The 142,844-nt window shown below is 48.4% G+C and overlaps 7 protein-coding genes and 1 pseudogene across 7 annotated transcripts; 4 read left to right on the top strand and 4 right to left on the bottom strand.

Moving 5' to 3' along the window:
• Positions 1 to 32,894: 32,894 nt before the first annotated feature.
• Positions 32,895 to 33,680, bottom strand: LOC120393580 (olfactory receptor 14A16-like). The gene has a single exon (XM_039518211.1). It carries the CDS (start codon positions 33,678 to 33,680, stop codon positions 32,895 to 32,897), a length of 786 nt encoding a protein of 261 aa, XP_039374145.1.
• Positions 33,681 to 61,100: 27,420 nt separating this feature from the next.
• Positions 61,101 to 62,030, bottom strand: LOC120393586 (olfactory receptor 1019-like). Its single transcript, XM_039518216.1, has one exon. The coding sequence runs from the start codon at positions 62,025 to 62,027 to the stop codon at positions 61,101 to 61,103; it is 927 nt and encodes a 308-aa protein (XP_039374150.1). The 5' UTR covers positions 62,028 to 62,030.
• A 7,214-nt stretch (positions 62,031 to 69,244) lies between these two features.
• On the top strand, positions 69,245 to 70,151 carry LOC120393584 (annotated as a pseudogene).
• A 7,124-nt stretch (positions 70,152 to 77,275) lies between these two features.
• On the top strand, positions 77,276 to 87,077 carry LOC120393585 (olfactory receptor 4D1-like). Its single transcript, XM_039518215.1, has 2 exons — positions 77,276 to 77,718; positions 86,618 to 87,077. The coding sequence occupies exons 1-2, from the start codon at positions 77,276 to 77,278 to the stop codon at positions 87,075 to 87,077; spliced, it is 903 nt and encodes a 300-aa protein (XP_039374149.1).
• Positions 87,078 to 101,867: 14,790 nt separating this feature from the next.
• On the bottom strand, positions 101,868 to 102,815 carry LOC120393588 (olfactory receptor 4D2-like). Its single transcript, XM_039518218.1, has one exon. The coding sequence runs from the start codon at positions 102,813 to 102,815 to the stop codon at positions 101,868 to 101,870; it is 948 nt and encodes a 315-aa protein (XP_039374152.1).
• Positions 102,816 to 106,808: 3,993 nt separating this feature from the next.
• On the bottom strand, positions 106,809 to 107,747 carry LOC120393587 (olfactory receptor 4D1-like). Its single transcript, XM_039518217.1, has one exon. The coding sequence runs from the start codon at positions 107,745 to 107,747 to the stop codon at positions 106,809 to 106,811; it is 939 nt and encodes a 312-aa protein (XP_039374151.1).
• Positions 107,748 to 129,622: 21,875 nt separating this feature from the next.
• Positions 129,623 to 130,573, top strand: LOC120393579 (olfactory receptor 6M1-like). Its single transcript, XM_039518210.1, has one exon. The coding sequence runs from the start codon at positions 129,623 to 129,625 to the stop codon at positions 130,571 to 130,573; it is 951 nt and encodes a 316-aa protein (XP_039374144.1).
• Positions 130,574 to 140,521: 9,948 nt separating this feature from the next.
• On the top strand, positions 140,522 to 141,463 carry LOC120393578 (olfactory receptor 6B1-like). Its single transcript, XM_039518209.1, has one exon. It carries the CDS (start codon positions 140,522 to 140,524, stop codon positions 141,461 to 141,463), a length of 942 nt encoding a protein of 313 aa, XP_039374143.1.
• The last annotated feature ends 1,381 nt before the right edge of the window (positions 141,464 to 142,844 follow it).

The raw sequence follows: 142,844 nt of genomic DNA, 5'->3' as shown, positions 1-142,844 counted from the left end.
CCAAGCCGTGTACTCGGCGGCCTCCTCCGCCCGGGTCAACTGGGTCAAGAGCTCTGGCCTGGTGGTTGGGGACGGGTGGCAGGCGAGCTCCTCCCACCCGCGCTTCAGGCCATCCGTGGAGCGGGTCCGCTGCTCTATCTCGGCGTTTACCTTTCTGCCACGCATCCCTCTCCGCCGGAGAACTGGCAAGGTTTGCAGGGCAGGGTGGCGGAGCGGCTCGAAATGGACAGGACTCCTCCGGTGCCTTTCCCTCCGAGGAGGGCACTGGTGCTCAATCAACTGGTCCTGTCCATGCTCTGGTACCGGCTCAACACCCTGGTCCCGGCCCCGGTGTTCCTGACCGACCTCCGGAGGGTGGTGCTGGAGTTCTTTTGGCCAGGACTGCACTGGGTCCCTGCAGGGGTACTCCACCTGCCCCTAGAGGAGGGAGGGCAGGGCCTGAAGTGCCTCCGCACTCAGGTCCACGTCTTCCGCCTTCAGGCACTGCAGAGGCTCCATTATGGTGCGGTTAGTCCGGCATGGAGAGCCCTGGCGCACGCCTTCCTGCGCCGCTTCCGAGGGCTCCGATACGACCGGCAGCTCCTTTATCTCGACCGAGGGCCTTCCGCGAGACCTCTCCGGGCTGCCGGTCTTCTACCAGGACCTCCTCCGACCTGGAAGCTGTTCTCTGCGACCAGGTCCGTGGCGGCCACCGAGGCAGACCTCCTCGCGGAGCCCCTGCTACACAACCTCAGCTCCGTGTGCAGGTGGCGGAGTCCCGCGTGCGCCAGAGGTTGGTCCTGGCAGATGCCACCAGGGTCGGAGACCTCCTGGACTACGACCGGGGAGACTGGCTGGATCCCCTGACGCTCGCTCGGCGGATGGGGCTCTCCAGACCTTGTACTCCCCGGCGCGTACTACAGGAGGTGAAGGCCGCTTGCCGCCGCTGCTCGGGCTTACCTCGACCGGGTCCTGCGTGAGGGCACGCCCGCCCACCCCACCCCGAGCCCTCCGGACCTCTTCATCGGGCCCCTGCCCGTGGACCCAACCGCCCCGCCCCTTCTCCGCCAGCCGGCTGCACGATCTGCAGCCGGTCCGTTTCAAACCGCGCCAAGGAAACAACTCTACGCTCGTGCTCCATACCGTTCACTTCCTCACCCTCGTGTCCCGCCCCGACACCAAGTGGCGGGACCTCTGCCACCTGTGGAGGGTGAGGAGCCCGTGGGCCAGCCTGTACTCCACCCTGGTCCCGAGGCCCGCCGGGATATCAGCTGGCGACTCCTTCACGGGGCCGTGAGCACGGGCGTGTACTTGGCGGTTCACCCCTGTCCCGGACACCTGCCCTTCTGCGGCGTGAGGAGACCCTGGCGCATGTTTACCTAGAGTGCGCCAGGTTGCAGCCCCTATACCGGCTCCTCACCGACATTCTGTTACGTTTCTGGCTGCACTTTTCCCTCACCTCCTTATCCATGCACTCCTATCCGTGGCCCCACAAAGTCGCGGGACCTCCTGGTCAACCTCCTCCTCGCCCTGGCTAAAAGGCCATCCACGCGACCAGGGAGAGGAGGTTGGCCGACGGAGACTCCTGCGACTGTGGGGCTTGTTTCCGGTCCCTCGTCCGCTCACGTCTCCGGGCGGAGTTCCTCTGGGCGGCGTCCGCTGGCTCCCTTGACGCCTTCGAGGAGCAGTGGGCGCTGTCCAGGGTTCTCTGCTCGGTGTCCCTCCTTATGACCCTTTGACCTCACTCCTGTCCCTGTTCTTTTATTAGTTGTCCCCCGCACTTAGTGGGTTTCCGTGGCCCTGTGGATCCTCCCCTTAGGCTGGGGGGGGAATCCGTTAGCATGGGGCGGGCTTCCGCCCGCCCCCTCTCCCGGATAACCCAATAGTACAGGGAGCGCTCTACCTGCTTGGGCTGCCCTGCTGGCTGGAGTGCCCCCCCCTTCTCTGGCTGCCTTGCTGGCTAGAGCCCCTTCTCCCTTCCTGGGCTGCTGCTGGCTGGAGTGCTTCTTCCCAGGACTGCTACTGCTGCTGAGCAAGTGAGTGAGGGGTGGGGGCCTTGCTGGCCAGCCCCACTCCCACCTCTGGAGGAGAAGCCAGGACCCCACCACCACCACTACAGCTACCACCTGGGGGGGTCCTTCCTGCCTGGCCACCAGGGCTGCTGGAGGAGGAGAGGCTGCTGCTGCTGCTGGAGCTGTGTTTGTCCCGGGGAGCTGCTGGAGCCTGGAGGAGGACTGAGAAGACCACCAGCTGCTGGGAAGTGCACAGGAATCTGAAGACCACTGTGGAGGGGGCCTTAAAAACTGAGTAACTTTTTGACTGTGCTCTAGTGGTGGGGGTTTAGACTGTGTTTGTGGGGACACGGGGGTGTGGCGTGGAGCCTGCCCCCTGGTCCATCTGTGTCCCCCAACCCCACCACCACCGCTGCCCTCCACCACCCCTGCAGTCCCTTACCATCTGCCTCAGTTCCTGCCTCTGGGACTCAGCTGCTCGCCTGGCCTGCCACGCCCTATTGCCACCATTTTGGGCCTCCAGCGGCAGCCAGCTAGCCATTGACTGTGCACAAGTGCTTGTGGGTGCACCCCCCCCCTTCCCCTGGACTGACCCCTTCCGCTCTGCAACGGGCCCCCTAGCTTTGCCCCTTGTTGCCTGCCCCGTTTGCCCCTAGTAGCCTTCCTCCCCCACCCCCCTGCCCAGCTTCAGTTTGTTTGCCTGCCCCGCCCATCTCCCTTTGCAGCTTTGTTTGTCCTGCCCCAGCCCTGAAGCCAGCCCCTTGGTCCCTCTGCCCCACGCCCCGCCTGATTGCTCCCCTCCCTCCGCGGCCCCTCACCCTGATTAGCCCCTCCCCTCGTGCGCCCATAGTCCCATCAGTGCGCTTGTGCCTCTCCCCTGTTTAAGTTGCCCCTCCTGCACTGCACCCCCATTGCTCTTGTTTCCCCGCCTCCCTTAGTGCAGCTAGAGGAGCCGGATTTTGCTCCTGTGTTGGTACCTGACCCCCCAAGTCCTCGATAGTCCCCGTATCTGCCCCTCCCCATTGTTGGCACCCTCCTCCTGCCCACAGCCTAGCAGGAGGAGTAGGTGACCTGTCCTACCCCCGCCCCTTTCTCCGGTGTTTGCCCTCCTCCCCATTCAGCATGGCGGAGGCGCGCGGGTGGGATTCCCGGATGACGTCTGTCCCCCCTCCCTCGCCTGCTCCCCCCAAACGCCTCCCGGTCTCAACCTCAACCGCCGCTGCCGGACCACCTGCCACCGCTCCCGCCGAGGCGCCGGCAGCGGCGACCGATGGGGTGCCCTCTGCTGCTGCCACGTCCCTCGCCCCTTCTGCCTCTGGGGGAGCCCCCCCAGCCGGTGGAAAGGGCCGGGGCAAAAAGAAGGGAAAGGGCCCCGCTAGGAAGACGACGCCCTCCATGGCAGAGCCTGCCCCTGCTGCCGCGGCCCCGCCACCGGCCGCGGCGTCCCTCCCCGCTGTTCCCTCCACCAGCTCTGCGGGTGTCCCTCCCTCGGCCCCCAGAGCGTACGCCAAGGTGGCGGCGCCCCCCCCGCCCGCCGCTACGTCATCTCCCCGACCGCCGCCTCCGCTACCATCTACAGCGGCCGGGCCCTTCCCACCTTGACCCGGAAGCACGGCGTCCGTTGCCTCCTGGTGCTCGCCGCCCCACGTGGAGACCTACGTGCGGGCGTTGGCGAGTGGTGGGGCCCACGGCCATCGTGGCGGCCTCCAAAATGTACGGCAAGGCGGTCTTCTTCCTTGCCTCGAGGCCGCCGCCCAGGAGGCGGTGGAGAAGGGCCTGGCGGTGGGGCGTGTTCGCCCCTGGAACCGCTGGAGGACCTGGGTGTCCGAGTGGTCCTGACCTCCGTCCCTCCCTTCCTGCCCAATGTCGCCCTGTTACCCGCCCTCTCTACCTTGGGGAAGCCCATCTCCGTGGTGAGCCCTCTCCCCTTGGGCTGCAAAGACCCCGCCCTCCGTCACGTCCTCTCGTTCCGCCGGCAGGTGCAGCTTCAACTGTCGCCGGCGGCGCATGGAGGAGAGGCGCTCGAGGGGTCTTTCCTGGTCCCCTATCAGGGGGCCCAGTACCGGGTGCATTACTCCACGGGGGAGGCCCGGTGTTACCTCTGCCAGGCGACGGGGCACGTCCGGAGGGACTGCCCCTTGGCCCGGCACGGGGGAGCGCCCGGGACCCCCGAGCCCCGGCAGGGTGCCGGCCCCGTCATCGCCAGCGCCCCTGGCCACCCGGTGCCCAGAGTCGCCCCTCCTCCTCCTCAGCCCATCACCGCTCCCGCTCAGGCCTCAGGGGTACGTCCTCCAGGGCGCCCAGCCGAGCGGGAGAGCCCTGCCTCTGCTGCCTGCACTCTGGCGGGGCCTGTGGAGGAGGGTGCGGCAGGGGTACTGCCGGGCGTGGGAGAGGGCTCTCCCCAGGGGGACTCTTCCCTCTCTCCTGCTGTCCCCCCAGTGCCTCTCCGAGCCCCTGAACTGGCATCCTTGCCCCCCGACCCAACCCCTGTCGACCGGCCCAACGATGATGCCATGGAGGGCTGGACCCGGGTGGAGGGTAAGCGGGGCAAGCGGAAGGCTCGAGCTCCGCCCGTGCCACCTGAGGCGGAAGCCCCCCGGAAGACCAGAAAGGGGGCCGCCGACACCGAGCCTTCCGCCGTGCCCCAGGGGTTGACCCATCTGCCGATGACGGCTAGGGAAGACGTGGCAGCACCGGAGGGTACCACCATCCCTCCTCCGCAGTCCCTTCTTGCGGAGGCCTCCGCTGAAGCCCCTCCTGTTCCCTTGCCCCGCAATACCCGAGGTGAGCGTCGCCTCGGGTGCGAGTGGGAGGACCCGGGGTGGTGGAAGGTGAGCTCCCCTCCATCTTTGCAGAGATCGAGGCCCTGGGTCTGACCCCGGTCACCCCGGGGGAAGATGACCCTCTGCCAACGGGCCTCGACCTGGCCGACCTCACCCCAGCTCCCCCTTCCCCTTGCTCCACCATCCCTCCTGCTACGTCCGCTCCCGCCTCGGCGGGTCCCCTGGACTCCTCAATCTGCCCGGCTGCGGATGGCTCCCCGCTACTGGCCGCCGAGCCTGTTGAGGTGACGGCCGGTGCCTCGTGGCAGGGAGATGGGCTACCGGGGGTGTCCCTCGGTGGTGTGGGGCAATCGAGTTCCTTCCCGGGTGGGGGCCCCTCTGAGGGTTCTGCATCTCTCTGCGCCGAGGCTGCTCTACCTGCCGTTGAGCCTGAGCCCGGTGTCACTGGGGACCCCCTCCCTACCCCTCCAACTCCCGTACCTGGCCGCGAGGAGCCACTTACTGATGGTTCAGCTCCTGCGGCCCAGGGTCCCGTCTCTCTCCCTCCCCTCACCCCTGCTCCTGACCCCAGCCCTGCCCCCTCCGCCTCCCATGCTGTTATTGCCGCCCCTGGGGCTGTCTCCTTCCCTTTCCCAGGGGATGACTCCCAGGGAGCGGCCTTTGAATTTCACAGTCCCGACCCGCTCGGGGCTGTACTCTTCCCTCCGCCGCCCCCCACTGAGCCAGGGCCCGCCCCTTGCTTGCCCGTCCCGGTGGGCCACGGGGCTGCGCCAGAGGCCCCATCCCCCCATACGCTGAGAGAGGAGTTGCAGGAGTTCCTGGAGGACGTCCGGGGCTCCCGCAACAAGATCCCGCTTGCTCTCCAGCGCTGGGGGGACTTTCACAAGATCCTCCTGGCCACGAGGGCCCTCATGGGGGAGGGAAAGAGGACCGGGAAGCAGGGTGCCGCGGCTTACCATCGGGTGCGCAAATTCCGTGACTCCTTGCTCACCTTTGGGGTGGGCCACGGTTTGTTGCGCGGCCCAACGGGGGCCGTGAGCGCCCCTGCCGACGAGGATCCCCCCCAGCCCTCCTCATGGCACTCGTCACCTTTGCCACACTGAACACCCGGGGCTGTAGGGTGGGCTTCCACAGGAGCCAGGTGCTCTCCTTCCTTCGGGAGGGGGGGTACTCTGTGGTTTTCCTGCAGGAGACCCACACGGATCCGGCCGCCGAAGCTAGCTGGCGGCTGGAGTGGGGGGACGAGGTCTACTTCAGCCATCTCACAACCCGTCGGGCTGGAGTGGCTACCCTGTTCTCCCCCGACCTACGGCCTGAGGTGCTGGGGGTCGCCGAGGCTGTGCCGGGCCGCCTGCTGCACCTCCGGGTCCGCATGGAGGGGCTCGTGGTCAACCTCGTCAATGTCTATGCCCCGACATCGCCCCCGGAGCGGCTGCAGTTCTATCAGCAGGCATCCGCCTTCCTCGGCTCCTTGGATCTTTGTGAGTGCCTGGTCCTGGGCGGGGACTTCAACACCGTTCTAGAGGAACGGGACCGCTCGGGGACCGAGCAGAGCCCAGCCGCCGCGGATGTCCACCGGGAGATTGTCACCCATCACTCCCTGGTGGACGTCTGGCGCGACCACCACCCGGACGATGCCTCCACGTTCACCTATGTCCGGGTGGAAGCCCATCGGTCGTGCCGCTCCCGGTTGGACCGCATCTATTTGTCACGGTTCCATCTCTCACGGGCCCAGTCCTCCAGCATCCGGCCGGCCCCTTTTTCGGACCACCACCTCGCCACCGTGACGGCCTCTCTCTGTGCGGAGAGGCCGGGGCCGGCCTATTGGCACTTTAACAACAGCTTGCTGGAGGATGAGGGCTTCGTAGCGTCCTTCCGGGAGTTCTGGCTGGCCTGGCGAGGGCAGCGGCGTGCCTTTCCCTCGGCGCGGCGGTGGTGGGATGTGGGGAAGGTGCGCGCCCGGCTCTTCTGCCGCGACTACACCCGGGGCGCCAGCCGACGGAGGGATGCGGCGATAGGGCAGTTGGAGCGGGAGGTCTTAGAGCTGGAGAGGCGTCTGGCCGCCAGCCCCGAGGATCCATCCCTTTGCGGGGCGTGCCGGGAGAAGCGGGAGGAGCTCCGGGTCCTCGAAGACTATCGGGCCCGGGGCGCCTTTGTTCGATCCCGCATCCGCCTCCTTCGGGAGATGGATCGCGGCTCCCGCTTCTTCGCCCTGGAGAAAGGAGGGGGCCAAGAAGCACGTCACCTGCCTTCTGGCGGAGGACGGCTCCCCCCTCACGGATCCGGCGGAGATGTGCGAGAGGGCCCGGACCTTCTACGCGCGCCTTTTCTCCCCGGATCCGACCGATCCTGCCGCTTGCAGAGTGCTCTGGGACGGGCTCCCGACGGTCAGCGCGGGCGACCGGGACCGGCTAGAGCTGCCTCTCACTCTGGCCGAGTTCTCGGAAGCCCTCCGCCGCATGCCCACCAATAAATCCCCGGGCATGGACGGGCTGACCGTGGAGTTCTACCGCGTGTTCTGGGACGTCCTCGGCCCAGACCTAGTCACCGTCTGGGCCGAGTCCTTGCGGAGCGGGGTCCTCCCTCTCTCGTGCAGGCGAGCTGTGCTCGCCTTACTGCCAAAGAAGGGGGACCTCCGCGACTTACGGAATTGGCGTCCCGTCTCGCTCCTCAGCACGGACTACAAGATCGTAGCCAAGGCCATCTCGCTGCGGCTGGGGGCCGTGCTGGAGGACGTGATCCACCCAGACCAGACCTACACCGTCCCGGGCCGTAGCATCTTCGACAACCTGTATCTGGTCCGGGATCTCCTGGAGCTTGGGTGCAGGGATGGTCTGTCGTTCGCCCTCCTGTCCCTGGATCAGGAGAAGGCGTTCGACAGGGTGGACCACGGGTATCTCCTGGGCACTCTGCAGGCGTTAGGCTTCGGACCCCAGTTTGTGGGTTTTCTCCAGGTGCTGTACGCTTCCGCAGAGTGTCTGGTCAGGCTCAACTGGACCCTGACCGAGCCGGTCAGCTTCGGGCGGGGAGTGCGGCAGGGGTGCCCCCTCTCGGGCCAGCTGTACGCCCTGGCAATCGAGCCCTTCCTCTGTCTCCTCCGCAGGAGGTTGACGGGGTTGGTGCTTCGGGAGCCGGAGCTGCGGCTGGTCCTGTCGGCGTACGCCGACGATGTGCTCCTCGTGGTCCAGGACCCGGGCGACTTGGCGCGGGTGGAGGCCTGCCAGGCCGTGTACTCGGCGGCCTCCTCCGCCCGGGTCAACTGGGTCAAGAGCTCTGGCCTGGTGGTCGGGGACGGGTGGCAGGCGAGCTCCCTCCCACCCGCGCTTCAGGCCATCCGGTGGAGCGCGGGCCCGCTGCTCTATCTTGGCGTTTACCTTTCTGCCACGCATCCCTCTCCGCCGGAGAACTGGCAAGGTTTGCAGGGCAGGGTGGCGGAGCGGCTCCGGAAATGGACAGGACTCCTCCGGTGCCTTTCCCTCCGAGGGAGGGCACTGGTGCTCAATCAACTGGTCCTGTCCATGCTCTGGTACCGGCTCAACACCCTGGTCCCGGCCCCGGGGTTCCTGACCGAACTCCGGACGGTGGTTCTGGAGTTCTTTTGGCCAGGACTGCACTGGGTCCCTGCAGGGGTGCTCCACCTGCCCCTGGAGGAGGGAGGGCAGGGCCTGAAGTGCCTGCGCACTCAGGTCCACGTCTTCCGCCTCCAGGCACTGCAGAGGCTCCTTTATGGTGTGGGTAGTCCGGCATGGAGAGCTCTGGCACATGCCTTCCTGCGCCGCTTCCGAGGGCTCCGATACGACCGGCAGCTCCTTTATCTCAACCCGAGGGGCCTTCCGCGAGACCTCTCCGGGCTGCCGGTCTTCTACCAGGACCTCCTCCGGACCTGGAAGCTGTTCTCTGCGACCAGGTCCGTGGCGGCCACCGAGGGGGCAGATCTCCTCGCGGAGCCCCTGCTACACAACCCCCAGCTCCGTGTGCAGGTGGCGGAGTCCCCCGCGGTGCGCCAGAGGTTGGTCCTGGCGGAAGCTACCAGGGTCGGAGACCTCCTGGACTACGACCGGGGAGACTGGCTGGATCCCCTGACGCTCGCTCGGCGGATGGGGCTCTCCAGACCTTGTACTCCCCGGCTCGTACTACAGGAGGTGAAGGCCGCTTTGCCGCCCGCTGCTCGGGCCTACCTCGACCGGGTCCTGCGTGAGGGCACGCCCCGCCCACCCCCCACCCCGAGCCCTCCGGACCTCTTCATCGGGCCCCTGCCCCGTGGACCCGACCGGCCCCCCCGCCCCTTCTCCGCCAGCCGGCTGCACGATCTGCAGCCGGTCCGTTTCCAAACCGCGCCAAGGAAGCAGCTCTATGCGCTCGTGCTCCACACCCTTCACTTCCTCACCCTCGTGTCCCGCCCCGACACCAAGTGGCGGGACCTCCTGCCACCTCTGGAGGGTGAGGAGCCCCGGTGGGCCAGCCTGTACTCCACCCTGGTCCCGAGGCCCGTCAGGGATATCAGTTGGCGGCTCCTCCACGGGGCTGTGAGCCCGGGCGTGTACTTGGCGCGGTTTACCCCTGTCCCGGACACCTGCCCCTTCTGCGGCGTGAGAGAGACCCTGGTGCACATTTACATAGAGTGCGCCAGGCTGCAGCCCCTCTACCGGCTCCTCACTAATCTCCTCTTGCGTTTCTGGCTGCACTTTTCCCCTCACCTCCTTATCCATGCGCTCCCTATCCGTGGCCCCACAAAGTCGCGGGACCTCCTGGTCAACCTCCTCCTCGCCCTGGCTAAAAAGGCCATCCACGCGACCAGGGAGAGGAGGTTGGCCGACGGAGACTCCTGCGACTGTGGGGCTTGTTTCCGATCCCTCGTCCGCTCACGTCTCCGGTCGGAGTTCCTCTGGGCGGCGTCCGCTGGCTCCCTTGACGCCTTCGAGGAGCAGTGGGCGCTGTCCGGGGTTCTCTGCTCGGTGTCCCCATCAGGCTCCCTCCTTATGACCCTTTGACCTCACTCCTGTCCCTGTTCTTTTATTAGTTGTCCCCCGCACTTAGTGGGTTTCTGTGGCCCTGTGGATCCTCCCCTTAGGCTGGGGGGGGATCCGTTAGCATGGGGCAGGCTTCCGCCCGCCCCCTCTCCCGGATAACCCAATAGTACAGGACCTGCTCTGCCTGCTTGGGCTGCCCTGCTGGCTGGAGTACCCCCCCTTCTCTGGCTGCCTTGCTGGCTGGAGCCCCTTCTCCCTTCCTGGGCTGCTGCTGCTGGCTGGAGTGCTTCTTCCCAGGACTGCTGCTGCTGCTGCTGAGCAAGTGAGTGAGGGGTGGGGGGGGGCCTTGCTGGCCAGCCCCCACTCCCCCACCTCTGGAGGGAGAAGCCAGGACCCCACCACCACCACTACAGCTACCACCTGGGGGGGGTCCTTCCTGCCTGGCCACCAGGGCTGCTGGAGGAGGAGAGGCTGCTGCTGCTGCTGGAGCTGTGTTTGTCCTGGGGAGCTGCTGGAGCCTGGAGGAGGACTGAGAAGACCACCGGCTGCTGGGAAGTGCACAGGAATCTGAAGACCACTGTGGAGGGGGCCTTACAAACTGAGTAACTTTTTGACTGTGCTCTAGTGGTGGGGGTTTAGACTGTGTTTGTGGGGACACGGGGGTGTGGCGTGGAGCCTGCCCCCTGGTCCATCTGTGTCCCCTCCCCAACCCCCACCACCACCGCTGCCCCCTCCACCATCCCTGCTGGCCCCTTACCATCTGCCTCGGTTCCTGCCTCTGGGACTCAGCTGCTCGCCTGGCCTGCCACGCCCTATTGCCACCGTTTGGGCCTCCAGCGGCAGCCAGCTAGCCATTGACTGTGCACAAGTGCTTGTGGGTGCACGCACCCCCCCCTTCCCCTGGACTGACCCCTTCCCCTCTGCAACAGGCCCCCTAGCCTTGCCCCTTGTTGCCTGCCCCGTTCGCCCCTAGTAGCCTTCCCCCCCACCCCCCTGCCCAGCTTCAGTTTGTTTGCCTGCCCCGCCCGTCTCCCTTTGAAGCTTTGTTTGTCCTGCCCCGGCCCTGAAGCCAGCCCCTTGGTCCCTCTGCCCCACTCCCAGCCTGGTTGCTCCCCTCCCTCCGCGGCCCCTTGCCCTGATTAGCCCCTCCCTTCGTGCACCCATAGCTCCATCAGTGCGCTTGTGCCTCTCCCCTGTTTAAGTTGCCCCTCTTGCACTGCACCCCCCATTGCTCTTGTTTCCCCTCCCCTCCCCTAGTGCAGCTAGGGGAGCCGGATTTTGCTCCTGTGTCGGTGACTAACCCCCGAAGTCCTCGATAGTCCCCGTATCTCCCCCCCCTCTCTATTGTTGGCACCCTCCTCCCTGCCCACAGCCTAGCAGGGAGGAGTGGGTGGCCTGTTCTTCCCCCCGCCCCCTTTCTCCGGTGTTTGCCCTCCCTCCCCATTCAGCATGGCGGGAGGCGCGGCGGGTGGGATTCCCGGGACGACGTCTGTCCCCCCTCCCTCGCCTGCTCCCCCCAAACGCCCCCCTCAACCGCCGCTGCCAGACCACCTGCCACCACTCCCGCTGAGGCGCCGGCAGCGGCGACCGACGGGGTGCCTTCTGCTGCTGCCACGTCCCTCGCCCCTTCCGACTCTGGGGGAGCCCCCCCGGCCGGCGGAAAGGGTCGGGGCAAAAAGAAGGGAAAGGGCCCCGCTAGGAAGACTAAGCCCTCCATGGCGGAGCCTGCCACCACTGCCGCGGCCCCACCACCGGCCGCGGCATCCCTCCCCGCTGTTCCCTCCACCAGCTCTGCGGGTGTCCCTCCCTCGGCCCCCAGAGCGTATGCCCAGGTGGCGGCGGCCCCCCCGCCCGCCGCTACGTCATCTCCCCCGACCGCCGCCTCCGCTACCATCTACAGCGGCCGGGGCCCCTTCCCCACCTTGACCCGGAAGCACGGCGTCCGTTGCCTCCTGGTGCCCGCCTCGCCCCACGTGGAGACCTACGTGCGGGCGTTGGCGAGGGTGGTGGGGCCCACGGCCATCGTGGCGGCCTCCAAAATGTACGGCAAGGCGGTCTTCTTCCTTGCCTCGGAGGCCGCCGCCCAGGAGGCGGTGGAGAAGGGCCTGGCGGTGGGGGGCGTGTTCGTCCCCCTGGAACCGCTGGAGGACCTGGGTGTCCGAGTGGTCCTGACCTCCGTCCCTCCCTTCCTGCCCAATGTCGCCCTGTTACCCGCCCTCTCTACTTTGGGGAAGCCCATCTCCGTGGTGAGCCCTCTCCCCTTGGGCTGCAAAGACCCCGCCCTCCGTCACGTCCTCTCGTTCCGCCGGCAGGTGCAGCTTCAACTGTCGCCGGCGGCGCGTGGCGGAGAGGCGCTCGAGGGGTCTTTCCTGGTCCCCTATCAGGGGGCCCAGTACCGGGTGCATTACTCCACGGGGGAGGCCCGGTGTTACCTCTGCCAGGCAACGGGGCACGTCCGGAGGGACTGCCCCTTGGCCCGGCACGGGGGAGCGCCCGGGACCCCCGAGCCCCGGCAGGGTGCCGGCCCCGCCATCGCCCCTGGCCACCCGGTGCCCAGAGTCGCCCCTCCTCCTCCTCAGCCGATCACTGCTCCCGCTCGGGCCTTAGGGGTACGTCCTCCAGGGCGCCCAGCCGAGCGGGAGAGCCCTGCCTCTGCTACCTGCACTCTGGCGGGGCCTGTGGAGGAGGGTGCGGCAGGGGTACTGCTGGGCGTGGGAGAGGGCTCTCCCCAGGGGGACTCTTCCCTCTCTCCTGCTGTCCCCCCAGTGCCTCTCCGAGCCCCCGAACTGGCCTCCTTGCCCCCCGACCCAACCCCTGTCGACCGGCCCAACGAAGATGCCATGGAGGGCTGGACCCGGGTGGAGGGTAAGCGGGGCAAGCAGAAGGCTCGAGCTCCGCCCGTGCCACCTGAGGCGGAAACCCCCCGTAAGTCCAGAAAGGGGGCCGCCGACACCGAGCCTTCTGCCGTGCCCCAGGGGTTGACCCATCTGCCGATGACGGCTAGGGAAGACGTGGCAGCACCGGAGGGTACCACCATCCCTCCTCCGCAGTCCCCACCTGCGGAGGCCTCCGCTGCGGCCCCTCCTGGTCCCTTGCCGCCTTTACCCCCTGCAACACGCGAGGTGAGCGTCGCCTCGGGCGCAAGTGGGGAGGACCCCGGGGTGGTGGGAGGCGAGCTCCCCTCCATCTTCGAGGAGATCGAGGCCCTGGGTCTGACCCCGGTCACCCCAGGGGAGGACGACCCTCTGCCGACGGGCCTTGATCTAGCTGACCTCACCCCAGCTTCCCCTTCCCCGTGCTCCACCAACCCTCCAGCTGCGTCTGCTCCCGCCTCCGAGGGTCCCCTGGACACCTCGACCTGCCCGGCTGCGGATGGCACCCCGCTGCTGGCTGCTGAGCCTGCTGTAGCAACGGCCGGTGCCTCGTGGCAGGGAGATGGGCTACCGGGGGTGTCCCTCGGTGGTGCGGAGCAATCGAGTCCCTTCCCGGGTGGGGGCCCCTCTGAGGGTTCTGCATCTCTCTGCGCCGAGGCTGCTCTACCTGCCGTTGAGCCTGAGCCCGGTGTCACTGGGGACCCCCTCCCTACCCCTCCAACTCCCGTACCTGGCCGCGAGGAGCCACTTACTGATGGTTCAGCTCCTGCGGCCCAGGGTCCCGTCTCTCTCCCTCCCCCCACCCCTGCTCCTGACCCCAGCCCTGCCCCCTCCGCCTCCCATGATGTTATTGCCGCCCCTGGGGCTGTCTCCTTCCCTTTCCCAGGGGATGACTCCCAGGGAGCGGCCTTTGAATTTCACAGTCCCGACCCGCTCGGGGCTGTACTCTTCCCTCCGCCGCCCCCCACTGAGCCAGGGCCCGCCCCTTGCTTGCCCATCCCGGTGGGCCACGGGGCTGCGCCAGAGGTGCCACCGGTGGACCCCCGGAGGCCAGCGACCCCGCCCCCCGATACGCTGCGAGAGGAGTTGCGGGAGTTCTTGGAGGACGTCCGGGGCTCCCGCAACAAGGTCGTGCTTGCTCTCCAGCGCTGGGGGGACTTCCACCGGATCCTCCTGGCCACGCGGGCCCTCATAGGGGAGGGCAAGGGGACCGGGAAGCAGAATGTCGCGGCTTACCACCGGGCACGCGGCTTCCGTGACTCCCTGCTCACCTTTGGGGTGGGCCACGGTTTGCTGCGCGGCCCAACGGGGGTCGTGAGCGCCCCTGCTGACGTGGATCCCCCCCAGCCCTCCTCATGGCAGTCATCACCTTTGCCACACTAAACGCCCGGAGCTGTAGGGTGGGTTTCCGCAGGAGCCAGGTGCTCTCCTTCCTTCGGGAGGGGGGGTACTCCGTGGTTTTCCTGCAGGAGACCCACACGGATCTGGCCGCCGAAGCTAACTGGCGGCTGGAGTGGGGGGACGGGGTCTACTTCAGCCATCTCACCACCCATCAGGCTGGAGTGGCTACCCTGTTCTCCCCCAACCTACGGCCAGAGGTGCTGGGGGTCGCCGAGGCTGTGCCGGGCCGCCTGCTGCACCTCCGGGTCCGCATGGCGGGGCTTGTGGTCAACCTCATCAACATCTATGCCCCAGCATTTGCCCCGGAGCGGCTGCAGTTCTATCGGCAGGCGTCCGCCTTCCTCGGCTCCCTGGATCCTCGCGAGTGCCTGGTCCTGAGCGGGGACTTTAACACCGTCCTCGAGGAGCGGGACCGCTCGGGGACCGAGCAGAGCCCGGCCGCCGCGGACGCCCTCAGGGAGATCGTCGCCCATCACTCCCTGGTGGACGTCTGGCGCGACCACCACCCAGACGACGCCTCCACGTACACCTATGTCCGGGTGGGAGCCCATCGGTCGTGCCACTCCCGGTTGGACCGCATCTATCTGTCCCGGTTCCATCTCTCACGGGCCCAGTCCTCCAGCGTCCGGCCGGCCCCTTTTTCGGACCACCACCTCGTCACCGTGACGGCCTCTCTATGCGCGGAGAGGCCGGGGCCGGCCTATTGGCACTTCAACAACAGCTTGCTGGAGGATGGGGGCTTCGTGGCGTCCTTCCGGGAGTTCTGGCTCGCCTGGCGAGGACAGCGGCGCGCCTTTCCCTCGGCGCGGCAGTGGTGGGACGTGGGGAAGGTGCGCGCCCGGCTCTTCTGCCGTGACTACACCCGGGGCGCCAGCCGACGGAGGGATGCGGCGATAGGGCAGTTGGAGCGGGAGGTCTTAGAGCTGGAGAGGCGTCTGGCCGCCAGCCCCGAGGACCCATCCCTTTGCGGAGCGTGCCGGGAGAAGCGGGAGGAGCTCCGGGTCCTCGAAGACCATCGGGCCCGGGGCGCCTTTGTTCGATCCCGCATCCGCCTCCTTCGGGAGATGGATCGCGGCTCCCGCTTCTTCTACGCCCTGGAGAAACGGAGGGGGGCCAAGAAGCACGTCACCTGCCTCCTGGTGGAGGACGGCTCCCCCCTCACGGATCCGGCGGAGATGTGCGAGAGGGCCCGGACCTTCTACGCGCGCCTTTTCTCCCCGGATCCGACCGATCCTGCCGCTTGCAGAGTGCTCTGGGACGGGCTCCCGACGGTCAGCGCGGGTGACCGGGACCGGCTAGAGCTGCCTCTCACTCTGGCCGAGTTCTCGGAAGCCCTCCGTCGCATGCCCACCAATAAATCCCCGGGCATGGACGGGCTGACCGTGGAGTTCTACCGCGTGTTCTGGGACGTCCTCGGCCCAGACCTAGTCACCGTCTGGGCCGAGTCCTTGCGGAGCGGGGTCCTCCCTCTCTCGTGCAGGCGAGCCGTGCTCGCTTTATTGCCGAAGAGGGGGGACCTCCGCGATTTACGGAATTGGCGTCCCATCTCGCTCCTCAGTACGGACTATAAAATTGTTGCAAAGGCCATTTTGATTCGGCTAGGGTCCGTGCTGGAGGACGTGATCCACCCAGACCAGACCTACACCGTCCCGGGCCGTACCATCTTCGATAACCTGTATCTGGTCCGGGATCTCTTGGAGCTTGGGTTCAGGGATGGTCTGTCGTTCGCCCTCCTGTCCCTGGATCAGGAGAAGGCGTTCGACAGGGTGGACCACGGGTATCTCCTGGGCACTCTGCAGGCGTTAGGCTTCAGACCCCAGTTTGTGGGTTTTCTCCAGGTGCTGTACGCTTCCGCAGAGTGTCTGGTCAGGCTCAACTGGACCCTGACCGAGCCGGTCAGCTTCGGGCGGGGAGTGCGGCAGGGGTGCCCCCTCTCGGGCCAGCTGTACGCCCTGGCGATCGAGCCCTTCCTCTGTCTCCTCCGCAGGAGGTTGACGGGGTTGGTGCTTCGGGAGCCGGAGCTGCGGCTGGTCCTGTCGGCGTACGCCGACGATGTGCTCCTCGTGGTCCAGGACCCGGGCGACTTGGCGCGGGTGGAGGCCTGCCAAGCCGTGTACTCGGCCTCCTCCGCCCGGGTCAACTGGGTCAAGAGCTCTGGCCTGGTGGTCGGGGACGGGTGGCAGGCGAGCTCCCTCCCACCCGCGCTTCAGGCCATCCGGTGGAGCGCGGGTCCGCTGCTCTATCTCGGCGTTTACCTTTCTGCCACGCATCCCTCTCCGCCGGAGAACTGGCAAGGTTTGCAGGGCAGGGTGGCGGAGCAGCTCCGGAAATGGACAGGACTCCTCCGGTGCCTTTCCCTCCGAGGGAGGGCACTGGTGCTCAATCAACTGGTCCTGTCCATGCTCTGGTACCGCTCAACACCCTGGTCCCGGCCCGGTGTTCCTGACCGACCTCCGGAGGGTGGTGCTGGAGTTCTTTTGGCCAGGACTGCACTGGGTCCCTGCAGGGTACTCCACCTGCCCCTGGAGGAGGGAGGGCAGGGCCTGAAGTGCCTCCGCACTCAGGTCCACGTCTTCCGCCTCTAGGCACTGCAGAGGCTCCTTTATGGTGCGGGTAGTCCGGCATGGAGAGCCCTGGCGCACGCCTTCCTGCGCCGCTTCCGAGGGCTCCGATACGACCGGCAGCTCCTTTATCTCGACCCGAGGGGCCTTCCGCGAGACCTCTCCGGGCTGCCGGTCTTCTACCAGGACCTCCTCCGGACCTGGAAGCTGTTCTATGCGACCAGGTCCGTGGCGGCCACCGAGGGAGCAGACCTCCTCGCGGAGCCCCTGCTACACAACCCCCAGCTCCGTGTGCAGGTGGCGGAGTCCCCCACGGTGCGCCAGATGTTGGTCCTGGCAGAAGCTACCAGGGTCGGAGACCTCCTGGACTACGACCGGGGAGACTGGCTGGATCCTGACGCTCGCTCGGCGGATGGGGCTCTCAGACCTTGTACTCCCGGCGCGTACTACAGGAGGTGAAGGCCGCTTGCCGGCCGCTGCTCGGCTTACCTCGACCGGGTCCTGCGTGAGGGCACCCCGCCCACCCCACCCGAGCCCTCCGGACCTCTTCATCGGGCCCCTGCCCGTGGACCCGACCGGCCCCCTGCCCCTTCTCTGCCAGCCGGCTGCACGATCTGCAGCCGGTCCGTTTCAAACCGCGCCAAGGAAACAACTCTACGCTCGTGCTCCATACCGTTCACTTCCTCACCTCGTGTCCCGCCCGACACCAAGTGGCGGGACCTCTTGCCACCTGTGGAGGGTGAGGAGCGGTGGGCCAGCCTGTACTCCACCCTGGTCCCGAGGCCCGCCGGGGATATCAGCTGGCGGCTCCTTCATGGGGCCGTGAGCACGGGCGTGTACTTGGCGCGGTTCACCCCTGTCCCGGATACCTGCCCCTTCTGCGGCGTGAGGGAGACCCTGGCGCATGTTTACCTAGAGTGCGCCAGGTTGCAGCCCCTATACCGGCTCCTCACCGACATTCTGTTACGTTTCTGGCTGCACTTTTCCCCTCACCTCCTTATCCATGCACTCCCTATCCGTGGCCCCACAAAGTCGCGGGACCTCCTGGTCAACCTCCTCCTTGCCCTGGCTAAAAAGGCCATCCACGCGACCAGGGAGAGGAGGTTGGCCGACGGAGACTCCTGCGACTGTGGGGCTTGTTTCCGATCCCTCGTCCGCTCACGTCTCCGGGCGGAGTTCCTCTGGGCAGCGTCCGCTGGCTCCCTTGACGCCTTCGAGGAGCAGTGGGCGCTGTCCGGGGTTCTCTGCTCGGTGTCCCCATCAGGCTCCCTCCTTATGACCCTTTGACCTCACTCCTGTCCCTGTTCTTTTATTAGTTGTCCCCCGCACTTAGTGGGTTTCCGTGGCCCTGTGGATCCTCCCCTTAGGCTGGGGGGGGATCCGTTAGCATGGGGCGGGCTTCCGCCCGCCCCCTCTCCCGGATAACCCAATAGTACATGGACTCTCTCCAATTTCTCCACATCTTTCTTGAAATGCGGTGCCCAGAACTGGACACAATACTCCAGCTGGGGCCTAAGCAGTGCAGAGTAGAGCGGAAGAATGACTTCTCGTGTCTTGCTCACAACACACCTGTTAATGCATCCCAGAATCACATTTGCTTTTTTTGCAACAGCATCACACTGTTGACTTATATTTAGCTTGTGGTCCACTATAACCCCTAGATCCGTTTCTGCCGTACTCCTCCCTAGACAGTCTCTTCCCATTCTGTATGTGTGAAACTGATTGTTCCTTCCTAAGTGGAGCACTTTGCATTTGTCTTCGTTAAACTTCATCCTGTTTACCTCAGACCATTTCTCCAATTTGTCCAGATCATTTTGAATTATCACCTTGTCTTCCACAGCAGTTGCAATCCCTCCCAGTTTGGTATCATCTGCAAACTTAATAAGCGTACTTTCTATGCCAACATCTAAGTTGTTGATGAAGATATTGAACAGAGCCGGTCCCAAAACAGACCCCGAGGGAACCCTACTTGTATTACTTTTCCAGCAGGATTGGGAACCATTAATAACTACTCTCTGAGTATGGTTATCCAGCCAGTTATGCACCCATCTTATAGTAGCCCCATCTAAATTGTATTTGCCTAGTTTATCGATAAGAATATGTGAGACTGTACCAAATGCCTTACTAAAGTTTAGGTATACCACATCCACCACTTCTCCCTTATCCACAAGACTAGTTATCCTATCAAAGAAAGCTATCAGATTGGTTTGACACAACTTGTTCTTTACAAATCCATGCTGGCTATTCCCTATCACCTTACCACCTTCCAAGTGTTTGCAGATGATTTCCTTAATTACCTGCTCCATTATCTTCCCTGGCACAGAAGTTAAACTAACTGGTCTGTAGTTTCCTGGGTTGTTTTTATTTCCCTTTTTATAGATGGGCACTATATTTGCCCTTTTCCAGTCTTCTGGAATCTCTCCCGTCTCCCATGATTTTCCAAAGATAATAGCTAGAGGCTCAGATACCTCCTCTATTAGCTCCTTTAGTATTCTAGGATGCATTTCATCAGGCCCTGGTGACTTGCAGGCATCTGACTTTTCTAAGTGATTTTTAACTTGTTCTTTTTTTATTTTATCTTCTAAACCTACCCCCTTCCCATAAGCATTCACTATGTTAGTCATTCCTTCAGACTTCTCGGTGAAGACCGAAACAAAGAAGTCATTAAGCATCTCTGCCATTTCCAAATTTCCTGTTACCGTTTCTCCCTCGTCATTGAGCAGTGGGCCTATCCTGTCCTTGGTCTTCCTCTTGCTTCTAACGTATTGATAAAAAATCTTCTTGTTTCCCTTTATTCTCATAGCTAATTTGAGCTCATTTTGTGCCTTTGCCTTTCTAATCTTGCGCCTGCATTCCTGTGTTGTTCGCCTATATTCATCCTTTGTAATCTATCCTAGTTTCCATTTTTTATATGACTCCTTTTTATTTTTTAGATCATGCAAGATCTCATGGGTAAGCCAAGGTGGTCTTTTGCCACATTTTCTATCTTTCCTACCCAGCGGAATAGCTTGCTTTTGGGCCCTTAATAGTGTCCCTTTGAAAAACTGCCAACTCTCCTCAGTCGTTTTTCCCCTCAGTCTTGATTCCCATGGGACCTTACCTATCAGCTCTCTGAGCTTACCAAAATCCGCCTTCCTGAAATTCATTGTCTCTATTTTGCTGTATTCCCTTCTACCCTTCCTTAGAATTGCAAATTCTATGATTTCATGATCACTTTCACCCAATGTGACAAAGTTCCTCCTCTACCTTGGTGGATCCTGCGCTTATTGGCAGATTTGCTCACCTCAGTGATCTTCCCCACAGTCTGGGTCAACTTCTCCTGTGTCTGATCAGGCGTTGGGAGGTTTGGGGGGGACCCGGGCCCGCCCTCTACTCCAGGATCCAGCCCAGGGCCCTGTGGATTGCAGCTGTCTATAGTGCCTCCTGTAACAGCTGCATGACAGCTACAACTCCCTGGGCTACTTCGCCATGGCCTCCTCCCAATACCTTCTTTATCCTCACCACAGGACCTTCCTCCTGGTGTCTGATAATGCTTGTACTCCTTAGTCCTCCAGCAGCAGCACCCTCTTACTCTCAGCTCCTTGCGCTTCTTGCTCCCAGCTCCTCACACGCACTTCCTCTCCTCTGGCTCCCCTCTCCCTGACTGGAGTGAGTTTCTTTTTAAACCCAGGTGCCCTGATTAGCCTGCCTTGATTGGCTGCAGGTGTTCTAATCAGCCTGTCTGCCTTAATTGGTTCTAGCAGGTTCCTGATTACTCTAGTGCAGCCCCTGCTCTGATCACTCAGGGAACAGAAAACTACTCAGCCAGTGACCAGTATATTTGCCCTCTACCAGACTCCTGTACCCCACTGGCCTGGGTCTGTCACATATCCCTCCCCCCTGCTCAACACCAAGGGGTTGGGCAGCTTGGGATGCCAGACAGTGCACACGTGACAAGCCATTGGCATTACTGTGATGGCTCCCTGCTCTGTGTTGCACACGGAACTGGACAGGTTGGAGGGATAAGAACCACCTGGTCACCCTTGTGTTCTTCTTCTTGTTCCGCTACATCCATTGAAGAGGGGCATGGTCGGTCACGAGGACAAATCTGCGCCCGAGCAAGTAGTAGCGCAATGCTTCCATGACCCATTTTACGGCGAGGCACTCTCTCTCCACCACTGCATATTTTTGTTCCCTCAGAAGGAGTTTCCTACAGAGGTAGAGAATTGGGTGTTCCTCCTCCCCAACCATCTGTGATAGAATGGCCCCCAACCCTACTTCCGATGCATTTGTCTGCAGGATAAATTCCTTGGTGAAATCAGGGGCTATCAGTACGGGGTTACTGCAGAGGGCAGTCCGTAGGTCTGTGAATGCTTCCTCTGCTGCATCCGACCATCTCACCAGATCAGGTCCACGGGCTTTCACCAGGTCTGTCAGGGGGCTTGCCCTTGTGGCAAAATGGGGGATAAATCGTCGGTAATACCCCACTACACCTAGGAATGCCCGAACTTGTTTCTTGCGATGTGGTCGGGGCCAATTTTGGATGGCCTCCAACTAGTTCACTTGGGGTTTTACCAGACCTTTTCCCACAATGTAGCCAAGATATTTGGCCTCTGTAAACCCTACAGCGCATTTGGCAGGGTTTGCTGTAAGGCAGCTCACCTGAAGGTATCAAGGACTGCCTCCACCTTCTCTAGGTGGGTTTCCCAGTCTGGGGTATGAATGACCACATCGTCCAAGTAGGCAGCAGCATAACTGTTATGCGGGTGTAATAGCTTGTCCATGAGGCACTGGAAAGCAGTGGTTTCCCCAGGAATTGAAATTACAGGGGAGGGTGTCAGGACCAATGAGATATGTAAAAGAGATATGAATAAAGTAAATGTTTTGTTAGGATTATGCAAATTTAACATAAGAATAATGCAAGTTACATCAAAACACATAACAGGTCTAGATTTCTAAAAAATATATACATTTAAAAAAAAAGTATTTAATTTAAATTGACTTTTGAAAAGTAAGCCATCATGGGATAAGAGGGAAGATCCTCTCATGGATCAGTAACTGGTTAAAAGATGGGAAACAAAGGGTAGGAATAAATTATCAATTTTCAGAATGGAGAGCGATAAATAGTGGTATCCCCGAGGGGTCGGTAGTGGGACCAGTGCTGTTCAACATATTCATAAATGATCTGGAAAAATGGGTAAACAGTGAGGTGGCAAAATTTGTAGATGATACCAAACTATTCAAGATAGGTAAGTCCCAGGCAGACTGTGAAGTGTTACAAAGGGATCTCATAAAACTGGGTGACTGGGCAACAAAAATGGCAGATGAAATTTAATGTTGATAAATGCAAAGTAATGTACATTGGAAAACAATCTCAACTATACATACAAAATGAAGTAGTCTGAATTAGCTGTTAACACTCCAGAAAGATCTTGCAGTCATTGTGGATAGTTCTCTGAAAACATCCACTCAGTGTGCAGCGGCAGTCAGTGATTCCCAACATTGCTTTTTTAAAAAGAACAGGAGCACTTGTGGCACCTTAGAGACTAACAAATTTATTTGAGCATAAGCTTTCGTGGGCTACAGTCCACTTCAATGGATGTAGCCCACGAAAGCTTATGTTCTTTTTGCAATACAGACTAACACGGCTGCTCCTCTGAAACCTTTGCTTTTTTAAGAAAGGGATAGATAATAAGACAGAAAATATCATATTGCCTCTATATAAATCCATGGCACATGTACACCTTGAATACTGTGTGCAGATCTGGTTACCCTATCCCCAAAAAAACATACTGGAAATGCAAAAAGTACAGAGATGGGCAACTAAAATGATTAGGGGTATGAAACAGGAGAAGAAATTAAAATGACTGGGAATTTTCAGCTTAGAAAAGAGACGACTAAGGGGGGATATGCTAAAGGTCTATAAAATCTTGACTGATGTGAAGAAAGTGAATAAAGTAAATGTTTTGTTAGGATAATCCAAATTTAACATAAGGAAAATGCAAGTTACACCAAAACACATAACAGATCTAGATTTCTAAAAAAAAAAAAATTAAAAAAAATGTATTTAATTTAAATTGACTTTTGAAAAGTAAGCCATCATGGGGTAAGAGGGAAGATCCTCTCATGGATCAGTAACTGGTTAAAAGATGGGAAACAAAGGGTAGGAATAAATTATCAATTTTCAGAATGGAGAGCGATAAATAGTGGTATCCTTGAGGGGTCAGTACTGGGACCAGTCCTATTCAACATATTCATCTGGAAAAATGGGTAAACAGTGAGGTGGCAAAATTTGCAGATGATACAAAACTATTCAAGATAGTTAAGTCCCAGGCAGACTGCGAAGATCTACAAAGGGATCTCACAAAACTGGGTGACTGGGCAACAAAATGGCAAATTAAATTCATTGCTGATAAATGCAAAGTAATGCACATTGGAAAGCAATCTCAACTATACATACAAAATGATGGCATCTGAATTAGCTGTTAACACTCAAGGAAGAGATCTTGGAGTCATTGTGGATAGATCTCTGAAAACATCCACTCCATCTGCAGCAACAGTCACAAAAGCAAACAATGTTGGGAATCATTAAGAAAGGGATAGATAATAAGACAGAAAATATCATATTGCCTCTGTATAAATCCATGGTACGTGCACACCTTGAATAGTGTGTGTAGATCTGGTCACCCATCCTAAAAATATATATATTGGAATTGGAAAAGGTACAGAGATGGGCAACTAAAATGATGAGGGGTATGAAAAAGGAGGAGAGATTAAAGAGATTCAGCTTAGAAAAGAGATGACTAAGGGGGATATGATAGAGGTCTACAAAATCTTGACTGGTGCGAAGAAAGTGAATAAGGAAATTTTATTTAATCCTTCACATAACACAAGAACTAGCAGTCACCCAATGAAATTAATAGGCAGCAGGTTTTAAAAAAACAAAAGGAAGTATTTCTTCACACAATATAAAGTTAACCCAGGGAACTCTTTGCCAGGGGATGTTGTGAAGACCAAAACTATAACAGGATTTAAAAAAGAACTAGATAAATTCCTGGAGAACAGGTCCATCTGTGGCTATTAGCCAGGATGGGAGGGATGCAATGCCATGCTCTGAGTGTCCCTAGCCTGTTTGCCAGAAGCTGGGAATGGGCAACAGGGGATAGATCACTTGATGATTCCTGTTCTGTTCATTCCCTCTGAAGCACCTGGCCTTGACCACTGTTGTAAGACAGGGTACTGGGCTATATGGACCATGGGTCTGACCCAGTATGACCATTCTTATGTATAAATTAATTATAATAAAAATGTTTAGTACAGAAACTCCCCAACATAATGACCTCTCAAGATAGCAACAATGTGAGATAACAACCTTGGCAAATACTGCATTTTAAAAATCTTGGCCTACTGGGAAACATATTTATATAAGTTTCCATTCCCAGTCACAAATCTAGCATTCTGGAGCAAAGTGACTAAAATATAGTCCAACAAACAAATGTTTATTTAACATGCCCCTCACTTTTCCCTCCACCGCACTCCACTCACCGGTGTTGTCCTTGGTCAGTGGGGACTCAGGCCTTGGCTACACTTGCAAATTTGCAGCGTTGCAGCAGGGTGTGAAAACACACCCTCTCCAGCGCTGCAAATTGCGGCGCTGCAAAGCGCCAGTGTGGTCAAAGCACCAGCACTGGGAGCGCGGCTCCCAGCGCTGTCCGTTATTCCCCACAGGGAGGTGGAGTACGGACAGCGCTGGGAGAGCTCTCTCCCAGTGCTGGCGCTTTGACTACACTTAGCGCTTCAAAGCGCTGCCGCGGCAGCGCTTTGAAGTGCAAGTGTAGCCATAGCCTCAGAGTTCAGAGGTGCTTTCACGTGAGTACACCTTCCAGGTGGGGGACAAAAAGGCACAGTTTGCTCTGGTCACGGCTGTTCGTTGTGCCATGGTTCACTCCACCATTCTGTTGCCAATGGCCCTGCACAGTCACCTTCTGCTGTCACCTACCACTGTGACCTCTGCGAGTTGGTCTCTTGAGGTTCCACCAGCTCTCAGTGATTTCAGCTGAGCTCTCAGTGCGGGAACCTTGCTGCTAGTGCAGTCTGGGCTGTCTCTTACACAAAAACACTGTACCCACAGGAACACTGTCCCCACAACAGGACTAAGCACTCAGACCTGATTGTCAGCGATTTCAGCTGCAGTGGTCACTTAACAGAACAAAAGACTATCTATGGAGCCTAATCAGCTCTGTCTTTAAACAGTGGAGAGGGACAGGTCCCCACCCTCTCTCTTGATGCCTTCAAATCATCACAGACTAAGTACAGTTCTACTGCCCTTTACTCATACAATAAGAACAACATTTCATCCCCTCTTCCCCCACAGTCAAGTGGTTTGTAACCCAACCCCCGCCAAAATCTATCACTTGGACAACACAGCTCTGTTTGTTGGATACCTAGGTAGATTAGGTGTGAATGTAAATATAATCTGGCCCTGAAGCCTTAGCCCCCAGCTCATCACTAGCTGTCAGGGAGAACTCATTTAGACTTTGCTTACAACTCATCATTTGAAATTATTAGGTTGGCCAACATCAACTAAATGAATGCACTGACATCATAAAAAACAGCTGTATAAGGAAGCAAGGAAGATAGTCTATGTTCATACTTTTCAAATATATTATACGTTTTCAGATACACATATTTTATCAGCAAAGAATCCTGTGGCACCTTATAGACTAACAGACGTTTTGCAGCATGAGCTTTCGTGGGTGAATACCCACTTCTTCGGATGCAAGTAGTGGAAATTTCCAGGGGCAGGTATATATATGCAAGCAAGAAGCAAGCTAGAGATAACGAGGTTAGTTCAATCAGGGAGGATGAGGCCCTGTTTTAGCAGTAGAGGTGTGAAAATCAAGGGCTAGTCTACACTTACCAGCCGGGTCGACGCGGTGAGTTCGACTTCTCGGAGTTCGAACTATCACATCTAATCTGGACGCGATAGTTCGAACTCCGGAAGCGCCGGGGTCGACTCCGGTACTCCACCACTGCAAACGGCGGTGGCGGAGTCGACCTTGGAGCCGCGGACTTCGATTCCGCGGCGTCTGGACGGGTGAGTAGTTCGAACTAGGGTACTTCGAATTCAGCTACGCTATTCACGTAGCTGAATTTGCGTACCCTAGTTCGACCCCGCTTCTTAGCCCTGGTCTACACTAAGCTCGGGGGTCGAACTAGGGTACGCGAATTCAGCTACGTGAATAACGTAGCTGAATTCGAACTACCCTAGTTCGAAAACTTACCCGTCCAGACGGCGGGGAAGCGAACTCCGCGGCTCTAAGGTCAACTCCGGCAACTCCTCCTGCCGCGGTGGAGTACCGGAGTTCGAACTAGCACTTCCGGGGTTCGAACTATCGCGTCTAGATCAGACGCGATAGTTCGAACTCCGAGCAGTCGAACTCGCCGCGTCGACCGTCCCGGTAAGTGTAAACGTGGCCTTAGTGTGGACCAGCCCCAAGGGAGGAGAAACTGGTTCTGTAGTTGGCTAGCCATTCACAGCCTCATCCTCCCTGATTGAACTAACCTCGTTATCTCTAGCTTGCTTCTTGTTGCATATATATACCTGCCCCTGGAAATTTCCACTACTTGCATCCGAAGAAGTGGGTATTCACCCACGAAAGCTCATGCTGGAAAACGTCTGTTAGTCTATAAGGTGCCACAGGATTCTTTGCTGCTTTTACAGATCCAGACTAACACGGCTACCCCTCTGATACTTGACATATTTTATCATACACTGTATAAGCTTTTAAAGTGTGTATTAATGTTTCAGTTTAAATTCAGATTTCCAAACAGTCACTAAATTGGTATGTAACTAGCTCACAAAACTTGGGGGGGTGTTGGGAAAATTCAGGGGGGGTGTACACCCCCCCGGCGGGGTGTAGGGAAATCACTGCTGGAAAGTAGCTGGGGCCCCATGTAGTCCAAAAGGGAGGACAGTATATTGAAAAAGACCCTCTGGTGTAGAGAACACAGTCTTTTCCTTTGTGTCTTCTGCAAGGGGAATCTGCCAGTACCCCTTTGTCAAGTCTAGGGTAGTCAAGTACCAGGCATTCCCCAGACGGTCCACTAGCTCATCTATGCGAGGTATGGGGTACGCGTCGAACTGGGATACTTCATTTAGTCGCCGGAAGTCATTGCAAAACCTTGTGGTGCCATCAGGTTTGGGCACCAGCACGATTGGGCTGGACCACTGACTGTGGGATTCTTCAATGATCCTCAACTGCAGCATTTTTTTTACTTCTGCTTTTATTTCCTCTCTTTTGGCCGCTGGCACCCGATAGGGCCTCTTTGTTATTCTGGCCCCAGGGTTAGTGACGATGTGGTGATATGTCTCGGTTGTTCGACCTGGTTTTGTTGAGAACACATCTTGGTTCCGGAAGATCATCTCAGACACCTCATTCTTCTGGTCTGGTGTTAAATCGGGAGACACTCTCATCTGTTTGGAAGGCTTGTTTTCCTGGGTTAGGTCTTTTTGGATAGTTATGCACGCCTCTTGTGCATGCCAGGGTTTCAGAAGGTTGATGTGATAAATCTGTTCTTGTTTTCGGCGTCCTGGCTGCCGCACCTTGTAGGTTACTTCCCTCACGGGTTCAACCACCTCATAGGGCCCCTGCCATTGGGCCAGAAGCTTGCTTTCTGCCATGGGTACCAACACCATCACCCGATCCCCTGGTTAGAACTGTCAGACTTTTCCCTGGCGATTGTAATAGGTTCTCTGGGCCTCCTGTGCCTTTTCCAAATGTTCCCGTACAATAGGGGTGACCCGGGCTATCCGGTCTCGCATCTGTATTACATGTTCTATATATTTCTCCCCTCATTGGGTTCCTCTTCTCAAATCTCTTTGGCAATGTCTAGTATGCCACAGGGGTGACGTCTGTATAATAACTCGAATGGGGAAAACCCAGTTGAGGCCTGAGGTACCTCCCGGATAGTGAACATAAGGTAGGGCAGTAGGGTGTTCCAATCCTTCCCGTCCCAACTTACCACCTTCCTTATCATAGCCTTGAGGGTTTGGTTAAACCTTTCTACCAACCCATCAGTCTGCGGATGATAAACTGAAGTTCTCAGGGTATTATATAGAGCAGCATACAGAGGTCCTTCATTAGCTCTGACATAAATGGGGTTCCTTGGTCTGTTAATATCTCCTTTGGTAGCCCCACTCAGGCAAAGATCCCCACCAGCTCTTTGGCTATTGTTTTAGAGGCTGTGTTCCACAGGGGGACGGCTTCTGGGTAGCGAGTAGCATAGTCCAAAACAACAAATATATATTGGTGGCCCCGAGCCGTCTTCTCCAGGGGTCCCACTAGGTCCATGGCTATTTGCTCAAAGGCGACCTCTATAATGGGAAGAGGTACTAAAGGTGCCCTCAGGTGGGAACGGGGACTTTGCAGCTGACACTCCGGGCAGGATGCACAGTACCTCCGCACTTCTTCATGTGCGTCCGGCTCCAGCCAGAAGAACCGTCGTAGGACTTGTGCCAGGGTCTTCTCTACCCCCAAGTGCCCCCCAAAAAGATGACTATGAGCAAGACTTAATACAGCGTTCTGGTGTTTTTGAGGTACTAAGATCTGCTGTACCTTCTGCACCTGTACTGGTGCAACCCGGTATAAGAGATTCTTCTTCATTAAGAAGTAGGGTCCTGGTCCCTGGGTTTTCCCTTCCACGGGGACCCCATCTATTTCAGTCACCTCCTTCCTAATGTTGTCGTACCTTGGGTCTTCAGCCTGGTCCCGTCCAAAATTTCCTCTTCCAGGGCTAATCTGCCAAAGATCTAGGGGCCCAGTCTCTTGCCTCTACTGGTTCAGAGGCGTTAGGGTGGTGGTCAGACTAAGGTGCTTCTCCCTCCTGGGTGGCCTTCTTTTCAGCTGCTCGTGTCCGCCTACCTACGAGAGCGACCCTCTGGCTTTGGGCCAGTATTCGGGTTCCCAAGGCCTTAGCTGCTCTCCTTTCCCTTTTTGACTTTCTACCCTGTTTGGGAATGGAAAATAAATCTGGGGATATTTCAGAGAAAACTGAGGGTTGACAGTCTACTGTGGATGCCTCACTAACTTCAGGGTTCCCCTCTTTCTCCAATCTTCCTACTGGGAGTAAGTCTCCACACCCTGGGAAGTCCCTCCCTATGAGCACCGGGTATGGGAGTTTAGGGACTACACCTGCTGCTACCTCAGTAGTGTTCCCCTGAATCTCTATTTTTACTGGGATGGTGGGGTAATAACCAACTGTCCCATGGACGCATATTATCCCCGTATGCTTAGCCCGCAGCAGCTGACTAAACTTCACAAGCTTCCCCGAGACAAGCATGATAGCACTCACCGAATCAACCAGTGCTATGGTCATTAACCCATTTAGCTTTACTGGTCTGGTGTACATATGTGGGGTTAGTGAGACCCCCACAAGGTGGATTAGGGAGCATAGGTCTGCCCAGTTCCCCAGGTTACACTGCATAGGCTCCTCAGCATTGGGACACTGTGCAGCTACATGTCCCCACTCCCCGCAGGCATAACATCTGTATGGGGCCTTAGGCATTCCCCGGTCTCTTGGTTTGGGCAGTCTAACATCACTATCCTCTTCTCCCTCAGTGCTCCGACTCTTTGTGGCTTCTGGTGGGCCTTCAGCTCCTCTCTTTTTCCTCCTGTGATCCCCTGGTTGCCCAGTCACCCGAGCGCTAGGGCTTGGTGCTGCTAGTTTAACCCGGGGTGCCTCTTCCTTAACTGGTCAGGTCAGCTCCCTCGCTGTCCTTCTCCTCTCTACCAGTGTGACAACCTCATCATAGGTGGAGGGTTCGTTCTGGCTTACCCAAGCACGAAGGTCTGGCGGTAGCCCCCTCATGTATCAGTCGATGACCAGAACCTCTAGTATCTCTTCCGGACTCCGGGTTTCCATTTTCAACCTCTTCCGTTCGCAACCTCGGCCAGTGAGAGCCACGATCGGCCAAACCTGTGGACATGGCAGGTAAACAAACTGGCCCGGATGGCCCAGGGCTTTCCCTGAACAAGCGGTGGCTCTAGATTGATAACCACTGGACTAGATGACCTCTCAAGGTCTCTTCCAGTCCTATGATTCTCTGATTCTATGATTAGTGGCTGTAAACTCACCCTTCAATTAACATAATTACAATAAGTTATCCACATGCCAGCACCCTCAGACAAGAGACGTTTTGAGCCAAGTGGCAAGAAGTTGCTACAACTGGTGAGTCCTGGCAACAGTTGTATTTTGTGAGGGAAGTAATCAAAGCCTTTGGGTGAAAAATTAGACATGTGAATGCTTCCTGGGAGGGTAGGGGTAATTAGGGGCAGAGGAGTGGAGGAACAGGGGGAGAGGGGTTTGGGATGGCAGGGTGTTATGGGCAGGGGATAAATATGGATGGGTGGTAGAAGAAGAGGGAGATGTGGGGGTTCAGGTGAGGGAGCACCCCTCAGATCTGTCAGTGTACCGCAATCCCCTGCACTCCCAATCCCCAGTACCCCACAGATCTTCCAAAGCACACCATCCTTCCAGCACCTATCAGTGGGTTCCAACTCTCTGCATCCCAGCTCTGCCTAAGCACCCCAGTCATGCTACACCCCAGCTGCCTGCACCCCACAGCTGGGCCAAGCCATCCAAGCCTGCACCCCAACCCCCCTTGACCACCCAGATATGCCAAGAGGGGTCACTGATTATAGTGTCACAGCAGCGCCATTATAGGTTAGGTTGTGTCACAATTTCTGTTTTCTAATTCCTCTCAAATGGACATGCTCGGTCAGATCCCTTTGAGATTGGGTGTGCCCCAGGTGGGGGCTGAGGGGGTCAATGCCCCAAATTGGGGGTCATTTCAGAGAGGGGTTGCGGAGAGGCAATCCCCACCCAAATAAGCATCTTTTTCTAAAATAATCTAGATATTTTTCTTGTTTCAGTTTGTTTTTTGTTATTTGCACAGAGCTAATTATTGATGTGATATGAGTGAAAATGTTTTACCCAAGGTTGTGCATAGAATTTCCCATGATAATGTCAATAAAATCAATATGTTCCCATAAAATATTTAAATTGAATCAAATTGGCATTTTCCAGCAGAAGACTGTTCTGACCATCGATCTGTCAGATGCTTTCATGCTGCATGCCAATTTCTCACGCTGCTGGGCTCTTCGTATCAGTGATACATTGTGGCAGTGAGTTCCCCATGTTAACAGTTCAGTGCTGAGCAGAGGCACTGCTCAGAAGAGGGGAGCTGGGCTAGGCAGAAGAAGGATGAGGGGAGGAAGGAAATGGGGACCAGGGCTGGCCAATGGGGAGAAGGAGAGAATGGGCATTAGTTGAGGGGCTGTTCCCTGGGACAGGGGCCATGTCATGAAAGTGGAGCTGAGCAGAGGAGGACACTGCAGGGATCTCTGAGGAGACTGAGTCAGGAACTGTGGGTGAGGAATTGGCTCTGGGGCTTAGGAAGGGCTGAGAGGGTCTGTGGGGTGGAGGGTTGTTATAAGGCAGGGAGGGGGTTAGCGGCGGGGGGGTTGCTTGGTGGTCTGGGCTGTATGAGGCAGAGGGAGGAAGACACTCAGGGACTAGGGTAGGAGGGGTTCAGTGTGTAAGTCCATCTTCCTACTCCCCCACCATATGTGCCAGGTCTGGGGAAGTGCTGCCCGTCAGGGTAAGAAGAGGCACATGGGGAGTGGGAAATGACAACACCCTGAACACTCGGCTGGTATTCAGCTCAGAATAGATCATTTTGATGAACAGGCCACTTCACTGAGCCTCCGATTTGCTCTGCACTTATGGGGATGTTCTGGGGATGGATGTGAGGGGAGCCCAGACTGGCCAAGAAGGGCACACAATAAAGCTCCCGTCCAAAAAAACCATGGTGGTTCTGAAAAGAACCTTTCACTTTCCTCGTCATCCATACCCACTACTATCGACAGTGGCCACAAGGGCCACTGACTCCTCCCAACGTTTTTCTTTCTCTTCAAACAACTAAGGAATTAAATAGCCCAAAACGTCATTGAAACAGAATGAAGCTCTCCCCGTGATGGCTAGTGCCTATCCGGAAGGTCCAATTGAGCACAACTCAACCTTTTGAAAACCAGGACATATAGAATAAATGTAAATGCCCATGTAACCTTAACTCTGCCCTCGTTGTGTGCTGCCCCTCAACACCGGTAACACCCACACTCCGACTCTGCCTTGTCACTGTGCTGGAAAGGCGCCGCCTGTGCTTTCCCTGCACTCAAACACTGGGTCTGCTCCCCCCACAAAATACCACGTTTGTACAGTTTAACACCATCTGCTTTTACAGCACATTCACAGTAGCACACAAGAGACCACTTAGCCCTCTACTTTCCCATACCCGGCATTAAACCCACAGCCTGCTCTCATATCCCCCTTCACCATTGACAATCCCCAGGGCCCTGCCCCTGACACAGTTTACACAGTTCTACATTGAAACAATTAGACGGGACCCTCAAGGGACATGTGCACTTCTTCCCTTTGATCACGCACATGGGGGGCGCAGACCAGTGATGTGCTCCCAAAATCCTAAGAACTGGTTCCCTACTAGGTCCTTGGTGGCACTTCAGCGGTGGCGATGGCGTCTTCATGCGCTCCGGGTTTTTGGCGGTGGGTCCTTCACCCGGAGCGAATGAAGGACCCACCGCCGAAGTGCTGCTGAAGACCCGGTAGGGAACCGCACAGTGAGTTTTGTCCTTGCCTTTTGGGTGCCTCATGTGCCTGTCTCCCCCCACACCCATCCAACCCTAACCCATGTCCTGCCCCCGACTGCCCCCCTCAGAACCCACAACCCATCAACCCCCCTGCTTCTTGTTCCCTGACCACCCTCTCCCGAGACCCAGACCCAGACCCAGATCTTCTCATCTCACAAACAGACCACCCTTCAAATCTGCAAAAGCTAAGACAATAAATGTAACTTGAGTTTAATGCAGCTAATTCCCAGGGGCTATTGTCAGCTCCCAGGGGGGCAGAGTTAAGGTTGTGTGAACATGTATCTTCATTCTGTATTTCTTGGCTTTCCAACGTTTAAGTTTTGCTGTACAATTCTGGAAGGCTCTGAACTATCACTGGGCAGCCTTAACTCTGTTAACAAAGGTGGGTTGTTTCTTTTACCATTTATAGATGGATTGATCAATCAATTCTTATCTAATTTACAGTGGCGTAAAGGGAGTAACTCCACTGACTTCAGTGACTTTAGTCTAGATTATTCCCAGAGTAAACACAGCATTTTGTATAGAAAAGATTGCACATCACCTTCCTATGGAGACAACAATGTCATCATTTGATTATATCTTTAAGGAAACACAGAATGAAACCATGGTCATGGGAGAAAGCCAGACGTGTTCTTGGTGAATAATCTCCACCCAGTCAGTTTCTTCAAGGCACCTTTGATTGCCTTGTTCCTCACACTGTAAATGATGGGATTCATCATTGGAGGCACCACAGAATAAAGTACACCCACCACGAGAGCCTGCCCTGATGGAGAACTGGAGGCAGGGTTCATGTAAGCAAAAACAGAAGTACAAAGTAACAAGGAGACTACAGTGAGGTGAGGGAGGCAGGTGGAGAAGGCTTTATGCCGGCCTTGCCCAGAGGGGATTCTCAGCACCGTTTTGAAGATCTGAACATACGACACAATTATAAAACCAAAGCAGCTTATGCCTAAGAATACATTAAAGGATATAACCCCAGCTTCACCAAGGTACAGGTCGGAGCAGGCGAGCTTGAGGAGCTGGGGGATTTCACAGTAGAACTGACCCACCGTGTTGCCGCCACAGAAAGTTATTGCAAACGTGTTCCCAGTGTGCAGTGTAGAAAGGAGAACTCCAGTGATCCAGGCACTGGCTGCCATTTGGACACAAGCTCTCCTGTTCATTATAGTCTCGTAGTGCAGCGGCTTGCAGATGGCGATGTATCGGTCGTAGGCCATGATGGTGAGAAAACCAAAGTCAACCGCAGTGAAGAAGATGAAGAGAAAGACTTGGGTGACACATCCAACATAAGAAATCGACCTGGTGTTCAACAGAGAATTGGCCATGGACTTGGGGACAGTGAGGGAGATGGAGCCGAGGTCTAGGATGGACAGATTCATCAGGAAGAAGTACATGGGGGTGTGAAGGTGGGGTCGAGCACTACAAGGGTGATAACAAAGAGATTCCCTGTCAGGGCAACCAGGTAAATCCCTAGAAACAGCAGGAAGTGTAAAATCTGCAGCTCCCGAACCTCAGAGAATCCCAGGAGAAGGAACTCGGTCATGCTGGTTTGGTTGGACATTTTCCTCCTTAGGATGTCCTGGCTGCCTGGCGGCGGTGAGGGGAAGTGGGGGGAAGGACACAGACAAGGGTTAGGTCACCTCTGACAATCACACCACTAATGAGCTAGATTGTGCCCCCAGTGTCAATTGCCACACCTCCCTTGTGGTCAATGGATGGTGTCTGTTCCCACTAACTTGGCAATCTGCTCTGAGATGTGGCTTGATAAAATGTAGCATAAATATGGAATGAATTACAACCCAAAGCCCAACAATCTTAGGACCAGTGGCCATCCTATTGTGCCAGTGGAGAGCCGGGGAGCCCCCCGCGTTCAGATGAGTGTCAATTGTAGCCCTAGCTTGTAGTGTAGACAGAGCCTGAGAGGATTTGGCCTGTTTAGCCAAGCAAAACGCTGGCAGAGAGGGGATGTGATCGCTCCCTACACATAGATCGGGTGGGGGGGGGGGGAAACACCAGGCAGGGAGAAGAGCTACTGATGCTAAAGGATAATGCTGGTGTAACCCACACAACCCCTGGGTGGGGTGTTCTGTCCCATCTATTGGCACTGAGACCACTCAGAGAGAGATCATTGAGTCTACTCTACAGTCTGAGCTAACAGGCACATGGCTTTTAGCTCATGCAGGAGTGGCTCATGCACTAAGCTTCAGAGGCCCCAGGTTCGATCTCACCCACCAAAGATCTGTGTTACACTGGCCCAGGAACAAATGGGGATAAACTGGCCAGGAGTCAATTTGGGCTGGAGGTGGGAAGCAGGTTTGTTCCCACCAGAGGAGGGAGAGTCTGGGACAACCTCCCAGTAGGTGCAGCGGGGGGCAAACAACAGCCATACTTGTGTCTCGGTTAGGGAGGAGTTTGACTATGTGTCTGCTCTGAACACCTGTGTACAGCATTGGCGTTCAGCTGGCAGCAGTATGAGACAGAGGAGATGGGGCTAGAGCAGGAGATCTACGTTCTGTCCAATTGACCTTCTCTATGTCCTTGGGCAGGATCAAGATAGACGGCCTTTAGGTGGTTGGTTTGACTCTGATTCTGAGTTCGAGGTGCTAGTGTGTACAAAACACAATTTGCGGGCTTTGCTGCTTGTTCAGTTTTTACCTTCCTTTGAAACAGAAATAAACACGGTTCCAATAGAGCAAAAGGGTTTGAAATTGTGGCATTATTAAAGACATTAATGTTTCCCATCATTGTTTAAAGCTCAGTTTCCAGTTAGAGGTGGTCAGAGATGGTCTGGCCACTTATTTTTAAAAAATGGGATTTTCAGCTGAGCAGAAAATGTCCCACGAAAGCGTCTGCTGTTCTTGAAAAGAAAACTTTTGTTTATTTCTTCTTTTTTTGAAATTGAACCCCCCATTTTTCTTTCATTTTCTGCTTAACATTTTCAATTTATAGCAGGTTTTAGCTGAAAATAAATTAGTTTTTGGTTGCCAAATCCTGAAAACTTTTCTGATTTAGAGTTTCTGATGCAAACTCAAACTTTTGCACTTATTTTTTTTCTGACTGGATTTAGATGTGTGCCCTAAGTGATAGTAAAAGCCTTAAAGAATTCAAATTGCAGTTTATGTTTAGGGTCTTACATTAGCTCTATATTATTAATCCCCAAATATATTTCATTGAAATATTGAACTTTCTGTACTGGTCATTGCAGATTTTTGCCCCAACTTGTGATGCATTTGATCCTCCAACACCTGGATTCCTTGGTCATTATTTCTCCATTGTCCCTACCACAGAAGCATCCAGAAGCCAATGACGCAGCTACATAAGAGCACATTCACCCCTCACTCTGAGAATGAATGGACAGAATTTGACTGAAACCTGTTGCTCTCTGCAGCTGAGCTGTGTGTAGCTGACTTTGCGCTTCGCTGACATTAAAGGACTGACAGAGAAGGCTGTCTCTCCTTGTCTTTTTTCTAAGTCTTGCAGGGAATCACTCCCTGGAGCCCTGCACAGCTCAGAAGCAGAACTCCAGAGGCAAAATGGTGTGAATTCATGGAATTTCAAGCCAAAATGGAGCATTATGATCCTCTAGTCTCATCCCCTGAATAGCCTACCGGGTGCCCTGTCTCCAGCCCGGTTTCTGTGTTATCTGTGGGCCAGGATTCCAAAGGGGTTTGGGCACCTAAAGATGGAGACAGGTACCTACTGGGATTGATCAAAGCTAAATTTAGGTGGCTAAATCCCATGGATATTCAATGGGATTTAGGCACCTAACCGTCTTAGGTGCTACTGTAAATCCCATTTGGCATCTATCTCCAGCTTTAGGTACCTAAACCCCTTTGTAATCCTGGCCTTGTGTCTGTCTTATTAACTTAGCTGGGCTTCTCTGGAATTTCAGAAAATGAAGGCTGGGGTTTGCAAAGGAGCCTAAGGGAGTAAGGTGGAGCAGCATTGTATATCAGTGATGAGGTTGACTGTAAAGAAATAAGAAGTGATGGAATGGAAAAGACAGAGTCTGTCTGGGCAAAAATCACATTGGGGAAGAAAGCTACTAGAGCCTCCCCTGAGAGAGTGTTTGGGGTGTGCTACAGACTGCTGGGATCCGATCTGGATATGGATAGAGACCTCTTTAATGTTTTAAAGGAAGTAAACACTAATGAGAATTGTGTGATGATGGAGACTTTAACTTCCCAGATATAGACTGCAGGACAAGTGCTAGTAATAATAATAGGGCTCAGATTTTCCTGGATGTGATAGCTGATGGATTCCTTCACCAAGTAGTTAAAGAACCAACGAGGGGGGATGCCATTTTAGATTTGGTTTTGGTGAGGACCTCAAAGAAGAAATGGTTGTAGGGGACAACCTTGGTTTGAGTAATCATGAGCTAATACAGTTCAAACTAGATGGAAGGATAAACAAAAATAGATCTGTGACTAGTGTTTTGATTTCAAAAGGGCTAATGTTAAAGAATTAAGGAAATTAGTTAGGAATTGGATTGGACTGAAGAACTTGTGGATCTAAAGGTGGAGGAGGCCTGGAATTACTTCAAGTCAAAGTTGCAGAAACTATCAGAAGCCTGAATCCCAAAAAACGGGGGGGAAATTACAGGCAGGAGTTGTAGACCAAGCTGGATGAGCAAGCATCTCAGAGAGGTGATTAAGAAAAGCAGAAAGCCTACAAGTAGTGGAAGATGGGAGTGATTAACAAGGAAAACTACCTTATTGAGGTCAGAACATGTAGGGATAAAGTGAGAAAGGCCAAAAGCCATGTAGAGTTGGACCTTTCAAAGGGAATTAAAACCAATAGTAAAAGGTTTATAGCCATACAAAGAAGAAAACAAAGAAAGAAGAAGTGGGACCGTTAAATACTGAGGATGGAGTGGAGGTTAAGAATAATCTAGGCATGGCCCAATATCTAAACAAATATTTGCCTCAGTCTTTAATGAGGCTAACGAGGAGCTTAGGGATAATGGTAGGATGACAAATGGGAATGAGGATACGGAGGTAGATATTACCACATCAGAGGTAGAAGCCAAACTCAAACAGCTTAATAGGACTAAATCGGGGGGCCCAGATAATCTTCAAGCCCATTAGCAAGAATCTTTAATGAATCAGTAAACTCAGGGTTCTACTGCACGACTGGAGAATTGCTAACATAGTTCCTATTTTTAAGAATGGAAAAAAAAGTGATCCGAGTAATAGGATGAAATTTAATAGTGAAAAGTGCAAGGTCATGCATTTAGGGATTAATAACAAGAATTTTGGTTATAAATTTGGGACACATCAGTTGGAAGTAACAGAGAAGGAGAAGGACCTCGGAGTATTGGTTGATCACAGGATGACTATGTGCCGCCAATGTGATATGGCTGTGAAAAAAGCTAATGCATTCTTGGGATCATAGAATCATAGAATCTCAGAGTTGGAAGGGACCTCAGGAGGTCATCTAGTCCAACCCCCTGCTCAAAGCAGGACCAAACCCAACTAAATCATCCCAGCCAGGGCTCTGTCAAGCCTGACCTTAAAAACCTCTAAGGAAGGAGATTCCACTACCTCCCTAGGTAACCCATTCCAGTTCTTCACCACCCTACTAGTGAAAAAGCTTTTCCTAATGTCCAACCTAAACCTCCCCCTCTGCAACTTGAGACCATTACTCCTTGTTCTGTCATCTTCTACCACTGAGAACAGTCTAGATCCATCCTCTTTGGAACCCCCTTTCAGATAGCAGCTATCAAATCCCCCCTCATTCTTCTCTTCTGCAGACTAAACAATCCCAGTTCCCTCAGCCTCTCCTCATAAGTCATGTGCTCCAGCCCCCTAATCATTTTCGTTGCCCTACGCTGGACTCTCTCCAATTTGTCCACATCCTTCCTGTAGTGTGGGGCCCAAAACTGGACACAGTACTCCAAATGAGGCCTCACCAGTGCTGAGTAGAGGGGAATGATCACATCCCTCGATCTGCTGGAAATGCCCCTACTTATACAACCCAAAATGCCATTAGCCTTCTTGGCAACAAGGGCACACTGTTGACTCATATTCAGCTTTTCGTCCACCGTAACCCCTAGGTCCTTTTCTGCAGAACTGCTGCCCAGCCATTCGGTCCCTAGTCTGTAGCAGTGAATGGGATTCTTCCGCCCTAAGTGCAGGACTCTGCACTTGTCCTTACATAAGAACATAAGAACATAAGAAAGGCCGTACCGGGTCAGACCAAAGGTCCATCTAGCCCAGTATCTGTCTACCGACAGTGGCCAATGCCAGGTGCCCCTGAGGGAGTGAACCTAACAGGCAATGATCAAATGATCTCTCTCCTGCCATCCATCTCCATCCTCTGACGAACAGAGGCTAGGGACACCATTCTTACCCATCCTGGCTAATAGCCATTTATGGACTTAGCCACCATGAATTTATCCAGTCCCCTTTTAAACATTGTTATAGTCCTAGCCTTCACAACCTCCTCAGGTAAGGAGTTCCACAAGTTGACTGTGCGCTGCGTGAAGAAGAACGTCCTTTTATTTGTTTTAAACCTGCTGCCTATTAATTTCATGTTGTGACCCTAGTTCTTGTATTATGTGAATAAGTAAATAACTTTTCCTTATCCACTTTCTCAACATCACTCATGATTTTATATACCTCTATCATGTCCCCCCTTAGTCTTCTCTTTTCCAAACTGAAGAGTCCTAGCCTCTTTAATCTTTCCTCATATGGGACCTTCTCTAAACCCCTAATCATTTTAGTTGCTCTTTTCTGAACCTTTTCTAGTGCTAGAATATCTTTTTTGAGGTGAGGAGACCACATCTGTACACAGTATTCGAGATGCGGGCGTACCATGGATTTATATAAGGGCAATAATATATTCTCAGTCTTATTCTCTATCCCCTTTTAATGATTCCTAACATCCTGTTTGCTTTTTGACCGCCTCTGCACACTGCGTGGACATCTTCAGAGAACTATCCACGATAACTCCAAGATCTTTTCCTGACTCGTTGTAGCTAAATTAGCCCCCATCATGTTGTATGTATAGTTGGGGTTATTTTTTCCAATGTGCATTACTTTACATTTATCCACATTAAATTTCATTTGCCATTTTGTTGCCCAATCACTTAGTTTTGTGAGATCTTTTGAAGTTCTTCACAATCTGCTTTGGTCTTAACTATCTTGAGTAGTTTAGTATCATCTGCAAACTTTGCCACCTCACTGTTTACCCTTTCTCCAGATCATTTATGAATAAATTGAATAGGATTGGTCCTAGGACTGACCCTTGGGGAACACCACTAGTTACCCTCTCCATTCTGAGAATTTACCATTAATTCCTACCCTTTGTTCCCTGTCCTTTAACCAGTTCTCAATCCATGAAAGGACCTTTCCTTTTATCCCATGACAGCTTAATTTACGTAAGAGCCTTTGGTGAGGGACCTTGTCAAAGGCTTTCTGGAAATCTAAGTACACTATGTCCACCGGATCCCCCTTGTCCACATGTTTGTTGACCCTTTCAAAGAACTCTAATAGATTAGTAAGACACGATTTCCCTTTACAGAAACCATGTTGACTATTGCTCAAGAGTTTATGTTTTTCTATGTGTCTGACAATTTTATTCTTTACTATTGTTTCAACTAATTTGCCCGGTACCGACGTTAGACTTACCGGTCTGTAATTGCCGGGATCACCCCTAGAGCCCTTTTTAAATATTGGCGTTACATTAGCTAACTTCCAGTCATTGGGTACCGAAGCCGATTTAAAGGACAGGTTACAAACCTTAGTTAATAGTTCGCAACTTCACATTTGAGTTCTTTCAGAACTCTTGGGTGAATGCCATCTGGTCCCGGTGACTTGTTAATGTTGAGTTTATCAATTAATTCCAAAACCTCCTCTACTGACACTTCAATCTGTGACAGTTCCTCAGATTTGTCACCTACAAAAGCCAGCTCAGGTTTGGGAATCTCCCTAACATCCTCAGCCGTGAAGACTGAGGCAAAGAATCCATTTAGTTTCTCCGCAATGACTTTATCATCTTTAAGCGCTCCTTTTGTATTTTCATCGTCAAGGGGCCCCACTGGTTGTTTAGCAGGCTTCCTGCTTCTGATGTACTTAAAAAACATTTTGTTATTACCTTTGGAGTTTTTGGCTAGCCGTTCTTCAAACTCCTCTTTGGCTTTTCTTATTACACTCTTGCACTTAAGTTGGCAGCGTTTGTGCTCCTTTCTATTTGCCTCACTAGGATTTGACTTCCACTTTTAAAGGAAGTCTTTTATCTTTCACTGCTTCTTTTACATGGTGGTTAAGCCATGGTGGCTCTTTTAGTTCTTTTACAGTTTTTCTTAATTTGGGGTATACATTGAAGTTGGGCCTCTATTATGGTGTCTTTAAAAGCGCCCACGCAACTTGCAGGATTTCACTTTAGTCAATGTACCTTTTAACTTTTGTCTAACTAACCCCCTCATTTTTGTATAGTTCCCCCTTTTGAAATTAAAGGCCACAGTGTTGGGCAGTTGGGATGTTCTTCCCACCACAGGGATGTTGAATGCTATTGTATTATGGTCACTATTTCCAAGCGGTCCTGCTATAGTTACCTCTTGGACCAGCTCCTGCACTCCACTCAGGATTAAATCTAGAGTCGCCTCGCCCCTTGTGGGTTCCCGTACCAGCTGCTCCATGAAGCAGTCATTTAAAGTATCAAGAAATTTTATCTCTGCATTTCGTCCTGAAGTGAAATGTTCCCAGTCAATATGGGGATAATTGAAATCCCCCACTATTATTGGGTTCTTAATTTTGATAGCCTCTCTAATTTCCCTTAGCATTTCATCATCACTATTATTGTCCTGGTCAGGTGGTCGATAATAGATCCCTAATGTTATATTTTTACTAGAGCATGAAATTTCTATCCATAGAGACTCTATGGAACCTGTGGATTCGCTTAAGGTCCTTGTTGAACCTCATCATATTTCTTTTGGCCCAATCCTCTAATTTGTCTATGTCCCTCTATATCCTATCCCTACCCTCCAGCGTATCAACCACTCCTCCCCGTTCAGTGTCATCTGCAAACTTGCTAAGGGTGCAGTCCACACCATCCTCCAGATCGTTAATGAAGATATTGAATAAAACCGGCCCCAGCACCGACCCCTGGGGCACTCCACTTGATACCGGCTGCCAACTAGACATGGAACCATTGATCACTACCCGTTGAGCCCGACCATCTAGCCAGTTTTCTATCCACCTTACCGTCCATTCATCCAGCCCAGACTTCTTTAACTTGCTGGCAAGAATAGTGTGGGAGACTGTATCAAAAGCTTTGCTAAAGTCCAGAAATAGCACATCCACTGCTTTCCCCTCATCCACAGAGCCGGTTATCTCATCATAGAAGGCAATTAGGTTAGTCAGGCATGACTTGCCCTTGGTGAATCCATGCTGACTGTTCCTGATCACTTTCCCCTCCTTTAAGTGGTTCAAGATTGATTCCTTGAGGACCTGTTCCATGATTTTTCCAGGGACTGAGGTGAGACTGACTGGCCTGTAGTTCCCTGGATCTTCCTTCTTCCCTTTTTTAAAGATGGGCACTACATTAGCCTTTTTCCAGTCATTCGGGACCTCCCTCGCTTGCCATGATTTTTCAAAGATAATGGCCAATGGCTCTGCAATCTCATCAGCCAACTCCTTTAGCACCCTCGGATGCAGCGCATCCGGCCCCATAGACTTGTGCTCGTCCACCTTTCCTAAATAGCCCCGAACTACTTCTTTCTCCACAGAGAGCTGGTCACCTCCTCCCCATACCGTGCTGCAGAGTGCAGCTGTCTGGGAGCTGACCTTGTCTGTGAAGACAGAGGCAAAAAAAGCATTGAGTACACTAGCTTTCTCCACATCCTCTGTCACTAGGTTCCCTCCCTCATTCATCAAGGGGCCCACACTTTCCTTGACTTTCTTCTTTTTGCTAACATACCTGAAGAAACCCTTCTTGTTACTCCTAACATCTCCAGCTAGCTGCAACTCCAAGTGTGATTTGGCCTTCCTAATTTCAGTCCTGCATGCCTGAGCAATACTTTTATACTCCTCCCTGGTTATTTGTCCAATCTTCCACTTCTTGTAAACTGTTTTTTTGTGTTTAAGACGAGCAAGGATTTCACTGTTAAGCCAAGCTGGTCGCCTGCCATATTTACTTTTCTTCCTACACATCGGGATGGTTTGTTCCTGCAACCTCAATAAGGATTCTTTAAAATACAGCCAGCTTTCCTCGACTCCTTTCCCCGTCATGTTATTCTCCCAGGGGACCTTGCCCATCAGTTCCCTGAGGGAGTCGAAGTCTGCTTTTCTGAAGTCCAGGGTCTCTGTTCTACTGCTCTCCTTTCTTCCTTGTGTCAGGATCCTGAACTCAACCATCTCATGGTCACTGCCTCCCAGGTTCCCATCCACTATTGCTTCCTCTACTCTTTCTTCCCTGTTTGTGAGCAGCAGGTCAAGAAGAGCTTTTCCCCTAATTGGTTCCTCCAGCACTTGCACCAGGAAATTGTCCCCTACACTTTCCAGAAACTTCCTGGATTGTCTGTGCACTGCTGTATTGCTCTCCCAGCAGATATCGGGGTGATTAAAGTCACCCATGGGAACCAGGGCCTGTGATCTAGCAACTTCTGTTAGTTGCTGGAAGAAAGCCTTGTCCACCTCATCCCCCTGGTCTGGTGGTCTGTAGCAGACTCCCACCACGACATTACCCTTGTTGTTCATACTTCTAAATTTAATCCAGAGACTCTCAGGTTTTTCTGCAGTTTTATACTCGAGCTCTGAGCAGTCATACTGCTCTCTTACATACAACGCAACTCCCCCACCTTTTCTGCCCTGCTTATCCTTCCTGAACAGTTTATATCCATCCATGACAGTACTCCAGTCATGTGAGTTATCCCACCAAGTCTCTGTTATTCCAATTACATCATAATTCCTTGACTGTGCCAGGACTTCTAGTTCTCCCTGCTTGTTTCCCAGGCTTCTTGCATTTGTGTATAGGCATGTTAGATAACTCACTGATCGTCCTGGTGTCCCAGTATCAGGCAGGAGCCCTCCCCTCTTGCACTCACCTACTTGTGCTTTCTCCCGATATCCCACTTCCCCACTTACCTCGGGGCTTTGGTCTCCTTCCCCCGGTGGACCTAGTTTAAAGCTCTCCTCACTAGGTTAGCCAGCCTGCTTGCAAAGATGCTCTTCCCTCTCTTCGTGAGGTGGAGCCCGTCTCTGCCTAGCACTCCTTCTTCTTGGAAGACCATCCCATGGTCAAAGAATCCAAACCCTTCTCTCCGACACCATCTGCGTAGCCATCTGCATCAGGCGAGGTATTTCCAGCAAAGATAAGGAGGCGTTAGTGCCGTTATACAAGGCACTGGTGAGACCTCATCTGGAATATTGTGTGCAGTTCTGGTCTCTCATGTTTAAGAAGGATGAAATCAAACTAGAACAGGTTCAGAGAAGGGCTACTAGGATGATCTGAGGAATGGAAAACCTGTCTTGTGAAAGGAGACTGAAAGAGCTTGGCTTGTTTAGCCTAACCAAAATAAGGGTGAGGGGAGATATGATTGCTCTTTGTAAATATATCGGAGGGATAAATATCAGGGATTGAGAGGAATTATTTAATCTTAGTACCAATGTGGACACAAGAAAAAATTGCTATAAACTGGACATTAGGAAGTTTAGACTTGAAATTAGACGAAGGTTTCTAACCATTAGAGGAGTGAAGTTCTGGAACAGCCTTCCAAGGGGAGTAGTGGGGGCAAAAGACATATCTGGCTACAAGACTAAGTTTGATAAATTTATGGAGGGGATGGTATGATGGGATAGGCTAATTTTGGCAATTAATTGATCTTTGATTATTAGCAGGTAAATATGCCCAGTGGTCTGTGATGGGATGGGATCTGAGTTACTACAGAGAATTCTTTCCTGGGTTTCTGGCTGGTGAGTCTTGCCCACATGCTCAGGGTTTAACTAATCACCATATTTGGGGTTGGGTAGGAATTTTCTTCCAGGACAGACTGGCAGAGGCCCTGGAGGTTTTTCGCTTTCCTCTGCAGCGTGGGGCACAGGTCACTTGCTGGAGGATTCTCTGCACCTTGAGATCTTTAAACCACGATTTGAGGACTTCAATAACTCAGACATAGGTTAGGGGTTTGTTACAGGAGTGGGTGGGTGAGATTCTGTGGCCTGTGTTGTGCAGGAGGTTGGACTAGATGATCATAATGGTCCCTTCTGACCTTAAAGTCTGTGAGTCTATAAAGAACATATATCTTGGGCTCCTAACTCTCTTAGGCTTCCTTGAGGATCCCCTCCTAAACAAGTGCAGCCAGGCAACAGGGGCTATACAGGTGATCAAGAGACTGGAGGTCCTGTGATCTAAGCCCAGATACATAACACTCTGTGCCTCTGTTTTCCCAAATGTAATGTGGGGGTTACTTACTGAGAGAGGATGGATAATTCACATGGAATCATTTACTTAGGCCTGATCTGCAATTTATATTCTTCATGTAGACACTTATAGACTGTGGCCAAGTCATCCCTGTACCTTCTCTTTCTCAAGCTAACTGTCAGGCCTGGTCTACACTCACGTTTAAACCGAATTTAGCAGCATTAAACCAAATTAACCCTGCACCCGTCCACACAACGAAGCCCTTTATATCGATATAAAGGGCTCTTTAAACCGGTTTCTGTACTCCTCCCCGACGAGGGGAGTAGTGCTGAAATCGGTATTGCCATGTTGGATTAGGGTTAGTGTGGCCACAATTCGACGGTATTTTCCTCTGGGCGGTATCCCACAGTGCACCATTGTGACCACTCTGGAAAGCAATCTGAACTTAGATGCACTGGCCAAGTAGACAGGAAAAGCCCCGCGAACTTTTGAATTTCATTTCCTGTTTGCCCAGTGTGGAGCTCTGATCAGCATGGGTGGCGATGCAGTCCCAAATCCAAAAAGAGCTCCAGCATGGACTGTACGGGAGATACTGGATCTGATCGCTGTATGGGGAGACAAATCTGTTGTATCAGAGCTCCGTTACAGAAGACAAAATGACAAAGCATTTGAAAAAATCTCCAGGCTATGATAGACAGAGGCCACAGCAGGGACTCAGCATAGTGCTGCGTGAGAACCATAACGGAAAGCCAAAGAATCAAATGGACGCTCATGGAGGGAGGGAGGGGGGACTGAGGACTCCAGCTATCCCACAGTTCCCGCAGTCTCCGAAAAGCATTTGCATTCTTGGCTGAGCTCTCAATGCCTGAAGGGTCAAAAACATTTTCCCAGGTGTTTCAGGGTGTATGTCGTCAATTTACACCCTTCTCCCGCCCCCCAAAAGAAAAGGGAAAAAATCGTTTCTCGCCTTTTTTTCAATGTCACCCTATGTCTACTGCATGCTGCTGGTAGACGGGGTGCTGCAGCACTGAGCACCAGCATCCCCTTCCCAGTGGCAGGTGGTGCAAAATGACTGGTAGCCATTGTCATCATCAGCCCGTGAGTGCTCCTGGCTGGCCTCGGTGAGGTCGGCCGGGGGTGCCTGGGTAAAAATGGGAATGATTCCCGGTCATTCCCGGCAGATGGTACAAAAGGCTTGGTAACTGTCCTCATCATAGCAGCTGCAGGCTGAGTTCCATCAGCCCCCACCCCCTTTCATGTCTAAAGACGATTCTGTACTCCCTGGACTATCATAGCAGCAGGAGGCTGCGCTCCTCTCCTCCCCACCCTTTAATATCCTGCCTGGACTATCATAGCAGCTGCAGGCTGCCTCCCCCTCATTTTATCTTGCTAAAAACTCAGTGTTTCTTATTCCTGCATTCTTTATTACTTCATCACACAAATGGGGGGACACTGCCACGGTAGCCCAGGAGGGTTGGGGGAGGAGGGAAGCAATGGGTGGGGTTGTTGCAGGGGCACCCCCTAGAATGGCATGCAGCTCATCATTTCTGAGGGATCTCTGGGGCTCTGACCCGCAGCAGCTGTGCTCTCTGGCTCTCTAGTACACTTGCCCCATATTCTAGGCAGGACTGACTCTATTTTTAGACAAAACATAAAGAAGGGAATGACCCAGGGAGTCATTCCCATTTTTGTCCATGCGCCCCCGGCCAACCTCAGCGAGGCCAGCCAGGAGCACCCATGACAGCAGCAGAAGGTACAAAAGGATTGATAACCATCATCACCAATTTCCAATTGCAAATGTTGCAAAATGACTGATAACCATCATCTCATCGCCAATTTACAATGGCAGACGGTGCAATAGGGATGGTAACCGTCTCTGCTACCTTGCAAAGACAAATGAATGCTGCTGTGTAGCACTGCAGTACCGTGTCTGTCAGCAGCATCTAGTACACACATGGTGACAGTGACAAAAGGCAAACCAGGCTCCATGGTTGCCATGCTATGGTGTCTGCCAGGGCAATCCAGGGAAAAAGGGCGCAAAATGACTGTCTGCTGTTGCTGTCACGGAGGACGGATTGAGTGACGACATTTACCCAGAATCACCCACGACACTGTTTTTGCCCCATCATGCATTGGGATCTCAACCCAGAATTCCAATGGGCGGGGGAGACTGCAGGAACTATGGGATAGCTACGGGATAGCTACCCACAGTGCAATGCTCCGGAAATCGATGCTAGCCTCAGTACATGGATGCACACCGCCGAATTAATGTGCTTAGTGTGGCCGCGTGCACTCGACTTTATACAATCTGTTTTAAAAAAACGGTTTCTGTAAAATTGGAATAATCCCGTAGTGTAGACATACCCTCAATTTGTTTATTTTTGATGGAAATTTGGGTGTTTAGCTAAACAAAGACTTAGTCTGCTTTCCTGGAAAATTTGGATTATTCTTGGAAAGAAAGAAATCCTTGAAAGAAATTCAGGTTAGAATTTCAAGTTTTCAGCTGAATTCTCCAAAAACTATGGGGGAAAAAATGCAGATTCAGTATTTATGGTGAAAATTTATAATATTCCAGAGAGGGAAAACAATTCTGGCCAGCAGCAGATGTCTTCATTAAATTGACACTAGAAGTCTAAAGGAGTTCAGATTATAATTTCACATTTATGGTCTTCAATATCCCTGTATATGAATCCCCTCAAATCTATACCTGAAATAGTAAACTTACTGTGCTGAGCTTTGTGGAATTTGTCTCGGCTTGTGATGCATTCGATTCTCAAGTATCAGAATTGTTTGTATGGTATCTGTCTGTCTATCTAGCACCCATCACTCTATTATCCAGCTGCCATTGCCCTGTCCCATCGCTCGATGTCCTGAGTTGCCGAATCACTCTGCAGTTCCTAGCAGACCGAGATCCACTCCACATACAGGGGCTCCCTGCTCCCCTGCTTGGGCAGGCTTGTTTGAGAGGTGAAGGATGAACTGGGACTGATGCCCATCCCAACTTTAGAACTGATCCCGGCTTGTGCAGGCTTCGGATGCGGACATAGCTCAGGATGTCCCTGCTTTGGGGCTACATAGCTGAATCTCGTCTCCAGGACCATAAACCCTGCTTTGATCTTACCTCTGAGCAAAACACCCTGCCCTTGTTGCCTGTAACCCCCCAGATGAGGAGCAGCACAGTGGCTGCATTCCTAGAAGGACCCTTGGCTAAAAACAAGGCAGGGCTGATGCTCAGAGGAGGTCTCAGGAGGTTGCAAAAATAAACCTCCATAACCTCACATCTCCTGGAACAGCCTCTTGCTTCGTTAATGCCACTTAATGACCTCTGGGGAGAGGGGCACAGAGATGTTGTTCTCCTGCATCATGTCAGCAGCTCTTGGGACGCAGCCACCAGAGGAACCCATAGCTCCGACTGCTTGAAGTTGGTCACTCAGAGGTACCCAGAGATAAAAACTGAAAACTAAGAGCCAGGTCCTGGGCTGCTGTAAATTGATACAGTTCCATTGGCTTCTCAGTAGTCAGGGCTATTTACACCGGCTGGGATTTGGCCCACTGACATTCATGGAGCTACCTCAATTTACACCACCTGGGGATCTAGCCCATTACACTGGTTCCGATCCGCATTTTTTTTCCCAACCCCTCTGCTCTTTCCTAGTTCTTAGTCCTTGGGGATTAATTACAGCATAACTTCTAATGGCGACAGAGCGATCCATTCCCACTGGGAGAACCTCAGTTTATTGGGGGTTTTCTGTAGCTGATCTTCAGTCTCTATGGGAATGAACGGCCCAACTTACATCCTTTCTTTCTGCAGAAAACACTAAGATAAAAGGCTCCTTTGGCTGCAGATCCAAAGCTGCATGCTATTTTTTAAAATGTTGAATTCCCTTTGGTTGTGGGTATGTCAGAGAGATTGAAAGGACAGCAAGGGCTGGATCCCCAGGGCATCTAAATCAGCCATTGCATCGCTGCAGTCAATGGGACAGATCTCCAGCTGGGGTGTAAATCGGCTGTCATTTTACTAGAATCAATGGGGACTGATCCCTGGCTGGCATAAATTGGCAAAGGGCTATGCCAGTTTCCATGAGCTGAGTATGTGCACCCAGATGTAAGCAAGGCAGCGTATGCCAACTTAGTAAGTGCCAGTCAGTGTCTACAGTAGAATGGTGCTTCCACTGTGGTAAGTCACCAACTACATCGACCTAATAATGCCAAAGTTCCCCTGGAGTGGGGCAGAGCTGTGCGGGTCCGATTTCTCAGCTCAGCTGGACCAGCACCAATGTAGAGTAGCTCCATTCACATCAATCAGCAGTGTAATGCTGATGATTTTCTGGCCCAGAGACTCTGGGCTAAACTCGGTAGTGACATAAACACTGGTGGAAGTTACTTATCTGCTGTCATTGCATTATAGGTGGGCTTGGAAGGATCAGGTTTTAATTGGTTAAATGTCAATAAACTTGGGTTGTGCTGCACAAACACCAGCCAACAACAAATATTTCCATCAATAATAATCAAAATGTACAGACAGGCAAAGTGAGAAAAGTACTGCCTGAGCACTCCTTAGAGCCACTTCCTTTGGATGTATGAGGCTGCTAATTTGTGTTTCAATGATGATAAAACTTCAGCTTGTTGAATCTCAACTTCTCCTGTCATTAAGTAGCTATTGTCTGACCCCTTCCCCATAATTTCCTACAACTGTGAACATTTAAATAGATACAAAGTGGAAAAAATGCTGAAAAATAAACACTGATATCATCTGTCGCAGTTATAAAAGAACAAAAATTGATGTCAGCAAAGCCTAGTAATAATCTTGGTGTAGGTGGTAAAGGCCTGTTACATGCGCCCCCCAATCCTGGGAGCTGGGGCCGGGAGCGGGGACGCAGCTCGGCAGGGGGGCAGACACGGGCAAAAGGGAAGGGGCTGGAGGCGATTCTGGGGCTGGGAACAGGGCTGCAGCTTGGCGGGGAGGCAGACGGAGTAAAGGAGAAGGGGCTGCAGGTGATTCTAGGGCCGGGAGTGGAACCATGGCCAGGTGCTTAGGCTAGGGATGGTGCTGGGACTGGGATTAGAGCTGGGGCCAGGGGCCAACGCTGGGGCTGGGGGTGGAAGCGGGGGCTGTGGCTGGGGCAGAGAAGGGTTGGGTGGTGCTCACTCCTCTCCCCACCATGGGGCTGGACTAGGCCCTGCCGTGCCCCCCTGAATGTTGCTCCACATCCTCTAGAGGGGCACGCCCCACAGTTTGGGGACCACTAGTCTAGTCACATCTGAGAAAGGATAGACCCAGTACTTGACTTAACAATAATATCATTTTGACATAAAGACAGATTGGTATTTGACTGTGAGAGTCAGTGAGGCAAATTCTGCTGAAGAAGAGGAGAAAGATTTGGGCAACCCATCTGGAATAAGAACTCAACCTGCGGGAGCTGGCCATGGATTTGGGAATGATGATAGAGAGGGACCATAGCTCTAGAATCTTCCATGGGCAAGAAAATCGGAGGGTGGGGTTATGCAATGAGATGCCCCAACACAGGAACAAACATACAATCAGGCATCAAAAGCTGGACATGCACAAGTCCATGGGTCCTGATCTAATGCATCCGAGGGTGCGAGGGAGTTGGCTGATGTGATCGCAGAGCCATTGGCCATTATCTTTGAAAACTCGTGGTGATCAGGAGAGCCCCCGGACAATTGGAAAAAGGTAAATATAGTGCCCATCTTTAAAAAAGGAAAGAAGGAGAATCTGGGGAACTACAGACCCATCAGCCTCACCTCAGTACCTGGAGAAATCATGAAGCAGGTCCTCAAGGAAACGATTTTCAAGCACTTGGAGGAAAGGAAGGTGATCAGGAGCAGTTAACATGGATTCACCAAGGGCAAGTCATGCCTGACCAATCTGATATGGGGAAAGCAGTGGACATGATTTATCTTGACTTTAGCAAAACTTTTGATACTGTCTCCCACAGTATTCTTGCCAGCAAGTTAAAATAGTATGGATTGGATGAATGGACTATAAGGTGGATAGAAAGCTGGTAGATTGTCGGGCTCAATGGGTAGTGATCAATGGCTCCATGTCTACTTGGCAGCCGGTATCAGGTGGAGTGCCCAAGGGGTCGGTTCTGGGGTCAGTTTTGTTCAACATCTTTATTAATGAACTGGATGATGGGATAGATTGCACCCTCAGCAAGTTCTCAGATGACACTAAGCTGGGGGGGAGAGGTAGATATGCTGGAGGGTAGAGAGAGGGTCCAGAGTGACCTAGACAAATTGGAGGATTGGGCCAAAAGAAATCTGATGAGGTTCAACAAGGACAAGTGCAGAGTCCTGCACTTAGGACGGAAGACTCCCATGCACCGCTACAGACTGGGGACCGACTGGCTAAGTGGAAGTTCTTCAGAAAAGGACCTGGGGATTACAGTGGACAAGAAGCTAGAGATGAGTCAGCAGTGTGCCCTGGTTTCCAAGAAGGGTAACGGTATATTGGGCTGCATTAGTAGGAGCATTGCCTGCAGATTGGGGGAAGTGATTATTCCCCTCTATTCGGCACTGGTGAGGCCACATCTGGAGTACTGTGTTCAGTTTTGGTCCCCTCACTACAGAAGGGATGTGTACAAATAGGAGAGAGTCCAGAAGAGGGCAACAAAAATTTTTAGGGGGCTGGGGCACATGACTTATGAGGAGAGGCTGAGGGAACTGGGATTGTTTAGGCTGCAGAAGAGAAGAGTGAGGGGGGATTTGATAGCAGCCTTCAACTACCTGAAGGGGGTTTCAAAAGAGGATGGAGCTCGGCTGTTCTCAGTGGTGGCAGATGACGGAACAAGGAGCAATGGTCTCAAGTTGTAGTGGGGGAGGTCTAGGTTGGATATTAGGAAACACTATTTCACTAGGAGGATGGTGAAGCACTGGAATGGGTTACCAAGGTAGGTGGTGGAATCTCCATCCTTAGAGGTTTTTAAGGCCTGGCTTGACAAAACCCTGGTTGGGATGATTTAGTTGGTGTTGGTCCTGCTTTGAGCAGGGAGTTGGACTAGATGACCTCCTGAGGTCTCTTCTAACCCTAAACTTCTATGACTCTATGATTCACAGACATTCAGCTCATGTCAACTGGCACTTCCATAGCACCCTGCAAATTCACACCAGCTGGGAATCTGACCTATTGACCCCACTGGAATGATGCTGATTTGAACCAGCTGGGAATCCGGCCTTTCATTTTGATTCAATCTCTCTGTTGTATTGGGAACCAATGTGAATGAACCATGTAAAAATGGACCTGCAGCATTGTACCACAGCCATTTCCTCTGCCACTCAAATACCAACCTTCACCCTTCTCCTTCCCTCCACAGACATCACACAAGTTACTGGGGAAGAAAAAGTCCAGTCGAACCCCCATGACCGAGTTCTTTGTCCTGGGATTCTCTGACATTCAGGAGCTGCAGATTTTGTACTTTGTTTAGCTTGCAGCCCTGGTGGGGAATCTTCTTATTATCACAGTTGTAGCCCACAACCACCATCTTCACTCTCTGATGGACTTTTTCCTGATCTGCTTGTCCTTCATAGACCTTTGCCACATATCTGTCATAGTCCCCAAATCCACGGCCAATTTCCTAACCAGCAGCAGATCAATTTATTATTCTGGATGCAATGCCCAGGACTTTCTCTTTGTTTTCTTTGCTACATCTGAGCTTGCCTTATTCTCTGTCATGGCATATCACCGATACGTCGCCATCTGCAAACCACTGCAGTATGAGAACATAAGAACTGCCAGACTGGGTTAGACCAAAGGTCCATCTAGCCCAGTATCCTGCCTTCTGGTAGTGGCCAATGCCAGGTGCCCCAGAGGGAATGAACAGAACAGGTAATCATCAAGTGATCCATCCCCTGTCGCCCATTCCCAGCTTCTGTTAAACACAGGGTAGGGACACCATCCCTGTCCATCCTGGCTAATAACCATTGATGGACCTATCCTCCATAAAGTTATCTAGTTCTTTTTTGAATCCTGTTATAGGCTTGGTGGCTACAACATCCTCTGGCAAAGAGTTCTAGAGGTTGACTGTGCATTGTGTGAAGAAATACTGCCTTTTGTTTGTTTTAAACTTGCTGCTATTAATTTCATTTGGTGACCCCTAGTCCTTGTGTTATGAAAAGGAGTAAATAACACTTCCTTATGCACTTTCTCCACACCAGTCATAATTTTATAGACCTCTATCATATCCCCCCTTAGTCATCTCTTTTCCACGCTGAAAAGTTTCAGTCTTATTGATCTCTCCTCATACGGAATCTGTTCCATACCCCTAATAATTTTTGTTGCCCTTTTCTGTACTTTTCCAATTCCAATATATCATTTTTTGTTATGAGATGACCAGAACTGCACGCCGTATTCCAGGTGTGGGTGTACCATGGATTTATATAGAGGCAATAGGATATTTTCTGTCTTATTATCTATTCCTTTCCTAATGATTCCTAATGTCTTGTTAGCATTTTTGACTGCCACTGCACATTGAGTGGATGTACTCAGAGAATGAGTCCAAGATCTCTTTCTTGAGTGGTAACAGCTAATTTAAACCAGTGGCGTAGCCAGGTTTTCAGCGTAGGGGGAGCAAAAAACATAAAAAAGGCGCCCCCCCTTGGCTCCCCCTCTGGCCACGCCCCCAGACCGGACTCCCCTCCCCCGCTCACCTTCCCTCCTGCGCTGTCACCTGTGCCCAGCTCCTGTCCCAGCGCTCGGCTGCGTCTGCACCGGCTGGCAGGCACAGTTTCCACGCCGGCCTGCCACCCTGCGGCTCCTCTGGCTGTGTGGTGTGTAGCGCCGGCCGGCAGGCACGGCTTCCATGTCGGCCTGCAGCCCCACAGCTCCTCTGGCCATGTGGTGAGTAGCACCGGCTGGCAGGCGCAGCTTACACGCTGGCTGGCAGCCCCGCGGCTCCTCTGGCTGAGTGGCTGGCAATGCTGGCCAGCAGGCACCACTTCCGCGCCTGTTGGCCTGAGGGGAAGTGGCTGCTTCTGCTGAATCCCGCCAGCTACGCTACTGATTTAGACCCCATCATTTTATATGTCTAGTTGTATGTTTTTCAATGTGCATTACTTCATATTTGTCAACATTGAATTTCCTCTGCCATTTTGTTGCCCACTCACTGAGTTTTGTGAGATCCTTTTGTAGGTCTTCGCAGTCTGCAAATCATCATCTGTATCATCTGCTTTACCCTCACTGTTTACCCCTTTTCCCAGATCATTTAAGAATATGTTGAATAGGACCAGTCCCAGTACAGACCCCTGGGGGACACCACTATTTACCGCTCTACATTCTGAAAACTTACCATTTATTCCTACCCTTTGTTTCCTTTTTCAGTTATTGCTGCTCTCCATGCCTCAGTGTCCCCATTTATATAATGGAGACTCAGCCTTTTAGGAGTCAATGGGGCCAGACCTCCAGCTGGTGGGAGTGGGCAGAGCTCAGGTGAGGTCAGTGTGGTAGTGTGTATGGGACAGATCTAGAGGTGGAGAATCCAACGGATGCTGCAGCCAGGTCCCAACAGCAGAGTCCATCCCTTGGTGCATAAATTACCCCAGTCGGGGCTCCAGTCTACTCCCTTCCCCACAATGAAGCTCCTCCATGCCTGGCCCCTGTGTCTCTGCTTGGCTCGCAGTGTTGTTATACACTGAGGCACTCATTAACAGGGGCTGCCATTATGTGCTCCTCTCTCCCCACCTTGTGTGTGCTACAGGGATCCAGCAGGTATGGGTCAGAGTCAGAGACACAATATTGGACTAGAGTCCCTTGAGGAGAAGGGACTATTCTATTCCTTGCCCCCGCGAGTTAGCTAATATCCCAACATTGGGTCAAAATCATAGCCAGCCCCACCTAGCCTGTTCCCCATCCCTCTGATCTAGGAAGCTTCCTGGGGGCCAGATCAGATATGAATATCCGTTCACTTTAATTTGAATCCCTTTGAACTTCTCAGACAATGGGTGGGGTTTCAAAGAAGCCAAAGAAAATTGGTACCCAACTTACACTGAAAGCGAGTTATCTGAAATAAAGAACTGAAAAACAATCTATTTGGGGCTGAACGAAGGGTTTTGTTCAGCCTAAAATGAAACTTTTTTTAGTTACATTAGAGGGCGGGGGAGAGTTGTTACCATTTATATTTTTAAACACAAATCTAGCTAAATTTCTAAATGAAAATGACTTTTCATTTTAGCTGAAGATGCCATGATTCTAAAACAGCACCGCCCCCCCCCCCCAACTCTCAGTCTACTTCATTGAAAAGAAAATGGAAACACGTCTGGGTGGTTAGGGTTCATTAATTATATGTCTCTCTTTTTTGTGAATAACTCATGGGCTACATCAGACCAGACTTGGAAGGAGAGCGACTGAGAAAGAAGCTTTACAATCTGTGGCATTGTTATTCACTAACAAAAGGACCCCTACTTGTCCACAGAGAGGGAGAGTGTAGATGCTCAGTCAAACAGTCTTTCAATGCTTACAGATTCAGATGCGTTGGAGCCCTTCCAAGTCTACCTACTGTATAACCGGATACACGTTCTTTAGATGGGCTTCCATTCATTCTGTTCTTCACTTTCCGAGTCCCACCTCCTCATCAGATTTTGCTCTTTTCTTTCTGTACTTTTAACATGCAGTAATAAACTAAGCTGAGGGGGAAAAAGGCCGGAATGGAAGGAAGAAGTAGATCCAAAATGTTTGCCTTTGCAGTCTCATGGCTATGTGAACTGAGCCCCACATTTCAATGACAATAAATGCTTCCCCATCAGTTCACTGGAAATATTTCATCTGCAGAAACAAAGCTCCAGGAAGAAGCATGGTCTTGTGGTTAAGGCACAGAACTAGCACTCTGGAAACTTGGGTTCTATTTCTGGCTCCATCGCAGGCTTCCTACATGACTCTAAAGAAGCTATTTGACCTCTGTTTTCTCTAGCTGTGAAATGGGCATGATCATATTTACCACAGGGGGTTGTTTCTGAGATTGGTAAAGTGTTTGGAGAGCCTCAGGTGGAAAGTGCCATCCAAGAACAAAGTATAATCCAGGCCTCCAGGTGTAGCCACAGACATTCACACACATGCACAGTGATATGGACATGAATCTCACAAACACTTCAGGCAGTTTCAAGGATTTCTCAGAGGGCCGTTGTGAACAGATATTCCCTCTCTTTTCTCCCACAAAACAACATTAATATTCAAATGATGGCACTGAGCAAGGTCAGCAATTTATTATCTCCTCTCTTGTTATGTTCCAGGGTCTAAAAAGGTGATTATGGGCCTACTGAAGAGTCTTCAGCAAGGGGGCTGTGGAATAACATGGAAGCATTGCCAAGGGAGTTAAAGTGACCTACTAGCAGCAAAGAGGGTGGGAGCCCTGCAGGGCAGGCTGGTATGCGGAACAGAGCACACAGGCCCGTTTCAGTGACCTAATGAGAGGGTGTGGGTCCCACAGGGCAGGATGGGAGGGGAAACAAAACACACAACAAACAAAATCTGCCCTTTCCTCACAGGCTCCCTCCAAATGCTGCTCATCTCTTGCCTTGGTCATTGTAGCTGTCTCCTCAGAGTCTGTCCAAAATCCCACTGTTAAAGGCACCTTCTTCATCCTATTTGAAATTCTCTATTGAATCTGATTCTGTAGGAGATAGGAAAGCAAACTCCTCATTTTCACCTGCAAGGCTCTATGTCCTCTTGTCCTCACCTAGTTCTGCCCCATCCCCTCTCCCTTCACCTACACTCTTCCCAGTCCTCTAGCCATACTCCTCCACTTGTCTCCTCCTCTTACTCTTGGCTGCTTTCCTCCTTAGATGTTGTCCTCGACACTCCCTATGTCCTTAACTGCCAAACACCCCCTTTCTCCTCCTTAAAACACAGCTCGCTCCTCAGTCAATCTCCCTGCCCTTCTTACCACTGGCAATTCCATCCCCTGAAGAGCTGTCCTCCTTATCTTATTTATACTCTAAGCCCTTCAGAGTAGGGAGCATATCTTTATACAAGTTTGTAACGTGTCCTGTATATTTACAGCCTTATCTGTTTTCTCATAAACAACAATAGGACGCTAAAGAGACCCAATGAAAGGGGTGCAGGGGCCGAAGGACTTTCTGGAACAAGAAACAAACAACACAGGAAGTTTGAGTGACCTCGTGGGAGGAGATGTAGGTCCTGAAGGGCAGAATGGAATGAATTACAAGAGCATATTACAGGGAGCACCTAGTATTAGGGCTGTCAGCTGTGCATGATAGGCTGGAATGGGGAAGGAAGCACACACAGATTAAGTGACCCACTGAAGGGTGTGAGCCATGTGGGACATTCTGAAGCAGGTCCTGCATTAAATACTTAGTTTATATTCCTTCTCCTTTTTAAGTTGGGCCCTACCAAATTCACGGCCATGAAAAACATGAAAAGTCAAAAGGTTTTATTTAAGAAATGTCCAAATGAACCATTTACATTATTTTGAACTTTTTATTTCTATTTGGCCAAAGCTATTAATTAAATTCAACCTGAATACACAAATAGTTTCAGTTGCCCCAAACTGCATTTTTCAGTGAATAAACTATTCAAGTGAAAAGTTTCGCCCTGCTCTAATTACTACTATAGATTATTATAATTTTAAGTTATTACAAACTTGCATTCACTTTCTATGAATGTTAGTTGACACTTGTGGTTCTGTTCATGCCCATGGTTAAGCACTGGAATAAATTGACTAGGGAGGTTGTGGAATCTCCATCATTGGAGATTTTAAAATGCAGGTTAGACAAACACCTGTCAGGGATGATCTAGATAGTACTTATTCCTGCCACGAGTGCAGGGAACTGGACTAGATGCCTCCTGAGGTCCTTTCCAGTCCTATGATTCTATGATTCTATGATGCTTAGAGATCATGATATCCCATAAACCTCTCTCTTTTTGGATGCCTATGTTGTGAAATAAAAGTGAATATACACCAGTGAAAGGAATTCCTAGGCAATCTCTGCTTCTGTCAATACATGCCAGGAACCCAAAGTGTCCAAGAAAATTCAATGTGCTCAGAAATAAACACAAATTTGCAGAGGGGAGCTATAAAAATAATGAATAGATTCATAGATTCCAAGGCCAGAAGAGAGAACTGTGATCCCCAAATAATTCCTAGAGCAGAGCTTTTAGGAAAAACATCCCATCTTGATTTAAAAATGATCAGTGATGGAGAATCAGTGATGACCCTTGGTAAATTGTCCCAATGACTAATTAATCTCACCATTAACAATGTATGCCTTATTTCCTGTCTGAATTTGTCTCTCTTCTCTTTCCAGCCATTGGATCGTGTTAGACCTTGCTCTGCTTGACTGGAGCCCATTGTTAAATATTGCTTCCCTAGGTAAGTATTTATAGACTGGGATCAAGTCACCCCCTGTCCCTTCTCTTTCTTAAGATAAATGTATTGAGCTCCTGGAGTCTATCACTCTAAGGCTTATTTTCTAATCCTGTAACTATTCTCGTGGCTCTTCTCTGCACCTTCTCCAGATATGAGGGCTGGAGAAAATGCCTCCAGGAAGAGACTTAATGAGCTCCAGATGTTTAGCGGATCAAACAGAAGATTGAGAGGTGACTTGAATGCAGGGTAAAAGCACCTTCCTGGGGAGAAAACATCAGCACAATAAAGGGATCTGGAATGGAGCAGAGACTGGAAGAACAAGAACCAAAGGCTGGAAGTTGAAGCCAGACAGTCAAGTGAGAAATTAGGCATCACTGTATAACACTGAGGGTGATTAACCCCGGGAATCAATTCCCAAGGGAAATCTCCATCACTTGGTGTCTGCCTGTCTAGGCTGGAGGCACTTTTGGAAGGTGTTTTAATCAAACACAAGTTATGTGGCTCAATAAAGGGGGAACAGGGGCCATTTAATGGTCAGTGCTACACAGGTCAGATAGGAGACTCTATAGGTCCTCTCTGGCCATAAATCCTATGAAACTCCAAGTCTGTTTACACAGGTCCTGGAACATAGCTGTATGACTCCTAATCTGGATTTAATGTTTGACTCCTGTTTGGCTTTGTCTTTTCTATCCCATCTGAAAGAGCCGTCAGGATGTCAGGTCTTGGGATCTGACATGAGCTTGAAACTACAAAGTGTAAATGGGATGAGAAAAAAGGGCAGGTGACACAGGAGTCAGTCTGCATGTGCTGATTGCCCTGGCTTGGCTGCCTGAAGAATAGACCAGAAGATTCACTGGAATTTTATTAATCCAACAAGAATATGAAGATAAAACATCAACCATGGGAAGAAAAATGAATCTGGCATTGGTGAGACAAGACTAACTGTCATCTCTGACCACCAGGTTTCCCATCGAGAGGACAATTGGAATGTGGGACAGGACACACCCATTTGGCCAGGCATAGCTGGTGACACAAAGTTGGAATAAAATAGAGAATGATTGTGGTTTGTTACATCTTGGTGTGTCAACAGAGCACGAGGGAGCTAGGAACACTATTGACCTGGGGACCTAATGCTGGCCCATTGTATCCAATGAAGTGGTATCAATGTACAGCAGCTGGGGATCTGGCCCATTGACTCCAGTGTAGCTACTGCTGATTCACACATGCTACTGATTGGTCCATTGACCTCAGTGGAGCTACAACAAATTCCCACCTACTAGTTCTAGACAACTGACCCCAATGGGGCTATGACTGATTCACACCAGCTGGGGTCTGACCCATTGATTCCAATGGGGCTATGGCTGATTTCCACCAGCTGGGGTCTGGCCCATAGCTTGTAAGGCCAGGAGGGAGCATCTGGCACATGCTGCCTGACCTCTGGCACATCCTAGGCCAGAGAACCTTCCCCTTGGCTCCTGCACTGAGCCCAGCTCCACATGCTGAAACAATAACATTCATTTCCGGGGTTTGACATTAAGGAAGGACCAGAGACAAAGAGATGGAACTACTGGTTCCAAGCATAAGGTGTAAAACACCCCATTTAAGTGAGCTGATGCTGCAGTCAGAGCCAGGATTCTCCCCATGGAATATTGCTATTGCCACAGGGATCGCACCTAACGGGTCACTGATGTACAATGGCACCTCATCCAGTGGCACCCCACCCACCCTTCCAAAGTTACAGTCACAGGTCCACGCAGAGAGTCATTATGGGCATTGGACGGGACAGACAATCAGCCGTTTGGGGCAGAAACCTTCTTTTAATTCTGTCTGTGCAGCTCCCAGCACAATGGGGTTCCGGGTCCATTACTCTGGTCACGGGGGGTACAAATTAACGATGAAATAATAATCTATTCTCAATTATCAGCAACCCATAATTATTGGTCATTAAGTCCTCTCTGGATGGGCTAGCTATAGAGATAGCAAAAATTATTTCACCCAACCATTTTACCAAGGAGCAAAAGGGGTGTTTGACTAAATCAGGAATGTTTTCAGGAAAATATCATTTTTGTGGACAATTTCCAGTTTTCCATTGAAAACCCAGAAACTGAATAGTTTTCAATTTTTGGAAAAAAATACCTGTTTAAACAACTCTGTTTTCAAAAACGATATTTTTTTTTAGCATAAATGTTTTTAAAGCAATCATTTTTACCAAAAACTGAACATTTTAACCAAACCTTGAAACATTTGACACAGAGCAGTTTTTGAAACTGAACATTTTTAACAAACAGTAGACACTTTTGCCAAAAACTGAAACATTTCACCCAAAATGCTTTCTGAAACTGATGATTTTGATCAAACCCTGGATGTTTTAATTAATAACTTAATATTATTACAAATAACTATTTTTGAAAAAAATATTTTTGGGGGTTTATTTTTGTTGTAAAAAGCAAACCAAACAAAAAACCCTAAAAGATTTTTGTGGGAATTTTTTTCTACAAAACAAAGCTTTTATTTATTTCATGTGAAAACAATTGGCATTTTTCAACCAGTTCTGAGATTTCTGCAATTAACAAAACAGCTTCATAACAAGAGATGACATACATAGACTATGGATATATCACTGTGGGGTTCTTGGGAAGCCTCTTGGATTGATGTTGCTCAGGTCCAAATTTCAAGCAAGCGAAGCAGGAGTGTTTGTCATAACTCTGTTACCCATTCTTTCTCCTAATGGGAAAATGACTCAGAAACTGTTGACTATTTGTCTAAAAACTGAAAATGGACTTCTTTTCATTTTTTAACATTTTTCAGCAAAGAAAAAAAACAAACTTTTATGGCCCAAACTCAAAAATGTTACATACAATATTGTTGAAAAATGAAAAATATTCAGACAAACTTAGAAAAAAAACATTCTGATTTGGCAACTGAAAAAACAATCCCTTACACACACACACACACACACACACACACACACACACTAGTTTTCCTTTCAACTGGGTGTGGAACCCAGGAGTCCTGATTCCCACCGCCATGCTCTCCCAGATAGACTCCCAGAATCAGAGACAGAAGCCAGGATTCCTGGCTCCCAAACCAGTGCACCTGCCCTTCACCTACCTAGCTCCTAGCCAGGGCATTTCGGAGCGCCCCTTTCACATCCTTATTCCTCAGGCTATAGATGATGGGGTTGAGCATGGGGGTGATGATGCCATAGAACACGGGCAGTGCCCGGTCCTGCTCCTGTGAGTAGGTGGAATTGGGGCGGATGTAGGTGAAGATAATGGTGCCAAAGTAGAGACTGACCACAGTCAGGTGGGAGGCGCAGGTGGAGAAGGCCTTGAGACGCCCTTCCCTCGTGCGGATCCTGAGAATGGCCATCACAATGTACACATAGGACACCAGGGTCCCCAGGAAGGAGCCCAGGATCACGGCACCCCCCAAGGCGAAGGTGACAGCCTGGTTGGCCCGGGTGTCAGAGCAGGAGAGCTGGAAGAGCGGGGGGATGTCGCAGAAGAAGTGGCGGAGGACGTTGCCCCGGCAGAAGGACAGGATGGACATCAGGGATGAGTGCACGGCCGAGTTGGTCAAGCCCATTACCCAGGCAGCTGCAGCCAGCAGGGCACACACCCCCCGGCTCATGAACACGCCATAGTGTAGCGGGTGACAGATGGCCACGTAGCGGTCATAGGCCATGACCCCCAGTAGCAGGCACTCGATCCCCCCAAAGGAGATGAAGAAGAACATCTGGGAGAGGCAACCAGCCCACGAGATGGACTTGTCCCCCGACAGGTAATTGGCCAGCATCTTGGGCACGGTGGAGCTGGTGTAGCCGATGTCTACCATGGAGAGGTTTCCCAGGAAGAAGTACATGGGCGTGTGGAGCCGGGAGTCCAGGCTGACCAGCAGTAAGATGAGCACATTGCCCATCAGGGCCACCAAGTAGATGGCTGTGAAGACCCCAAAGAGGACAAGCTGCTCCACGGGGTTGCTGGAGAGACCGAGGAGGATGAATTCGGTCACTGAGGTCTCGTTCTCCCTCCCCATCGGCTCCAGGGGATCCATCCCCTACAAGCAGAGAAACTTCAGTGGTGTGAGGGTTGGGTTGAGACATTTATCCTCCTTATAAGCTGAACTGTAAAGAGTGAGGGACAGTCCCTGCACCGTCACAGCAACCTACACTAACAGCGGTGGATGGGAAAGGTACGAAAAGGAGATGGAGACTGAATTAGCTCCAACAAAAGGCCTCCTGGTGTCCCTAAAGGCCTGTGACAAGTTCAAGTCTGGGAAACAAGAGAGATGTGCTGCCGGAAATCAGTGAACCAAAACTGAGTGTTGGAAACCCCCCTAACTGGGGGACAAATGAGTGGGGGAGGGGCCATTCCGCCCACTACTCCCTTTGGGGGCCTTCACGACAGAGATGCTGTGGGGAAATGAGGAAGTGTAGATGGGGGCTACTGGAGTCAAATTCACTATCAGGGCTGCCCCCCACCATCCCTGGGATCCCGGGTCTTCATCATCCTGATCCTGAGACATGTCCTGGTCAGACCGGGCCAGAGAGAGCGACCCAGATGACATCATCACCCCCTGCCTGCTCCAGAGAACCCCAAACACCACCCAGGATGAAATGGGATGGACTTTAACAGCAGCAGCTCTGACAACAGCAGCTCCATCCCATCCCAGCTCACTTTTCTCCCCCCGAGGTTCGTTATCACCAGCTCAGATACCATCTCAGAGACTGGCGGGGGCGGGGGGTTCCTTCCCAGACTGTCCCAGCACCAGGGAAAGGGAATTAGGGGTGTTGTTCAAACGACTGCTGGATTTAATGCTTCAGCATTCAAAGGTCTGGGTTTTTCCCGCTCCTTTCCTGTGGCATTAATGGAAGGTTAAGGGCTGTTTCACGGCGTTTGCCATGGCACTGAGCGGGGGGAGGTCTCTGGCTCCCTTTCCCTGCCCCTCGTTTAACACTGGCTAGTGCTGGACTGTGACTGGGCTCTGTTAGCACCTTGGCCCATTTACTCCACCTACATTCACACAACAGGAGCCACCAGCCAGGGAGCTGGCGGGGCCCTTAGGAGACTCAGCCTGCATTTCCGGCACTGCCACACAATGACTCAGGGCCAGACCTGCAGAGATGTTTAAAGGCCAGATTGCAAATGCATTAGGACTTCTAAGGGGTTTTTCAAACCACTGAGATGCCGCACCCTTGAAAACAGAGGGTGTTAAACACCTAGATGTGCCAGAAACTCTCACCAGGCACCGAAACACTGTAATAAAGGCAGCCTCTTGTGCTCAGTTGGAACTGTTTAAAAAAAATTGTCAAAGCTTTTTTCTGTGAACATAAATGTCATTTTGTCCAAACCAAACTGTTTCCTGGCATTGGAACAGTTCCAGCGAAAACTGTCACTGGGAAGGATTTTCAGCTCCAGGGCGGGAGTTTTGGGTGACAAGGAGATGCCAGAACAGGCAGGATGTTGGGGCACTTTCCTGGGGTAGAGGAGAACCAGTTACAAGTCTCAGCTCTGTCTAGGGATGGAACCTGGGGGTCTTGATTCCCAGCCCCCCAACTCTAATCTATGAGATCCCATTCCCCTCCTGGAGCCAGGGATAGAACCCAAGCGTCCTGGCTCCCCATCCCTCCTGCTCTACCACTAAACCCCACTCCTGTCCCAGAGCCAGGGCTAGAGCCTCACCCCACTGGACCCCACTCCTCTCTGAACGCTAGCTGTGTTAGAACCGGGCACAGCACAGAAGCCAGTTCTTCATGGTCCCGATGTTGTTTCCCTTTTTTTTGCCATTTGCTCGTTCCCCATAAATATCTCGTCAGTACCTGGGTCTTTTGCCTCTCGTTGCCCTGGCTATGGCTCCAATATTGAGCTGCTGCTCAGCTGGCAACCTCAGATTGGAAAAAAAATCAATAAAAGCTTTTTGGTTTGCAGTCTCTGTCTTAGTTTGAGGTATGCAGAGAAGCTCTTGGAGGGGAAGGGGGGTCTGTTGGTTAGGGGGTGGTTGTGGAAGCCAGAACTCCTGGGTTCTATCCCCAATACTGGGAGGGGAGTGGGGTGGGCTCCAGTGGTTAGAACAGGGGGTCTGGGAGCCAGAATTCCTAGGTTCTATCCCCAATACTGGGAGGGGAGAGGGGTGGGGTCTAGTGGGTTAATGCGGGGGAGGGGGGAATTGGAGCCAGGACTCCTGGGTTCTCTCTCGGCTCTGGGAGGGAAGGTGTGACAAGGACCAGTCGCTCCCTCACTCCTCCTCGAGGATTCAGTGGCACTGGAAGAGCTGTACCGGGATGGAGCCTGAGGATGGGATAACACCGGCCATGAGCCCTGGGCTGTCCCCACCCACAGCTCTGCTGGTGCCCCTCAGTCCTGACTGGCGGCCCCAGCTGCTCCGGCCTGGCAGCTGGTGTGAAACTGGCTCCATGGACACATTGTGTAACCAGCTGGGACAGGAGCCCGCTTGGTGGCTGCAGTGTCCGGCCCCCAGGTCTGTTCTGGTGCAGCAGAGAGCTGGGGGTTACCGGACTAGCCGCGGTGAGTGGGCTGGATGACCCAGGGGTCTGATGTGAGGGGAGAGGAGGCCTGATTGACCTTGGAGTGTGATGGGGGGGGCAGGGAATACTGGGTTAGAGGGGCCGATGAGCCAGCCTGGTACATACCTTCCTAGAGCAGGAAATCGCTCTGAGCTACGAGCTTGCAATCCTCAGCCCATCTGCTGCAGGAATGGCCTTCTTGTCACCTGGCACCTGCCTAACTGTCTCCCTCCAGAGCTCGTCTGCCATCCTGTCCTGATGAGAGCTTTGGGCAGCAAGCGCCTCCCTGCCCCTCTCCCACCAACAGCCCGGCCCCCGCTCTGTGCCCAGTGAAAGGCACAGCCCAGCTGGGGTGCGCTGGGATTGGCAGATATTGCAGAGCCGTCTCCTGGGGAATCATCCTTTGTGCCTTACAGACGTCGCTGCAGGCCATCCCCAGGGGGGACCAATTTGTCTCATACAACAGGCATCCTTGGCCGAGGAGGAGAGACACAGGATCAACGCCCGTCTGAAACCAAACCAGAGCCAAGCCAGAGAGAACCGCAGGGTTTCACTCTAAGGTTCCCTGTTTACAGGCATTCTGTCTCAGGAACCTCTGGGCCAAGTGACTCAAATTTGCCCCACTTGCCGTAGCTCAGATGCAAAGGAAACATGGCAATTTTCAAGGCAATGTAATTCAGCGTGTGGATATTAGAGCACTGAGAAAAATCAGCTGTTAAGCAGTGAGCTCATGTCAGCCCCTAACTAATTCACACAGGCAGATCCTCAGCTGGAGGGAACTGAGATTTCAGAAGCTGATGTTTAGCCACGTTCCACGCTGCAGAGGGTCACAAAGCAGCACTCGGCTGAGCTCTGCCTTAGCCCCACTCTAGGGCCGTTCACAACTCCTAAGGTCAAACTGTCCGCTGGTGGGAATCAGGGTCATTTCACGCAAACCAGTGGGAATTGGGTGGCTAAAGCCACTCAGCAGCTCTGAAAAACCTCAGCCGGACTGTTTAAGGCCTGTCCAGTGAAAAGAAATGTTCTTTCCTATAAACTGATTTATTTTTAACAAAATGTATTTTTGTTGAAATATGGGAGTTCATCAAAAATGAAAGAAATCATTAAAAAAATATTTGGCATTTTTTTAAAGTTTTCTGAAAATGTTTCAAAACACAAGAGTATTAGGAAAATTCAGACAATTAAAATTATTTGAAAATAAGAGCATAAAAGGTAAAAATTTGGAGAAAGTAAAAAAACAAGATCTTTTTCACCTATTTGTTTCCCATTGAAAACAATTGGGAAAACATTCGAAAGTGAAATACAATTGTTTTATGTTTCCTTCACTTTTTCTCACTTTTTTAAAGTGCAAAAATGTCAAATAAAATTAGAGTGAATGCTACTGTCAGAACTTTTTACACTTTTTTTCTTTTTTTTATATTGACGGAAAAAAGTTGAAAAGAATTTTTTCAAATCTAATAATGTCTTTCTGAAGGAAACAAGACAATATCTGAAGAAAATGGCATTTTGAATTTTTCGGGGGGCGGGGGAGGCTGTGGGGGACAGGGAGTGAAAATTTTCCAAATTTGTTCATTTCCTTGCAAAATGTTGCATGGAGAAATAGTTTCTGAGCAGCCCTGCTCTAGCTAGACTGAACAACTTCTCTTGCTGTCTCTCGGCCCCATACAGATTCTGCACTGGTGTGACGATGTCTGTTAGGGGTGTGATTTCACTGTGCTTAGCCAGCATGCTTGGGTTTGGGGCCTTCTGCTCTTCCCTGATGGAGTTGGGGATCAGTGAATTCAGTGACTCACATGCAACCTCCTTACCGCAATCTGGTTGATTTTAACAGTAGGAACAAAGCATTTTGAGAAAGGTGTTTAAAACCACAGTCTGTCTCAGCCAAATCCCTCCCATGCCTTGATGGGCACCTGGGCAGGCCTGGCTTATTCAGATACCCCTAGCAGGTGCCCATGTGTCAGTCTTGGTCCCCCAAACCAGTTTCTTGGTAGGGTGTCCCTTTGGAAACCCCTCCAGTCCTTCGGTTCTGCTGCCTTCTAGAGTTTGCCCAGGACTGTCCCTCGCTCTTCCTGCTTGTTTGTCTACCCATCATAGCAGAGTTATAGGGTAAACTCCTGGCAAGCAGGGCACCATGATGCACCCAGCCCCACATCTGCTTTGTGTGCATCCCACAAACTCAGATTGGGGGCAGCTGTCCCAGTATGGAGGTTCCTTATACTGGTGGAGCTCATTCCTCTTCGCAAAGGAGAGACAGCTACACTGGTGGGGACAGTTCTCGGGTACCTAAGGCTGTGAGTCCCCTGGTAATTCTCCTGCCTCCCATGAGAGGGAGAACTGCCAGCTCCCCAAGGCCACCCAAACAACCTCCTCCAGGCTCTGCCAGCCCTCACTCTGACTGGCAGGTTAGCAATAGATGCAGCCCACTACCAGAGCCCTGCTGGAGTGTTCCCCTGCAGCATCCAGCCCCTTTTCCAGGGGATACTCACAGAAACGCCAGAGCCACTGTCTCCAGGGAGCCACGCACACCCCGGCTTGTCTGATTCAGCTCAGCTCTTCGGGCAATCCCACAGCTCTGAGAGCTAGTTATGGGGGCAACATCCCCACAATAATGTGTGAGGTGCAGGTGGAGAAGGCCTTCTGGCAGCCTTTGGGAGAGGGGATCCTGAACACTGTAGTGATGATGAAGGTGTAGGACACCACCATCACTAGGAGCGATCCCAGCAGAAGCAAGGTTGACACAGAGAATTCCACCACCTTGACGGTCCATGTGTCAGAGCAGCAGAGCTTGAGCAGCGGTGTCATGTCCCAGAAGAAGTGGTTGATGACGTTGGGGCAACAATATGGCAGTCGGGCCACCAAGATGGTGGGAAGAAGCAAGGCCAGGAACCCCCATATCCATGAGGCAGCCACTAGCCATAAGCAGACATGAGTGGTGATGAGGATGTTATATTGCAGTGGGTAGCAGATGGCCAAGTAGCAGTCAAAGGACATGACAGTGAGGAAGAAAAACTCTGTAGAGCCCACCAGGAAGTAGAAGTAGGCCTGGGCAATGCAGCTGGTGAAGGAAATGGTGTTCCTCTCACTTACCACATTGGCCAACATCTTGGCATGATCGCACTGGTGAGTAGGATGTCCAGGAGGGAGAGGTTGGAATGAAGAGGTACATAGAGGTGCAGAGGCGATAGTCAGCCCAGACCAATGCCATGATGAGGAGGTTGTCCATCAAGGTGACCACACAGGAGCTAAGGAAGGCTATGAAGAGGGGGCTTTGTAAGCTGTGGGTGCCAGGGATTCCCAGGAGGATGAATTCAGTCACAGATGTGTTCTGGTTCTTCATTGTTACCTCTGCAGGAAGTGCTCACGGGGGGGGGGGGGAGAGCGAGTGGGAGAGAGAGAGAGAGAGAGAGAGAGGGAGAAAGACAACAAAATGAAAGGAGAGAGAGAGAGAGACAGAGAAAGGGACACAGAGAGATGCCTCATAATTTTGTTGGTGGTGGTACCCTCAAGTCCCAAACTATAAGAGCCAGATATTGAGTATTGATCAATACAGATGGTCGGGAATTCTGAATGAAACAAATTCATTTGTCCCACAGGAAGTTTCAAACTTATTTAAACTGAACATTCTTGTTTCAAATTGACATTTAAAAGCCAAGTGAATATTTTGATTGAAAGTGCAGCATACTTTTTTTTATTTTCATTTTTTAAAAAAAGACCTTTTAGTCAGTTCCCCCCCCCCAAAAAATTGATTCAAAATGAAAATGAACTCCTGTAGCAAAACCAAAATAGGACATTTTCCCCTGGAAAATATTGGTTTTGATGAACGTGTATTTTTCAACAGGAAAACTTTTCCACACACCAGTTTTTTTTTCTTTGACCAGATCTAGTGCTAAGTTTGTGCATCTGACGTTGAATTAAATTGGAGTTTTGAGTGTTTAGTACTTATGAATATCAGGTTCTTAGTGATGGGCAAAAGGGCTCAGAAGACAGAGCAGTTCTCCTCCACTACCACACAAACTATCCTGCAACCAACGATCATCACCCTCATCTTTTCCCTAATCTTCAAAGCCAATCATTGAACTGAATCACAGAGAAGTGAGATGACTTGCCATGGTCACACAGTGAATCAGTGGTCCCGCTCCCGACTGCACCTCCTGGGGGATGGGGCAGACAGGGGTAAGGGGAGGGACACAACATGCTTCCCTTGTGATGGGATCCCCAAAGCTCTGAAATAGCAACTTCTTTGTTAAGATCAAGGGGATTTCAGAGAGCCTTTGATGTTAGCACCAGTCTTAGGGAATGGGGCTGATATGGTATAAGGGGAAGATTTCTAGGGGTGTCTTCTCTTTGGAACCAGGTCCCCTTCCCCAGACTGTTGGGAGAAGATTGATCAGCTGTGAGCTTGGACTTCCCCTACCCATCCTCCATCATTTGGAGGTGAATGGAGACAGTGGTTAGCAGAGGGCTTGTCTGGGTGAGTAGATTGCTCCTTTTCACTCCCAAGGACCCCAGGGTTGGAGATGACCACTAGTGGAGCTCGTAAATTCTGCTGGAGCAGAGTTATACACCGTTAGGGCTGAGAACAAAGCATGAAATTTAGCAAAAAGGGAAATTGACAACATTATTTTGTAAAGGTGGAGTTAATGTTCATTTAATATCAGTAATTCACTGGGATTACATCATAACAATTATCAATACTCTTCCCTCTGCAGGCGCATTTTGAGGTTCATAAATGGAGACGAAGAACCTCACCACCCTTATGACAGAATTTGTCCTCTTGGGCGTCACCCAAAGTCCTAAGATGCAGCAATTCCTCTTCATCATCTTCTTCGTAGTCTACCGGACAACCTGGCGGGGAAACTTCACCATCATCACCCCATGTACTTCCTGCTGGCCAACCTGGCTTTCTTAGATTTCAATGAATCATCAGTAAATACTCCAACATTGCTCTCAGGTCTCCTCACCCAGCATAAAACCATCTCCTTCAATAAGTGCATCCTCTAGATTTTCTTCTTCCACTTCATTGGAAGTGCAATGTCATTATACTTTTTGAGCATTGCACTTGATTGATATATGGCCATTTATAAACCACTGTGCTACTCAACTATCATGAACCGAGGCGTACGTGTGGGGCTAGTGGCGCTGGCATGGCTGGATGGATTTGCTCACTCTGTGGACCACTCTTTCAATTACCATTCTGTGGTCCAAATGCCATTGACAGTTTCTGTTGTGATGTCCCACAGGTCATCAAATTGACCCGCCTTGACGGTGATCTGGTCGAATTGCAGATGATCTTCAGTAATGGGGTAGTGATCCTAATACTAGTCATCATTCTGCCTATTTCCTACTCTGTCATCTTAGTCAAGATCACGACAAATGTCACAGACTGGAAGCACAAGGCTTTGTCCACCTGTGGGACCCAGATTATCATGTTGTGTTTACAAGTCAGACCCAGTTTCTTCATCTACACTCAGCCCTTCAAACAGTTCACCCTGGACAAGGTGATCTCAGTCATTTACACTGTAATCACCCCAATGCTCAACCCAATGATCTACAGGCTGAGAAACGCCGAGGCGAAGAAGGCCATCAGGAAACTGATGAGCAGAATCCTGTTCTCACGGAGGGGAATAGAGACATAATTTGTCTTACAATGTACATTTGCGTTAAAAACTCTGATCTCCATGATGTATCAGAGAACAGATGCATGAGGCTTTAAAATGAGTCTTAGGTCAAAAGAGATCAAAGAGTGCACACTCATGAGAATTTGTTGTCACAAATGTGTAATGGACTGAGGTCCAGAACCTCCATATTAGTTAAAAAAAGCAGTAGGTGTGAATAAGACGTAGCTCCATGCCGGTAAATGGGACAGATCCCCAGCTTGAGGAAATGGGGCATTTCCTAACTGGCTTCCATCAGATGGGGCTTTGATACTGAGAATTGCTGGCTGAAATTCTTCTAAGAATGATTTCAAGTAATGAGGAATCCATGAAAATCAATATCGTCTCCAAGAAAATATCTGTTCAATAAACTATGTATTATAACTAATGTATTGATTGTGGTGAAGAAATCAGTATAGATAGTTCCAACAGCGGAATACAGACTTTCTTGTGCTTTATGGCTCATTCTTTTTCCCCTTATACATATATACCACTTATCTGCATTTCCCATATGACTTCATAACACAGTGGTTGAATAATACTGAGATCTTATCAGCACAAGGAATTGGTTTAAATTTTTGTTACATAATATTTCCATTTCTGCCTCTTAATTTCACAAATTAAACTAAACTCATCTTCGTTAGCTTTTTCTGCTAATTCCAATCTAAAAGTGTAGTTATAAATAGGGAAGAAAACATTTTTTTCTTGGAATATTTTTAGTGTATCCTTTTCACTGACAATATGTAAATAACATTTAAAAATAGTTTCTTATATTTTCCAGATTTTTTATTTTCAAGAAAAAGGAAAGTTTCTTTCCTAGCTATATTTAGTTTTTTATTTTTCTACATTTCCTCCTTTTTTGCTAAGAAAGAAAGAAAGAAAGAAAGAAAGAAAGAAAGAAAGAAATGGAAATGTAGATACAATAAAATTATGAAATTTTACAATAAGAGGAAAACACAGTTCTTTTTCAAAAAATTAAAAATAAAAATATTTTTGTAACTTTTCAAAAAATATTGTGATATTTGCCTTTCCCAACAGGTTATATATTTTCAATGTACTAAAGAGACTGCTCCTCAGTGAAAAATATTTAGTTAAAAATAGGCACTGCTTTCTGAAAAGACAAGCTACTTCTGGCAGAAACATATGTAGCACACATCCCTCTCTGAGGCACATCCTATCACGAGTGTAGGCAGAGAGAGTTCGTTCTGCTGGCTTCTATCAATTCCATTTGTAGGTACCTACCTCTCCCCATCGGATAGGGAACCCACACACCAAATTCAGTCTTGGTGAATTGGAGAGATTTTTAAGGGTCTAAAAGCCAGAGTTCCATTGGGAATCGAGCCTTAAGATCCATAACTGTTTAAAATCAGCTTACTTCACACAGAGGCACGGGGGCTGGAATATTCAAATAATCCGTGGGGGGGGGAGGGGCACTTAAACATCAAACTCCCAGCGAAGTTCTATGGGAACTGGGCATCTAGTTTCCTCTCTCTTGAAAATCCCAGACGGGGGGTGGGGTGGGGTGGGTTACCCATGGTCACAGAGGATGGCCACGGCAGGGCAGAAATGACATCCATCTCCCCTCAGCCTTTGGCAATAAACATGAGTGGGAAAAATCTATTTTTACTCGTTTATTTATTTCATTTGTCATCAGAAAATTTCAAGCCAAATGATTTTTTTTCTTTAATTTTGAATCAATTTTTTATTCTATCGAAAGAAATGTCATGGTACAAAAAAAGGGGTTTTGCTGACATCAAAAGATTTGATGGGAAAATGTCATTGTTGATGAAAATTTGTGATGTTTCATGAGAAAAATTTCAAACTAAAATGAAACTTTTGCTTTCATCTGGATGCATGCAGTGGTGTTGTAGCCCTGGCGGTTCCAGGTTATGGACAAGACAAGGTCAGTCAGGTCATATCTTTTATTGAACCAACTTTTGTTGGTGAAAGAGAGAAATGTTGCTGAGTTAAAAGCTAGTCTCTTTTACCAATGGAAGCTGGTCCAATAACAGATATTGCCTCATCTGTCTTGTCTCACTCAGTTCATTTGGATACGTTTCTTAAACTTCATACCTAGAGTTCACGGTTCTTACTGCCTTGGTAAAATCTAATTATAGAGCATCCCAACAGTTTGGGGAATCTGCCCTGTTTTGGACAGTCTGCCCTCAACGTAGACACTTACAGTCATAAGCCACTCCAGACAGCGTGACACCTCCAGATAGTGTAAATCAGACGTGGTTCCAGGAGAGTAAATGGGCCAGAACTGGTAGAAATAGACATGTCCTACTACATGGCTTCCTTCACAAGGAATTGGTTTTAATTTTCTTACAGGACATTTCTATCTCTAATGTCACAGGTTAAACTAGATTTATCTTTGGTTACCTTTTCCGCTAATCCCAATAAAAAATACAATTATAAAGAGAGAATGCAAAGATGCTTTTGTTTCTGTTGTTTTGTTGTTTTTTTTAAATTGGCTTCTTTATTCATAATAGATAAATAACATTTAAAAAAAATCCCTTTGCACATTTTCCAGATCTCTAATTTAAAGAAAAATAAAAGCAAATCACTTTCCTTAATATATTTTGATTTTATTTCACATGTACTTCTTTTTTCTCCATGAAAAAAAGAAAGAAAGAAAAACATTTAGATAAAAAGGAAACATTTATGGACATTTTACTAGAAGAGAAAAACATAGTTCTTTAAAAACTTTCAAAATAAAAATATTTTTTGTAAATTTTAAAAGAAATTGTGATTCTTTTTTCTTTCCCAATGAGTTTTGTATTTTCAAAATGTAAGTACTAATGAGGCTGTTCTACACTGAAAAATATTAGGGGAAACTGGACACTACTTCCTGAACAGTTCTACACTCCCTGTGTATCAGAATTAGTTTTTCAGATCCAAAAATGAGTGATAACTATCTATAGACCTGTAAGACCTCCTGAACTAACACAGCTCTGAGAGAATAGCTGTAAGCTAGGTCTGATAGCAATAACTTAAAAAAAACCCACTGTCAATGTATTTTAGACCAGTTACACCTGTCTATAATGAATGAAATCAACAGAAATACAAAAAATTAAAAGAATGGTATTCAACAGCAGTGACAGAGAGAGAAGGGGGTGGGATGGGGGATGCACAGTGGTCAGCAAGGGCGGGATGTGAAGGGTACAGGGTTGCAGAGGAGCACTGAAGGCCAAGTGTGAAAGGGACGTGGTTGTAGAGGGGTGTCTGAGGAGAGAGGCTGAAGGGTAACAGGACGCCCAGTGTTTAAGATGGGCAGAGTGCTGTAAGGATGCCTCACTCTCTTTCCCTGACCTAATGACTCTCCAGAGTCATCATGAACGACTGTGAATTGCCACTATGCATTGCAATATATACCCTCTGGCCTGGGTGACAGTGAGTATTGCTCTACTGCATGGTCAGTCATGTGGTCACCTGAGATGTGGGAGACCCAAACTCAAGGTGCTGCTCTATTGGCTGTTAAATTATTTATATAAAAAAAGTTGAACAGCTTCTAGAGGAGAGACTGAGAAGAACTCAACCCAGTCAATCCCAAAGCCCAGTATCAGGAGTGTTTTCCTGTAACAGGGGAGAACATACAGAATAAGAACATGAGTAAATAAGGAAGTGTTATTTACTCCTTCTCATAATACAAGAACTATGTCATCCAATGAAATTAATAGGCAGCAGGTTTAAAACAAACAAAAGGAAGTATTTCTTCACACAACGCACAGTCAACATGTGGAACTCCTTGCCAGAGGATGTTATGAAGGCCAAGACTGTAACAGGGTTCAGAAAAGAACTAGATAAGTTCATGGATGATAGGTTCATCAATGGCTATTAGCCAGAATGGACAGGGATGGTGTCCCTAGCCTGTGGTTGCCAGAAGCTGGGAATGGGCAACGAGATGGATCACTTGATAATTACCTGTTCTATTCATTCCCTCTGGGGCACCTGGCATTGGCTGATGTTGGAAGACAGGATACTGGGCTAGATGGACCTTTGGTATGACCCAGTGTGGCCGTTTTTATGTTCTTAGTCCCACATTCAGTTCCTTTATCATCATCGGGGCTGGGGAGGGGATGACCACAGGTGTATTTGGTGAACGCTCTGACCACTGGGTGAAGCTTATGGGGGAGCACCCTACCCCTACAGGTTAGATCTCCATTCTATTCTATTCTATTCTATTCTAAGCACTAAAAAGGATCCCATCCCTGTTGTTGCTAAAGTGCCTGATAAAATTAGGAAGAAGGATGTTCTAATTGAGGTGTTTAGATCCTGTTAACATTTTAATTCCCCAAGTGCCTGCTGAGCCTCAGTACTGATGTTTCAGGTCTCTAATTGTATATTGGCTGCTAAGTCCAAAGCCGACCAACTTTGGACTTTGATCTTTTAATCCTATCTCGCCAAAAAATTATCGGTCCTTTGGCAGAGCTCTTGGACGATGTCTGTCAAATGAGCCATGAGGGACCCTGAAATACAATTACCCCCTGCTCTAATCCTGAGACCGCTTCCTATCTAGAATTTTCATGGGGACCAAGAAGCCCTGTATTTTTCTTCCCTGCTCTAACGGCTTGCTTGTCTCTTTCCATCTCAGTGCTGGGAACAAAACCCACCAGCCATGGGATTTCCTCTGCTTTGGAGATCAGTCAAAGGTCCAGTTCTTCCATTGTGTCCCAAACAGCCTTCTTGTGCCATCTCATCACCGGAGGGAATTTGCAAAGGCTCTAACATTGACATGGCTCATGTCAACTCACATAGAGACTGAAATGTGCCATGGAGTTATTAAAGACTCCTCTTGTGGAAGAATCCCCAAATCTCCAAAGCAGCAACTTCCTTGATTGTGCCTATTAAAACCCAAGGGGATTTCAGTGACTCCTAGCACCAGTCTTAGTGGGGGTCAATAAGCACATAAGGGGAAGATTTCTGGGGCTGTCTCCTCCTTAGAACTGGGTCTTCTTCCTCTGCTGGCCAGGACTGCAATGATCAGCTCTGAGGTCTGACTGCCCCAGGCCATCCTTTGGAGGCAGCCGGCTCTGAGGTCACAGACACGGCAGGTCGTGCAAGGTATGGGCTCTTGAATCAAACAATGTGCAATGTGATAGTAGGGGGAAGTATTGTTATTATGAGGAGGGTGGTTGCTCAGAGACCCCACTGATAAAGAAAGAACGACCTGGTTGGGGGGATAGTATTAAGCACTCAAAAGTGAATACTTCTCTAAAGGGCTCTACAGATGTTACGTGGGGTTTCCAGAGGAGTCTAAGTGTGTTAGGAGGAAGAACAGATCACAGATGCTTTGCTGAGGTCTTCCTGTGCCTGGCTCCCTCAGACCAGGTTTCTCCAATGGCAGGGCTTTAAGAGGCTCAGATTGGAGAGAGATGTCACAGAGGCAAGGTGGAGGTGTGAATGAAACTGAGAAAGAGCCCAGGAAAGTGTCCAGATGTGCGGATAAAGCCAGAGTGAGATTCTTACAGTGGGTTTCTTGCTTTTAGAAAAGCTGAGATTTTTGTAGTTTTAGTCTGGGATTTCAAAGCTATCAGAATTTCAGTGGGAACTGGGCATCTAACTCCCTTAATCTCCATGGAAACTCCCAGCCTAAAGTGCCTGAAATGTTCAAATGTCTGACAGGGACAGTGTGCGTCTTTGTCCCTTCGATTGGCTTCAGCAAGGACAGAGATTTATGAGTCTCCTCCAGCAGTGGTGGTCAGTTAGTTCAGCCATTAGACACTCAGGCTTTTACATCAAAATGTCTTTAGTTCAGTCCTTCGACATATACCCCTTAAACCTCCACACCTTAAAAGCTGCACCAACAGGGAGTCTCTAAGGTTTGCAGGATGGTGGTGGGCAATGCCCCTCTGCCAATTTCACTGCTTTTCCCCAAAGTTATCCACTACTTCCTCATTGTTCCCTGAGTGCATCACAGAGTTTTGACCCTCACAGCCCTCTTGCCAAGCTGGGGAGCTGAAGAATTACACCTATTTTAGAAAGGGAAACTGAGGCACAAAGGCAGTGATTTTCAAAAGACACTGGAGTGGTTAGAAATCCACTGATCTATGGGAAGATCAAGGGGAATTGGTCACATAACTCACTTATTTTCCTTGGAAAATCCCAGACAAGTCAGGGATGTGAGTTATCCATGGGCACAAAGATTGTCTGTGGCAGGACAGATATTGGACCTCGCTCCCAAAGGCTTACTGACAAAGCCCTTCTACCCCATTGCTCACAGCAGCATCCCACTCTCCTTTAAAGCTGGCTGATATTCTTTTACAGAAACAGACACGTAAATACATTTTGAATTTTTATATTTTCAAGTGAGCAAAAAAGCCATTTTTCTCACCTTCTCACACTTTTTTTCTCCCCTTCCTTCTCCTGTCTCCATTTTTCCAAATAGCAAATTAAAAATGGGAGAGAAAATGCCTGGGAGGATATGGAAAACAGAAAACCAAAAAAAGAAATCTAGAATGTTTTTTTTTCAAAAGCTAAATCAAAATGAAAATTTCAGTACGAATGGAATAAAAATAAAAATTGGGCAGGAAAAGCAATGAAACGAACATTATCATTTTGTTTCATCTAAAAAAAAAATTCCCTGTGAAAAAAGTTTGAACCAAAAATATCAGATTTTTCCCTTGAAAGATGTTGCTGGAAATAACATCTTTTTCAAGCAGCTCCAGAGATTTTCCAAAATTTTAATGGTGGGTGAGCAAACCATGCCTCCTCACCCCCAAGCTACCAATGCAGACCCCCAGTCAGTACTTTCCCCAGGAGTTGAAATTAGATCAAATGTACAGGGTTGGCTGGACTAAATTGACTACACAGTATGTAACTAGTTGACTACTGCAGTGGGGATGGGAGAGTTCGGGGTGTGTGAGTAGAGAAATCTCTGGCTCTTAGGGTCTGCTGAAGCAGGAGTCCCCTGCAGTGGGGCTGAGGGGATAGTATTTCATTTAGGAAAATACAGACCTAGCCAAACCCAAACCCAAACCCAATGTCTTTCTTAGGGTGCAGTTAAGAAGGAGTCAATATCAGTAATTTAAAGGTGGAAAAATTACAAGAAACTTTTATTAATGATTATTGTCATTCAGTTTCCAGGTATATTTTAAGGACACCAAATGGAGCAGGAGAACCTCACCACCACAGTGACAGATTTTGTCCTCTTGGGCCTCACCCAAAGTCCTGAGCTGCAGCGATTCCTCTTCATTGTCTTCTCCATAGTCTACCTGACAACCTGGCTCGGAAACTTCACCATCATCATCAGTGTGATAACTGACCGCCAGCTCCACACCCCTATGTACTTCCTGCTGGCCAACCTGGCTTTCATAGATATTAGTGACTCTACAGTCAGTGTGCCAAAGATGCTCTTGGGTCTCCTCTCCCAGCGCAAAACCATCTCCTTCAATGAATGCATCCTCCAGATGTTCTTCTTCCACTTCATTGCCGGTGCTATGGTATTTTTACTTGCAGTGATGGCCGCCGATAGATACGTGGCTATCCATAAACCATTGCAATATTTGACTATCATGAACTGGGGTGTGTGCATGGGGCTAGTGGCCGCACATGGCTGGGTGGATTGGCTCACTCTGCTATTCAAATTGGAATGGTCCTCCAGCTACCGTTCTGTGGGCCGAACATCCTGGACAATTTCTACTGCGATGTCCCACAAGTCGTGAAACTGGCCTGCACTGACACCCGCCTGTTTGAGCTGCTGATGGTCTCCCACAATGGGGTGATTGTCATAATTATCTTCATTCTCCTGCTCATTTCATACACCATCATCTTAGTCAAGATCAGGACACACCTTACAGAAGGGAAGCGCAAGGCTCTGTCCACCTGCGGAACCCAGATCATGGTAGTGTGTTTAATATTTGTGCCCTGCATCTTCATCTATGCCCGGCCCTTCCGGAAATTCCCTATGGACAAGATTATCTCAGTCCTTTACACTATAATCCCCCCGATGCTGAACCCAATGATCTACACGCTGAGGAATGCCGAGATGAAGAAGGCTATCAGGAGACTGATGAGCAGAATGGTCTTCTCAGGAGGAAAATAAAGACATAATTTTTAAAAATTATGATTTCCCAAATTATTATGTTTTCAATTTTGTTATTAACATGGTACATGAACTTGTCATACAGTGTTAACAACTCTCAGTAGGCATCTGTGTTTGTTCCCTTTATAGGACCCATTGTGTTGGGTCAAACTGTGATAATTTTCTGTGGGTTTATTTTGTTCAAATTCTAAAAAATATTATATATTAGAACATGTGGATGACCCTGTGATAGATTTGGCTTCCCTTTTCTTTTATTGGAAGGATTGTTGGGAAGCAGAGTCTGCTGCAAAGCAAGTCTCCAGGCAACCTAATGAGCACAAGAGGGGTGCCTAATTAGAGGCACCACCTATTTGGTGTCAAGAGTGAGCAGACTGGCTTTTAAGCCCAGCAGCTGCAGCAGTTCCACAGCTGCTCAAAGTGTTCACCAGTGGCTGGGAGAGTACCTGTGCTTTCTTGTTCCCAGCTGTTTCAGCCTTAGTCGTGTCATGAGTCCTGCCTTCCCACACTCCAGTTTCCCTGGTCCTGAGCTGTGCCTGCGATTCTTGACTTCTGACTTTGGCTCTGAGCCTTGGCTCTGATTCCTGACTACCAACTCCAGCTGTAACCACTAGGCCTGAGGCCTGCTCTAACCACTGGGCACAACGGCCCATGTCCCAGTCACTGGCAGGATTCCACATAGTTTATTCCTCCGAGCCACTAATGTGGCGGGATCTGTCCTTTTCCGAAAACAAGCTACCACACATGCAGCTACTCGCCGCAACTGTGTTATCAAGGGGTCCTTGCTGAGTCAATAACCAACACTGGACTTTAGCGATGGGCTTTATGCATAGCAGGGGCACTGGAAGGGGGGACTGGGCAAAGGGCCATGCCCCCCCCCAACTTTTTGGGAGCTTCCGTGGCTCCTTGTGCATAGTCTTTCTTTCCTCGTTAATGGTCTCCAGAAATCTGGGTTTTGGACATGGGGTTTGACAGAAAGCTTCAGTTGCAAGTACTCCAAATCGGATATATTCATCTTCACCAAGAGTTTTTTTATGGTATCCGTTTCTATAACTGTATCAACTAATGGTTTTACATTCTTTTCCCCTCCGTAACTTCCTCTATTGGATTAGATAACCCAGGCTGAAACTGTGTCCTGTTTTATACAGATGTGAATCAAGAAGGGAAGTGGCTATGCCTCATCTCTGTCAAATGACATAGCTGGGTGTTCTATCCAAGTAGGTTTGCCAATTTTGGTTGGACGTATTCTGGGAAATTTAATCACATGGTATAATCCTTAATTAAAGATTAATCTTTAATTCCTGGAGATTCCAGGCCAATCCTGGAGGATTGTTAACCCTGCACCCAAGGAGATCAGATACTGAACCCTCATGAAAACAACTTGCTAGTGAATGAATTATAGACCCAGGGCATGAGTCAGTGGGACACATTGGTGTAAATCAGTGCAGCTCCACTAACACTAATGGGAAAGATCCTCAGTTGGTATAAATTGGCCTTGCTCCATTGGAATCAATGAGCCAATTCCCCAGGAAGTGATGTATTTCCATTGTAGCCATTGGGGCCCGATCCCCATCTGGAGTAAAATAACTTTGCCCCATTTAAGTTAATATTGAAAATACTCGGCTGGTGTTAATTTGTGGAGCTCTGTGGAAGTGAATGGGAAAGATCCACAGCAGGTATAAATCAACATTGTTGCAGTGAACATGTCCTTAGCTAGGCTAACATACTGTGGTTCAGTGAGTGTCTTCCACCAGGGAGCATGGGTGTTATTGCTGGCTGGGCTATCGTCAGCAACATTATGAGCTAAATTCTCACCATCGCCAGTGACACCTGTGCAAAACTGCTGAGGTCTGCACGAGTGCACAGGAGTACCTGAGAGCAGATCATGAAGGAACGGTATTGCACAGAGTGTGAAGGATGTGAAGGAGTTGGGGCCGCAGAGAGGTGAATGAGGTTGGACTGTGAAAGCGGCATGGTGGGATGGTTTGTGCAGGGATCTGTGTTTACAACTTATGAATGATGGTTGATGTTTTGAAATTGTCACTATTAAAACTGCCATGTTTCTGAATTCCTCCGAGGAAATGGAAAGTCCAGCATGTGCCGACAGGGATGTGTCAAGTGTCTGCAAGACCATGGACAATGATGTGTTGTTAGAAGCCAGTGACAGCCTACTCAAGGCAAAGCAGATTGGTTCCATGGGCTCTCTGGGGCTGAGGGTTTGGAGATGGAAAGTTACTAATAACAGGACACAGAGATAAAGGGGGCAAACCAGGAGGGTCTAAAAAGACTCACACTGAAGGAGACACACGGGAAGTTTTGGGCATGAGAGGTGTACCCCGACTGATCGGGGGAGATATTTATTTTGATACACTACACAGTGGTTTGATAGGTTCTTCCTCCAAATCAGGCACCGCAATAGAATTATCAATAGAATGAGGTTCTTGAGGAGAGCCCAAGAAACATGTCACATCCTGTTCTCCCACAAGCAGTGGTGAGCTGGAGCTGGTTCCCACCAGTTCGTTGGAACCGGTTGTTAAATTTAGAAGCCCTTTTCGAACCGGTTGTCCCACAAGGGACAACCGGTTCGAAAAGGGCTTTTAAATTTAACAAAAGCTCCAGCAGCTACCTGCCCTTCCCCCGGCCCCAGCTCACCTCACTCCGCCTCTGCCTCCTCCCCTGAATGCTCCCCCAGCTTCTCTTCCCCTCCCTGGCTTCCCGCGAATCAGCTGTTCACGAGGGAAGCCTGGGAGGGCTGAGAAAGAAGCAGCGGCTTCCTGCAGATGAGCTGGGGCAGGGGGGCAGGGGTGCGAGCGGGAGGAGGGCTCCAGGCGCACGGCTCTGGCCTGGCCCCCGACCCTGACCCCGACCCTGACCAGCGCGTGTCTGGCCCCAGCTCCGACTGCAGCCCGCCAGGCGGCGCAGCTCTGGCCCGGCCCCCGGGCCCTGCCCCAACCTCAGCCGGGCGGCGCAGCTCTGGCCTGTCCCCTGGGCCCGGCCCCAACCTCGGCCAGGTGGTGCGGCTCCGGCCCGGGCCCGGCCAGCTGGGTGGCACAGCTCGAGCCCGGCCCTGGTCCCGGCCAGCTGGGTGCCTCGGCTCTGGCCAAGTGACTCTGGTCCCAACCCCGGCCCCAGCAGAGCTGGCCCGGCCCAGCCCCCACCTCCAGGCAGCCTGGTAAGGGGGCAGGGAAGGGGTGTTGGATAGAAACCAGGGAAGTTGGGGGGGTGGATTAGTGTCAGGGCAGTCAGAGGGCAGGGAACAGGGAGATTGAATGGGGGCAAGGGCCCCGGGGGGCAGTCAGGAAGGAACAGGGGTTGGATGGGGCAGTGGGGGGCAGTCAGAAGAATACATGGTGGTCCCTTCTGACCTTAAAGTCAATGAGGCTCTGAGTTCCTTGCTTGCCATCAGGTATCTCTCCTCTTTACTGTGATATTATAACTTAAGGTCAAACTATCGGCTAAATACAACATATGTAGCAACTACGTGCATCATCCTTTTATACGTAGGCCTTAGTTCTGCTAAGCTAATTGTCCTACAGGCTTGAGGCCTGTGGGCCCCTGCTTTACTCCTGTAGCAGTCTACAGAGGGACAATGGACTGTCCATCCAAGGTCAGAGACCATGAGCTGCAAGGGTGAAGTCTCCTTGTTTCAGAAGTGTAGCCATGCCCAGCTGCAACAGGATCGAGGATAGCCCCAGAGACCCCTAACCCTGGCCAAAAGAATGATAGTGACAGGTGAGGAAACTGAGGCAGGCAAATGTATGTGGAGTTTATTATATTGGAATCTGTGATGTTGCACTCTATATGATTTTATGGAAATATGCTAATGTAACTGGAATATGCTTCATGCAAAAGCTCTCTTGTAAGGTATCATTGGAAAGCTTATAATCTACTGAGTGTGGTCATCCTATTTGTATAAATGTACCACTCTTGTATCTGAAACTAGAAATATGAAATATAACTTCCAGTCTGTGAAAGAGACTTATTGAAACATCTTTCAGGGTGAGATTTTATCTGTACTCAGTTGTATTGCAGTATTAGGCTTATATTTGCATGTTTTATTTTATTTTACTTGGTAATTCACTTTGTTTAGTCTGTTATTAGTTGGAACCACTTAAATCCTACTTTCTGTATTTAATAAAATAACTTTTTACTTATTAATTAACTCAGAGTATTTATTAATATCCCGGGTGGGGAACAGCTGTGCATATCTTTCCATCAGTGTTATAGAGTTTACCCTTCATACAGGGTAAAACGGATTTATTTGGGTTAGACCCCATTGGGAGTTGGGCATCTGAATGGTAAAGGCAAGAACATTTCTGTAAGCTGCTTTCAGGTAAACCTGAAGCTTTGGGGCAAGTTATTTGGACCCTGGGTCTTTATCGGAGCAGACGGGCGTGTCTGGCTCAGCAGGACAGGGTGCTGGGGTCCTGAGCTGGCAGGGAAAGCAGGGGCAGAAGTAGTCTTGGTACATGAGATGGCAATTCCCAAGGGGGTTTCTGTGATCCAACCCATCACAGCATAGATGTGTGTATGTCTCCTGCTGTTAAAGAAAGAGCAATAGCTACTACTGGGCTGTTCACAGTGCTCTACAGGACCTTATCAGGTGACCGATGAAGTAAAAGACAAGGCCACCCTTTTGGGGGAGATTTGGCATGAGTTTGGGCTGAAGCAATGTGGGGGACCAGGGGTCATCACAGGACCTCGGGACAGGGCAGTGGATCATGCGGTCAAATCTTTCAGGAGGGGATATGACATCTACACCCCAAAAGCGTCCCCAGTGGCCCAAAGACAGCAGCCATGCCTGGTCCATTCCAAAGACTGGAAGCTTAAAAGACTGGACAGGGGTCACTGATGGCAGGGTGTGAAGGGGAGGGGGCTGCACAAGGGTCACTAAGAGAAGAGTGTGAAGGGGAGGGGGCTGCACAGGGGTCACTGATGGCAGGGTGTGAAGGGGAGGGGGGCTGCACAGGGGTCACTGAGAGAAGGGTGAGAAGGGGACAGGTCTACTTGGGCCTAAAGATTATTTTTTTCTTGGTGATGATGAATGAGGGGAGAAACTGTTTAGATAGATAGATAGATAGATAGATAGATAGATAGATAGATAGATAGATAGATAGATCCTGCAGTCCATGAACTCATCATTAATACTAGAAAGCAGGGAAATAGCATTGCCTCTTTTTACAGATGGAGAAATTGAGGGTCAATGTGCTGAAAGGGTTTGCTCAAGGTGACACCAGGAGGGTATGGGAGAGCCAGGAAAACAGTGCTCGGCATCTGTCTCCACTGCTCTAACCATTAGAATAAAATTGCACTATATCGCTGGAGTCCTGACTCTCAGTCCTCTGCAGTATCACCTGGGCTGGGGAGCATTGTCTCTCTAATTCCCTCATTGGAATTGACTATGAAGCTTCCTACTTGCCAGCATATGCAGCACATGCATAATGCATGGGGTCCCGCAACATGTGGTCCAGTGTTCCTCTGCGGTGTCTTCAAAGTCTTCGGAGTCAAGGATTCAAATGTGAGGACACCCAAAGTCTGTTGTGTTTGTCTGTCTGTAAATAAACAATACTCTTGAAGATTCCACCGACATTTTAATGATTTTCCTTGAGACTAAATCTCCAGATAATTAATCCTCAGCCCTCCAAAGCAGCAGCTTTCTTGATCACACCGAATATTCCTCAGGTGGATTTCTGAACGGTTTTGGCCCCAGTTCTAGTGTCAATGGGACGGTAAGAATGATAAAAGGGGAAGATTTCTAGGGAAGCCGCCTCCTTGTATCTGACCTATTTCCCTTGCCTGTTATGGGGAACCACACACAGCTCTGAGATGTTCAAGGAATCCTCTGGTGGTTAGATACGGTCGGGGGGATATGCACAGAGAATCCGGTGGTAAGGAAAGAGAGCTCCGGTTAGGGGGGATAATCCTTAGCACCGGTAGACAGTTTCCTTTTCTAAAAGAAACAAATATTAGCTGGGATTTTGAAAGTAGCCTAGGGGAGTTAGATGCCTAACCTATTTGAAAGTCAATGGGCGTTGGACACCTACATCAATTAGACCCCTGCAAAAATCCCAGCCACTCTCTTTGTACCCCATCACATGTTTGATTTTAACAATTGCTTCTAGTAGGAAGGGTTGAATGGGTGGTGGCTTTCCAGGTCTTGGCAAGAGCTGCAGACTCATGGAGTGGGATGGTTCTCGGAGTGTATGTCTACACTTCTAGCGGTGTGTAATGGACAGACACTTCATGCCCAGCTAGCATGGGTAGAGTCAGCAGGGTAGACGGTGCGGCATGGCTTAGGTGAATAGAGTGCCCTACCTGCCTTAACCCTAGGGTACGTACCCTGCACAGCTCTCTACATGTCCAGCCAGTGCATCCCATGTCTGCACTGCTGTTTTTATCAGTCTAGCATGCCACTGCCTCCCTGCTGCCAGAACCTTTCCCTGTGGCATGTGGCTTCATACCCCAGTGACAGGTGCCGTTCACTGCAGCCAGTAGCGATATGTGTAATGCCTGTGCTCTACGAACAGCTGCAGGGGTAGATGCAGGCTAAGTTTACGACTAAGGAGAAGGTCTGAGTGGGGATGCTGAAGGGAAGGTTTAGATTCTTCTGAGCTGGGGGAGATGCGGATATGAATGACATAGACCCTTACCTTCAACACCTAGGCTAGCCCGTAACTGCATGTGTATGGACTGGGGCTAGTGCAAGGGTAGGTAAGGAGAAAAAAGACTCTCAGGGCTGGAGTTGGAAGGAGGGGAGAAGTCAAGGGAGTGAATATTGACATGTTTGTCTGGTGCCATAATGTAACTACTTACTACTGAACCCAGTTTTCCAGCCAACACAGGCCACTCATCCCTCTGCTGTAGGTCAAAGTGGACCGAGCCACGTTCTGCTGATATCACCATTGTGAGTATATCAGAAAGGGCTTCTTGCTTGCTTTCTCATCCATTCCTGTCCATGAATTTCTATCTGAGTCTCTATGTCTCCATTCATTTAACTGCTTGTTAATGGATGACCTACCTCATATGATGGAAGAACTGCATTCATTAAAACAAAATCTTCATAGATCTTACAAGTCAGGCTTAGAATATGACTCTGAACTGAAACAAAAGTTCCTGACTAGTTGTTATCTAGGTTGCTCTTTGCTCTATGGGTTTAATTAAACCAATATAACTTTCAGTGGGAACAGAGAAATTCTTTTTCACTATAAAATTCATTTAGGAATCTCTCTGTCTGGCCTTGAACTTTTATGGTGATAAATAGTCTGTTTTTCTTTCTTCCCTACTTTCTAACACGGCAGTCTCCATGAACATGAAATTTCCAAATATGGGTGCCTAGAATTAAACACTAGAGTCTCTACTAGAAAATGACTCAAGGACCAGTCTTCAGCAAATAAGCCTATCTCCACATTACAACGTAATTACACTGCAATTACAACCAGGCCTAAGTAGACCTGGTGCAGGCTTTGGCTGGGGGTTTCAATAGGGCATAATGGAACTAGATATCCAAGTTTTGCTATCCTAGATGACTTGCAGTAGTGGCTGAGCACCGACATTCCCTCAGGCTCCTTTCAAAATCTCCACCTAAATTATCTGGTATCAGAGGGGTAGCCGTGTTAGTCTGGATCTGTAAAAGCAGCAAAGAGTCTTGTGGCACCTTATAGACTAACAGACGTTTGGGAGCATGAGCTTTTGTGGGTGAATACACACTTCGTCGGATGCATCCACGAAAGCTCATGCTCCCAAACGTCTGTTAGTCTATAAGGTGCCACAAGACTCTTTGCTGCTTTTACTAAATTATCTGAATACCCCTGGAGTACAACCAGTGACACTACCTCCTTCAGCCATGCAAAGCCTCGCCAGTCTTTCTAAGCATCTTGGTTGGAGACTAGTTGGAGAAGTTGAGAGGACATTAAATTAAGAATGGCTAGGAAGGGAGCTAAGGAGGCAAATGTGGGACAAACTCAAACTCAGTGTGTTGTGAACAAATTGAACCCAGGTGCTGAAGGTTGTGAAGAGATTTTTTTTTTTCAGTTGCCATATACCAGTGCTAGGTAACAAGCAAGAGGGAAGGGAAATTCTCACCGATGAGAAGAGTTGATAGAATTGCCCTTTTTGATAACTGATTGGGATGTTAAAATCATTGGTTATCACCTGCTCAGGAAGGAAAGAGTGAATAAAAAGGGGTGTGGTGGGGGGAGAGATGGGCCTATCACTCCACATTAAAGACACCAGTACCTGTTTTAGAGTTATTGATGATTCAGAACCACTAGAGCTGGAATGCATATGGGCCAGTGTTCTATCTAACAACACTCAGGAGGGGATATTGTTAGAGACCACTGAATCAAATCAGAGACCAGGATGAGTTTCTCCTTGAATACCTGTCTCCCATGTGTGGAAATAAATATGGGGCATGGCTAGGTGGCTTTGTCCATTCCATTGTCCAGGTTGCACTGACAATCCAACTGCCTTTCTGTGGACCCAATACACTGGACAATTTCTACTGTGATGTCCCTCAGGTGATCAAATTGGCTTGCACAGACACCTACATGGTGGAGTTGCTGATGGTCTCCAACAGTGGGCTGCTCACCATCATCATCTTCATCATCCTGATTGTGTCATACACAGTCATCTTGGTTAAGATAAGGACCCATGTCCCAGAAGGGAAGCACAAAGCCCTGTCCACCTGCGGAGCCCAGGTTGTGGTGGTGAGCATCCATTTCATGCCCTGTATCTTCATCTACGCTCGACCCTTCCGGAAATTTTCCATAGACAAAGCAGTATCTGCTCTCTACACAGTCATTACCCCAATGCTCAATCCCATGATCTACACGCTAAGAAATACTGAGATGAAGAATGCCATCAAGTGATTAATGAACAGGGTCTTCTCATGGAGGAAACCAAATATGTAACATCTTTGTTAGTGGGTCAATCTTATGTTTGCAACATGTAAAATTAAAGTAGGTGCCCTCAGTTTAAAAAGGGTTTTGGTTTAGATGAGGGAGCAAGAATGAATAAAATAAAAAAAGATCTTAATGAGAAACAAAAAGCAAAGTGCATTTCTATCTGTTTCCAACAGCCTGCAGCAACTTTGGCAACAAAATGGCTACCGTCAGTAACAGAATTGTGAATATACGTGATACAGCAAACAACGACTTAACAGTTACATGGTAACAAATTCCATTTAAACATTTTTTTTCTATTGAAAATAGGTTTTAGACATTTTCATCTACAACAATTAGGGTTTTGTCTAAAAACCAAAAATCTGAAAAAAATTGTTTTTGTCAACTAAATGTAGATATTTTTCAGATGTCAGGGTTTCAGCTGCAGTTAAAACTTGGGTGGGTTTGTTTGGTTTGTTTTCCCTGAGAAAAAATAAAGATTTGTAATATTTTAAATTGTCATCAATTGGGGGAGGAGGGAGAGGAAGGGGGAAATATTTCTCAGACAGCCCTGTTAATTGCTATTATTAATATCTCCATATATTATTCTTATTCACCACAGAATGGTGGTGTTAGTGTAGTTGCAGGTATTTTCTCTTACTATATGTTTGTAAGAGAGCTTAATACAATGTGGCCAAGATACTGATTGGAGTTTCTAGGCACTATGCAAGGAAAAAAAACAACAACCAATATTCATATTGTTATCCCTTATATATCCAAACTTGTCCTCTAAGCCTCAGAGCAACTCCCAAGGAGGGCAGGGATTATAGCATATATCACATCTCCCCATTAGGCTGGAAATGGGGCTAAATTCCTGGAGTTAGGAGCCTCTTCTGAGGCAGACCACCACCCTTGTAGCTTTTAATCTATCCTCACCTGGGATGAGGAACACCTCCTGTTCAATCATTCCCACTCCCTGAGGGAGAAGATAAAAGTCTATAAAATCTTGACTGGTGCAGAGAAAGTAAATAAGGAACCTAGGGGGTCACCAAATGAAATTAATAGGCAGCAGGTTTAAAACAAACAAAAGGCAGTATTTCTTCACACAATGCACAGTCAGCCTGTGGAACTCTTTGCCAGGGGATGTTGTGAAGGCCAAGACTATAACAGGGTTCAAAAAATAACTCAATAAGTTCATGGGGGATAATGGCTATTAGCCAGGATGGACAGGGATGGTGTCCCTAGCCTCTGTTTTCCAGAAGCTGGGAACAGGTGACAGGGGATGGATCACTTGATGATTACCTGTTCTGTTCATTCCCTCTGGGGGACCTGGCATTGGCCACTGTCAGAAGACAGGATACTGGGCTAGATGGAGCTTTGGTCTGACACACAGTATGGCCATTCTTATGTGTTCTGAAGAAGGGATTTGACTAGGGCAGTCACCTGAGAAATAGCAGATCCCTCTTCACATCCCATCTTGCCCTCAGGCAGAGGGGGAACTTGAGCTGGAAGCCTCCCACATCGCAAGGGAAAACCCTAAGCACTGGGCTAAAAGTCAGAAGGGTGGGGCCTTGTCTGCAGAGCTGTCTTGTCTGAGCTCCAGCACAGGGACCTGATCCAGTAGGTGAGCTCTGAGCACACTTGCTGGATCAGGCTCTGCTGGTGAGCTAGGCAGAGGGATGCTTATCTCCCCCCATTTTGTGCATCTCTCTGGGGTTTAGGCATCCAAGTACCTAGAGGGAGGCAGCAACGCACACGCCCAGAGACTGAAACATAGACTGGTAGCAGAGGTGCTGGAACTAGGGATGCTGGGGTGGGGAGCTGCCTCATCCCCTGGCTTGAAATGGAGTCCATCGTATACAGAGTTTACAGTTTGGTTCAATGGCTCTCAGCACCCCCACAATAAAATTTTAGGTACCTACAGGGTTAGCCAGAAACTGCTAGAGGATTTTGTGAATCCCAATGGGCAGGGCCAGCTCCAGGCACCAGCCCAGCAAGCAGGTGCTGGGGGTGGCCAATGGAAAGGGGCGGCACGTCCAGCTCTTCGGTGGCAATTCGGTGGCAGGTCCCTCATTCCCTCTCAGAGCAAAGGACCTGCCACCGAATTGCTGCCAAAGACTGAAGCAGCGGCGGTAGAGCAGATTGCGGCTTTTTTTATTTTTTCTTTTTGCTGCTTGGGGCGGCAAAAACCCTGGAGCCGGCCCTGCCACTGGGGTCTGATTCTGGGATGTAGGTGTCTAAAGTGGCAGCACCCCATGCCCAGAGAGTCTTCAACCCCCCTGCTGTGGTTCCCCCTCTCCTTTCCTGTGTCTCTCCTCACAGACAGGTTCTGTACAAAGTCCGGGCACCAAACCTGGCCTACCAGGCCTGGGAGCTTTGATAAGCACCTCACAGAGGTAGGGGATAAATAGGGCTCCCAACATTATGTATATGGTCCCTATATCACAGGGAAGGGGGGAAGTGACTCAGCCACCAGGACCATATTGTGAAGTTTGGCCTTTATTACACTGCGGGGTACGGAAAAGACATTTCTCCTTCTCCATACTCAACTTGCAATCTTAGAATCCTCCTTGCTCAGCACTACGAAGGACCCTTGTGCAGCCCCGTGTCTGTCACAGCCTGACCTTAATGTCTATCCCATCCTTTATAATTGCTTTCATTTGCCCTGCAAGCCAAACTGTTTTTTTCTAACCAGCGTAACCTTGTCTCTCAGTTGTAGCTTTTGTGTCATCTAATGAAGTGTTCTGAAGCAGTTCCTAATTATCCTTCCATTTTTCTGTTTAAACTTTTTCTACCACTTGATTCGACTCATCTTTGTGAAACTGGCCTTTTAAAGCACTGGGTGCTATTGCTTTAGATTTTATGCTGTTTGCACATAACAAATGTAATTGTGTGCTGATCATTTGCACCCATGCAACAATTTTCTTTTAGTTCTCTTTTGCTGTCGAGATTTGGTCTGCTATAGAATTCCCTGCTGTTGGATGCAACATTTTTTGTGTTAGGAAATAGTCAGCTATCCTTTTTTAGACACTCAGAGGACATTTTATGATTAGCAGCATGCAACCTGCAGCATATGTCAGTCAGACTGAAGTAACCCATTTTAACACAGTTTATTTTCCTACACATTATTTGTAATTTTGGAAAAGAACTTGTATTTCCATTTTTGAAAATGTTCCATTTTGTTTTTGCAAAAAAACAAACAACAAACAAACAAAAAACAAACAGAAATAACCTCAGTGATATTTTTGTCCCTTTAAATTGCTTATATTAAATCAATATTACCTCCACCTTAACAGAGATATTGGATTGGGAAATTTCCTTGTTGTCTAAATTCAACACTAGTGGCCTGAAGGAATAAAGTAGGGGGGAATTCCTCCAGTGGAGAAGATGGTAGAGATCCCTAGTCCGGGGTCTATTAGAGTATGTAATGAATCATATCTACATTTGGAATTGGACTGTAATGATTATAAGCATCATGGTAAGAGGTTGATCCCCAATACATATTTTTAAATGTAATAGAGATTATAAATGAGGTTTATTAATATTGCAATGAAAAATGCATGTAGAATAATAATTTCAAAAGAAAAAAAGCTAATGCCAAGATAAATTCTGCTGTTATAGTTTCATCCCGAGAACAGGATACTGCTCTTCACTCTTGTGATGGCCTTTTTCATTTTGGTGTTTCTCAGCATGGAGAACAATGAGCAGCATCCAGGAGATTACAGAGTTCATGACTGAAGCCAGCATTCATGTCGCGCTCCCCATCAGTACCTGGGCCAGGGAAGCTAATGATCCAACCAGCAGACCAAGTTCGGGGATAAATCCTGGTCACACACCACCTGAGGCATGTTGTGGATACGCTATGAAGACTGAAGCCCAACTTATTTGGGGGGAATTTCCGGAAGGGTCAAGCGTAGATGACTGTGATCTAGGTTCTGCAGGAGGACAGTGTGTTGTGCTTCCCTTCTGTGATGTCTGTCCTTATCTTGGCTAATGTGATGATGTACGAAAAGAGGAGGAGTATAAAGATTATGAGGAGAAGCATTGCACCGTTGGAGGCCATCAGCAGGTCGCCCAGGAAGGTGTCGGTTAAGGCCAGTTGGATGAGTTGTGGGATGTCGTAGTGAAAACTCTAAAGGATGCTCACGCACTAGAGTAATTCTCATTCTCACTCAAGCCAAACCTTATACAGGAACTTCTCACTTAAAGTCGTCCCAGTTAACGTTGTTTCAATGTTAAGTTGTTGATCAATTAGGGAACATGCTCATTTAAAGTTGTGAAATGCTCCTTTCTAATGTCTTGGCAGCCACCTGTTGTGTCCACTGCTCGCAGGAAGAGAAGCCCATTGCAGCTAGCTGGTGGGTGGTTGGAACCAGGGTGGACCAGCAACCCCACTATCAGCTCCCCCTATCAGCTCCCCACTCCCCTAAGTTCCCTCTCCACACTGCCATGTGCTGCTCCTGCCCTCTGCCTTGGAGCTGCTCCCAGAGACTCCTGCTTGCTGTATGGGGGAGGGGGGAAGAGGGGGGCTATTGTCAGGGTATCTGCCCTGCCCTGCTCCTGCACCCCACTTACCCCATCTTCCATAGTACAGGGGGGGACACACAATGGAGGGAACATCTAGGCAGTAGCTGCGGTCTCAGGTCTCAGCAAGAGGATTTAATTAACAAGGCAGTGTACTTAAGCCTGGGGTCAGCTACTTAAAGGGTATGTGTCTCTGTCTGCCGTCCCTCCTTTCCTGCTGCCTTGTAGAGTGTGAGAGTTAACCCCTGAGGGCTCAGTCAATTGCTAGTTCATTTAGCGGTAAGGCATTCCCTGGGAAATATCCCACCCTCTGACTCCTCCACGTCAACCAAGCTTCACAATCATCGTCACTGTGTACCAGTATTAAATTGTTTGTTTAAAACTTATACTCTGTGTGTGTGTATATATATATATAAAATATAGTCTTTTGTCTGGTGAAAGTTTTTTTCCCTGGAACCTAACCCCATCATTTACATTAATTCTTATGGGGAAATTGGATTTGCTTAACATCATAGATTATTAGGGTTGGAAGGGTCCTCAGGAAGTCATCTAGTCCAACCCCTGCTCAAAGCAGGACCAATCCCCAACTAAGTCCCCAAATGGCCCCCTTACGGATTGAATTTATGACCCTGGGTTTAGCAGGCCAAGGCTCAAACCACTGAGCTATCCCGCCATCACTATTTTGCTTAAAGTCACATTTTTCAGGAACATAACTACAACGTTAAGTGTGGCGTTCCTGTATATTGGAACTCACAAGGACAACTCATAGTCATTCATGATAACAATGGATAGTCATGTGGCAAGGGAAAAAAAGTTATTCTTCCTTATAGCATTCAGCCCATCTTAAACACTGGGTATCCTCTTACCTACAACTTCTGCCCTCAGTGACCTGTGTGCAGACCCCACCCTGCCCTCAGTGATCCCAGTGCAGCCCCCTCCTCTCCACACTCTGCCATCGGTAACACCAGTGCAGCCCCCTCCCCTTCACACCATCCCCTCAGTGACCCCTGTGAAATACCTGCCCCCCAAAACCCAGCCCTCAGTGTCCTCTGTGAAGCCCCCTCCCCTGCACACCCTGCGCTCAATGACCCCGATCAGCACTGCCCTCAGAGATAATTGTGTAGCCCCCCTCCAAATCCTGCCTTCATTGACCCCTTTGCAGTCCCCTCCCCTTCACACCCTGCCCTCAGAGGACATGGGAGGAGGAATGGCTCAGTGGATTGAGCAGTGGCTTGCTAAACCCAGGGTTGTATATTCCATCCTTTAAGAGGCCATTTAGGGATCTGGGGCAAAAATCAGTACTTGATCCTGCTAGTAAAGGCAGGGGACTGGACTTAATGACCTTTTAAGGTCCCTTCTATTTCTAGGTATATTTCCATGATTTTTCCCCCTGCCCTCAGTGACCTCTTTGCAGCCCCCTCCCCTCAACACCCTGCCCTCAGTGACCCCTTTACAGCCCCCCAACATGTGCTGCCCTCAGTGACCCCTTTGTAGCCCCCTCCCCATCATGTCCTCTTACTGTAAAATTTCATATTTATTCTTTCTTTCTTTCTTAGTATAAAAGGAATCAATATGGAAAAATTAAAAAACTAAGAATCATTAGGAAAATTTGTTCTTTTTTTAAAAAAATATATATATATATACAGAAAATATTTGAAGTCATTTATTTGTTAACAATGGAAAGGACACTAAAAAATCCAGCAAAAATGTTTTTATATGTTTATAACTCCATGTTCTTGAGATCTTGGAGTTATCGTGGATAGTCATTGTGGATAGTTCTCTGAAGACATCCACGCAGTGTGCAGCGGCAGTCAAAAAAGAAAACAGGATGTTAGGAATCATTTAAAAAGGGATAAAGAATAAATTGGAGAATATCTTATTGCCCTTATATGAATCCATGGTACTCCCACAGCTTGAATACTGTGTACAGATGTGGTTTCCTCATCTCAAAAAAGATATACTGGCATTAGAAAAGGTTCAGAGAAGGGCAACTAAAATGATTAGGGGTTTGGAATGGGTCCCATATGGGGAGAGATTAAAGAGGCTAGGACTTTTCAGCTTGGAAAAGAGGAGACTAAGTGGGGGGTATGACAGAGGTATATAAAATCATGAGTGGTGTGGAGAAAGTGAATATGAAAAGTTATTTACTGGTTCCTATAATATAATAACTAGGGACCACCAAATAAAAATGGTTTAAAATAAATAAAAGGAAGTTCTTCTTCACACAGCACACAGTCAACCTGTGGAACTCCTTGCCTGAGGAAGTTGTGAAGGCTTGGACTATAACAGGATTTAAAAGAGAACTAGATAAATTCATGGAGGTTAAGTCCATTAATGGTTATTAGCCAGGATGGGTAAGGAATGGTGTCCCTAGCCTCTGTTTGTCAGTGGGTGGAGATGGATGGCAGGAGAGAGATGACTCGATCGTTACCTATTAGGTTCACTCCTCTGGGGCACCTGGCATTGGCCACTGTCGGCAGACAGGATACTGGGCTGGATTGACCTTTGGTCTGACCCATTATGGCTATTCTTATATATATTCTTATTTGTTTATATCAATATTAGGAGAAAAGAACACCAGAGATGAGTATAGTTCAGTGTGTGCAGTTAGAGATATAATTAGTAACATCATGTAGGAAAATTAAAACCAGTTCCATGTGAATGTAAGGCCTCAATATTATTAAACCATTCTGATGAGAAGCCATTAGGTAAAGACAAATAAGTGTTCTATGTGTAGAAAGGAGAAAAAGAATAAGTTGTAAATAAAAGGAATGTTTTTATTCACCCATTGGAACATTTTATATTAATCTCTTTATCACATTTAGTACATTAGTTATGATACATAATTTATTCAACCAATCTTTTTTTTTGGAGAAGTTTTTGATTTTCATCGATTCCTCATCAATTGAAATCATTCTTAGAAGAATCTGAATCAAGAATCCTCAATATAAACCCTTATTTACACCATCCACTTTTTCTACTTTCTGATCTCTTACACGTTTCACAGGCCACATACATCTCCTGTCTAATACCTGCTGAGATCAGGTTTTTAACACAAATGGACATTGAAAGATAAATTATGCTTCTATCTTCCTCCCTGAGCACAGCACTTTGCTCATCAGTCTCCTGATGGCCTTCTTCATCTCAGCATTTCTCAGCGTGTAGATCATCAAGTACAGCATCAGGGTGATTACAGTGTAAATGGCTGAAACCACCTTGTCCAGGGTGAAGTGCTTGAAGGGCTGAGTGTAGACAAAGATGCTGGGTATGAATTGTATATGCACCACAGTAATTTGAGTTCCACAAGTGGATGGAGCCTTGTGTTTTCCCTTCTGTAATATGTGTCATGATCTTCACTAAAATGAAAGCGTAGGATATCAGCACCATGATGATGATGCTATTATGAGCAGTACCCCACCATTGAAGATCATCTGCAGTTCTACCAGGTGAGTGTCAATACAGGCCATTTGGATGACTTGTGGGACATCACAGTAGAAATTGTCCAAGAGATTTGGACTACAGAATGGTAACTGGAGGAGCAGTCCAAGCTGAACAGCAGATGCTTGCATCCGAAGAAGTGGGTATTCACCCACGAAAGCTCATGCTGCAAAACTTCTGTTAGTCTATAAGGTGCCACAGGATTCTTTGCTGCCTGAACAGCAGAGTGAGCCAACCCACCCAGCCATGCACTGAACACTAATGCCATGCACACACCTTGGTTCATGATAGTCAAGTATCTTAGTGGTTTATAGATGGCCACGTACCAATCGAGAGTCCAACCCCCTGCTCAAAGCAGAACCAATACCAACTAAATCAAAAATTTGCTGTATCTAATGCAGGACATGAACCCACACCCCTAGGATTAAAAGTGTCATATGCTACTGACTGAGCTAGCCAGGCACTGCATAGTTAGCACAGATGCCATATTTGCTGAAAAGGATTGGGAGTGGTGGGGGTCAGAGTGGCTCACAAAATGAATATTATTCAACATGATGAAGTTGTGAAAAAGGCTAATATCATACTGGGGTGTACGTAAGACACAGGAGGTAACTGTCCCTCTCAGCTCAACATTGGTGAGGCTTCAGCTGGTGTATTGTGTCCAGTTCTGGGTGCCGCAATTTAGGAAAGACACAGACCAACTGGAGAGATCCAGAGGAGAACATCAAAAATGATAAAAGCTTTAGAAAACCTGACCTATGAGGAAAGGTCAGAAATAAAGGACATGTTTAGTCTTGAGAAAAGAAGACTGAGGGGGACCTAAGAGCAGTGTTGTAATTTGTTAAAGGCTGTTATACAGAGGATAGGAATCAATTGTTCTTCACGTCCACTGACGGGAGGACAAGAAGCAATGGGCTTATTCTGAAGCAAGGGAGATTTAGGTTAGATATTAGCAATACCTTGCTAACTCTCAGGGTTGTTAAGCGCTGGAACAGGCTTCCAGGGGAGGTGGTGGAATCTCCATCACTGGGGGTTTTTAACAACAGGTTGGGCAAACACCTATCAGGGATGGGCTAGGTTCACTCGGTGCTGCCTCAGCACCGGATTATCCCTGGAAGGGACCTCATGAGGTCATCAAGTCCAGCCCCCTCAGTGCAGGGGGCTGGACTTGATGACCTCATGAGGTCCCTTCCAGCCCCACATTTCTATGATTCTATGAAAATTTCATTTCCCCCAATGTTTTCGTTTCAATTGTAAATATTTTTTTCTTTCAAATTTTCAAATTTTGGCTCCTTTTTTTGGGAAACAAAAAATGTGTCACTTTTAACACTTAGCTCTGTATAGTGGGGTAAATATTTGACACTTAGCCCTGTATAGTGGGGTTCATTCATGGATCTCAAAGCAGCTTACAGAGGAGGTCACTATTGTTAATTCTATCCAACAGATGGGAAATTGAGGCACAGATGGGGTTGTGAGTTAGACAATGACACTTGCAGGCTATCGGTAGAGCTAGGAATATAACAGAGATTGTCTGTGGTCCAGTCCAGAGCTCTATCTGCTTGGCCATTCTACTTTTAATGTCCCCTCAACCAATTTTTTCCCTTAACTTTTTTATGTTACCTCACCTTTTCCAAAGGAAAAAACAAAAGGGGAGGGTATAAAACCATGTGAGAAAATGTTGTGTGCATGGCAGGGGGTGGGCGGGGGGACCCTTTCTCTCATTCTTTTTGTATTTGAAAGAGTAAGAAATAAAACTTCCAATTCAATTTTTTGGTAACAAAATGAAAGAAGAGATTTTCCTATCTGCAATTTGGATTTTGAGGGAAGCTCATTCTTCAGCAAGATGTCCCACCACCTCCCCCGCACAAGAATGTCATCCAGCCCTAAAAATCTCATCCTTAAAGGACCGTGCTCTGTTTCCATGAGGAAAGCGGGAGGATGGCTACAGTTCTGTCACAGAAATTCTGCCCTACTGCAGACATCTTTCTGGCACCCTGGAAAACTCATATCCACTCCCATCTGGGAGTTCTAAAGGAGAATGAGAAAGTTAGATGCAAGGAATCGCACTCAGGTTTTATCCACAGATCACGGCACTTCCCTGGGCTTTTCCCAGTTTTCACTTCCATGCTCCAACCTGCCTCAGAGAAAATGTCTTTCACATCAGAGCAGCATAGAGCCATAGGAGAAGCCATAGGGAAAGCTTGGTCAGACAGAGATAGTCTCACGGAAGGTCTCAGATAGGTTCTGTTCTCAGTTCTCTTTCTGACTCACTTAGGTTCCTCTAAATAGCCAAGTCAATATCAGCAGGGACGCCCAGAGGATTCAGGGGGCCTGGGGCAAAGCGGGGAAGCCACGGCGCTTGTAGTCACCCGGCAGCGGTCCAGGTCTTCGGCGGCAGGGGGCCCTTCAGTCGCCCCGCGTCTTCGGCAGCACTGAAGGGCCCCCCGTCTGCCGAAATGCCGGCCAAAGACCCGGACCGCTGCCGGGCCAGGGCTCACGGAGCCCCTGCTGGGCCCGGGGCCTGGGGCAAATTGCCCCACTTGCCCCCCCCTCTGGTCGGCCCTGAATATCAGAAAAACTGTCTTCCCACCTTCATCACCTGCTATCACAATGTCTAGAGCTGGGTAAGGAATGGTGTCCCTAGCCTCTGTTTGTCAGAGGATGGAGATGGATGGCAGGAGAGAGATCACTTGATCATTTCCTGTTAGGTTCACTCCCTCTGGGGCACCTGGCATTGGCCACTGTCGGTAGACAGATACTGGGCTAGATGGACCTTTGGTCTGACCCGGTACGGCCGTTCTTATGTTCTAGTAGCACATCGAAGATGTTCTGCAGTAAAAGTCTGCTTTCTGCTTTCAGAGCCGGCTGCCTCCAAACGACTGAGGATGGCCAGGGGAAGTCACATCTCAGAGATGTTCATTGCTCTCTTGACTGATAGGGGAAGTGAGCATGGTTCCAAAAATGGCACATCCTCAGAAATCTTTTCAATGTATAATATCTGCCCAGGCGCTGGGCTCAAAGATTCCCTGAAATCCCCCTGAGCTGTATGGGGCCTGATTGTGAAGTTGCTTCCCTAGAGGTGTGGAGATTGCACCACAAGGAGAATCCTTAATAAGTTCCTGGAGTGTTTCATTTAGTTCATGTTTATTTCTGGCCATCCAAACTCAACAGGCTTGTAAACTTTGCAGAGTTGTCTGGGGCTGACACAAGGAGGATAGTCGGGACACAGTGGATGAACTGGGTGTTTGTCTGGCCTCCAAAGCAGCAGAAATCCCAGGACTCCTGGGTGCTTCTCCTGGCACTGAGAGATCAGTCTGCTCCAGGGGTCAGAGATGGAGACTTGTGGGTTGTATGCCAGGTCTAGGAGGGGAGTGAGGTGTAATGGTTAGAACAAGCAGGCATGGTCATGCCAAGTCCCTCACGGCCTCTTTAACATACTTGAGCTACGAGCAAGGCTGAAGATCCGGATTATCTTTTGGTGAGCACTGCCTGAAAGGTCAAAGTTCAAATTCGGTCCCCTTTTGCACTCAGCAGCCAATGGACAATCAGTGTCCAAGAATTTCAACATTCCAGCTCAACAGGAACATGGGAATGTATGGCGTCAGTGAGGGACCTGGGACCAACATCTCCGCCAGAATGATCTTCTCCCGAATTTGCCAGTCACGTCAGGAAAACAGGGAGAGGATCGCTTGTTATGTGTGGGGGGACTGAGCAGCACATTAGACTGATGCCCAGATGTGTGTAGAGAATTAGTGCCAGTTTTTTTAAGGTATTTAGGCACTTAATGGGATTTCCAAATACACCTGAGTGCCTAAACCCATTGAGTACAAAGGCACCTAGGTGCTTTTGGACATTCCACTGGGCCCTCTAAATACCTTTAAAAATCTCACCTTTATGCCTTGAACAGAACTGAATAGACCCACCTGGGCCGGCTTGCAAGAGACAAGAATTCTGATCTGCTGGGTTGGGAGCAGATCAATCACTTACCATTTTTCCCAACACAATCCAAGTCTGCTGACTGCATGGGCATAGAAGTGATTATATTTTTCTCCCCGCCTCCCTCACTCTGTCTTTCTCGGGTTACCTAGATGGTCTCCATCACTGAAAAGCTGCTCTCACTGTGGACCCCTGTGGAAACCCATCTCCTTGACACCTTGCCCTCAGTGCCTCTCAGTAGTCCCCATCCCGGTCACATGCTGACCCCACTGACCTCAGTTGAATACCAAACCCTTAATTTTTTATGTTCTTGTTGACTTCATTCATTATATATAGGTGTGATTGATTTGACATTGATTGACAGTTCTGTTCTAAAGATATTACAGTCAGAAATAGTGTGTATGCAGTAACTGTGTCAGTCTGAGGATACTGGAGAGACAAGGTGGGGGAGGTAATATCTTTTATGTGACATATCTGTTGGCAAGAGAGACAACCTTTTGAGCTTACCCAGTGTTGTGCAGGTTTCCTCTGAGCATGAGGACTGACAGGTCAGATTTAGAGTGATCACTTAGTGAAAAGTGTTCACCCAGGTGTTGTCATAAACAGATAGTTAAGGGTTAAAGTCTCTTTTACCTGTAAAGGGTTAACAAGCTCAGTAACTTGATGAACACCTGACCAGAGGACCAATCAAGGGACAGGATAATTTCAAATCTCTGTGGAGGGAAGGCTTTGTCTGTGTCTTTTTTTTTGAATTGCCGTGCTCTCTTTGGATCTAAGAGAGGCCAGACATGTCTCCAAGTTCTCCTGGAGTATTTCCTACTATCCAGTATAGTGAGTATTAGAAAGGCGAATTAATCTTCTAATTAATTTCTGCATTTGCAATTGTGTGGTTGCTGGAGAAATATCTTTATTTCTGTTTGCTGTTACTTTGATTGTTCTGAGAAAGGAGGGGAGGGGGGAAGCCTCTCCAGGTTTATAAGTTAGACCCTGTATTTTTGCATCCTGGTAATACAGAGATAGTGTACTTTTTTTTCTTTCTTTAATAAAATCTTTTCTTTTTTAGAACTTGATTGATTTCTTCCCTTGTTTGGATTTTCAGGGAAGGAGGGGGAAAAGTGAATCCCTCTTTGTTTGATTCAAGGAGTTTGAATCAAGGTATCTCTCTCAAGGACTAGGGGATGGGGGAAGAAGGGGGGAATTGGATTATTTCCCTCTGTGTTAAGATTCAAGGAGTTTGGATCTGTGTTCCCCAGGGGAACAGGGAGTGTGTCAGACACTTAAAACTTGACTGGTGGCAGCAAGAACCAAATCTAAACTAGAATTTTAGTTTTGAGGAGTCCATGCAGGTCCCCATCTTGTGAACGCTAAAGTTCAAAGTGGGGAATAAAAGTGTGAGTTTGTTGGAGAGAGTTGTGATTGTCTGGTTTCACCCACATAGTTGCTATTTGGGCATTTAGTGTCCCCCCACACTTTCTTTCCTCCCTATGACTGGAGCATTGTTAATGGGCAACTTCACCTTGAATGATCCCTTGAAATATGTGCTAACTCTAGATGCTAAACTATCAGTTCCATCTTGTATTTAATTGTGACACTCTAAGTAAGTTTCCCAGACCAGAAGAAGAGCTCTGTGTAAGCATGAAAGCTTGTCTCTTTCATCAACAGAAGGTGGCACAAGAAAAGATATTACATCACCTACCTTTTCTCTCTAGAAATAGCGTGAAGCTGTGTTGCAGAACAATGTTTGTATTGGAGGTCTTAACAGGAGTATAGATAGTTATAATTCATTTCTGGATCTGAAACTCAAGTTTTGGTACACAGGAAGAGTAGATCTGTTGTGGAACAGGTGCCCAGTTTGATCTAAATAATTATAACTGTAGAACAGCTTCTTTAGCTCTTAAATTTTGAGAATATAGCACTTTTTGAGAAAGAAAAAAGAACCACAATATTATTTGAAAGTTTACAAAATTATTTATATTTGGAAAACAACTCTGTTTTTCTCTTATTGGAAAATTTCATAATTGTTTCCTTTATAACAAAATATCCACCAATTTTCCTTTCTTTCGTTCTTTCGTTCTTTCGTTCTTTCGAAGTAAATATGGAAACATCAACATCTTTTTTTCCCCTTGACAACAAAAATCTGGAATATGTACGGAAATTTTTTTTAATATTATTTATATATTATCAATGAAACTCTATCCTTTACTGCACTCTATATAAGGATTAACAGAAAAGACAAGCAAGTCCAAGTTGTGTTTTGTTTGTTTTTGTCTTTTTACCTGTGAAGTCAGAGATAGAAACAGAAATAGCATGTATGAATATTAAAATCACTTCCTTGTGAAAGTAAGGTTTGATCATTCTTAAATCACTTTGATGGGAAGTCACATGACAAATACAGGTAAGGGTTGTATATGTATAAGGGATAAAAATATAAGCCATAAAGCAAAAGATTGTTCCTAATCACTTCTTGCAATACTCTACAGTAATTTCCTCACCACAACCAGTACATTATTTATGACACTTAATATACTGAACAGCTTTTTTCTCAGAGAAGATATTGATTCCTCATGGATTCCTCATTGGTATTTCAACCATCAAGTCTCAGGGTCAAAGCCTAAGCTGGTGGAAGCAATTTAGGGAGATGCCCCCATTTCCTCTAGCTGGGGATCTGGCCCATTTAACCTGATGGAGTCATATCTTATTTAAACCGATTGCTTTTCATCCCTTTATGAAGGTTCTGACCCTCAGTCTATCACTCATTTGTGAGCACAGTTTCTCATGAGTGCACTGTATGACCACACAATACATTCCACATACCCCATACATCTGCTCTCTGCTATGCTGAATTCAGTTTTTCAACACAAATCAACATTGAAAGATAAATTATGTATTTATTTCCCTCCTTGAGCACAGCACTCTCCTCATCAGTCTCTTGATGGCCTTCTTCATCTCAGCATTCCTCAGCGTGTAGATCATCGGGTTCAGCATTGGGGTGATTACAGTGTAAATGACTGAGACCACCTTGTCCAGGGTGAACTTCTGGAAGGGTCGAGCATAGATGAAGATGCAGGGTATGAATATTAAACACACCACGGTAATCTGGGTTCCACAAGTCAACAGAGCCTTGTGTTTCCCTTCTGTGAGGTATGTCCTTATCTTGACTAAGATGGTAGCATAGGAAATAAGCAGAATGATGAATATCATTACAAGTAGCACTCCACCATTGAAGACCATCTGCAGTTCGAGCAGGTGAGTCTCGGTACAAGCCAGTTTGATGACCTGTGGAACATCACAGTAGAAATTGTCCAGGACATTTGGCCCACAGAATGGTAACTGGAGGAGCAGTCCAATCTGAACAGCAGAGTGAGCCAATCCACCCAGCCATGCCAGTACCACTATCCCCACGAGCACACCAGGGTTCATAATTGTCAAATACCGCAGTGGTTTATAGATGGCCACGTACCGATCGACTGCCATCCCCACAAGGCAAAATGACATTGCTCCGGCGATGAAGTGGAAGAAGAACATCTGCAGGAAGCACTCATTGAATGAGATGGTTTTACGCTGGCTGAGGAGACCCGCCAGAAATTTTGGAGCATTTACTGATGAGTCGCCGACATCCATGAAAGCCAGGTTGGCCAGCAGGAAGTACATGGGGGTGTGAAGCTGGTGCTCGGTGATCACAGTGATGATGATGGTGAAGTTTCCCAGCCAGGTTGTCAGGTAGACTATGGAGAAGACAATGAAGAGGAATCGCTGCAGCTCAGGACTTTGGGTGAGGCCCAAGAGGACAAATTCTGTCACTGTGGTGGTGAGGTTCTCCTGCTCCATTTATGAACCTCAAAATGCTCCTGCAGAGGGAAGAGTGATGATAATAATCATTATGTAATCCCACTACATGTTACTGACATGAAATGAGCATTAACTGCACCTTAAGAAACACATTTGATTATGAATTTCTTTTGTTTGCTAAATTCTATATATCTGTCCCCAGCCGCAGTGTTCAGTAACCCTGCTTCAGCAGACACTACAATCTCCACCAGTGAATAGGAGTGATCTGCACACCCAAACAAGCCTCATACTAACCACTATATCCATTCATCTTCCTGAAGTCCTGATGGGGCACACCACCCATCGTCCACAGATTCCTGGCTGGGTCTAGAGGTTCTGGTTTGGGAAGCAAGTGGATTTGCAGGGAGTGCATTTAGGCGGCGATTCTCAGAATCCAGGGGCTCTCATCTGGGGGATCATAGATGCTAAATCGGAGGGGGATCCTAGCTTGATCCTCACAAGATGGGAGGAGAATTGCAATGGAAAATTTGTGAACCACTGATTCATGGGATTCTGTTGCACAACTCCTGGTCTAGATATCAGAATTACTGAACACCTGTAACCCACCTTCACATGATGTTGATCTTTGGCCCCTTCAAGTGGCTCCAAGAAGAGAAGGAATTTTGACTAGTTTACTTGAGCAGGACTACCATGTGCTCAACATCTCTGAAAAATGCCATTGCTTTATTAAGGTGCCTACGGATTCTGGTGCTGAACTTTAGACACTCACATTAAAAAAGTGTGAACTCATAAATGTTTCCAAGTGTGAATCTAGAGTGAAATATTCAGAGTTACTATGGAATAATGGATACTGAACTGTCATTAACAGTTTTGAAAATCTTTTGAGGTCGTTGAAAAAAATCACTTTTTCCCAACAAAAAATGTTCAATTAAAATATGTGAGAAATATGTGAGAAAATGATGTGTATGTGGCGGGATGACAATTTCTATTATTTTATTTACATATGAAAAAGGAAGAAATTAAGCATTCCATTAAAAAAGAGAGAAAAGAGATTTTTCCAGATGAAAGTTTGGTTTTGTGGAAAAGCTCAAATTTCTGGGGCTGTTTTGTTTGCATGTTTTTGCCAAAAATGTCAACCAGCCCTAAATATCTCACCATTAAAGCACAGTGTTCCGTTGCTGCGCATGATGAGGGAGAATGTATTTGTGGCTAACGCATGGATCTTGGATTCTGAGGAGCTGGATTCAATTTCTGCCCTACTACGGATGCTTTCTGGGACCCTGCCTAATTCATGTCTCCTCCCCATCTGGGAGTTTCAAAGGAGAATAGGTGCAGGGAATCTCACTGAAATTATATCCACAGATCAGGGCATTTCCCTGGGCTTTTTTCAGTCATAACTTCCCAGTTCCAACCTGCCTCAGAGGAAATGTCTTTCACCTCAGAGCGGCATAGAGCCGCTGCCATAGGAAAAGCTTGTTCAGACAGAGCTAGTCTCGTGAAGGTCTCAGACAGTTGTACTAAAAGGGTCTGTTCACTCCTCATAAATCACATAAGAGCCTCTAAAAATCCAAGCCAATATCAGAAAAGTTGCCCACCCACCTCCCGCCCCATGCCCTGCAATCACAACGCCTATCCCAGCTTGTAGTAAATGGCAGCTTTTGTGCCATGAAAATAATTACCTCACACAGACTGCTGTGTCGGTGATCTCGAAGCTGGCTGCCTCCAAATGACTGAGGATGGCCAGGGGAAGTCACATCTCAGACATGTTCATTGCCCACTGACAGGGGAAGTGGAACTTGGTTCCAAAAATGTAACATCCCCAGAAATCTTTTACATGTACAATATCTGCCCAGGCACTGGGACCAAAGACTTTCTGAAATCCCCCTGATCTTTACAGGGCTTGATCGAGAACTTGCTTCCCCAGAGATTTGGGAGCCAGCCCCAAGAGGAATGATTAATAAGTTCCTGAAGTGTTTCATTTGTTTATTTTATTTGTTTATTTCATGTTTATTTTTAGCTATCCAAACTCAACAGGCTTCAAACTTCTCAGAGTTGTCTGGAGCTGACGCAAGGATTATATTCAGGACACTGCGGATGAACTGGGCCTTTGTCTCGCCTCCAAAGCAGCGGAAATCCCAGCACTCATGGGTGCTGCTTTTGGCACTGAGACATCAGTCTTCTCCAGTGGTCAGAGCCAGAGATAGGAATGGGGACTTGTGGGGTGTATGGCAGTTCTAGGAGAGGAGTGAGGTGCAGTGATTAGAACAATCAGGCATGCTCATGCCAAGTCCCTCTCGTCCACTTTAACACATTTGAGCCAAGAGCATGGTTGAAGATCCTGATCATCTGTTGGTGAGCTCTGACAGAAAGGTCAAAGTTCAAATTCGGTCTCCTTTTGGACTTAACAGTCAACAGACACACAGTGTCCAAGAATTTCAACATTCTAGCTGAAGAGCAAGATGTGGGAGGGATAGCTCAGTGGTTTGAGCATTGGCCTGCTAAACCCAGGGATCTGAGGTCAATCCTTGAGGGGGGCCCATTGGGGGATTGGTCCTGCTTTGAGCAGGGGGTTGGACTAGGTGATCTCTTGAGGTCCCTAATAATCTGTGATTCTATGGGAATATATGGTGTGAGTGAGGGACCTGGGATCAACTTTTCTGCTAGAATGTACTTCTTCCTGGTTTTGCCAGCCATGTCAGGGACAGCAATGAGTGGATTTCTCCTCTCCATTGTTGTGTGTGTAGGCTAAGCTATTCACCCAATGACTAAGGGCAGCACCTTGAACCAATGTCTGGGTGCATGTTGGCAGCAGCAGAAGGCGTTAGAGAATTGGGGCCAGATTCTGAAAGCTATGTAGGCCTCTAGTGGGATTTTCAAAAGCACATGGGTGTCTAATCCCGACTGATTACAGAGATGGTATTGAAAATGATTCTAGGTCGCTAAATACCTTAAAATTCTGGACCATAGGTTAGAATAAATGGATGTATCTGCTCTAATTTATTACAGAATAGAATAACACTTTGTTGGGTTCTCTTTTTTACTTTCTTCTGATTTTCTAAGGAAAATGTTAATAGATGAAGAGAAAAGTAAAACCTACTCCCCACCCCCTTTCAAAAACAAAACAAAACAAACCTTCTCTGGATAATGTATGATAACATTTTTCACTTCATTTTCAAAGTGTCTAAAAAGCCACTTTTAACAGTAACAACATTCAATCAAAAAGTGATTGATTGCCTCAGTAAAAGTCAGGATTAGGGATTAAAAAACAAAACAACCAAAGACCTGTAGTTTAACCTGTAAAGCTAGAAATCAAAATGGAAACATATAAAAGAATTAACTCTTATCCTCTATGAAAATAAAGACTCAATTTTATTAACTCATACTGATAACTAGTCATACGGAAAATACAAGTAAGCTGCAAATGTGTATGAGTAAAAAGGTCTAAGCCATACAATAGTAGAATACCATATTCCTCTCCTGTAATATGTTATAAAATAATATTTATGCTAATTAAGGACACAATTTTTTCAACATATATGAAATTGCATATTGCTCCTTTTGAGAAGAAATGATTTGTTTCAGGAATTTGTAGAATATTTGCATTTGTAGAATATTTGCATTTGTAGAATATTTCTTTAACCAATAAATTTCAGTCAGAAAATCAGCTGTTTGTGAGTGACACCATTTTGCATCAGCTGGGGATCTGGCCCACTGACTCCAGTGGATCTGTGTACAGCAGTTGGGGATATTAGCCACTGATGCCAATGGATCTACAAAGATTTAAACAAGCCTGGGATCTGGCCCATTGACTCCAATGGAAGTACGCTGATCTAAACAAGTTGGCCCCATGAACTTCAATGGAGATTTGTGACCCTGGGTGTGTAATTTATTCATTAACACAATTTCTCATGCGTATGTAGTATGTGTTCTCTTCGACGGAATGCACATTTCACATGGCGTGTACATCCGCCCTCTGATGTGTTGAGGTTCGGTTTCTAATAGAAATGATCATTCAAAGATAACCGATGTCCTTCATTTCTTCCATGACAACAGCATTCTGCTCATCAGCCTCTTGATGGCGATTTTCATCTCTGCATTTCTCAACGTGTAGATCATTGGGTTCAACATTTGGGAGATGACTGTGAAAAAGACGGAGGCCGCCTTGTCCAGGGTGAACTTCTTAAAGGGCCGAGCGTAGATGAAGATGCCAGGAATGAATATTAAGCTCACAACCAAGATCTGGGCTCCACAGGTGGACAGAGCCTTGTGTTTTCCTTCCGTGACATGTGTCCTGATCTTGACTAAGATGATGGTGTAGGAAATCAGCAGACTGATAAATAGTACGATGAGGAGCACTCCACCATTGAAGACCATCTGCAGTTCAACCAAGTAGGTGTCGGTGCAGGCCAGTTTGATGACTTGTGGGACATCACAGTAAAAATTGTCCAGGATGTTGGGCCCACAGAATGGTAACTGGAGGAGAAGTCCAATCTGAACAGCAGAGTGAGACAATCCACCCAGCCATGCCAGTACCACTAGCCCCATGCACATGCCCCGGTTCATGATAATCAAATATCTCAGTGGTTTATAGATGGCCACGTACCGATCAATGGCCATCCCCACAAGAAAAAACACCATTGCACCCCCGATGAAGTGGAAGAAGAACATCTGGAGGATGCACTCCTCAAAGGAGACTGTTTTATGCTGGGAGAGGAGACCTGAAAGCAGGTGGGGAGCATTGACTGAGGAGTCGCTGACATCTATAAAAGCCAGGTTGGCCAGCAGGAAGTACATGGGGGTGTGGAGTCGGTGGTCGGTGATCACCGTGATGATGATGGTGAAGTTTCCCAGCCAGGTGGTCACGTAGACTACGAAGAAGATCATGAAGAGAAAATACTTCAACTGCTGATTTTGGGTGAGGCCCAAGAGAACAAATTCAGTCACTGTACTGGTGAGGTTCTGCTGCTCCATTTCGTGTCCTTAAACTATACCTGCAAATTGAAGAGCGCTAATAATAATTATATTTTTTTAGTTTCCCTTTAACTTATTGATATTAAATCTATTTTCAATCCACATTAAGAAGCACACATTGTTTGGGGCTTTTCTTACTAACACAGTGTCCTCAGCCTCACTTCAGGAGAACCCTGATTCATCAAACACAAGTCATCCTCCCCCTGCTCACCACAGGATGGGGTGCTGGGAGGGAAGTGGAGTAGACTACTCACCAGAAGAGCCCTCTGCTCACCACAGGGCCCTCCCCGATTCAACTGACCTGCCAAATGTTGGTATTCACTGTCAGGTTTAGATTTTCAACCTCTTTCCTCCTAGTCTCTCACTGCTTTATTTTACCCCACCTTTTCCCACTGTATGGGGAAATTTAAAAGAAGGTGAGAAAGTGTGAAAAAAATGGCATCTCTCACAATTTGCTGTGCGAAGATTAAGAAATGAATCCAAATGAAATGACAAGTTTCACTTTGTTTTGAAATTTTCTCATGGAAAAAAACAGATTTTCATCCAAAAAGCCATTTTCCCGTCAAATATTTTGAGTCTGAGAACCTCGCCCCCTCCTTTTTTTTGGACAGTGACTTCTTTTGACAGAAGAAAATTTTGATTCAAAATTAAAGAAAAAACATTTTGATTGAACTTTTCTGATGAAAAATTGAAAAAAATATAATACAAAGCAGAATTTTCCCATCCACACTCTCTTGTGGGGTATATGCCAGTTCTAGGAGGGAAGTTTATTGCCAAAGCCTGTGAGGTGATGCCTTCTATTTCTGCCTTGCTGTGAACATCCTCTATGACCCTGGATAACTCACACCCTGTCTTGGATTGGGATTTCCAAGAGACAGGAAGATAGTTGGATGTCCAGTTCCCATAGAACTTGGTAGGGAGTTGGATACCTGAATTCTTTCAAAAGCTGAGGCTCCCTGCATCTAGTCGCTGTCTCAAAAATGGAGTGACCAATTGTTCCCTACTCTGCAGGAGTGTGAAAGCACCAGCCAATATCTTAGAACTCGTTAGAACAGAAAATCATACAAGGGCTCAGTGTGATCTCCCGAACCAAATCTCTCCTTGCTTCTCACCATGGGCTCTGAGCATCCCACCTGCAATAAAAAATTGGTTATCGCAAGTATCATGCTGCACATTTCAAGAATCAATACCTCCTCCAGCATGCTGTCAGAGTCAGCTGCCTCCAGACAAAGCGAGGAAGCCCTGGGAGAGTCACATTGCTGTTCTGCCAGGCAGGGGAAGTGGATCTCATTCCAAAGCCAACACAGCCCCAGAAATCTTCCTCTTACTATAGAGCTGCCTCTTGGGAGACTGAGAGAGTCTGCCACAAGGGGAATCATTAATAAATTCCTGGGGTGGTTCAGTTTGGTTACGTATTGATGTCAGCCACCAAAACTCATAAGTGATCTCTCTCCTGCCATCCGTCGCTACCCACTGACAAACAGAGGTTATCAGCCAGCTCTGGATCCCCCTGCTGGGCTGGCAGACACAAGAGGGATATTGGGGATGCATGGAATGAAATGGACTTTTGGGTGGCCTGTGAAGAAGAAGAAGTCCCAGGAGCCCCGAGTTTAGTTCTCGGCACTGGGAGAGAAATGTGATCACTGGCCCCAGAACCAGGGGGTCCCAGGGGCCATGGTTTTAACAAAAGAAACATGTACATTGTGGGGAAAAAATGATGATACTGCTAAAAGCCAAGATGTGCTGTGAGATTGGGTCAGATGCATTCCTTGGTATCCACTGCTATCTAGGGAGACCATATTTCCCAAAGGGAAAATGAGACACCACACAGGGCCGGCCTGAGCCCCCTCCCCCTCCCCCCATGTAAGCCACCCCCGTAGCCCTCCCTGCTTCCTGCCTGTGGGGCCATCCTAAGCCCCCTGCCACCGACCCAGGACCGGCCCAAGGGCCCCCCCTCAACCCCTGCAGGTGTGGCAGCCCAAGACTCCCTGACACCTGCCTGAGTGGAGCTGGCCCGGCTTGAGCTGCTCATTTACTCCTGCCCCCTGCACATTCCTCTGCACCCCACTAGGGTTTTTTGCTTAATAGACATCGTATTGCTCTGATCTGCTATAGCCTGTGGATGGTGTTTGTTACCTATTCTACAAATATAAAAATATATTTTTTATTTTATTTTATTTTTATAAAACAGAAAAAAATCATTTTATATGGTAGGCCTTACATGGGGACACATTTACCTCCCTTCAGAGTTGTTTGTTTTTATTATAATTTATTTTGCCAACACCTTTTTCCAAGGAGATTTTCAATTTAGAGTTACAATTGCTAAAATACGCATCATATGTAAACAAAGATGATTTGATTGTAATGTACAGAATTGTAAGTTACAGTTCAATAATAAAAATGGTGCAGTATTAATAGTGGCGTATACCCACTAAAATAATAAATGCAAGTGAAGCACAATACATGAAGTTCAAAAATAAAATGCAGTCTGATGTTTAGAACTAAAGTTGTCATATTTTTTCCAATTGTTCCTACTGTAATTATAGGTTAAATATTATAATGTGGCTACGTTTTGTATTCTGGTTATTTGTACTACGTGTACTCTGTGGGATATTATTTCCATAATACACAGGCCTAAATAGAATCCATCCCCCCTTCCCATTTCTGAGTATTAAAAAATAGGGAAACATTATTTTTCTCCCTAAGTGTAGGAACTCGGACTCTGGACACATGCAAGGAGAATGTGTGTGGAATAAGAAGCAGCCATTCTTACACACTGACTCTTCAGAGTAGATCACTTTAATAATTAAAAAAAGGCTGTTTCTGTCAGAGGAAAATAGTTAATTAAAGATAGGGGAGGCTTAATAGTGGGATTTTGAAAGGAACCCAAGGGATATATAAACCGGGAAATAGTGATTAGGGGTAGGAAGGTGATTTTATCTCTGTATGCAGTGTAGGTGAGACCGATACCGGAATACTGCATCTGGTTTTGGGTAGGGTGCAGAACAGAGCCACAAAAGTGATTCATACGCCAGAGAAAATGCTTAACAGCGAGAATCTTCAAGAGCTCAGTCTGCTCATATTATGCATTTCTGACAGTGACATGACAGGAAATAATATAAAAGTAAAGTATCAAAGATAGAAATAGAACCCCAAAACAAAACCAAAAAACCCACCCACCCCACGCACATTTCAAATGTAACCAATGTTAACCCTAGGAAGTGTTATGAGCTTCCAAGAACTAGTTGAAATAATGAGCCAGACAAGAATGAATGACTGGGACAAACAACATTTATTTCCCAGGAAATCTCTAAGGGGAGGTGATGCAAATGTACCAGCTCATGTCATGCAAAAACCCTGCCTCTTAAGCTGCGCCCTGAGGTGGAATCTTTGTCTGCTGATCACCTGTGACAGGAGGACAAAATCAAAGGTTCCAAATACATAAAGGAACAAATAAGCGACTCATATGGTTGCTTGTTCTGAGCTAACAGCTGTTCCCAACTTGTAACCACAGAACCCACACCGCAGGGGTTCGAAGGACTGATCACCAACCAGATCCCTGGTGGGAGCTGGAGTCAGTCCACTAGGGTAGACACAGCATGTACCCAGAAGGAATTTTTCTACTGGAGTAGGATCACGTCCTCCCCAAATGATGCTGCCAGTGCCAGCAGAGCCCCTCTGAAACAAAATTTCAAAACTTTCCTAAATGGCAATTTCTCCAAACTGAAATTTTTCAGAATTTTCATTTCATGGGAAATTTTGAAAATGTTTGTTTTTGTTCCAGCTCGGACTGAAAATACACTTCAAAATGTGAGAATTTCCCATGAACCAAAAGATTTTAGATCAGTTCTACTCTTTTCCTCCTTTTCTGACTTTTTTCAGTCTACCAGTACATCTGTCTATCTATATATCTTAGGTAATTCCTTAGACACACTGTAAAGGGCTATTGTCCAATAGTTTCATACCTGGACTCAAAGTTTGTGTCTTATTACTAGGGTGGCTCTAGATGGCAGAAAATCTAGGCTCCAGTGTGTAGAAGAAAGTGTGTGTGTGCTGGCGTGTTGCGCTCTGTTGGTGAAATATGGCCATATTAGAGTCAATTATTGGCCTTCCATTGATCTCAGCATGGCCAGGATTTCACCCTATGTGGTTTTTCTGGAAGTCTCTCTCTCTCTCTCTCCCCCCTTTTTTCTTGATTTCTCCATAAAGGAATACAGCCAAGAAAGCTACCCAAACTGTTTTAGGCATGACATATTGTCCAGTGGACAAAGAACTGAGAATGGCCTATAGCTATTCCTTAACCCTAGGGTACACAGGCTGAGTCTACCAGACACAGGGATGTGTGGAAGTGACAGGACTCAGCTTATTTCCTGTGCATGTAAAGACCTCTGTGGACCCTGACCTGCAGCCTTTATTTCATCAAACTTCCTACATACTGCAGGACTGGGTCCAGTGGGACTTTTGGGTGCAAGTTTATGAACTGCTGATCATCCTCAACTCCACAAAGGTCCTTCAGGCCTAGAATGGCACCCCCTAGAGGTGTTGTGACTCCCCATCTCCCATTCTGCAAACTGGTACAGAAAGGCTGCAGCATGGCCTAGTACATAGGGCACTTCACTGGGCCTCAGGACACCTGGGTCCTCTTCCCAGCTTTCCTACGGGGTGAACTCAGGCAACTCATTTCCCTTCTGTCTTACCCCCTAGCCTTGCGTACTTAGATTATAAACTCTTTGGGTAAGATCTTTCCATTTTTTGGTCTCTGGGCAGCACCCAACAAAAGGGGGCCCTGAACTGGGTTGAAATTTCTGGATGCTACAGTAATCACAGTAATAGTGTCTCAAACCAGAAGCCCATCCAGAACCGGACACAACATTCCAGCTAAGGCCTAATCAGCGTGACATTATGTCATCATAGATTCATAGATTCTAGGACTGGAAGGGACCTTGAGAGGTCATCCAGTCCAGTCCCCTGCCCTCATGGCAGGACCAAATACTGTCTAGACCATCCCTGATAGACATTTATCTAACCTACTCTTAAATATCTCCAGAGATGGAGATTCCACAACCTCCCTAGGCAATTTATTCCAGTGTTTAACCACCCTGACAGTTAGGAACTTTTTCCTAATGTCCAACCTAAACCTCCCTTGCTGCAGTTTAAGCCCATTGCTTCTTGTTCTATCCTTAGAGGCTAAGGTGAACAAGTTTTCTCCCTCCTCCTGATGACACCCTTTTAGATACCTGAAAACTGCTATCATGTCCCCTCTCAGTCTTCTCTTTTCCAAACTAAACAAACCCAATTCTTTCAGCCTTCCTTCATAGGTCATGTTCTCAAGACCTTTAATCATTCTTGTTGCTCTTCTCTGGACCCTCTCCAATTTCTCCACATCTTTCTTGAAATGCAGTGCCCAGAACTGGACACAATACTCCAGTTGAGGCCTAACCAGCACAGAGTAGAGTGGAAGGATGACTTCTCATGTCTTGCTCACAACACACCTGTTAATGCAGCCCAGAATCATGTTTGTTTTTTTTGCAACAGCATCACACTGTTGACTCATATTTAGCCTGTGGTCCACTATAACCCCTAGATCCCTTTCTGCTGTACTCCTTCCTAGACAGTCTCTTCCCATTTTGTATGTGTGAAACTGATTTTTCCTTCCTAAGTGGAGCACTTTGCATTTGTCTTTGTTAAACTTCATCCTGTTTACCTCAGACCATTTCTCCAATTTGTCCAGATCATTTTGAATTATGACCCTATCCTCCAAAACAGTTGCAATCCCTCCCAGTTTGATATCATCTGCAAACTTAATAAGAGTACTTTCTATGCCAATATCTAAGTCATTGATGAAGATATTGAACAGAGCCGTTCCCAAAACAGACCCCTAGGGAACCCCACTTGTTATACCTTTCCAGCAGGATTGGGAACCAGTAATAACTACTCTCTGAGTATGGTTATCCAGCCAGTTATGCACCCACCTTATAGTAGCCCCATCTAAATTGTATTTGCCTAGTTTATCGATAAGAATATCATGCGAGACCATATCAAATGCCTTACTAAAGTCTAGGTATACCACATCCACCGCTTCTCCCTTATCCACAAGGCTCGTTATCCTATCAAAGAAAGCTATCAGATTGGTTTGACATGATTTGTTCTTTACAAATCCATGCTGGCTATTCCCTATCACCTTATCACCTTCCAAGTGTTTGCAGATGATTTCCTTAATTACTTGCTTCATTATCTTCCCTGGCACAGAAGTTAAACTAACTGGTCTGTAGTTTCCTGGGTTGTTTTTATTTCCCTTTTTATAGATGGGCACTATATTTGCCCTTTTCCAATCTTCTGGAATCTCTCCCGTCTCCCATGATTTTCCAAAGATAATAGCTAGAAGCTCAGATACCTCCTCTATTAGCTCCTTGAGTATTCTAGGATGCATTTCATCAGGCCCTGGTGACTTGCAGGCATCTAACTTTTCTAAGTGATTTTAACTTGTTCTTTTTTTTATTTTAGCTTCTAAACCTACCCCCTTCCCATAAGCATTCACTATGTTAGTCATTCCTTCAGACTTCTCAGTGAAGACCAAAACAAAGAAGTCATTAAGCATCTTTGCCATTTCCAAGTTTCCTGTTACTGTTTCTCCCTCCTCACTGAGTAGTGGGCCTACCCTGTCCTTGGTCTTCCTCTTGCTTCTAACGTATTGATAAAAAGTCTTCGTGTTTCTTTTTATTCCCCTAGCTAGTTTGAGCTCATTTTGTGCCTTTGCCTTTCTAATCTTGCCCCTGCATTCTTGTGTTGTTTGCCTATATTCATCCTTTGTAATCTGTCCTAGTTTTCATTTTTATATGACTCCTTTTTATTTTTTAGATCATGCCAGATCCCGTGGTTAAGCCAAGGTGGTCTTTTGCCACATTTTCTATCTTTCCTACCCAGCGGAATAGCTTGCTTTTGCGCCCTTAATAGTGTCCCTTTGCAAAACTGCCAACTCTCCTCAGTTGTTTTTCCCCTCAGTCTTGATTCCCATGGGACCTTACCTATCAACTCTCTGAGCTTGCCAAAATCCGCCTTCCTGAAATCCATTGTCTTTATTTTGCTGTATTCCCTTCTACCCTTCATTAGAATTGCAAACTCTATGATTTCATGATCACTTTCACCCAAGCTGCCTTCTACTTTCAAATTCTCAATGAGTTCTTCCCTATTTGTTAAAATCAACTCTAGAACAGCTTCCCTCCTAGTAGCTTTTTCAACCTTCTGAAATAAAAAGTTGTCTGCAATGCAGTCCAAGAACTTATTGGATAGTCTGCACCCCGTGGTGTTATTTTGCCAACATATATCTGGATAGTTGAAGTCCCCCATCACCACCAAATCTTGGGCTTTGGATGATTTTGTTAGTTGTTTAAAAAAAGCCTCATCCACCTCTTCCACCTGGTTAGGTGGCCTGTAGCAGACTCCTAGTACGACATCACCCTTGTGTTTTACCCCTTTTAGCCTAACCCAGAGACTCTCAACACTCCCGACTCCTATGTCCATCTCCACCTCAGTCCAAGTGTGCACATTTTTAATATATAAGGCAACACCTCCTCCCTTTTTCCCGTCTATCCTTCCTGAGCAAGCTGTACCCATCCACACCAACATTCCAATCATGTGCATTATCCCACCAAGTTTCAGTGATGCCAACAATGTCATAGTTGTATTTATTTATTAGCACTTCCGGTTCTTCCTGCTTATTACCCATACTTCTCGCATTTGTATATAGGCATCTAAGATACTGGTTTGATCTTGCCTCCCAGTTTTGCCCTGACCCTCCTTTCTCTCTGCCATTATAGCCCACGCTCCCTCTTGTTTCCGACCCATCTCCCAGGTCTCCATGTACCCCACTTACCTGTGAGCTTTGCTCACCTGTCCCCGTTGAACCTAGTTTAAAGTCCTCCTCACTAGGTTAGCCAGTCTGTGTGCAAATAGGGTCTTTCCCCTCCTCGAAAAGTGAACACCATCTCTTCCTAGCAGTCCTTCCTCAAATAGCATCCCATGGTCGAGGAAGCCAAAGCCGTCCTGGCGACACCATCTTCGCAGCCAGGCATTCACCTCCATGATGCATCTGTCTCTGCCCGGGCCCCTACCTTTGACAGGAAGAATCGAAGAGAATACCACCTGCGCTCCAAACTCCTTCACCCGTACTCCCAGAGCCCTGTAGTCACTCTTGATCCGCTCAGTGTCACACCTCGCAGTATCATTTGTGCCCACATGGATGAGTAGCATGGGGTAGTAGTCAGAGGGCTGGATAATCCTCGACAATGCCTCTGTAACATCTCGGATACGGGCCCCCGGCAGACAGCATTCCTCCCGAGATGAAATGTCAGGGTGGCAGATGGGCGCCTCCGTCCTCCTCAGCAGAGGGTCTCCGACCACCACTACTCTACATTTCCTATTCGCAGTGGTGGCAGCAGACCTCCCAGCCTTAGGGGTAAGAGGCTTCTCCTCCCTTACTGTAGGGGGTGATTCCTTCTCTCCTGTATCAAGAAGAGCATAAAGGTTACCTATTACCATGTGTGGCAGAGCTCTGACCTTGCTCCTGTGGGTCCTGCGCTTCTAGGCGGTTTATGCTTAGCCTCAGTGGCTCACTGTGACCCTCCACGTAGCCTCTCTCTCTCTAGGGCCAGGGTTACAGTCTACTGAGCCCTTTTCATCATAGGCCTGCAAGGAGGTTGGTGAGAGAACTCCCACAGTCTCTGTTCAGCCTCCTGTTCTGACAGGGGCCTGACTTCCCCTTCCAGGAGATGTTCCTGTAGTGGTGGGTTGGGGGGAACCCGGGCCTGCCCTCTACTCCGGGTTCCAGCCCAGGGACCCTAATGGTAGCAGTTGTTGGCAGCCAACCTTTCACTGCCAAAGTTGCTACATTTCCCTGGGCCACTTCCTCACAGCTCTCCTGCTTCTCCCTTCTTCACCCTTACCTTAGGGTTCCTTTAATGATGGTTTTAGGGTGTCTTTAGTAACCAGCCCTTCAGCCGCACTGTCTCTCCTCTGGCTCCCTGACTCCCCTGCCTGACTGGAGTGAGCCCTTTTATAGTATCAGCAGGGCCTTAATTAGAGTCAGGTGGTCACATTAACTGAATGGCCTCACCTGACTCTTTACAGCTTAATTAGAGTCAGGTGTTCTCATTAGCCTGGAGCAGCCCCTGCTCTGGTCAGTCAGGGAACAGAAAACTGTTAATCCAGTGGCCAGTATATCTGCCTTCTGCTATTCTGCTGTACCCAGCTGGCCTGGGTCTATCACACATGGCAGAAGGGTTTGCTCAGATAAAACTCTTATTTGTACTCACTGTAAGTTTTCCCAAGTAAAAACTGGGTAAAGACTCAGGATTTAGGCTGGGAGTTTGACCGGAGTCTGCAGGAGGTAGATGCAGAACTCTCTTTAAGAGTCAACATCATTTAGGTGCCTAACTCCCTTAGGCCCCATTGAAAACACCAGCCTTCTCCCACTGAGTCCAGGGATAGTTTTGCCTGAGTAAGAACTGGGTAGGACTTCAGTATGTGGCACATTGACTTTGAAGCAGGTTTACATGAGTACAGAAGAAGCAAGGCCCTAAGGTTTTGGCCCATTGTCTTAAGTGTGAACATTTACTGAGTAAGTACAGAGTAAAACCTAAGTAAAATGGAAAGATTTGACCAATTGACTTCAATGGGAATTTCATGTGAGCAAACACTGAGTAAGGATTGAGTAATGATGGAGTAAGGACATCAGGATCTGGTCCCTGTAAGTTACAGGCTTTTTGAACTTACATTTGTAGAAGAAATCACCACCGGCCCAAGCAGTGAACTCGGGGTCAGGGATTATTAACACTGGTGTTTCTGCACATAACTTTATTACCAGGAGACTAATTAAGAGGATTCACACTATTAGTGAGAGGGGACAGCAAGTATCTTCCAGAGACATAACTAAGTGCATTGTTAACTTCTCCTGCTTCTCTCTCCATCCACTCGTGTTCAGAACTTTTTTCCCCCTAACCCAGTTCAAGAGTTTATTAAACAGATTTCTGCACCATTCATTAGCAGGAATTGGTTGAGGGAATTGTGTCTCCAAAGTTTCACTGATTTGTATGGGGTTTTGCATGTGAGATGGGAAAAGAGAAAAATCTAATTGTTTTGTAGCTAATTGGATCAAAAAAAGCTGGTTGAAATGTTTGCCTGTGCAGAAAACTGACATGTCCTCACTGTCTTTGGATCACAGCTACACTGGGGATTTTTTTATTTGAAAGATCACAGGAATATAGGAATTGCTGTAATGGATCAAATGAGTCCAGAGAGCCCTTCTGCAGAAGTCCAGCTGGCCAGACCTTATCAAATCATGAATATCTAGGTGGTTTATTAGTCTATATTCAATTATCACTTGAAGTGGTTTAGAATGGCTTGCGGATGATATTGGAGGTAATTTAATAGAGTTATATGTCCAACTCCCATTGGATTTCAATTCGAAAAAGGATCTTAAATCTCTTAAAGGCCTTTGAAATCTGAGCCTAAATCCTCCATTTACTCCAGTGTCAGCATGGGGATTCAGATGGCCCGGAGCTCCGACCACACATACAAATATTCATACCCTGATGTGGAGGGAGAACAATAGGGATGAGAAAAGAGTTAAACAATGTTCAGTGTTGATAAATGCAAAGTAATGCACGTTAAAAACATAATCCCAACTCTACATATAAAATGATGTCAAGTATCAGAGGGGTAGCCGTGTTACTCTGGATCTGTAAAAGCAGCAAAGAGTCCTGTGGCACCTTATAGACTAACAGACGTATTGGAGCATGAGCTTTCGTGGGTGAATACCCACTTCATCGGATACATGTAGTGGAAATTTCCAGGGGCAGGTATATATATGCAAGTAAGAATCAGGCTAGAGATAACGAGGTTAGTTCAATCAGGGAGGATGAGGCCCTGTTCTAGCAGTTGAGGTGTGAAAACCAAGGGAGGAGAAACTGGTTTTGTAGTTGGCTAGACATTCACAGTCTTTGTTTAATCCTGAGCTGATGGTGTCAAATTTGCAGATGAACTGAAGCTCAGCAGTTTCTCTTTGAAATCTGGTCCTGAAGTTTTTTTGCCGCAGGATGGCTACCTTTAAATCTGCTATTGTGTGGCCAGGGAGGTTGAAGTGTTCTCCTACAGGTTTTTGTATATTGCCATTCCTAATATCTGATTTGTGTCCATTTATCCTTTTCCGTAGGGACTGTCCAGTTTGGCCGATGTACATAGCAGAAGGGCATTGCTGGCATATGATGGCATATATTACATTGGTGGACGTGAATATTCTCACCAGTAACTGCATAGTAACTCTAACTCAGGAACCAATCCATGCAACAAACCTCGATGCCAACTCTGCCCACATATCTACACCAGCGACACCATCACAGGACCTAACCAGATCAGCCACAACATCACCAGTTCATTCACCTACACATGGGGTCTAAATGAGCTATTACCTCTCAAGAAAGTGATTTTGGAGTCATTGTAGATAGTTCTCTGACAACATCCACTCAATGTGCAGCAACAGTCAAAAAAGCTAACAGAGTGTTGGGAAGCATTAGGAAAGGGATAGATAATAAGACAGAAAATATCATATAGCCTCTACATAAATCCATGGTATGCCCACATCTTGAATACTGCATGCAGATGTGGTCGTCCCATCTCAAAAAAAGATATATTGGAATTGGAAAAGGTTCAGAAAAAGGCAACAAAAATGATTAGGAATATGGAACGGCTGCTGTATGAGGAGAGATTAATACGACTGGGACTTTTCAGCTTGGAAAAGAGACAAGTAAGGGGGGATATGATAGAGGTCTATAAAATCATGACAAGTGTGGAGAAAGTAAATAAGGAAGTGTTGTTTACTCCTTCTCATAAGACAAGAACTAGGAGTCACCGAATGAAATTAATAGGCAGCAGGTTTAAAACAAACAAAAGGAAGTATTTTTTCAAACAACACACAGTCAACCTGTGGAACTCCTTGCTAGAGGATGTTGTGAAGGCCAGGACTATAACATGGTTCAAAAAAGAACTAGATAAATTCACGGAGGATAAGTCCATCAATTGCTAGTAGCCAGGGCCGGCTCCAGGCACCAGCATGGCAAGCAGGTGCTTGGGGCGGCCAACAGAAAGGGGCGGCACATCCGGCTCTTCAGCAGCAATTCGGCGGCGGGTCCATCAGTTCCTCTTGGAGGGAAGGACCTGCTGCCAAATTGCTCCTGAAGAATGAAGCGGCAGCAGTAGAGCTGCCGCCGAAGTGCCGCCAATCATGGTGGGGTTTTTTTCCCTCTTGGGGCGGCAAAAACGCTGGAGCCAGCCCTGCTAGTAGCCAGGATGGGTAGGGATGATGTCCCTAGCCTCTGTTTGCCAGAAGCTGGGAATGAGCAACAAGGAATGGATCACTTGATCATTACCTGTTTTGTTCACTCCCTCTGGGGCACTTGGCATTGGCCACTGTTGGTAGACAGGATACTGGGCTAGATGGACCTTTGGTCTGACCCAGTCTGGCTGTTCTTATGTTCTAAAAATAATAATATTTACCTCTCCGCTCTGACTTACAGTGAAGACACCAGCTATTTCTTGTGAGCTGGACATTTCTCCACTGAGACCTAACACAATCGATACACAAAGCCCAACTGCACAGTCACTAGCAGAAATTTTCTCTGGGCCTGCTTTTCCTCTTACACCAGTTTTAGACCAATACAAGTCTGTGGAGATCAGTGGAGTTGTTCCTGGTTTACATCACGATTAGTAAGAGGCAAATTGGGTCCACTGATTCCAAAGCAGTTAACTCTGATCTACACCAGGGCAAGTGAGAAGAAAATTCATCCTCCTTTAGCTACTAAACTAGGATTTTAGGTATAGCAGTATAGAATTCCATTCCTTTTTCATTCAAGGACCTCAAAGCACTTTGCAAACAATGATGAGTTTAATCTCACTGCACCAGTGAGCATTACTGTTCATATTGTATAGAAGGGGAAACTGAGGCACTAGCCCAGGGTCACAAAGAGAGCGGGTGCCAGAGCTGGCAGTAGTATCCATGGGGCCTAAGTCTTCCTCTCACTTTCTATTGGCTTTACATGTGCATAATTTCACTGATTTGTGTAGAATTTAAACAGACCCGGGGGAAAATTCCTTCTCGACCCCAACTATGGGGATCAGTTAGACCCTGACCATGTGGGTGAGACCCACCAGCCAGACACCTGGGACATATTCTTTGTAGTAACTCAGAGGCCTCCCGTCTAGTGTCCCATCACCAGCCATTGGGGATATTTGCTAACTGCAGTCGCAGATGTGCCCCATGACATTGTCGGCAGCCCCATCATCCCATCCCCTCCACAAACGTAGCAAGCTCAGTCTTGAATCCAGTTAGGATTCTTGCCCTCACTGCTGCCCTTGGGAGGATGCTCCAGAACTTCACTCCTCTAATGGTTAGAAATAAGGCTGCATCTCTGCCACAGAGGTCATGGAAGTCACGGATTCTGTGACTTTCCGTGACTTCTGAAGTGGCCAAAGCCGGCTCAGGGGCTGCCCAAGCCAGGCAGCCTCTGGGCCAGCAGCAGCAGTTTGGATGTGGGAGGGGGCTTAGGGCTGAGGCAAAGGAGATGAGGGGGGAGCTTACCTGGGGGGGTTCACAGCTCCCACCAACATGTTCCCATGGCTCCGAGGGGGAGGACCGGCCAGGGGGGGCTCTGCGAGCTGCCCATGCCCACAGGCACTGCCCCCGCAGCTCCTATTGGCTGCGGTTCCCAATGGGCCAGCGGGAGCTGCGCTTCCAGAGCCAGTGCTAGCGGCAGGAGCAGCGTGCGGAGACCCGCTGGCCATCCTCCCCGTACGAGCTGCAGTGACGTGCTGGTTGTAGCCGGGTAGGGACTCTGCCAACCCCGCCAATTCCCCCACCCAGCACCAGCACGGGTCCTGGGCTGTGAGCTGCTGCCTGCTTCTGCCCCAGCACCAGCAGGGGTCCTGGGCCATCCCCTAGTACCCGTAGCACCCCCGGAACACCCCTCCTGAGCACACCCAGCCTCCCGGCCCAAGTTTTAGTTAGGGGTATATAGTAAAAGTCATGGACAGTGCATGGGCTGTGAATTTTTGTTACTATCTGTGACTTGTCCATGACTTTTACTAAAAATACCCATAACTAAAATGTAGCCTTATTTAGAAACCTTTGCCTAATTTCGAGCCTAAACTTGCTGATGGCCAATTTATCTCCTCCACATTGGTAATTAAATAACTCCTCTCCCTTCCTGGTATTTATCCCTCTGATGTATTCACAGAGAGCAATCCTAGCTCCCCTCCACCTTCTCCTGGTAAGGCTGAACAAATCATGCTCTTTGAGACCCCTGTACACCTGGCCTGCTTTTGGAACCAGTAGGAGAAGCAGGGTCAGGAGAACATCAGCCAGTGAATGGGCTGGGAACTATGAGCAACCCTCCCTAACCCTTCGTCCCCTATTCCAGAGAGAAGTGTAATCCTGTGGTGATCACAGAGCTAATCCAGGACCACACATATTGCTTCTTTACCCCAGTGCCCCCTTTGCAACTCTGATACCCGTTTCCTGTGTCTCTAGGCCAAGCCAAGGGGACGGGCAGCCCTTTAGGTCATAACAAGAACCAGTGGCTGGAAGTTAGAAACCCATTAGAAATAAGTACCACACGTCTAACAGGGAGCGTGATTAACCCCGGCGTGGAACCAACTCTCAAGGGAAGTGGTGCATTCTCCAACTTCTGATGTTAGACCCAGATGGAAAATGTGTGTATTGGACTCAATATAGGCATAAATCGGTGACATTCGATAGCTGGCACTAGGAAGGAGTTCACATTAGATGGTTTCTTCAGGCCTTTGGATATATTATACTAATCTTCCTTCGTTGTGGGCATTCCTGAAGTTCACACTATCTTCTGGTATTCCATCTTCAGGGTGTTCCTACCCTACTGAGATGTTGTTGCTGAGCTCAACCCCTGTGTATCAGTTACTGAGGGAACTTTGCAGCTTAAAATACCACAATATACAAAGGGACAGTTTCTCAGCCGATTTACTTCAGTCGAGTGTCTGGCCCTCAACTCCCAGTGTTGCAAGTGCTCACTTGAACTAAACTCTCCATTAAATATCTGCAGTATGGGCTCTATGACACACAGGGTCCGTGCCTCACAATTGAAGCCATGGGGAGCTGAGGGAGTGCCTGTCCTTTCAGGATCACATACACATACTGAACAACCAGGGAAAGCAAAATCCCACTAGGAAGGCAGAATTAAACTACTGCTCACCCTCCCTCCAGTTGTGACAGGCTAAACCATTTTTGCCCTAATCCACAAACAGATGGCAGGCTGTAAAACTGGTGATGTTGCAGGTTACAGAACCCAGTTGTCAGTGCCAACCCTGGGAATAAGCTCCTGGACTCTAGACACTCAGGGTATGTCTACACTGCAGAGAACCTCACATCAGGGAGTCTCAGAGCCTGGGTCTACTGACGTGGGTGTGTGGGGCTCATGTTACAGAGCTAAAAATAGCAGTAGGTACTCTCATTCAGGCCACAGCTTTGGATCTGGAACCCGTCAGTCTCAGCGTCTGAGTTCCAGCCCCAATGTAAATCAGGAGTAACTCCACTGGAGTTATACAGTTGCAAGAGAGAGGAGTGTTAGGCTCACAGACTCTGGGGCTTGCCATCATCGACTGGATAGGGCACTGGCCCGGTGTTCAAGAGACCTGGATTCAATTCCTTGTTCCCCTTCAGACAGCCTGAGTTGTTGTATCCTTGGGGCAGCCGGTGTAGGAAGCAATCACTTGAGGCCAGAGAGCAGACAGCTAACCAAAACCTCCATTTTATTTACAGAGACAGAGAGCTCACTCAGCCGGTTGAAACCGGCTGAGCTATCCCTTAATAGTCTAACTCAGTTGCCATAGTAACAAAACTCATGACAACCAAATACACAACATGAGTAGCCAGGAGAAGTCACTTAATCTCTCTGTTATTCAGTTCTCCATTGTAAGGCTAGAGTAATAGTTCCCTATTTCACAGGGGTGTTGTGAGGGTACCATCCATTCACAATTAGGAGGGGCTCATATGGTGCTGAGGACCATATGAGTAGACAGACAGAAGGCTGAATTTGTGATTTAGCTAACAACATGTCCTTGAGAGCCCAGGAGAAGTCTGATGTGTGGATCCCAGCCCAATGCTCAGTCCACTAGAACTGGTGCCTATTGTTCATTGCTGATTTCACAACACAGGAGAGCTCCTAGACTGGCTTGCCCTAGAAAAGGCATTTTAAAAATATGCTGGGTGTTTTCCACTGGTGTGTGGCTTCCAGTCTCCGTGACCCCTGGACAATGGAGTTCACAATTATGACCAGGGAACGGGGCATTGTGGTTCAGCTGCTGGAGAACTGCTAGGGTCACACAGTGTCTACACTTGCACTGTATCAACCTCAGTAGGTTAACCAAGGGCTGGTCTACACTGGTGGGAAGGGGGTTTCAAACTAAGATACGCAACTTCAGCTATGCTATTTGCGTAGCTGAAGTCGAAGTATCTTAGTTCAACTTACCTGGCCGTCCTCACGGCGGCGAGTCGACTGCTGCAGCTCCCCCATCGATGCTGCTTACTCCTCCTGCTGCGGTGGAGTATGGGCATTCATTAGCGGATCGATTTATCATGTCCAGACAAGATGCGACAAATCTATCCCACTACCCACCAATCTGGCGTGTAGTATAGACATACCCCAAGACTCAACACCATTTGGAGAGGTGATTTCACTGTGTCACTGTAACGGGGTGCTTATGTCAGCCAGAGACAAATTAGAGGGTAGACCCATGCACAAATAGGTTGATGCAATGCGGATTATGTTGACCTAACTTTGTAATGTGGACCAGGACTTAGTTGTCAATGGCTAAACCCCAGTTTGATCCAAGTCAAAATGACTCCTCATCCAAGGTAAATGATAATAATGGGAGACATGACTGCTGAATTTAGGGAAAGGAGCCTGCCCATGCTGGTACTGGAGCCTAGAAGCAATATCTATCTATCTATCTATCTATCTGTTGTGGATGATCAATACTGCTAAATCTCAGTTCTTAGATAGTTTTTGTAGTAGTATTTTGGAAACTTTTTTTTCTACTTCTCCTAGGAGAAATGTTTATAACTGGTCCCAGAGGACAATGTTATGGAACATACTAATCAGTTGACTAAAATACATATGGTGAGCCAGAAAAGAACTGGCTATTTCCCACATGCTTCTTTGCTGCCGGGGGAGATAATTTCAAGCAGCACATAAATTATTCTTGCTTAGCACTGATGCTTCAAATATCTGACTGCTGGAACCCATGATCTTGTCATGTTGGCCAAATGGTGGCTGGATACTGACGCAGATTATGCTATTAGCAGGTTCTTGACTGGTAGCCAAAATTGGCACATCCTGCCAATACATAGTACTGAGGTTAAGACTGGGGTTATTGTCAGTACAGTAGTGAACAGTTAAATTAGCGAGTCTGTGCTCAGTGGTTCCATAACTCCTACAATGAAGTTGTCTCTCACACTAATTTCCAAGCTTGGAAAATCTGTACGGAAGCCAGTGGTCTGGGTATAGGCAGGAAGAGCACAGATGTCGTTAGCCGAAGATGTCCTGAAAGAAGAGAACTCTGCATTCTGGAGTCCATATAGACTGGATGGGACCTCTCTCCTTTGAGAAAGGACAATAGAGCTGAATGCAGCCCTTGAGGATGATGTGTGGGAGATGAAGTGAGTATATCTGACTGTCTTATTTTATGTATTTCATGGTTTTCTGGTGTTATTCATATGGGGTGACATCAAGGCATTTTTGTATAGCGCTTGCTTCTCCATTGCCTTGCAACTTGGGTTGCCATTTATTCTTGTGCAAAGTGGGTGTAGAACAACAACAATAATTTTTATTTTTATTACCTGGAAACGCCAAACAAGAATGAAGCCCCACTGTGCTCGGCACTGCACAGACATATAGAGAAAGCTAGTCCCCACCAAAAATCTTCCAGACTAAATAGAAATGACAGAGAAAGGTTGAGAGGAGACAGAGAGGTACAGAGATGGGAAGGAACTGTCACAAGGCCACACAGCAGGCCCATGGTAGAGCCGGGAATAGAAAGCCCAGACTCTCGCTAACATTCTGCTTTTGTAGCATTTTGCACACATTTTGCTCTGCTGTAAATGAGAACACAAGGTGCAATACATGGAGAATGGGAGCCTGAGTCTGGCATGTTGCCCAGGAAATTTCACCTTGTAAAGAGAGCTGTAAACCCAGGAGTTGTACCTGGCTGTTGCATTGTAATACTACACTAGGAATCCTATTGCATTCCCTGGCTAAACCAACAACTTCCTCCTTTGCACCACTCCCCCTCCCTCCATGCTCATCTGACTCAGATTTGTTAACTGAAGGGACAGTGCCAAGCTTGTGCAACTTTTCATTCTGGTCATCCTCCTGAATCAATGCACTGATGAGAGACGGATCATCTTCTGGCTCCTGCATTGCCAAGCAAGTTTCATTGACATGGCCAGCTTCTAACTTATAGAACTATAGCAGGCAGCAGGACTGCAGAGGGGTCACAGAGGGCTGGATGTGAAGGCGCCAGGGCTGCTGAGGATAGAGTTTCACTGGCAAAATGTTCATTAGTGGCAATAATGCATTAATTGGAGAGAATCTCCCTTGGTTTGTGGATCGTTGGTTTTAGTTTTTTCATCTTGTACCTGGAGAATAAAACAACACGATCTTTATTTTATTTGTGAGCAAGGCAACTTTGAACACTCTCATCAGCTCCATTTGGAGATGCAGCTGAAGACTCAGAGAATGAGGGAGCTCTTTAGATAGTGGTGTTACTGGGGTGGGTTGGATTTTCACTTAAGTTGCCTTTTTCCCTTGACTTCAATAGGCTTCATTCACACCAGGCTGAGTGAGAGCCCTGTTGAATGAGGAATTACACCACAGAGAAATATGAGCCCCAGTGTTATTTATTTTCTTTTATTTCACACCACAAACCTACATGATGCTTCACAAAACATAGAGCAAAACCCTTTCTAAGCCTTGTAGATCTGAAAATTCTAAGAAACATGGATATTTCACTTTTCTCATTTGAAAGACTAGAAGAGCCACTCCTGTCAGATTCTGTAGACCACTGTTTTATTAAGTAGTGTAAAATAATGCCTAATACACAAACATGCCATTCAACAAATGCCATCAATAGATCTTTTTTTCTCATGCCTTGCACCATGCATTAAGAATTAGACTCATAGACTTTAAGGTCAGAAGGGACCATTATGATCATCTAGTCTGACCTCCTGCACAATGCAGGCCACAGAATCCCACCCATCCACTTCTATAACAAACCCCTAACCTATGTCTGAGTTATCGAAGTCCCCAAATTGCAGTTTGAAGACCTCAAGCTGCAGAGAATCCTCCAGCAAGTGACCTGTGCCCCATGCTGCAGAGGAAGGCGAAAAACCTCCAGGGCCTCTGCCAATCTGCCCTGGAGGAAAATTCCTTCCAAACCCCAAATATGGCGATCAGCTAAACCCTGAGCATGTGGGCAAGACTCACCAGCCAGCACCCAGGAAAGAATTCTCTGTAGTAACTCAGATCCCAACCCATCTAACATCCTATCACAGACCACTGGGCATACTTACCTGCTGATAATCAAAGATCAATTGCCAAATTAATTGCCAAAATTAGGCTATCCCATCATACCATCCCCTCCATAAATTTATCAAGCTTAGTCTTAAAGCCAGATCTGTCTTTTGCCCCCACTACTCCCCTTGGAAGGCTGTTCCAGAACTTCACTCCTCTAATGGTTAGAAACCTTCGTCTAATTTCAAGTCTAAACTTCCTAGTGTCCAGTTTATATCCATTTGTTCTTGTGTCCACATTGGTACTAAGCTTAAATAATTCCTCTCCCTCCCTAATATTAATCCCTCTGATATATTTATAAAGAGCAATCATATCCCCCCTCAACCTTCTTTTGGTTAGGCTAAACAAGCCAAGCTCTTTCAGTCTCCTTTTATAAGACAGGTTTTCCATTCCTTGGATCATCCTAGTAGCCCATCTCTGAACCTGTTCCACTTTGAATTCATCCTTCTTAAACATGGGAGACCAGAACTGCACACAGTATTCCAGATGAGGTCTGTTGCATGATGAATGCAAACTGGGTGTAAAATGGTACCAAATCCAAATTCTGTTGTTACTTATATTAATCTCTGGCAACTACTTTATATTCTCTGTGTACAGATGTAAAATTGTCTCTTCTCTTTGCTTCTCTTCTCACTTTATCCTGCTTCCCAACACCTATCTCAGCATCTTTGACATAAAATAGATTGCCCATAGAAATGTGTTTAAGCTTCTGACTCTTCTCCATTTGGGGTTATAAAAACTACTTATTTTTCTCTTTGTTTTGTTTGTTTCAGGTCTTTTTATAGTTCTTTTGCTTTGGATGAATTTTTCAGTGATTGTTTTTTACGGATTGATTTTTTGGGGTAGGTAGGTATGGGGTAGGTATGATATAGGGCAGAGGTTTTCAAACCTTTTTTCTGGTGACCCAGTTGAAGAAAATAGTTGATGCCCACGACCCAACGGAGCTGGGGATGAGGGGTTTGGGGTGTGGAAGGGGCTCAGGGCTGGGGCAGAGGGTTGGGGTGCGGGAGGGGGTCAGGGCTCTGGGCTGGCGGTGAAGGCTCTGGGATGGGCTGAGGAGTCTGGGGTGCAGGAAGGTTTGGGAGCAGGGGATTGGTGCTCTCAGGGCTGGGGCAGGAGATTGGGGTGCAGGCTTACCTTTGGTGGCTCCTGGTCAGCGGCACAGCTGGGGTGCAGAGGCAGCTTCCTGACTGTCCTGGCACCATGGACTGCACTGCGCCCTGGAAGAGGCCAGCAGCAGGTTTGGCTCCTAGGTGGAGGTGTACAAACGGGTCCATGCAGCTCTCACCAGTAGGGATCACCTCACCCAGCTCCCAGTGGCTGGGAACTGGCCGTTGGGAGTGCGGAGCCAGTGCTCGGGGCAGGGGCAGCACGCGGAGGCCTGTGGCCCCCCTGCCTAGGGACCTGCTGCTGGACGCTTCTGGGGTGCAGCATGGTGTCAGAACAGGTAGGGACTAGCCTACCTTAGCCGGGCAGCACCATCAACGGGACTTATAATGGCCCGGTTGGTGGTGCTGGCCAGAGCCACCGCGACCCAGTGCCTGACATGCCATGACCCAGTACTGGGTAATGACCTGCAGTTTGAAAACCACTGGTATAGGGAATGCTGTTGCCACAAAGCGTGATGCAGGGAAGAGCAAATCCTGAAATATTATTAAAGATGATGGACAAATAAACAGATTGTCAAAGTGCATAGCAGATTTAGATGGCCAATTCCAATTAATTTTAGCCTGCTTTGAAAATATCAGCCTACGTGTTCAGATCAGATCATCATGTGCTTGGGAGAAAAATAAAATAAAATATGCCTCGTTCCACTTTTGTGATTTAGTTATTTTGCATCATCATTAACTTCTGCTTCTCTATTTTCATTGTTGTCGTCATCTTTTTGATAGTTTCATAGATTTCAAAGACAAATGGGACCATTATGGATCACCTAATCTGGCCTCCTGCATAACACAGGCCAAAGAACCTCATCCAGTGATTCATGTATCAATCCCAATGATCCAATCTTGTTTTAGAGGCTCTTCACATTCTTTATGTTCTTGTTCTTCATCATTTTTTTCTCCATCCTCTCCTGTATTTTCTCCATTATTATTTACTGTTATCTATTAATTAAACCTCATGTTTCCCTCTGCAATTCTGAGTAAAGTTCTCAATAACATTTGAAAATGTGTTGGTTTCATTATTTTATTGTTCTCTGTCTAGGTAAGGGTCGTAACAGGTATGGAAGGAAGGAATGGGACATGTGTGACTGAATTCATTCTGATAGGTTTCCCCAGCCCCCGCGAGGTGGAGATTGTCCTTTTCATGCTTTTCTTCATCATCCTTGTGGTGGCAATGATTGGGAACTTCATCATCATCGCCTTAATATGCACTGACTACCGTCTGCAGTCACCCATGTATTTCTTCCTCTGCAACCTGTCCCTCATTGAAATCCTCATGACTATGACCGTGGTCCCAAAAATGCTGGAGAACTTCCTATCAGAGAGGAAGACCATCTCCTTTTATGGGTGCCTGGCTCAATCCTACTTCTATTTCTTGCTGGGAATCTCCGAGTATGTCCTGTTGGCCATGATGTCCTATGACCGTTACGTGGCCATGTGTTACCCACTGAGCTACAGCATCATCATGAATGGAAAGGTCTGCGTCTGGCTGGTGGTGGGGTCATGGATGGGGGGATTCTTCTCTATCTTGGTTCCTACCGTGATCAAAATTGGACTGCCCTACTGTGGCCCCAACATCATCAACCATTTCTTCTGTGACAGTGCCCCCTTGTTGCACCTCGCCTGTGCTGACATCCAGCTGGTGGAATTCATTGATTTCATCATCTCGCTGCCTGTGTTGCTAGGGTCCCTGCTGCTGACCATCATCTCCTATATGTATATTATCTGTACCATCATCCGGATCCCATCTGCCAAGGGCAGGCAGAAAGCTTTCTCCACCTGTGCCTCTCATTTCACCGTGGTCACCATCGGCTACGGCACCTCCATCTTCATCTACGTCAGGCCCTCGCAAGCCAGCTCCATGAACCTCAACAAGGTCGCCGCTCTGATGACCACTGCAGTGACCCCTATGCTCAACCCACTCATATTCAGCCTCAGGAACCAGAAGGTCAAGGAGGCATTGAGAGACTCAATTGCCAAGTGCCTGAGGCTCATCGAACACGCAGTCTGAGCTGGGCTAAGAAGGAGAGAGTGCAGAAGTATAGAGGCTTGGTATTCCCTAGTACATCTGCTTCACAATGGAAGGTGCCCATGGGCATGATTGTTCAGGGTGCAGACAACCTCCTGGAATTGACTGAGCACCCACAACTCCAACTGTTGTCCTTGAAGATGCTCAGCATTTCCCGACAAGCACCCGGCAAGGTCACAAAGGAAGGCCTATGTTTTCTTTTCAAAGCTGCCCATTGTGTCGTTTAGCTGCTCCTTGTGTTTGCGGCGCTGATGGCTGGGTTATAAACTGACAAGTGATTTATAAGAGTCCCACAGCAGCTGCATTACACTGGTCCACTGTAGCATCTCAGCTAGGAACGAAAACCGGGATGATAATGTTGATCGTTTCCCGTGACCAGTGCAGAAGAAGTGGGTGTTTTAGGAGGGAGATATGAAAAAATATACCAGTATGACTAAAATAAAAGTTTCCTTTCTTTCTTTCTTTCTTTCAAATCACTCCTTTCATGTCAGTAATGCAGAAGAAGCTGCCTTTAGAAGAGAAACAGATAAAAAAAATCCAATCAGAATATATAAAATAAAAAGTTCTGCATTTAAAAAGGAAAATACAATGTATGCATCATTTATTTGCTCAAGTATATCCCTTGTGTGAAAGTGACCCTCTCTATACCCAGCACTCTACAGATGTGTAAAGTGAGGTGCAGAAAGGTGAATCGATTTGCTCCAACTCATACAGTGAGTCAGAAAGAGAACCCAGGATTCCTCATTCCCAGCCAGCTACTCTAAACAATTAGACTTTCTTTCTGCCAGAGCTGGAAATAGAAGCCAGGAGTCCTGACACTCAGGGACCCCGTGCTCTAACCACTAGATGCCACTTCCATCCCTGAGCTGGGAATAGAAGCCAAAAGTAGAGCTGAGTGAATTGCTGAGTTTTTTGGTTCAGTGGCCAACCCCAAAACGATGGAAAAATAAAAATAAAATTGTGTCAACCAGAAATGGATTTCTTTTCTTCCCCAAAATGGATAAAAACCCAATTGGATTAACCAAAATACCCAAAACATTTTGGTTAATCTGAAATGAAACATTTAAATTTAGTTTTGGTCAAGTAAAATAATTCATTTGACCAAAATTATTATTATTATTTTATTTTGTTTGTTTCATTTTGTTCTGGGTGGTTTTTTTTCCATTTTGTATGTTTGTTTTTTAAGAAATCTAGCTAACCATCTAAAAAATGTCATTTGACAAAAAAGTCAAAATGGTGCATTTAGAAAATGTCAAAATGAACATTTTTTTGCAGTCAAAACTACTCACCAAATTTTACCTGAATTTATGAATAGTTTTGGTTGGCCTGAAACTGCATTTTTTGACCAAAAAATATGTTCATTAGAAAAAATTTGCCCAGCTTTACCAAGGAGTGCAAACTAATAGTCCACTCCAATGTAACATCTAGAGCCCGAAACTCTTATTTTACTGAGTCAAGGGAGGAGTGAGGAACAGAACACAGAACTATTCCTACATTCTATAAATCCAGTTTGGACACTTACTATCTGTCATTACCTCCTGATGGCTGATGCTCAGAGATTATCTAAACCTTTGACTGCCAGATGCTGAAACTGGATGACAGGGGATGGATCACTTGAAAATTGCCCTGTTCTGTTCATTTCTTCTGAAGCATCTGGCACCAGGCACTCTTGGAAGACAGGATACTGGGCTAGATAGACCATTGGTCTGACCCACTATGGCCAATCTTATAAGACAAAATAATTCTACAGAATCAACAGTACTGAACTCTGGCAAGTAGCACTGAGTTTATTCACCAAAAAAATGCAGTTTTGGTTGACCCCAGACTGTTCATCCATGTGTGTCATGTTTACCACATAGTTTTGAGCAAACTGAAAAAAAGAATCTAAATGTTTTGATAATGTGGAAGTGAAACATTTCATTTCAATCAAACTCGACAAATTTTGCTTTGATTTCAGTCATTTTGGCTAAAGGATTCATGAAATGTCATGGGAATTGTGGGAGAAGGGGGCCTCTCTTTTAACCTTTCCATGATGGGAAGTTTCTAAATTTGTGTTAAATCTTCAAAATGTAGCCAAGATAAAATGTGTATGTTGCCCAATGCCACACAAAATGGTGGCGGGGGGGGGGGGAGGGCAGAAGAAGGAGCTCCATTGTAACCTTTATCTCAGTCGTTAGGGTGCTCACCTGGGATATGGGATGCCCTGGTTCAGATCTGCTGTTCACATTGGATAGAGGGTGACACTGAACCCAGGTCTCTAATGTCCCAGGTGAGTCTCAGGCCTTACTCTCTTTGTGGATCTGGGCCTTAGCCACCCAGTGAAAACCAAAAACAAGAGGTTAGGAATCCTCAGCCCCCGGGTGTGTCCTAACCACTGTTATGTGCCTAAACCTACAAGTTATTAATAGGGTTGGCAAAATTCAATTTAAAAAAAAAATAATTTTGGCAGATATTATTGATGCTTATTTTTAAGTTTTTAATATTGTTTTAATTTTCAGTTGTGCAAAATCACAGATTTTAAGCTTTATTTCCCCCCTCAAATTTTATTGATTTAAATTTTTACAGTTGCAGCCAATTATCTACACTTTGTTCTTTATGTCGTTGGTGCGACACACCAGGAGTGCTTGTATCGATTGTACTCTTGTGTGCAACATTGTGGAATGGCTCCTGAAAGCCATTAATAGTTGACATAAACAATGCAGTGTCTACGCTGATGGTGCATCAACCAAACTACGTCGACTTTGACTCTACGCTGGTCATGGAGGTGGAGTTATTAATTCAATGTTGTGGGGTAGTTAAGTCAGTGGGAGTAAAATTTAAGAGTAGACATTACCATAGTTAGGTCAATGAAAGCTACCTTATGTTGCCCTAACTTTATAATTTAAACCACACCCTTGTCTGTCTCACCCACAGAAGTAGGTCCAATAAAGGACATTGCCTCACCACTTCGTCTCTCTAATATCTCTTGCAAGGTCTTTTGTTAATAATACTTAGTTCATAGGTAGCAATTTCCGTATAACCATCTAAAAGCACTTTACAAACATTGATAAGTAACATTCCCTTCATTTGACAGATGGGGAAAACTGAAGCAGAAGGTGGTGAAGTGACTTCACAAATGTGTCAAGAATATAACCCTCTGCTTTTGATTCCCAGTCTTGTGAGATAGTCACTAAGCTAGCTGAACTCCCATCCGGAACAAGCAATAAAACACGTGGAATTATAATGCTTTTTTTCCCGCTCTAGGCTATTCTCTATAGGATAGGGACCTGGGAACACCCCCCCTCTGACCAACACAAACCCCTATCCATGCAGGGACTGAAACATTGGAGGCCCAATGTCACATATGCTCATCTGGGCCCAGCCAGGACACAGAATCTGGCCCACAGATTTCAGTCCTCATTTGTAGGGTAATAACTCACCTGGTTAGTCTGTGTGTGTAGGGATCGATTCCAGTACCAATAACCGTCTACTGCTTGAGCCAACGTACCAGTTAGGTAATAGGCAATTGGAGACTCATAATTGTAGAAAAGAACAACAACCATTTACACCACAGTCACAACTCTAATCTGTATGAAATCGCACAGTGGGTGGAGGACGGCTAGAAATTTGGAGATGCTGCTTCAACCAGAAAGTATGTGGGTTACAACAGTGAGAGCAGACACTGACTCTGTGTACATGATCCTGAGTGACCTGCTAGTAGCAAACTTAGAAATGGGCAGTGTAAACGGGCTACTCACCGCCGCGGTGCCTCCTGCTGGTTTTCCAAGGGAATTAGCTCTTTTTCCAGTCCGGAGAGCCCTCTGCAGGCTGGTGATGCACCTGTTTTGCTCTCGGCCCCGTGTCCCTCCCAGGACCCGGTGCCCCTTTAACTATAATTGGGTCTCCCCCTCCCAGGGGAACCCCCACCCTACTATCCCCACTTTGCCTCAGTAGTGGCCACTGACAGTCATGGTCTAGCCCCACACCCTGGGGCAGACTGCAGTATCAGCCCACTCATCACAGGCAAAAGGGGTTTGGACCTGCTGCTTTACCTACTCCTGGGTTGTCCTCTGCAACCCCCCAGTACCTTTGGCCCTTTGCTAGGCCACAGCCTGGGGCTTTCCAGGCTGGAGCTTCCCTAGCTCCTCAGCCTGTCCCCCAGCCCTGCTTCACCCTAGGTACCTTGTCTCCCAAGCAGCCAGGCCCATCTCTCTCTATCGCCAGAGAGAGACTGTTTGTGCTCTGGCTTCCCTGCCTCTTCTAAGCCCCAGGGCTTCAGTTTGGGGCGTGGCCCCAGCTGCAGCCACTTCTTTAATCAGCCCAGCTTCTAGAGCCACCCCTCTCAAGCCCTGTCAGGCAGCATTTTAAGCCCCTCCGGGCAGGAGCAGGGTCCACCCTGCTACACACCCTCCCCCTCAAGAACCCCTCCGGGGGGGGCAGGCGGGGTGTTCTATCGGCCCAGCATTCTTCTCAGCTGGGCCCACAGGGAATCCCTTTCCTGTCGCAGGCCCTCCATGGCGTGGAGCAGCCTGCTGACTTCCCCCTGGCTCCGGGTCCCCACCATAGACCTCCCTGGTCCTCTGTGGGTTCTCCCCTCAGTTTGGGTTCCCTGGTTACGGCGGGGCCGTTTTGCCCCAGCCCCTTTCTGTTTAGGGGCCTCGGTCCGGACTACCCCTTCCTGGCGGGGGGTCCCAGACCGAGCCTCAGTTACAGGCACACCCCCTTTCTGCCCCAGGGGGTATTGCCTCATGATGTGGCCCTTGGGGTGGCAGTGGAAGCACCCTGGAGGCCTCCCCCCTGCCTCGGCCCCAGTTTTGTGGGCCTCAGCCCTTCTTTCTGGGCTTGGCTGGGTCCTGCGAGTCCGTGGGGGCACTCCCGCTTCAAGTGCCCCAGTTTCCCACAGGCCCAACAGTTCCTTGGCCTTGGCACCGGCCTCCTCTGCCGCCGCTGAAGCAGCCCCGCCTGCTGCTTGGCGAGCCGGGCTCGACAGGCCCTCCAATAATAGTCTCTGTCCCGTCTCTCCCCCATTTCAGGATCAGCTAGGCTTTGAGTGCCCGGTCCCGGATTCGGGGCCCAGGCGGCCGGTCCTATAGGGGCCTCGGCCTCAAGAAAGTCCTCCATGAGCCTAACGGCCGTGCTCAGTGTTTTTGGGCGGTGCCGCAATACCCACGCCCTCCCAGGAGTCGGGAGGATGTGGACAAACTGTTCGAGCACCAGCTGCTCGATGATGTCAGCGGAGGCTCTCTGTTCTGGCTGTAGCCACCGGGTCGCTGCCTCCCTCAACTCCTGGGCCACAGCCCGGGGCCGGACGCCCGGAGGGTAAAACTTTCCCCGGAACCGTCGTCGGAAGGTCTCCGGGGTGACCTCAAAACTGTCCAAGATGGCCGCCTTCACTCGGGCGTAAACCCGGGCCTCATCATCGGGGAGGCCCCGATAGGCCCTCTGAGCGGCCCCCGTCAGATAGGGGGCGAGAAGGATCGCCCACTGGTCTGGTGCCCACCCGGCAACTGCCGCCACCCTTTCGAAGGTTACCAGATACGCCTCGGGGTCATCCTCGGGCCCCATCTTGGTCAGCTGCACGGGTGGCGCAGGGGGTGCAGGTGAAGCAGCCCCCCCGGTGCGATGCCACCGGGGCTCGGCCACAGGGTGGCGAGCTGCTGGAGACATTGGGTCTGTTGCTCCCGATGCTGGACCGCCAAGGACTGAAGTAGCTGCTGCTAGTAGACCCCCAGCTGCTCCACGAGCTGCTGTTGCTGCTGCTGCTGGCTTTCAGCCAGGAGTTTAATAAGAGTCTCTGTCTCCATTCTTTATCTAAGGCCGTCGTCCTCTGGGCAACTGTCCCACAGTTCTTGCCCAGGCCTCTTGTATCAGGGGCGGACCGCTATGCCCGCATTCTCCACCATATGTAAACGGGCTACTCACCGCCGCGGCGCCTCCTGCTGGTTTTCCCGGGGAATTAGCTCTTTTTCCAGTCCGGAACGCCCTCTGCAGGCTGGTGATGCACCTGTTTTGCTCTCGGCCCCGTGTCCCTCCCAGAACCCGGTGCCCCTTTAACTATAATTGGGTCTCCCCCTCCCAGGGGAACCCCCACCCTACTATCCCCACTTTGCCTCAGTAGTGGCCACTGACAGTCATGGTCTAGCCCCACACCCTGGGGCAGACTGCAGTATCAGCCCACTCATCACAGGCAAAAGGGGTTTGGACCTGCTGCTTTACCTACTCCTGGGTTGTCCTCTGCAACCCCCCAGTACCTTTGGCCCTTTGCTAGGCCGCATCCTGGGGCTTTCCAGGCTGGAGCTTCCCTAGCTCCTCAGCCTGTCCCCCAGCCCTGCTTCACCCTAGGTACCTTGTCTCCCAAGCAGCCAGGCCCATCTCTCTCTATCGCCAGAGAGAGACTGTTTGTGCTCTGGCTTCCCTGGCTCTTCTAAGCCCCAGGGCTTCAGTTTGGGGCGTGGCCCCAGCTGCAGCCACTTCTTTAATCAGCCCAGCTTCCAGAGCCACCCCTCTCAAGCCCTGTCAGGCAGCATTTTAAGCCCCTCTGGGCAGGAGCAGGGTCCACCCTGCTACAGCAGATTCTGATCTCCCTGGAACTGGTGTGAAGTATTTATATGGAGTGGTTCCGCAGAACTCAAGGTAGTTCAGCAAGATTTATCCTACGTGGCTGAGATCAGAAACGGGATGGCTAACTTTTCATTTAAATGGATGGCAGGATGAATATGGGATGTAATGATACTGTTTCTTGGGAACTTGGGATTCATACTGTCTTGCAATTTTGATTAATTATTTTTAACTCAGTGCGGGCAAAGTTTTTTATTTCCGATATAAAATTTAAAACATTTAAAAAAAAAAAAAAGGTAGTTTAAGATTGGGATTTTATTTGGAGTGTTCTCATTTTACTGTTACGCAAAAGGCCATCTTCCAGTCCAGTCCACGGGCCCAACCCTCTTCCCACAAAAATGAAAAGCAAAACTCTCGTTGACTTCACCGAGATCAACATCTGGGTTTGTTACTTCCATACAAAGAAAATTCCATTTCTCTTCTCTACTGCACATCCTGTCTGGCAGCTCTTGGTCATATTAGCAGTCACACTGGGGTGTGTACATGGGGTATGAATGACTTCAGTGTGTATGCATTTGGTGTGACTGGGTATTGTGTGTGTCACACTTCCCAGGGGTTTCCAGGATTGCGAGGCACTTGGCTACCACCTGCCTTGAGCGTGAAGAAGGTTTGCCTGTATTTGCTGGGGGCCGACTGTGTGTCCCCAGCAGCCTCTAGCAACACTAGGCCTCTGCAGACATTGTTCTTCCTTCACAGCTTAGCGATAGGCATTTGCCAACCCACAAGCCCTCCTAGCCTCCAACCCCTTTTCCAGTGGACAAAGTTCACAGATCGCAAGTCCCAAATGGATAGTGCCCACTTTCACCTCAGATTCATTCTCTGCTCAACACACCATACCCAGATATATTCACAGTAAAAACAAGAAGAAGTTTAATAAAAAACAGAGACTGGAGAAGAAGCAAATTTGCAGGTTATTTTGTGTACTTGAAAGCTTTGTTTAATTTTGTCTAATAAATTTATGTGTGTGTGGTGGGGGGGATAAATAGGGTGCATTGGCAGATTAATGTGTCTGTGTTACATAAAAGAACCAGAAATATATTTAAAATGAGAAATATTAATTAATAAACAGTTCAGTTAGTGCCATGAGTAGCAAACAGAAACAGGCTTGGAAGAATTCAGCCTGAAGCTCTGTCTAGAATACAGAGACTATACTGGCACAGCTACATTAGTGTAGCTATGCTAGTGTAAACCCACAGCATAGATGCAGTTGACACCAATGTAAGGGGGTTTTCCGTCAGTGTAGGAATATCACTAGCTAACTTGACAGAAAATGTCTTCCATGAGTTAGGGCAGCATAGTGTGTCAATCATGGCTGTGGTTTTTTCATGCCCCCGACTAATGTATCTGTGACAACCTAACTTTTAAGTTTAGACCAGGCCTTTGGGGAGTGGTGTGTGTGTGTGTTGGATATAGATGGTGTGTGGAGTGTATCTGCTTGGGTATATGGCAGAGTTGTGTAGGTGTCTGGGTGGGTGCGGTTTTTTCCTTTGCTTGGCACTGGCATGTGCGTTAGGCGTTTGTGTGATTTCACTGGGGGTTAGGTGGCTAATCGGTGAAGGCATTTTGAAAATCCCACTAGACACCTGTATGTATCTTTGGGCACCGAAATGCCTGGAAGGTGAAGGTAGACAAATGCCTACATTTTTAATGGGGAGAGTAATGAAACACTGGGACAATTTACCATGTGTTCTGGTGGAGTCTCCATCACAGATAGTTTTTAAATGAAGACTGGAATTATTTGGGAGCAGTGCTCTGGCTTAAGTTGTACAGAAGGTCAGACTAGATGATCACATTGGCCCCTTGTGGCCGTGGCATCTATGAATCCATAGATCTGAAAATCTGGCCCAACGTGATTTGCCTTGGGTCATCCAGGGAAGCAACTGGACAAGTGCGGGGACAGAATTCCAGCCTCTTGCCTCGCAGCTCTTCCAAATGGACCATCCACCTGCCTCTGCTCCAGCATAATTAAAAGCTGCACAAGTAGCCTAGAATCTCCCTTCTTTCCTGTGGCACTGAGGGGTGGGGCTGAGGAACCCACATCACAGCTTAAATTCTTGTTCACATTGCCACATGTTACATGAGGGTCTCAGGTCTGGTGGGGGCAATGAACCCCGGACCTCTGAGTTCTGAACCGCTCCAGGCTGAGCTAAAATCCCAAAGGTTGTTAGCTCAGGCTATGGCAGACTCATCCGCCTCTGAGGTAAAATAGGAGCTGGGGGAAAATGTACACATCATATTGTAATTAGGTAGAGCAACAGCAGACACATCCCTCAGCTTTCAGATTCCCAGTGCATTCCCTGGATGTGTCCTTCCCTCGTTATAAATGTTCCAGTTTGGGACAGACAGGATTCAGGCATGCGGAGTGCTGCTGCTTTGCAACTCCAAACCCCATTCCTGAATGAAGAGGCAGCAGAGACATTGATAATCGTACACACATGAGCTGGTATTTAATCGGAGGGCATTAATTTGACACAAGAAGAAGTATCTAGAGTGCATCCAGGATAAATCTAAGGTACCAGATTCTCACAGAGCATTAGAAATTTTAGCTCTTCATTACTTTATTGAGCTACTAAAGAGCACATGCAATTAGATTTTTAATGTCCTATATAATGACTTTTGTGAGAGGGGGAGGGATGGCTCAGTGGATTGAGCATTGGCCTGCTAAACCTAGGATTGTGAGCTCAACCACTGAGGGGGCCACTGAGGGATCTGGGGCAAAAATCTGTCAAGGACAGTACTTGGTCTTGCTGTGAATTTAGGGGACTGGATTCAATGACCTTTCAAGGTTCCTTCCAGTTCTCTGAGATAGGTATAGCTCCACATGTTTTAATTGCCAAAAAACAAAGCAGTTTAGAGTGCTCACACTCTTTATCTATCTATCTATCTATCTATCTATCTATCTATCTATCTATCTATCTATCACCATATGTTCCCTCTATTCTTCTTAACCTCTGAGGATAGAACAAGAAGCAATGGGTTTAAATTTAAGCAAGGGTGGTTTAGGTTGGACATTAGGAAAAACTTCATAACTGTTGGAGTGGTGAAGCACTGGAATAAATTGCCTAGGGAGGTTGGGGAATCTCCATCATTGGGGATTTTTAAGAGCAGGTTGGATAAACACCTGTCAGGGATGGTCTTGATAATACTTAGTCCTTCCTTGAGTGCAGGGGACTGGACTAGATGACCTCTCGAGGTCCCTTCCAGATCTATCTATCTATCTATCTATCTATCTATCTATCTATCTCAGTGCCTTTCAGGATTTGGCTCTGTTCTGGAAATCCTCATATTAACATATAAATTTTTTCTCCTGTGGCTCAAACAGTTGCAAGCCCCATGGAAGGGGCTAACCAAACTGAAGTGACTGAGTTCATTCTTATGGGTTTCTCTGCATCCCCAGAGCTACAGTGGATCCTCTTTGTGATGTTCCTGATCATCTACCTCCTGACCATTGCCACCAACACTTCCATCATTGTCATAGTCAGGAGTTGTCCGAGCCTCCACTGCCCTATGTACGTGTTACTCAGCAACCTCTCCTTCCTGGAGATCTGGTACACCTCAGTGACGGTGCCCAAGTTGCTGGCTGGGCTTCTGCCAGGAAACAGATCAATCTCTGTCCGTGGATGCATAGCCCAGATGTTTTTCTTCTTCTCCATGGGTTCCACTGAGTTCTTCCTTCTAGCAGTGATGGCGTATGACCGCTACTTGGCCATCTGCCACCCCTTGTGCTACTCCACTATCATGTGCAACATCTTCTGCCTCAAGCTGTCAGTGGTCGCTTGGATGTCTGGCTTCTTGGCCTCCTCTGTTCTCACCGTGTTCGTGTCCAGGCTGTCGTTCTGTGGTCCCAACGAGATTGACCACTTCTTTTGTGACTTCGTCCCCCTGGCCAAGCTCTCCTGCTCAGACACACATCTTAGCAAGCTCGTGTGCTTCACCCTGACATGTACCGTAGCCGGGACCTCCTTCCTCCTCACTATCGGTTCCTACAGCTGCGTCATATGGACAGCATGGCGGATGCCTTCAGAGAGTGGGCTCCAGAAAGCTCTGACCACCTGTGGTGCCCACATTGCAGTCACAGGCATATTCTATGGCTCAGCACTTTCTATGTATGCCCGGCCACCTGTGATGGAGTCCTCTAACATGGACAAGGTGGTGTCACTCTTCTACTGTGTCCTGACCCCACTGCTGAACCCCATCATATACACCCTACGGAACAACATGGTGAAAGAGGCACTGAGGAAATCAGTGACAACCTCTGGATTATTTAGGGTCTAAGGAAGAATTTTACCCGGGTGGCTTCATTACATGGAGTGGTACCAGGAATTACATCAATCACAAACCTCACTGGGGTTGGGTGGGAAGCAACCTTCAGTTAGGATGAGTTAAGCAAAAGCCTCTCACCTAGGGCAAAAGTAGGTTGTGATCCTGCACAGGAGTTTGGACTGAGTGGATGGAGGGCTGTTACTGAGTATTGTTTGTGGGGGGGGGGGGTTTGTGAGTGTGTCTGTGTGTGGAGGGGAAGAGTCTGGGGCGGGGAGGGAAGGCAGAACACACAGAAGCTGATAACATCCAGGCAGGGGCGGCTCTAGACACCAGCGCGCCAAGCAGGCGCGTGGGGCGGCCCTTTCCCGGGGGGCGGCATTTGGCTCCGGTGGACCTGCCGCAGGCATGACTGCGGCGGGTCCCCTCTTCCCGCGGCTCCGGTTGAGCTCCCGCAGGCATGCCTGCGGCAGGTCCGCTCGTCCCGGGCTTCGGTGGACCTGCCGCTGGCATGCCGGCGGGAGCTCAACCGGAGCCGTGGGAAGAGGGGACCCGCCGCGGCACCGGGGAAGGGCGGCGCAGTGCCCGCGCTGCTTGGGGCAGCCTACTTTCTAGAGCCGCCCCTGCATACAGGAACAGAAAAAGAGGCAGAGGCAAAAAATCAAAAAAGCCAAGCAGTAGCTCATGAGCCTGTTGAGACCCTGGGAAAAGCTAGAAAGAGAAAGTTTTTGGGTTGGTGTTGACTAAAGAGGTTTGTGGCTGTAAGCTAAGAATGTGCCTCTTTTGTTTGTTCTTGTTTTCTCCTGCTGTTCAGAGATTTAGGACTTTGTAAATTCCTTGTAAATAAACAAGATTTCATCAAGGAAAATACTAAATACTTCCATCTGTAACGTCTCCAGGGTCCCAAAATATAACTAGATACTTTTTTATTCAAAAGGGGGCAGAAGTATTTGATGAATGCAAAACAATGTTATTCCAACACTGGTCAGCTCTGTAGATAGTATACAGTTCCAGAGAATGGTGTGACGCCTGGTAAACAACAATGCAGACAAGGCTGGAACTCAAGATGTGTGGGAACTTATCTGTTTGTACTTCTGGTAGAAGCTGATTTCTACAACAGCCACAAAGGGTGAAATCACTGACGTCAATAGTTTTGCCATTGATTTCAATCATGCTAGATTTTCACCCCTCCTGTTTAAGAAGGTCTATAATCCCAGATACTGTGTCTACTGCTGATTGGGAATTTTTCATCAAAATATTTATCGATGGAAAATAAAGTTTCTGGAAAACTTTAATCTTCCATAGGAAAATTTTGATTTTGCCAAAATATTCTGATTTTCCTGCTCCATTTCCTTTTAAAATGATCTCTCCACAGTGGAGGATTTCACCTAGTGAG

The sequence above is a fragment of the Mauremys reevesii genome, unplaced genomic scaffold, assembly GCF_016161935.1.
Source record: "Mauremys reevesii isolate NIE-2019 unplaced genomic scaffold, ASM1616193v1 Contig24, whole genome shotgun sequence".
Taxonomy (NCBI): Eukaryota; Metazoa; Chordata; order Testudines; family Geoemydidae; genus Mauremys; species Mauremys reevesii.
This window is presented reverse-complemented; position numbering and strand designations above follow the sequence as displayed.

Coding starts and splice junctions, on each gene's coding strand:
- LOC120393580 (XM_039518211.1), bottom strand. CDS start 33,680: ATGTACTTCTTCCTGATGAATCTGTCCATCCTAGACCTCGGCTCCATC.
- LOC120393586 (XM_039518216.1), bottom strand. CDS start 62,027: ATGGGGAGGGAGAACGAGACCTCAGTGACCGAATTCATCCTCCTCGGT.
- LOC120393585 (XM_039518215.1), top strand. CDS start 77,276: ATGGAGCAGGAGAACCTCACCACCACAGTGACAGATTTTGTCCTCTTG. Junction 77,719..86,617: donor TGCATGGGGCTAGTGGCCGC/ACATGGCTGGGT, acceptor AAATAAATATGG/GGCATGGCTAGGTGGCTTTG.
- LOC120393588 (XM_039518218.1), bottom strand. CDS start 102,815: ATGGAGCAGGAGAACCTCACCACCACAGTGACAGAATTTGTCCTCTTG.
- LOC120393587 (XM_039518217.1), bottom strand. CDS start 107,747: ATGGAGCAGCAGAACCTCACCAGTACAGTGACTGAATTTGTTCTCTTG.
- LOC120393579 (XM_039518210.1), top strand. CDS start 129,623: ATGGAAGGAAGGAATGGGACATGTGTGACTGAATTCATTCTGATAGGT.
- LOC120393578 (XM_039518209.1), top strand. CDS start 140,522: ATGGAAGGGGCTAACCAAACTGAAGTGACTGAGTTCATTCTTATGGGT.